General features: G+C 49.8%; 1 protein-coding gene and 2 long non-coding RNA genes across 3 annotated transcripts; 1 reads left to right on the top strand and 2 right to left on the bottom strand.

Moving 5' to 3' along the window:
• Positions 1–11,014: 11,014 nt before the first annotated feature.
• Positions 11,015–11,924, bottom strand: LOC140690132 (uncharacterized). Its single transcript, XR_012065316.1, has 2 exons — positions 11,796–11,924; positions 11,015–11,430 (listed from the first exon to the last, which is right to left on the bottom strand). It is a non-coding gene; the product is annotated as an uncharacterized lncRNA (long non-coding RNA).
• A 117-nt stretch (positions 11,925–12,041) lies between these two features.
• LOC140689969 (uncharacterized) lies at positions 12,042–25,756 on the top strand. The gene is made up of 4 exons (XR_012065114.1): positions 12,042–12,300; positions 19,051–19,269; positions 19,397–19,473; positions 24,835–25,756. It is a non-coding gene; the product is annotated as an uncharacterized lncRNA (long non-coding RNA).
• Positions 23,376–93,732, bottom strand: NCK2 (NCK adaptor protein 2). Its single transcript, XM_072951221.1, has 5 exons — positions 93,456–93,732; positions 56,889–57,055; positions 43,404–43,645; positions 33,376–34,085; positions 23,376–24,615 (listed from the first exon to the last, which is right to left on the bottom strand). Exons 3-5 carry the CDS (start codon positions 43,627–43,629, stop codon positions 24,421–24,423), a joined length of 1,131 nt encoding a protein of 376 aa, XP_072807322.1. The 5' UTR covers positions 43,630–43,645; positions 56,889–57,055; positions 93,456–93,732; the 3' UTR covers positions 23,376–24,420.
• Positions 93,733–144,179: the final 50,447 nt, after the last annotated feature.

Consider the following 144,179-nt stretch of genomic DNA (forward strand, 5'->3'; position numbering starts at 1 on the left):
CACTTCTCCCACCTCCTGGCGGTAAGTGCTTAGCATCGCACCCTGCACCCAGCTCTCCGTGGGAGTGGCTGGCGCGCTCCAGCCGGAAAGAAGCACGTTTAAAAGGCCGAAGGAGCAAAGGGAAAGGGGGACCGGGTTTTGAGAGAACCCCTGGCCTGGGGCGACACAGGCTTCCCGAGGCATCCGGGAGAACCCCAAAGATCACCTCCCACTTCCAATGGCCGAGGGGATGTGTTTAAACCCCGGGAAGCCGTGGAGCCGGGGCTGGATGAGAAAAAGCACCACCACAAACAGTACCTTCACTTCTGCCCAAGGACAAGACGTGTCTTATAAGAAGGAAGATCCAAGCAAAGAGAAGCTGTGCCCTGTAGGGACTATGGAAGACACTCTCCCTAATCTCTCCGTTATCTGGCGGAGGTCACCCCGCCCCCCCGCCGGCATCAATTTCCCGCAGCATTTACTTCTATGATCACATTAATTTAAAAACTTTTTTCCCTTTCAATTAGCCTAAATGAAATTTTTTAAATTTATTTTTTATTGAAGTAATTTCTGGTGTACAGCATAACAATTCAGTCATACATATACATACATTCTTTTCCATTATGGGTCACTACTGGATATTGAATATAATTCCCTGTGCTAGACAGAAGAAACTTGTTTATCTATTTTATATACAGTTAGTATCTGCAAATCTCGAACTTCCAATTTGCCCTTTCCCAGTAATCATAAGTTTGTTTTCTATGTGTGTGTCTGTCTCTGTTTTGTAATAAGTTCATTTGTCTTTTTTTTTAAGATTCCACATATGAGTGATCTCATATGGTATTTTTCTTTCTCTTTCTGGCTTACTTCTCTTAGAATGACGATCTCCAGGTCCATTCATGTTGCTGCAAATGGCATTATTTTATTCTTTTTTATGGCTGTGTAGTATTCCATTGTATAAATATACCACAATTTCTTTATCCAGTCATCTGTCAATGGACATTTAGGTTGTTTTCATGTATTGGCTATGTAAATAATGCTGCTATGAATCTTATCTTTTCAAATTAGGGTTCCCTCTGGATACATGCCCAGGAGTGGGATTGATGGATCATATGGTAAATGTATTTTTAGTCTTTCGTGGAATCTCCATAGTGTTTTCCATAACAGCTGTACCAAACTACATTCCCACCAACAGTGTAGGAGGGTTTCCTTTTCCTCCACACCCTCTTCAGCATTTATCATTTGCGGACTTTTTAATGATGGCCATTCTGACTGGTGTGAAGTGATACATCACTGTAGTTTTGATTTAAATGCTCCTCTTACCCAAGATCTGATCATAACCATCATGTTGCCTGTAACAATGGTAGCTGCCTTCTTGGTGGGGAGGTTCTTTTTCCGTCTCGTGCAAAGAGGACTTCATCTCATGCCCTCCCAATTCCTGTTATTTTTTTGCTAATTCCAGGATTCCAAGGGGGGAAAAGTCTGCTCTCATCAGCTCATACAGTTGTAGGATTTGAAGACAAAATAAATACTGAATCCAATTTTTTGTAAGTCTATAGTAAAAAAAAACCCAAAGTAAACATTTTAATGTGGAGTTGGTAAGACAAATCAAGGAACCCAAGGAATTGCCAATAAGGGGTGAAGAGCATTTTCTGGGGATTAGGCCTTAATTCTGCTCCACAGGAAGGGGAAGGAGGTGAGGTTATTCACGGGCCCCCTTGAAACGGCTCTAAGGACGTCCTAGGGGAGTGGCCAACCGGGCCAGGCCGGGCAATGGTGAGGAAACATTGTCAGAAGAGGATAATGATACTGAGTGTTCCTCCTGAGCTAAGTTCACACTTTCCAACCAAGATGGCAAAAATGGTGGCCACTGGATAGAAAGGATCCATTTGGTCAGAACAGAGGCCTGTGTTTACATTCCTTACAAAACAAGCATGGTTTCTGGGAGATTTCATAGTTCGCAGGTCGGTGGAGCGGTACACATCCTAACTGATAGCTGACTTCTCCATCTCTGCCGCTAACAGAGACAGCCTCTTCACGTCACCTTTCTACTGAGATGTCACATAATACAGAAGAGCGTGGAGATCGAACATACAGCATGGTGATCACGAAGCCACACTTCCGGCACCCCAGGAGCCCCCATGCCCTCTGAGTTCCTCTCCACCCAACGTGTAATGGAATAGTTTAGTTTAAAGTGATCCTCTTTTAAAAAACATTTCATTGGGATTTCATTTTCATTTCCTTAAAAGGAAAAAAAATGAAAAATAAAGGCTTATGATTACCAGTAGGAAGATGCTAATTAATAAAATGGATTAAAGACATGAGATTCGTGACTGTCAGTTTTACTCCACTCAGTTCCGTTCAATCCTGTATCAATGTCGAGTTCTTGGAATGCTCACTGGACATCCTTGTAGACAGTCTTCCAAACTGAAGAGTCTTTGGCTCCAGCGCTTGTGTCCGCCTGACACGTTGCATTACTGATGAAAGTCCCCATGTCCCCACAGGGAAACAGCCTTGTTAGTGGCAGGACCCGCTCCCTGCCTCCCTGGGGAGCTGCCAAACTCAGGTGCGCCGGCTGCAGACACCATGCCAGTTCCGACAGCCGGCTTCCTTTCCACTTGTTTATTTGTTCAGCTCTGTTTACTTATAAAATGCTGGCTACACATGTGGTCCTGTGAAACATCCTTTTCTTCCTATTTACTTAAATTCATCATCCCTCCTCCTGCCTCTGCTACAACTGGTCTGTTCTTCATTCTACTCTTTCTCAAACTCTGTCTGAAAATCCCAACGTGCTTGTTCGTGCAGGTTCCGGGGCCACATTCCCTGGAATTCTGATCCACTTGGTCTCCCACCTTTAAGACCAAGCTCAGGAGCTGCCTCTTCCAGGAAGCCTCTCCTGTTTCCCCCTTTTGGACCAGGAACATACTTCTTTTCAAATTCCTCCAAGCCTTATGTTCTCCCTGAAGCTGTCCCCATTCTACCTTGGATTTCTCTGGGTACTTTATTCCTCTTTTCTCTTTGGATTTTGAGCTTTTGATCTCAAGTTGTTCATTCTCTCTTTTTTTTTTTACTACCCCACGGAAAACTGACACCCAATAAATATTTGGTGAATGACTAGATGTTGCTGTCTGCAAGTAACCTGCAGTCACACAGGTCTTGTGTAAATGAGAGCATCTCATATGCCCCCGTTTATTTTGAGTTTGATGTTAGAAAAGTGCATCTTACACTTACCAACAGTTCGCAGCAGCCCAGCCATAGTCACGAGGGAGGACCCTGCAGACAGACCCTCCCCAAGGGCCAGTGGAGAAACTGCCTGCCTCCCAGGGCCGGCAACCACGGGGTTAATCTTCACATTCAGTGGTGGGTCCTCAAAACTCCTTTCCTGTTTATTGAGCAAATTCTCATGCTGGAATTTTAATAACTTTTGCCATTTCAAACAACTAACTGAAGCCAAAGGCAGGGAAAGCATGAAAGTTTCAGCTTAAAAAAATACCGAGGAGCACAAAGTCCTTATTATGCACCGTCTGCTCCCTGGCCGGCTCGGGGCAGGGCTCTGGGAGGGCCAGGGACACGCGGCAGGGCAGACTGGTCCTCAGCGGAGGCGAAGGTAAATCCCAGCCCAGGGTGCAGAGACAGCCAGCGTTCTCGGGCCCCTCAGGGCCCTCTGGTGGAAGGAGATGATGCTATGAGAACCAGTTCCACAGTAAATGGGGCCAGTTTCCAGGCCCTTCCTACCTTAAATTTGCAGCATTTTCATGAAAAAGACCCCAAAAGCTGAGAAGACCTCAGAGTCACAGAGCAGACCGCCAGGGTCCAAGGTCACACAGCCATCCCGGGTGGAACCAGCCCCTCTGCACATTCCCCAAGTCCTTTGCCCTGTGGGTCCGAGCACGGCAGCTTCCTCCTATAAAACCCAGAGCAGCTCCACCACCTGGACACAAAAAGTGGGTGTCACAGTGGGAGGCTCAGGGCGAGCCCGGTCCTGGGGTGCACCAGGCCCCACACCTGGCAGCCAGGAACTGGGCAAGGCCACTGTCGCTGGGCACTGATGGAGCAGGCAGGGGCCACAGTGCCGACATGACCACCAGGACCTACGTGGTTCTTCCTTAATGAATGACTCAAAACAGTCCTTCCAACTCGGACAGGTGCCCTGAATCCCAAGGAGGGGGGACAGGTGTCTCTCATGGTCTTGCTCCTGCTGATCTTGGTGGGCACTGGGGGAGCCCTGCTGGGCTCTCCTGGGGCCACTGGATTAGAGCCTCATCCAGGCAGCACCCACAGGTCCCCCAGGTTGCTGGGGCTGTTCTAATTTTCCTTTGTTTCTGGCGTTGTTTTCATTTCCTTTTGTACCAATTGATGTTGTGAATTATGGACCACAGAATTTTGAGACAGCTGTGTAAACGCCTTATGGTTAGTGTGAAAACCCGATTCAGCCTAGCTCCATCCAGCCCCGCGTGTGCATCAGAGACTCACGCCTCCTGCTTGGGCAGCGTATCTGCAAAGCTCTCTACTCAAATACAAACATTTTTGATCAGGTAGTAACAGTCAAACAGCCTCCGTTTACGGAGATGGAAAAGCATCACCAGCAAACACTGTGCACCCCAAGGGTGTAGGCACCTGTTAGGTACAAAGGGCCACCCAGGGATGCAAAGCCTGCAGTTAAACGGTGATTAGGGTTTCCAAGTCCTTTCCAGGCCTGCAGGGCAGGCAGGAGCAACTCCTCCATTTTGCAGGTAAGGAACGTGGGGGTCAGGGGTGGTGACCCCCCCAGCCAGCAATTTTTGACACCCCCTGGCGCTCTTACAGTCCTCTGGTCCATCTGCCTCCTCAGAGTTTCCAGAAACAAGACACCGCGCTGGGTGCCGAGCGTGGGAAGGTGTGAGCCCCAATTCCTGTCCTCAGGGCCCTGTCTACGGGGAGGGGGAGGCAGCCCATTCACAGGAAGGTGTCCGGGAGCCCAGACAGTGACTGGATTCAGCAGCAGTTTGAAAGCCATCTCAGAATTGGCATTTTGAGGACCCCCCCCCCGCCAAGCAATCCAGATGACTATTATTAGAAACAAGAATGAAAAAAGTTTATATACGTGACTGATAGTTTATAAACACCTTCACGTGGCATGCTTTACTTCAAACTCATGGTTCAGGGCTGAGGTCATTTCTTTCTGCCAAAACATGTCTCTTCTTCTTAAGATTCTGCGCCAGCACCTTGCCTCACCCAAGATACTGAGGCAGGAAATTTCCTTGCCCGTTGATGGCTGCAATGCTATTTATATCACCTTAGCAGGCTCGTTGGAAATCGTTGAGGTGTTTCCATCGTGAGATGCAGACTTTGCTCTGTTTTCGGGGCTCACACCTGTGTGTGTGTGTGTGTGTTGCAGGCGGGAGGGAGGTATTTTTAAGTCATTTTTCATACTGAATTCGCCAGACCCTCCAGGCGGTGGCAGTGAACCCCTGAGTCATTGTTTACTGCTGCAGCGGGGGACCGCACCCCTGGAGAGCTGTCTGCCAGGGCGGGAAGGGGTGGATAGCCTGATTGCTGAGGTGGCTCCAGGACTTGGAGGCGGTTGTCGCAGAGGGGGACCTGGTGACCCTTTTCCACTAGCCTTGTCTCTACTTGCAGGGTCCTCAGAGCAGGGAGCTCCTGTCCCCAGGTGGGGTGTCAGCAGTCACAAGGCATACCCCCCTGGCGCCCCCTGAGATCAGGGTGGGTGAGGGCTGTGGCCCTCCTTCCCTCCGTCCTGAAGCCCGGGCACCGGTCACTGCAAGTAAAGACTTCATCAGAGCCGCACTCGCACCACGAAACCCGTGAGTCCCTGAAATACAACTTTCCCCTGATTTTCCTGAATGTCCCAAACCTGAAAATGGAGGCTAATCACATCAACATTTTCTAGTGGCTTCACCGAGGCACAGTTGAAGGTTTAAAGTGTGCAGTTCGAAGAGTTACGTCCAAGGCATCCGGCTGCACAACCAGCACTCAGCTGCGGCTGAGAACAGCCCCTCCCCTACACGTTCCCTCCATCCTTCCATCCCTCCCCGCCCCCCGTCCCCGACCCCCGGTGACCTGCTTCCTGCTACAAAACGGGCGGATCTGCCTTTTCTAGAACCCACGCGCATGGAGTCACGCAGCGCACGCTCCCGGCATCCGGCCCCTTCCAACGCGTCCGTGCTGTTCTGTGTATCCGGAGTGTGTCCTCTGGATTCCCGAGCTTTATGACGATTCTGTTGCACGGAGATCACGCACTTCATCTGTTTGTTTATTCTCCCTTGATGCATATTTGTGTTGTTTCCATTTTGGGGCCATTTATTTTTACAGTAAAAGCTGCTGTGGTCACCCGCACACACGTCTTTGTGCAGCTGCGTTTTCGGTGGCTGGGTGGAGGGGTGGCGTGTGCTTAGCTACATTTTCTAGCCTCGGTAGTGACGAGGAGGCTGTGCGAAGCCACCTGTTCATTCACCAAATGTGAACGGTGACAGGTGTGGGCACAGGAAGGCCCCTCCTTAGAGGGGCCCCCAGGAGGAGTTGCGATATTGATGGGGTCTCACAGGCGTGCCTGCTCAGTGCGGGACGACCCCACCCTCCCTCCACGAGGACACTGGTGTTGGGACCTCGCCCCCCTGTGGAGAAGCCATTCCCATTTGGGAACCTGCCTAATCAGCGGGAAGCTCTTCCCTTGTTGGGCTCCATCACCTTTTCATGGCTGCGTAGTGTTCCATCATATACCTACACCACAGCCTCTTTATCCTGTCATCTGTTGGTGGACATTTAAGTGGTTTCCATGTCTTGGCTGTTGTAAACAGTGCTGCTGTGAACATTGGGGTGCAGGTGTCTTTTCAAATTAGAGTTTTCTCCAGATATATACCCAGGAGTGGGGTTGCTGGATCATATGATAACTCTATTTTTAGTTTTTTGAGGAATCCCCATACCGTTTTCATCAGTGGCTGCACCAAACTGCATTCCCACCAGCAGTGTAGGAGGGTTCCCTTCCTCCACACCACCTCCAGCATTTATCATTTGTGGACTTTTTGATGATGGCCTTTGTGACTGGTGTGAGGTGACACCTCACTGTGGTTTTAATTTGGATTTCTCTGATAATTAGCGACATTGAGCATCTTTTCATGTCCCTGTTGGCCATCTGTGTGTCCTCTTTGGAGAGATGTCTGTTTAGGTCTTCCACCCATGTTTTGATTCTTTTTGTTGTTGTTGTTACGGAGTTGTGTGAGCTCTTTGTATTTCTAGATATTAAGCCCTTCTGACGAGGGCGTCGTGTGTAAATGCGTGGCGCTGGGCCACACCCACAACAGGCCCTTGTAGTGCCCAAGACAGCCTACATTTTGGCTTAAGAGCAACATCCAACCTTGTAGTGATCTTATTGTATTTTAAAATTATTTTTTGTGATAATGTGCAATTTAACGTAAAGCCATGAAACGCCAAACCAAAGGAACAAACTAAGGTTCTGAGAGACACAGTCGAACCGCAAACACATCATGTCCTGTTTCCGCCCAGTCCCAGACCCCCCCAGGGTTCCGGACTCGCCCCTGGAAGATGCTCTCAGGACCTTGCCCGTCTGGAGCGTGCTGGTCCCTCGGCCTGGGGGACCCCATGCCATGATTTATTGTGGTGCTTTCCAAAGTCCATCTTGAATTTGGTGTCTAAATGCTTGTTCATGTTTTTACCCAAGACGTACCAGTTGCCTGTAATTTCCTGCTCTCAGTCTTGGTAGAATCTTGTTTTTCCAAAACCTCAGTTCAGTGAGCACTCATAGTGCCGGTGTGGGAGGCACTGTCCACACAAGCCAGGGTGTCTGAAATGCCAGGACACGCTCCCTGCCCTCGACAAACAAAACATCATCTTCTTTGATTGTTCATCCTACCTCGTCTTCACTCCGGAGGGTGATGGGAGCCTGAAGCATGAAGGAGCATGAAGGACCGCTTCTCTTTCCTTGTTTGGGGGGCATTGCACCTGGGTTAAAGTGCAGCTTGCTGATTTTTGTTCTCAACCAATGAAATGATGACCATGTCAGTGGGATATTGATAAAAGACCACAGGAAGGCCGTGACCAACCAGCACTGAATCACAGCCCAGAGCAGGACCAAGCCCATCTTGCCCTGTGTAGGGAAGAGCTGTCTTGTCTGCATTCTCACAGCATTTCCCTTTCCACCTGCTCCAAACTCCCTCCCCTCTTCAAACACGTGGTCCCTCTCTTAGGGGACCAGCTCTCCAGGCCTCAGTCAGTGAACCCAGCAGTGAACATTTGACCCAAATCTCTTCCCTGGGACTTGTGGACATCTGTCGGGGACAGCATGGCTCAGAGCAGCCTGGGCTGGGCTGGGGGACATGGAGGGACCACTGGTAGCCATATCTGCAGGATGGAGCAGAATGGGGTCACGGAGGGAAGGCAGAGATGAGGGTCAGTCACCCCGAGATCTGTGGAGTCCGTGACCTTCACACTATCTTCCCAACAACCCGAGTCCTGGCTTTCCTTCACTCCACAGGGATTTGTGACTTAAGACCCCAGGCGGCCTGATACACCAAACTTTCCACAGACAGGCCTCTCCTGACTCAACATGGAGCCCGAGACGGTGTCAAAATTACAGAGCCCGTCCCACAGAGCATCCTCTGTTTGAGTTCACATTTTTGTACTTGGGCCAAAACCATTTTATATTTCCTGGCTCACACCCACGGAGGCCGGCGTGTGGCGGGTCATGTAAATGCAATCATGGGGCAGGAGGCATTTAAGATTCATCCCTGTGGTGAGGTTTGAGTGTCCATTCCCTCTTAATCTCTGAATAGGGTTCCACTGTCTGTTGTACGACAGTTTGCTCATCCGTTCTTGCTTCTCCAGGTCTTGGCAACGATGAATCAAGCTGCTGTAAACATTTGCGCGCAGGTTTTGAGCGCACGTGAGTTTTCAGATCGGTGGGCAAATACCTAGGAGTGTGGTTGCTGGATCATATGGTAAGAGTCCGTTGTGCCTTGTGGAAGCTGTCAGACTGCCTTCCGATGCTGCGGCACAGTTTTGCCTTCCCACTGACCAGGAGCGAGGTTCCTGCTGCTCCACATTCTCACCAGAAATTGCTGTCGTCAGCGTTTTGGATTTGAGCCACTGGAAAGGTGTGTCCTGGTAGCTCATTGTTCATTTTCTAGTCTATGTAGGAGCAGGGCCAATGTGGAGCCTGGAAAAATTTTCCACTGGCCCAGGATTTTATATTGTTTTTAAAGATATGATTCCATCAAGGCGAAAGAACACTTTTCAATAACTCATTAAAATATTTACAGTTAAGAAAATTATAAAGAGGCAACAATCAGTTCCATTCGGAGGCAATGGCTGAGTGTGGAATTTTCAGGGTGTACCCACCACTCACAGCTGTTTGCTTGTGGGGCCGGAAGGAGGGGTGCGTGCTGGACACAGGGCCATCGTGCCCTCATTTGCGCCGGGTCTGACAGTGACCCTGACGAGCTCCCCAGGAGCCCCGCGCTGGAAGCGGAGGCATGAGCGCCTCTATTTCAGGCAAGGGCTTCCTGTTTTCCAGCGTCTCTGCCTGGCTTGGCTCCCTGCCTCCTGACTCCTGCCTCCTGCCTCCCATCCCAGCAGGGATGATCTGTTTATGCATCTGTGCTCCGCTCTCAGGGAAATGAAGGGAGACCAGACTCGGAGGGGAGCCAGCCCCTATCCGCCTCTACTTCTGTTCCCGGCTGTGATCCCAAACAGAATGTCTGGGGTCTGGGGTCAGCCCTGGAATCACACTCTGCAGCTTCACACCCACATGGCCAAACCCTGTGGAGATGCTCTGCCAACCTAGAATATCTCCCCATTCTCTGGTCGACATCATGGACCTGTCTTAAAAGCCAAGAATATTTTTCTGTTCCCAAATGACCCATTCCAGTTTTTAAAGTTCACCTAAAATGATCTGGATGATTCTTAAAATACCACGTTGTATGAAAGAAGCCAGATGTTAAAAAGTATATTGTATGATTGACTGACTGACTGATTGATTGAATTCACATATAGTTGATTTACAGTGTTGTGTTGGTTTTAGGTGTGCAGCGTAGTGATTCAGTTATACAGATACACACTACTTTTCATATTCTTTTTCACTACAAGTTATTATAAGGTATTGAATACAGTTCCCTGTGCTGTACAGTAAGGCCTTGTTGTTTATTTATATATAGTAGTTTGCATCTGCAAAGTAACAGCTCATCTTTCTTACGTATACAAGTTAGTATTTGCAAGTATGATTTTATTTATACGAAGTTCAAGAGCAGGCAAAGCTAAATTGTGGTGATGTTGAGACAGAATAGTAGTTAAATTCAGGGGGACGTTGACTGGAAGAGGTATAGGGGAGCATTCTGGATGTAGGAAGAATTCCATCTCTCTCTAGATCAGGGTGGTGACTAGAGTGCGTGTGTGTGTGTGTGTGTGTGTGTGTATGTTTGTATATGCAAAGGTCGTGGTAAAGACTGAATGTTTGTGTCCCTCCAAAACCTCTAAGTTGAAGTTCTACCCGCGGCGTAATGGTGTGAGGAAGGCCCTGAGGGTGGGGCCCTAGTGAAGGAATTAGCGCCCTTCTCAGAAGAGCCCTGAGAGCTTGCTTCCTGGGTCTCTACCCTCAACCACGGGAGGACACAACCCAAAAATGCTGTCTGGGAACCAGGACTTGAGCCCTCCCCACACACCTTCGTCTTGGACTCCCAGCCTCCAGAACTGTGAGAAACAAGCTTTTTTTTGCTTAAGCCACTCAGTCTATGGCATTTTTGTTATAGTAACCTGAACGAAGGCAATCATTGAGCTATACACTTTAAATTTTTGTACTTTATGTAAATTATATCCCAATAAGCTATAGGGGGAAAACATTTCCCTAAAACAAATGGCCTAAACTCTGAATGCTGAGTGCAAAATAGTAGATCACACCCCCCTCCAGAAGCTTTCATTTAACAGAAGCCCAGAGTGGTTCAATGACTTGCCTGCAGACACACAGCCAGTTAAGGCCAGACTCTGATACAGAGGTCACAGAACATGCTTTGACTGTGGCTTGGAATAATTTTCCTAAATAGGTAGTTTTCTTTATTTCCAAAGTGAGGATTTAAGGCATTTTGTGACTGGAAGAGGCTGACCACAGAACAGCACCGGGGGCCTGTCTACCTCATGAGATCGAGGAAGCACGTGTTGACCCCTGATCCTACAGTCTGTAGATGCCTCCTCCCCCACCAAGATTTCTGCAAGGAAGGTGTGTGTTGGGGCAGTGTGGGGACTTACTCCCCCCGCCTCGGTCCATGTCCTGAGTCCACTCAGAGGCTGGGCTGCCTGCTTGTCCGCATCCTGAGTTCCCTCCGCTCACTGTCGGTGGTGGTGGGGGGGGAGGCAGGGGCAGCTAAGGATGGTGGTAGCATCCTCTGTTCACTGATACAGCTGGCAATAGTTTTCATTTACAGTGTATACTTTGTGATTTAATTCCTGCAAAACAAACCACACACACAATCACTCCCCACCCCCAACTCACAGAAGGAAAACAGACCGGAACCAAAACTGCGGGTCTTCCCTCGGCTAGGTAAGACGCTGGGTGATTTTCATTGCCTTCTTTATAATATACATTATTTAGTTTTTATGCAATAGATTTTTTCCTAATTGACATTATTCCATGACATTATTCCAACTAGAGGAACATTTGTTCACTTTGCTTTGAAAAAGAAGGAGCATTTAGGTCCAACAGCTGGATCTCCAAGGGGGTTCAGTAAACTGTCCATGCAGCGGACATCAGGGGAGGGGAGACGTTCCTCCAAGGACTGTTACATAAGGATTCAGGGGACCCACACTAATACCTGGCTCAGGGCCCAGAACACAAAGTTTTACCGCCGCCTGTGGGCCCGTTTTCCAGGATTATAGTCATTTTCTCATATGAAGTTAAGTCTTTACAAGGAAAAATTGCATTGAGAGGACCATGAGGATGTCAAGTGATCATCTGTGTGGGCTGTTTATTTTCACACCTGAGGTGGTGATTGCTCTTTATGACATCATAATTGCTTGCTGGGGACCTGATTATCATGTCACCAGCAGAGGATTGCGCCTTCAGGCCAGGAGGCAGCAGCTGGGAAACCAGGATTCAATTTTCATGCAAATGTCGGAGTTAATAAAGGGAAAGCAGGAGAGGCTGACAATTCCACTTTCACGGTGTATCTATTCTCCTTGCCACTCGGCCCACAGTCTCCACGAGCTGCAGGCTGGCATTTCATCTCCTCCAACTTAAAACCAGCTTGCCCTCCAATCACTAATTCATCCACGGGACCCACAGGCACCACATTCTCCCTTCTGGTGAGGGGAGTGGAGGTGAGGGTGGGGGAAGGACGGGTGGGGCTAAATCTGGGTAGGGGGTGGGGGTTATGGGTGGGGTGGGTAGCGGATGGGACACAAGCTTGAGAAAGCTGGGCTCTTTCAGGCTTATCTTCAGTGTTTAAAGATAAAATGCAACCTGCTATATTTAATTTAGCTGCTGTTTTTCCTAGATAGAAGAGAGCTTTAAGGATTTCCTTGTGGAAAGCAATTTTACTAATTTTGTTTATTTTCCTTCTGTTACGAAGTGCACTATTTTTTTTCCTCCGTGGTGTTTACATGGAGTCAAAATCATCGCATATAAGGTGAAACCTCAAATAATGAAAAGGCTCAGGGTTTAGGCTGTGGATGCTGGTTAACAAAATATGCTGGTTAACTGAAGATTAAAACAGAAAGACTCTTATTTTTACCTTGATTGTTGGAAATATTTTTATAAGTGAAGGTTCTGGATAGACAAGTGATGGTTAACTGACATTTTATTATCTCTGTCCCTTAGATTAGGTCTAAGACATTGTTTTCCACTTAGAAGTTCAGACCTTAACAACTGCAGGAGAGGCACGTGGATGGTGGGTTCTCTCACTGGCGGAGGAGCTAGATCAGACGACAGTAGGGTTTGCCAGTCACCCACTTTCTGTGAGTGTAGGTTTCCTGTAATCACATTTTCTTCCCCAAACCTTTGTGCTCCTGAAGGTAATTGCCCTGTAGCCTTTCCAATACGCCTAAGTCAGCCTAGCAAACTCAAAATCTAATGGTTTAGCACTTAAAAGCTAATTTCTTGCTCCTCCAGAGTCCTTTTTTTTTTGGTCCAAAGGCAGGTGTTGTCCATGTGAGACGGAGCGGTCAAGACTTGGTCAGACTTGGAGCTCTGCCGTCTTCTCCTGGGGGCCCCCCACTGCGCCCCCCCACAACCAAAGGGGGGCCAAGAGACTGAAAAACAGCACGCAGGCTTTTCAACAACCGAGGCTGGGGAGTGAAGCACACATCACTTTTGTACCTAAATCTTTGGCCAGATCTGGACACGGGGCCCCCACCTGACTACACGGTGTGGGGAGGTGGACTTTTCCGTGTGACTGTCAGGGAGGATCTGAAAGCAGAGTTGGTGGACACGGGGTACCACCTCTTCCTTGTCAGTCTTTTTAAACGCTGGAGCAGTAAATGCCTTTTGTTGAGAAGGTCTGGGACCTTGATATATTTTTTATATATATATATATATATATATATATACACACACATACATCTTTATATATATATATTATATATAAAGATGTATAATATATTATATAATTATATAGAATAATATAGAGTATGTAATATGAAATATATATTTCGGGGTACTCCAGAAAAAAGAGGGGCTTCCACTGCAAAAGTTTTAAGAACCCTGAACTTGGCCACGCACACTCGGTTATTCACGACACACTTTGATGGACGACAGACGCTGACCAAGAGCCATTAGAGGGACGTCCAGTTACAGTGACATGAAATCGTCCACAGTTCTTCTCTGGAAAACACACTTAAAACTGGACAGAATTGTCTGCGATGTCAGTCTCAGGGTACTGAAAATCAAAGGCGACCAAAAATTTGCGAGCATTCTTGAAAGAAATGGTAGAGTTTTGGGGTAAGAGCCTGTGGCCTCATTCCCCGGGGCCGCCCCCAGCCTCTCTCGCCCGCAGCTTGGATGGCGAGGATGGTGGACTGACCAGGGTAGGGCCAGCTTCCAAGACAGCAGCTCTGAGGTCAGAATGTGCACTCTCCTGGGTCTCAGGTAAAAAAGCCCTGTGACTTTGTTCCAAGAAATTAGTGGCCTTAGGGGAGGATGAAGAAGGGTGACAGAAATTGTCTTTTTGTTTTTTAATTGCAGTCTAGTCAGTTTGCAATGTTGTGTCAATTTCTGGTGCACAGCATCATGTCTCAGTCATATGTGTACATACATATATTCCTTTCCACATTCTTTTTCAAAATAGTTCACTGCAAGATATTGAATATAGTTCCCTGTGCTCTACAGGAGAACTTTGTTATCTATTTTATATATAGTAATAAGTATCTGCAAATCTCAAACTCCCAATTTACCCCTTCCGACCCCCTTTCCCCTCTTGTGACCATACATTTGTCCTTTATGTCTGTGTGTCTGTTTCTGTTTTGTAAATAAATTCATTTGTGTCTTTTCTTTTTAAGATTCCACATACGAGTGATACCATATGAGATTTTTCTTTCTCTTTCTGACTCACTTCACTTAGAATAATGATCTCCAGGTCCATCCATGTTGCTGCAAAAGGCATTATTTTATTCTTTTTTATGGCTGAGTGGTTCCATTATATACAGGTACCACATCTTCTTTATCCATTTATCTGTCGATGGACACTTAGGTTACTTCCAAATCTTGGCTATTATAAACAGTGCTGCTATGAACACTGGGGTGCATGTATCTTTTCAAATTAGAGTTCCCTCCAGATGTATGCCCAGGAGTCAGATTGCTGGATCATGGGGTAAGTCCGTTTTTAGTTTTTTTGAGGCCTCTCCAGACTGTGCTCCATAACAGCTGCAGCAACAGAAATTGCCCTGGACCGAACTCCGTCCGCCCCCCACGCTCTCCTCCTGGCTGGGCCTCATCCCTGGGGCTTGTCCTCAAGTTTGGCAAGAATCCTGCTAAGCCAGTTTAGCAGAAATCCCCACATCTTCAATACTGAGTCCCTCAATAACTGGTCAAATTCCTCATTTTCTGCTGTCTCTCAGGTGCTATCGGATCACTCTCGCTGGCCTTCAGAAAGAATTCCATTAGGTCAGTTTAACGAGAATTGCCCCATCCTTGACGTCTCCTCTTGGTAGTTTTCCAGCCACCCAGCCAGGTAACCTGCCTCTTTGCCGTAAGTCTCCGCCTGTCCTTGCTGTATTCGGAGCGGCGTCCAGCTCTATAAGAAGGATTCCTTTCCCCTATTGCAATATTTCCTGAGTAACGTCTATTTTTACCTCTTTGACTTCTGTCCAGCTCTGGTTTCTTTAACACAGGAAAACCTGCAGCTTTTGTAGCCTGAGATGGAAGACCCAGTTAGGGCAAGGAGCAGACCAGCTAGAAATGTAACAAGGACATTCCAGAAACGGGAGAGATAGAGAACGAGCCGTCTGCCTGTCCCTGGGCGGCTGGAAAACTCCTCAGCGTGGAAAAGACCCAAGAGCGCCTGACAAACAGTGAGACCTGAGACGTAGCGGGGAGGTGAGACGCGCTGTCCAGCACACACAGGTCCCTCAGCAGACGCGGGACCTAAGCACCGGGTGGCCACGGGGCACTGCGGATGCAGGAGGGGCCTGCAGGGAAGCCAGCAAAATAACACAAGAACAAAAAGCTTAGCAGGGACGTCGACTGTCCACCACGGGGGAGACGGAGTCCGAGGGGTAAGTCCAGGCGACGAAGAAATGAGAAACTCAATCTAAAGAAATACAGAACAGAATCCAGGATTGCTATGCTATGTTGTCCGAAAAAGGTCGTTTCAGTTTAAAATCTTACTGGACTGCAAAGAAAACAGGAGGGGTGACATACTCAGAAAAAAAAAAAAAAGCAACAGAAACTGAATCAACCCAAATTCTGTATTTAGTGAAAACTTCAAAGTACCGATTACAAATGTGTTCAAAGGACTAAAGGAAAATCTAACAATGTCTCAACAAGTAGAGAGTCTCAATACTGAAACAGAAACAATTTTAAAAAATTAAAAATCAGTTATAAAGTCGAAAATAACAAAATGAAAAAAAATCGCCAGATGGGCCTAACAGCGGATTTTACAGGGCAGAGAGGGAAATCCGCGAATTCAGAGATTGACCAAAACACGCTGCCCACCAGAAAGTAACACAGCCCTGTGCACTGACTCGCCTTCAGTCAAAGAAGCAGCAGCTCCACCCATATACAGACAACTCAGTTTCCACAAAGGTGCAAAGACAATTCAGTGAAGAAAGAACAGTCATTTAAACCAACAGCACTGGAACCAGCGAATATTCACATGCGAAAAATTACACTTGGATTTATAACTTGCACCACCTACAAAAATCAGCCCCAAATGAACCACAGCCTTAAATGTATGACAATAAAACTTCAGGAAGGAAGTAGAAAAGAAAGCCATCATGCCTTTGGGCTAGGCAGAGATTTGTTAGTTACAGCACCGAAAAAAGTGATGCATAAAAGAAAATAATTCACCTTTGCTCTTTACATGACATGGTTAATAGAATAAAAAGACAAGTCCAGGCTGGGGGAAAACATTTGCCAGTTATGTCAGAATAAAGATCGGATAACTCAACAATAAGAAAACAAACAAGACAGTTTTTAAAAATGAGCAGATTTGAACAGATATTTTACCAAAGAGGAGACCTGGATGTCAAACAAGCACAGAAAAAGACAATTGACATCACTCGTGTTTAAGGAAACGCAAATTAAAGCCACAGCGAGATATCACAACACACCTATTTTTACAGTGTCTAAAATCAAAAAAGACGAGCCTTACCAAGTACCAGCGAGGATGTGGAGGAACTGGAACTCTCCCTCCTTGGCGGTGGGACCGCGAAACGGTACAAGTACTTTGAAAAAGAGTCTGGCTAATTCTTAGGAAGTTAAACATACCCTTAGCATGCGACCCCGCCTTCCCGCGGCAGGCCCTTCCCCAAGAGAAAAGCAGACACGGGTCCAGACGACATGCACACAGATGTTTCCAGCAGCTTTATTTGTAACAGTCAAAATTGAAGCAACTCAAATACCCACCAGCAGGTAGCGGGACACATTTTGCTCCGTCCGCACAATGGAACTCTCTTCTGCAAAGAACAGGAATGGGTTGTGGAAACATGACACAATGAGGGTGAACTGCAAAATACACATTGGCTGAAGTAAGTCAGATGGAAAGGCATCCATGCCATGTGAGTCTAGAAAATGCCACTTGTGGTTAGGGACCAAAAGTGGGTGAGTGGTTACCTGGAGGTGGGGGGAGAGATATGAGGGGGCAGGAGGGGTCTGTTCATTGTCGTGAGTTGGCGATGGTCTCAAAGTAGACGTATGTCAAAATGATCGAATTGTGCACTTAAATATGTGCCACTTTGGCACATCAATTATACCTCAACAGAGCTGTTAAAAAAGCAGCTAGGTCTTCATTGGAGAATTGCTTGTTTAGGTCTTTTTGGATTGAGTTGTTTGTTTTTGTTTTGTATAGGTTTACTTAGGTCCCATTTGTTAACATCAGAAATGCACACATTGTCAACTGACTATACTTCAATTAAAAAAAAAAGGAACTAGGTCAGGGGAAGTCTGCAATCTGCCCAGAATCTGCATTTCCACCAACTGAAAGCCGGGCTCCCCACCCCCCGGCCCCGCCGACCTCACACCCTCAGGCTCCTCCCAGCCTGGCTGCTCGCTCTCTGCCCGATCACTGGGTCCAGACGCAGTATGTGCATTCTTCACACAACTGTTCAAAGCTATCAGGCATGTTTCCACGTTAGGAACTTTTTGTTAGCTGTCCCATCTGTCTGCAGCATTTGTTCCCTTGAATATCTATGGTGCAAGGTCCTTGCTTTAAGCCTTGGCTAAAACGTCACCTTCTCAATGAGACCCACCTGGACCACGTGACTCAAATTACACATCCAACCACCACTGCCCACAACACTCAGGCTTTTTCCCATTCTTTTTTTTTTTTTCATAGCACTTACCACTTTCTGAAGAAATAGGGGATTTACCTACTTTTATGTTGATGATTTACTGTTTGTCTCACCTCCACCCCTCATTGGCATATAAGCATCCGACCCTGCGTGTGTTCTGTTGTGCCTGCTCCATGCCAGCTGAAGGCCACGTGGGTTCTTATGGCGACCATCACTCATCACAGCAACTGTCTCGTAGTCTTTTAGATGGGCCCACCGCGATTAGTTAGCTAGTATCCTGCGGCGGACAGTTGGTAGTTCATCATTTCTGTTGGTTAGTATAAATGCTGCAAACACTCATGTGTGTCTTCCTGTGTGTGAACATACACAGATGCTATGCATCTCCTAGGAAATCCATCTACACGTACGGAAGACAGTATTTTTACAGAATTACAGAAATCATGAGATGTGTGTATACACGTCTTTATTTGTCTAGCCATCGGGCTGGAATTTCTAGCAGGAGCTCCTTGCCATGCACAAAGCTTCCGCTCAACATGATGAGGTACTGCGGATTTGTGCCCCAACGAGGGTGCGCGATTTAAATTCCCACCAGGGTCCGTGCTGACACCCAGCCCGGCCGACTGACTGTCTGCTGGGTATGAAACGGGATCAAAATTGGATTCTAACCTGCATTTCCTCTTCCCTGACAGGACGACCGTCTTTCACGGGGGACCATTCATGTCTCGCCTTATCTTTTGTTCTTAGTACATTGAGTGTATTTCTCTTTTCTTTTTTTAAGTTCCTATGGTCAAGAATGGGTTGGATTTTTTTTCTCCCAGTTCATGACTTGCCTTTATAGTCTCTGTATTGTGTCTTTTGTGAAATAGAAATTCTTTTTCTTAACGGAGTTGCATGGGTCTTTTATTTCCTTCAGGATTTACACTTCTTACACATTTTTTTTCCACTTCAAGTTCATAAAAACGTTATTTAAGGCATCCTCTAAAACCTTAGCTTTCCACATCTATGTCTTTATTTTGGCTGGGATTATGTCTCCTGCTATAAGAAAGAGGGTCAGGGACCCGTGGCAGTGGGCTGGGGGTCTCTCTTCCTCGCTCATCTGAGATGCCCCCTCCCCTTTCTCTGCAGACCACCGCATAGCCCCTACTTCTGGACCCAATGTCTGCGTAACGAGGTCTCGCTGCTCCTCCCTGGCCTCTCCGTTTTAGATGCCTCCTATCAACTTCCTCTGTAACCCGGACTCAGATTCTGGCTGTGATGTGCACCCTCTGCTCCGTCTCCGAGGACTTGGGATCATGTGGACATTTTCGCCCCTTTTCTAGGGGTGGGAATTCCTAATTGTTGATGGTTAGCTCTTCTTGTATATCCTAGAATTTTCTTATCTCCTCTCTCTATTCTAGAAGATTTTCTCAAAACTCCTGCCTGACCCCTCTAATAAGTCTATTAATAAGGGCCCTTTATTTTCAATTTCCAGGAGCCGCTTTGTTTCCTCACTGTTCCTGTTCTCCAGTGTCCAGTTCTTGTCGTGGTCACACTGCATCCCAGTCAGAGGTACGGGCTGGGGGCTGATAAAGTGATCCAGCTGGGGGACCCGGGGAATTCAGGGGAATAAACAGCCCAGAGCCACTCTGGCCCATAAAATATAATGTGACCCAATTATGTCATTTTACGTTTTCTAATAGACACAGTTTAAAAAGAGAAAGGTTGGCATCAATTCAATAATGCATTTTCTGTAAACCAATATAACCAACACATGTGTTTCAACACACGGATATAAAAACTTATCAATGAGATATTTCACACTTTGTGGTGTGTCTTCCCCATTTGGTATGTGTTTGACACTTAAGCACATTCAGACATTTCAAGTCCTCAAGAGCTATGGTGCTGGCTGTGCTGGACAGTGCGGGTCCATGGGAGCTGGACAGAGCCTGCAGGCTCGTTTCAAAGCCACGCTGAGTCCCCCAGGAACGTTCTCCAGTCTTTCTGGAACCTTCCCCCTGCACTCTGGCCGCCCTCCCGGCCCCTGGCGCCGTCCCAGGTCCCTGTCAGCAGGGCCTTGCTAGCCCCCACCCTCTTCTGAATTAGTCTCCCTCTTGGACATCACCCCCTCTTGGACATCATTTGTGGTCCTGCATCTGCGCTGGGTTTAAACCCTTTGAAAGCGCTGGTTCTCCAGGGCTCACCCTGTCTGTCCACCAGGTCTGGTTCTCTGACTGTCACCCTTGGGCTGCATGTAAGACCCAGCTTGGCCACAACAACCAGCCTTGATACCCGGGCTGTGCCCCGCCGTTCACTCTCGCAATCTGGCTGGAGATGCTACACCCGAAGGTTTCAGGAAAGGCTGGAAGGGGTTCATGCCTGATACCCCGAGTCCCAGACACGGCAGGCAACCTGTTTATGCTCTAACTCCGGGTGGGGTGTGACTGACTTCAGAACCCTGGTGGCCTTGGGGCTGCTTGGTGGAGATAAGGCAGAGCCAGGAGGAACGCAGCAGGGCCAGCAGGGGGCAGAAGTGGAGCCCCGGTGCGGCCAGAGGAGTGGACTGAGGCCCAGGGAGGAAGGAGGCCCAGGAGGCCCCGCCCACCCGAGCCCTGAGGGATGGGGCCGGCAGGTGTGCCTGCTGACTCAGCCCTGCGCCCAGGCTGCCCTCCCGATGACTTAGAGCTCACACAATAGCCCCATTGTGTCACTGCCTTTAGCTGCAGCTTCAGTTGCTACCCAGGGACTCAGCCCAGGGACCTCCAGGGACAGAGAGGAACAGTCATGAGAGAGGTCTTTGTGTTAAGACTGTCCTGCAGGAAGGAGCCGGGGTCACGGAGAGCGCGGCTGGCCCCCGAGAGAGGGGGGCCGGTTTCACAACTTGCGTGGACGGCTGGCCTGTGCGGGTGTGGCACGGCTGTGCATTTCAATGGCTTTTCAGACAAAGGACCTTGAAAGTCTGAAGCCTCAGAGAGGTCAGCAAGGTCTCAGCATTCTGTGATGGTTTTTAACCAAGTGAAGGATTTGAACGCATTTCTGTTTTTGCATTGTCATCACATGCAATGACGTGCTTGAGACTCTCAACAAAACTCAGGGGCAGCTTAGAGCAGAGAGGCAAGTTTAAACCCATTTTTTAAAATTTATTGTTTTTTTAATTGAAGTACAGTTGATTTACAATGTTGTGTTAGTTTCTGTTGTGCAGCAGAGTGATTCAGTTATACGTATGTATACACATCCCTTTTCATATTAAACCCGTTTCTGCAGAGGTGACATTTCTGGACACAACTACTCGCACTACTGGACCATGGGTGTCCTGTCACTACACCCTGTGTATCTAACTTCTTCTAGTGGGGGCGCTGGGGATTGAACCCAGGACCTCGTGCATGCCGAGTGCACGCTCCACCACTGAGCTGCACCCCAGCCCTATACTCTGTTCCGACACAACACAGGAGGCACGGGCGTGTCCCTGTGGCACGGGACACCCATTCACCTCTGTGATGAATGAACATCTATTCGGACGTCCACATTCTGGTCGGGCAAATATGTTCATTGGTTTCATTACTTCAACAGCACCTGGGGCAGGTGTTAGAGCGGAAATGATATAAATTACACTCGTCACATACTAACAGACGAATCTTCCTGGACTCCAGTGAGAAAGTGGCCAAAACCAGACCTGTATTTATTGAAAAGCAGTATTTTAAAATAATGCTTCCAAGCTTTTTCATTCTTTCACTCTGAACTTTGGTCTTAAATTATTCTGGCGTTCTGCCACTAGGCAGGAGAGAGGGTAGAAAAGTAAATTGTAAATCAGTTAGTATGCAGAAGCCGAAGACAAAACTGTACTGGCGCCAAAAATGCTTCGTTTGGAAATGTCAGAGTTTGAAGAGACATAAAGGTTCTAATTATGATTCAAGACTTTAATTTGTGATGCGCTTTGGGAGAGAAGATGGACACGTTCACCCCCTAGAAACAGGATGGGATGGCATTTGGAATAGCCACTGTGAAGAGCTGGGTGGCTAAACACTGTAATTCACAGGCTGTTTACAGAAAATGAAGGCACATCTAATGCAAACAATTGCAGAGTTGCACAATTACAAAAACTCTGACCTTTATTGTCCTCTGCTGTCTGTGCAAAGACGCAAAGGAACAGCAAAACGAGATCCGTCCGGGAAATCTCTGGATGGGCAGGAAGGTGATGGCAGAAGGGTCACCTGGACAGAGCATTGCTGGGGCAGACTCCAAATCACACAGGGACCCTGTCTTCACATCCCTCTGCATCCCCCACTCTATCAACGGGTTCCTACTGGGACCATCAGTCCACACGCCACCGGTCCACCTGGTGCCGGGACGTCCTAGCGTGCAGAACCTTCATGAACACTGGTCTTGATCTACCCCACGGTGGTTTGAGAGAAGATTAAAAATAATTGTCAATTACAACTACAAGTCTTAAAGAAGTTCCCGAAGCCAAAGTGTGTTTGTAGTGTGCCCTTTAATTACTTCTCCCTTAATTGCTGGATGTAACTCAGGGATTCAGCTGTCCAGGAGCTCACAGTCTGGAGGGATCCTTGCACAAGGTCAACATGGAACACACAGCAGGGAGATCTGAGAGTCGGGAGGAAGTGTGAGTCCCGGGACAAGGTCCAGAATCTACGTGTTCTGTCTAAGGTCACGACCTGCCTCACTCCCCTGCAGGTCTATTATGTACCTGGGTGCCCCCAACCTCAGGTACCAGACACCAAACTTCTCTTTTATCATCAGACTTCTTCTTTATATCAAAAGCAACAACTAAAGATAAATGAACTCAACTGATGAAGTGCAGACTCTCACAAAACACCTTATTTCTCCTGGGAGCCTCCAGAGGCCAGGGTCAGAGGGCGTGGCCCTGAAGCCAGGCCTCTGGGTTGGCCACCTGCTCCGAGATGCACCAGCCACGTGCCCCCATGCGTTTACTGGGTGCCTCTCCTCCGCCATCTGTGTGACAGGGACAAGAGCAGGACCCAGCTCAGGGACTTGTGACGAGAACACTGTGTCCGGCTGGAGGAATGCTGTGATTGGCCCGCGGGGCCACCAGCGTCGTGCTCTGCGGCATTGTATCCCGGTGCTGGGCACGCGCGGTGCTCGGTGAGCGGTAAACACTTCCTGGGCGTGTGGAAGGCAGGCAGGAGCAGAGAGAGGAGGGAAGGCCAGCTGACAACCATTTGGGGAAATGATTTTTAAAGGATAATTTCCAAAGAGTAAAGTTAAGACCAAGCTTGAGATTCTGGTTTCTCTTGGAGTTGCACTAATTAACATTTATTATTTCAAGGTACAAAAATGCAGTGGTAGAAAAAGAAAACACACAAGGAATTTGTTAAAACTCCCCTCAAAAAATGCAACCCCCTCCCTCCCTTAGGCACTGAGTCTTCGGGACAAGCTGTACTAACTCCTCTCCCATCACTGAGTCAGAGCTTCGCCAGAGATGAACACACACAGCATCTTGTCTTAATACTTTTTTTTATTACAATATCCAAAAAACTGAGTATGCAAGTTTAGGGGGTCTTAAGACCCCTTCCTCAATTGTAGGAATGCGCCATCTCAAGACTGTGTATTTAAACTATAAAGGAGTTCAAATGTAAAGAAGAAAGAAAATGCGTTTTCTTCATAAACATTCTGTGTCTTACTACCCATCACATATTCTTTTGTAAACCCTGAAAAATTTCCCTGTAAAGCAAATAATATATATTTTTATATATATATATATAGTGTGTGTGTGTGTGTGTGTGTGCACGAAGTGTTGGTCGCTCCCCTTCCCCAAAGATCAGCTGTTTTCCTTAATCATCTGTATTAGTGTCAACAAATGGCTACAGATACGTATCACTTTGAGAATTAAATACATAGTTGTGAAATCGAAACAGAGCCGCAGGGCTGGAGGAAAAAGCACTGGCAGACGGCACACCTGGGGGCACATTTCCAAAGCCTCTGTCTCTCCAAGTCTCCGGCCCCTCTCCTGCAGACCGACCTTCAAGGACATCTTTTCTTTATTGCAAGCACAGCCCCAAAGGCACTGGACAGCATCCTCCCTCCTGTCTCACCCGGCGGTTCCGGTATTGCCACGAGCACACGGCCCCGACCCCCACGCCCGGAGAGTCTGGGGCCGTGTATGCGCCAAGGACGTGGGCCCGGGGCTGCCAGGACCAGGGCCAGGACCCTTGCCGGTGCCGCCCAGAGCCCCGGCACCACTCTCGAAGGTGCTGTAGTTCACTGAATTAACGGCAGCTTCGGTGCATTCAAACCGCGCCTGGTGTCTCCTTTACGAGGGGTCTGTTGGCCTGAGCGGTTTGAACAGACTAAGGCTGTTTCCCAAGGAGAAGGAATAAAGTGGACACACTCGCCCCTCTTCCACCGCCCCGTCTCCTAAACTGGCCGGCGGGGCCTGGGATGGCGAGGGGGCGGGCGGAAAGGAGCACCGGGCGGAGGGAGCAGTACCATGGACAGGGCCCGGGCTGCAGGTCACCCGCGAGGGCACGCAGGCCACGGAGGTCACTGCAGGGCTCTGACGAGGTAGAGCTTCTCCCCGTGCTCGCTGGTGAAGATGGGGGCCTTTTTGTAGTGTTCCACCAGCTCGTCCATGCTGTGAAACCGCCGCTGCCCGATGCAGTAGACATTGTCCACCAGCTGCACCTTGAAGTGTTTGTTCTTCCCTGATGCTTTGAGAGACACGGAGAAGTCACTGGGCTGCGGAGGGAAAGGGAACAGGGGTTACGACTGGACACGCGGCGCCTGCTGTCCAGGGCGACCCGGGGGCAGCCCGAGATGCAGATGCTCTGGAGCGAAGGACACTGGAATTTGGTTAGGACGGTTCTGGTGCTAAACGCATTTTAGTCACGTGAAGATGGGGAGACTCATTATGGAAGGCACGGCAACCGTGTTAACCTGAGTTTTTCTTTTCTTTAGCTGTTTCTGGAATTTTTAAAAAGTGGTCTGCATACAGGCAGCAGCTAGAAATCCCACTTCCTCTGACTTCTACCGCTATTCGAAGTTCAGCCAACAGCGTGGTCCTGGCAAAAAATACACAGACTCACGGAGGACAGAGAGCCCAGAAATAAACCCACGCACTCATGGTCAATTAATCTACCACAAAGGAGGCAAACTATATGACAGAAAAGACAGTCTCTTCAATAAGTGGTGCTGGGAAAGCTGGACAGCTACATGTGAAAGGCTGAAATTAAAACATTCTCTAACACCATGTACAAAAATAGACTCACACGGTAAAGACCAAAACGTTAAGACCCCAAATCATACAACTCCTAGGAAAACAGACCGGACACTCTTTGACATGAATCACAGTGATGCTGCTTTGGATCTGTCTTCTAAAACACAGGAAAGAAAAGCAAAGATAAACAAAAGGGAGCTAATTAAACTTAAAAAGCTTTTGCACAGCAAAGGAAACCATTGGCAGAACCAAAAAACAACCTACTGAAGGGGAGAAAACATTTGCAAATGGTAAAACCAGTCAGGGTCAGTATCCACCATGTATAACCAGCTCATACAATCCAACCTCAAGAAAACAAACAACCTGATTTAAAAATAGGCAGGAAAACTGAGCAGACATTCCAAAGATGGAAATGCAAATAGCCAACAGGCACCTGAAAAGATGGTCAACATCGCCAGTCATCGGGAAAATGCAGATCGAAGCCCCAAGGTGTCACCTCACACCCGCCAGAAGCCATCGTCAAGAACACAACACATGTGGGAGTCTGACCTTTGAAGAGTGTGACTCGCTGTCCTGTACACCTGTAACTTATTTTCAAAAAAATTTTTTAATCTAAAAAGATTTCTAATTCTAAGCTATTTCCAAATAAATATTTTAAGAGCGGTGGAGAATTCTGGTTGCATTTTAACATGGCTCATAATATCCCCGAGGGAGCGTATTGTGCTTCATGCGCAGGTTTTACTGCGAAACGTTTAGATCTGTGATTATGTCGGCACCTTACTCATATCTGAAGATATTTTAGAAAGATGGTATTTTTGTTAAAATTGGTCTTTTATTTCATTTATTGAAAAATACGTAGGGTGAGATATTGAATAAGAAATGTTCTTTGGGGGAAAAAGGTATTGATTAGTTCAACATGCAATTATTAGACACGGACCAGGCAGCAGACAGGCCACGCCCTGGGGAGCGTGAACTCGGGACATAGCTCTGCACTAGCTTCTGTGCCCGTGGAAGTGACTGTTGCGGGGGGAGGGATGCAGATGAATAAGGAAACGGCATATGGTCAGCTGCAAACTGTGCTGAGTTCTCGGAAGACAGGAGAGAGTGCTGGGGTAGGGCAGGTCATTTAAATGTGCGGGGGTGGCCAGGGGTGGCCTCTGCAGAAGTGGGGGCTGGGCCCCAGCAATGCAGGGGCGGCAGGGCTAGCGCTGGGGAGGTGGGACGTCGGCAAATGCAGGGAGGGAGGGTCCTGCCTCTTCTGAGGCACTAAGTGGCTGGCTCAGCTGAGAGGCAGTTGGAGGGACACCTCAGAATAAAACCCAGCCGCCCACCACGGCCCACCAGGGCTGGGTCAGCAGCCCCCACCTACAGAGCCTATCTATGAGACGAAAGGCTGCCCCACCCCCAGGCCCATTTTCACTCTGCTTCCTATTTTTGAGTCATCCTTTGTCCCCGCCTTCAGTCAACCCTTCCTGTAAGTCTCCGCTCAGAGGCTCACTGCCCTGAAGACGCCTCCCCACTCCATATCCAGGTGAGCTCTGCCCCGCCTTGGCTTTCTGCAGAGCAGACAGCGCCATCACATGTGAGGCCAGGCAGGGCCACGCCCAATCCCCTGCTGGGTCCACGGGGAGCCCTGGTGGTGGGAGCCGGGTCACCCAGCGCTTAACTGAATTCCTACAACAGCCTTTTCCCAAGCCTAGGAAGTCACTGCTGCGAGGTCCAGCAGCCCGGCCCGCTTTCCCAGCCCCCCATCGGGACAAACAAGTGTTCCTGTCCTTGTCTTTGACCTGGACTTTGCAAGTGTCTGATTAAAAGTGTACAAATCTTGCAAAACCAGAGACAACTCTGTAGAAACCAGTGACAGCTCAGGGAGATGGGGCTCAGAGACAGTCCTGGCCTGGGAAGGATGGCAGGGCCCCCACCAGCCACAGCTGTCAGCAGAGAAGAATCAGAGACAGATGTCTTTACAGTTCACACTTACGTGTCCCTCTGCCCGAAACGGACCAAATGAAAACAAACCTTTGAGGGAAAAGCGTCCCCTTACCTCCACACTAAACCCGGGGCTGGCTGCCTCGGAGGAAACCTGGGAAATGCTGGCGAGACGAAACTTTAGGAAGAGACTGGAAGGTTTATCTCTGATTTTGCCATGAGCTACATGGCATTTTCAGAATCACAGCCATTAGAGGGTCGGAGGCCAGCATGGGGTGGGGAGGGGGACACAGAAAGTAAAAATGATTTCCCCAGCTAGGTCTCTCAGAAATGAATCAGCACAGGGTGAAGATCTTCTGAGCCGGCCCAGGAGGGTGGGGGGACAGGGTGGCAGGGGCCAGAACAGAGACGTATCACCAGGAACCCTGATGTCACAATGACTCTGTCACCCCAGCCCCACCCACAGAACATTCTGCACAGCACAGAAGGACATTCCAAGCAGTCACCTGCACAATTCTCAGCCACTTCTGTTTTCCCAGGACCGAACCAGATGCATGCAAGCCAGCCTCACATCCCAACCCAAGGCAGGTGCTGTGGACGGTCCTGAAAACAGAACCGACTAGAGCAGGTGCTGCCGGACAGGTGGTCTGCACATGCGCGAGGCTGGGGCATCAGCACCACCTCCCCAGCCACATGGCCATCAGTCCTGGAAGGTCAGGGGACACACCCGTCACCGCGCACCTGGGTCCAACGGCACATCCATCCTCCGCTCAGGTCTCCCTGAAGCCGTGTTTACTCTCAGGCTTCTACTAATTCTTATAAGCACACACATTCTGTGCTGCCAGCCTTGAGATGCAGACAGAGGGCAATCTCAGTGTTACAGTTCAGCGCCGGACAGGCTCTGTGCTGGTTTTATGGACACGTTAATCAGTTCACAGGTAAAGCAGCGCTGCGTGGAGGGAGGATGTGAGTGACAGCCAGCGTGGGACAGACCTTTTAACTGAGCCCCTGATCCACACAGGGCTTTCTGAACAGGGAAGTCTGCTTTTCACCTAAGCTCCTTCATTTAACATCTTGGCGTCACGGGTCATCTGTATACATGTGTTATCTTCAGGGAATTCTCACCTCAGCGTGAGTACACTTTCCAATCTGTACCCTCAAGTGCACTGTTAACACGTTGCCACGAAATAATTCTCAATGGAGCCTGTAGATGAACTGGACCAGTGGGTCTCAAATTGTGCTCCCAAGACCAGCAACATCACTTGACCTCTTCTAAGCACGTGGCTAAGAAGACATACTGGGGAGGGAGGGACTTGCTCCCAGGCACTGCTGAGTCTTTAATAACCTTAAAACTTCCACTTATCATTCACTTTGGACTTAAGAGCAAGCTGAGAATAGAAATGCCTTTCGTGTGGTTCACCGAGCCTCCCAGGTGGACCCTGGATCGATTGCTGGTCATGCAGGTCTTCAAGCACCAATAATTTATGCATATATTTAACACTCTCTCTGCCCTCAAAGAGAGGTCACCTTGTTGGTTTCCTATCAAAGGCTGTATCATTCTTTCCTTCTTGTCTAGTAAATGGGTGTTTTTCTCTCCGTTTTGCTTCTTTAAGGAAGGTAGTCTTTTGTCCGGAGAAGTATTTCCTTTGCCAAAAAAACTTAGAGACAATGGGCTAAAGGCAGACTGTACCCCACTGATGAATATTTTCTGCTCTTATCTCAGAAAAGCGGCCTTTCAGTTTTCTCACTGCTGGGTCCCCCTCCCCACTTATCCAATACAGCCCGCTTTGCATCAAAATGGACTCACTGCCTATATGCAGGCCCCTCGCTGCCAACAGCTACTCTTTGTTTTTATACCAGTTTAGCTTTTGACTGGCGTTTTCGTACTCCTCTAAGTGTATCTGTGAAACAGTCACTCCCTAGGCTTAAAGCCAGTCCCTATGCGACACGATCAAATATTCTTGTTCCCCTTAGCCTTTGAAATAAACTTGCTTAAGTAAACAAAGAGAAATCAGTTGTCAGCCTCGGGACAGCCTGCGAAGTACCCCCTGCCGCATCTCCAAACGAGAGCGTTTACTGTCCACTAGGTGTGTGTGTGTTCTCTCTCCCCGCCTCCCAAAATGCATCTCCTGAAGTTAACGTAAATGCCTCAGAGGGCAGACTTTCAGAACACTGTTCCTGTCTTTCTCTGTCTTTTTGCCAAGTCATGCCTGGTGTGACTGAGCAACAATAAATAATCTTATATATATGTATACACACACACACACACACACACATCAGTTGACTGCTAGTGGTATAAGTGCAAACAGTGAGTCAATTTTGATTAAAAGAAGGCAACGCTGGACAACTAGGGAGGGTGAACTCCTGGAATGAGGGAACCGCTTTCTGATTCTGTGTTAGGACCTTGTGCTGCTTCTGCGGGGACCCTGAGACCATCCATGGGAACCACTTAGTAACAGGGCTGCAGGAAATACCCTCAAAGAGGCAAGAAGTGCAGCTGAGATTAAAAGGTTCTGTGCTGATGCAAATCAAAACCACAGTGAGATACCACTTGGGATGGTGGTTACGAAAAACAGAAAAACGAAAAACCCCACAAAAAAACAAAACAACAACTGCTGGTGAGGATGTGTAAAAACTGGAACCCTTGTGCACAGCTGGTGGAAGACAAAACGGTGCAGCTGCAGATGGCGGTTCCTGAAAAAATTAAACACTGACCCACCATTCGTTCCAGCCAACCCTACTGAGTATGCACCTTAAAGAGCAGATGTCTGCACGCCCATGTTCAAAACAGCCAAAGGGTGGAAGCAACCCAAGCGTCCTTCGACAGATGAATGGATAAACAAACCATGGTCCATCCACACTACGGAGTACCATCCAGCTTTAAAAAAAGGAAGGGAATTCTGACACCTGCTACCACACGGATGAACCGTGAGGACATTACGCTGAGTGGAATGAGACAGACACAAAAGCACACACATGTGTGATTCTACTCATATGAGGTACTTAGTCAAATTCAAAGAGACAGTGAGTAGCAAGTCTCCTGGGGCTGGGGGGGGGGGGGAGTTCCCCTTTAGTGAGTCCAGGGTCCCAGTTAGGGAAAAGGAAGCGCTGCGGAGGAGGAGGGTGGTAATGACTGCACAATGACCTACACGTCTGCACTTACACTGAAAAATGATGAACATGTTACATTGTACGTTATTTATATTCTGCCACAATAAGAAACATAAATAAGAAGTTCAGGGGCTACTCCAAAAAGGTCTGTGCAAGTCTGGTGGATGCACTATGATCTTGACAGAGGGAACCGAAGCATCAGGCTGGGTGGTGGGTGAGGACACGTGCTCTTCCTGCCTGGGAAGCTGCCTGCAGGGGTCACACTGCAGGGAGGACTTCACCACGCTGCTCCCCGCCTTCCGAGCTGTGTGGGCACGGCCCCCGCTCTGCTGGGACACGGGATGCCCACCAGCTCCTATCGGAAACACACTGCAAACTCAGAGGGTTTGTTACCAAGCTCTAAACAGCTACAGAGTAAACCAGCAAACACTTTCAGGAGATGCGTTCCACCCAACAGAACCTAAGAGTCTACATAAAATTCAACCCTATGATGGTTATAATTTTCACCCTGAAGCCCGTTTATGTCTCTCGGAAATGTAGTCTTAAGCAGAAATGGAGTTCCACTCACTGCTGGAAATATGAATAAAACCAGTAAGATGGCAAAATAGGGACCAGAGGTTTTCCAAGTGTGGTCCTTAGATCATCATGAGCCACATCTCCAAAGAATGTGCTAGAAATGCACATTCTTGGGCATTTCGCGGGTCGCTGGGGCCGAGCAGTCTCTATTTGACCAAGTCCTCGAGGAAATTCTGATACATCCTCAGTTTGAGCATCACTGCTCTAGGGAGATGGAGTGATGAAAACGCCTGAAAAACATCGAGTTTTGTTTAAAAGCTACAATTTCTGTAGAAAATGCAATTTGAAAAACATAGGAAGGAACTATTCTAATGCAGCTCACACGGCTCACAGAAGCCCAGCACCTGGGTATTCCCCACGGCAGCACCGCCATCTAACCACATCCACAGAATACGTCTCAACAAATACGTAAGGATTTATAACGAGCATCAAAGGCAGGTAGGAATTTTGAATTCACTAGGTTTGACGAGCCAAGGATTAGCAGATGGAGGTATGATAATTTAACACAGCGACTAAGAACTGAAACTGTTTCATCCTGAGCTGCTAAAGAGGAATGACAATTACAGATTACGGGGGGGGGGGGGGGGCGGGCAGGTGGATGAAGGAAGAACAAACAGTGGGTGGTGAGATTCAGGACAGGAAAGAGAGGACCTTCTGGTTCATTCATTCATTCATCGGTAAAGCACGTCCAACAGACACCTGTGAAACCCCCAGACGTCACTGACACTGGGTATTACAGGATGTAATGATGCTGTTTGTTTTTTCTGAAATATGCATATCACCCTCCCCTTCCCCCCTAAAAATGCACAGCTTTCCCAGGACTCAGAGTTGGGTATATGTTTTACTTTTCAAAACAGAAAAAAAAAATTAAATATTTTTAAAAGCAAAATATCATCAGGCAAGACTCTAGCTTATTTATATTGGAGCCACTCAGGATATTTTAAAATAATGGACATCTCGAAGACGTGCTCTAAAAAGGAAGCGTACGGAGGGCGCACAGGTCCTGCGGGGACCTCAACCAAAGGCGAGCCCTGGGCCCAAAGACCCCGAGAAAGGGAAAGGAACTTGAACGAGGTCCTGCGGGAACACTGACCCAGGCCCTGGCTTTGAAGGCCAGGCTCTCATCTCAGAAGAGCCAAAATGAACAGGGGAAAAGACAAAGGAGGAGGGGAAAGCAGACAGGGAGGCTGGCGAGAGGCCGAGGCAGTGGACGGCAGAAGAGGACCAAGCAACGGGCTGTCCATCCGTCCATCCGGACGGTTCCTCACCAGCCGCAGATGACGCGGAGGACCAACCTGCTTGTGAGCAAGGAGGCGGCACGGCTGGCCCTGCTCTGCTGTCGGCAGAGACGCAGGGACACGCTTGAGAAAACCTCACGGCCCAGACCTCAGATGCAGTTAACGTCCAGGCCCCAGTGCATCTCGGCATCTCAGGTGGCCGCCACCTCCTGGAGCTGCTTATGCCAACAAAAGGAGCTGGTTTCCACCAGGACCACAGCTGCCCCTCTCTCTGTGGCCTTGAACTCCTCTCCGATCAGTCAACGGGAATCTTGAGAATGCACTTACCCGGATATCTACCCGTTCAGGGGACAACAGTCACAGCACACAGCGCGTGCTTACTAGTCCGAGAGGCTGCAATTCAGAAACTAAACTGAAGCCTGCAGGAGCCAACACAAAGTCATCACACCAGACTCCAGCTCCCAAGCTCTGGTTTTGGGGGGACCCGCTCTGTGGAAGGTGCATTTTCAGGGATCTACAAAATCGGTTGAGAGGTATTTCCATAATGAAAACACAAAAAGGCTGCCTCATGTCATGCCAGCCCAGTGCTCCCAGACACACACAAGCTCATCTCTCTTAACAACGGTCTTTTCCTTTCAATTATGCTCCTAAGTGCCTCAAAAGCTTTTCAGAGATAGACTAGGGGGTGCCTGCAGCAGAGGTGACCTGAGGTTACATGCTTTAAAAAGGAAAACAAACCAACAAAAGGCTGTGCTGGAAGCTCGGTGTCCACCTTGCTGAGAACATCTGGTGTGTCTCAGACCCAGAGAGGAAACCAGGTCAACCTCTAGGGCCGAGACGGGTCATTCACAAGGGAAACCGGGGCAGAAAAGGACGTTTGAGTCTGCAGAACAGAAACGGGGCAATATCTGTCAAGAGGCAACAGACCTTGGGAGGCTAAAACACACTTTACTCACCGTCCCATCTGCAAGAGCGCGTCTCGGGGAGAGGCAGTGCATCAGAGGCCAGCAGCCACTGCACTGGGACCTCGGGACACAGGCTGCACAGACCAACTGTATTCACCCCCACCAACACGAGCCCCAAATACCCTTGCTGTTGGAGGGCACTCCCACACACATGTATGTGCACACACGTACATGCTCTCCGATTCCTTCCCACTGCCCGACTTACCAAGGATTGGCTGCACCTGAGGAGGAAACAGCCTTGTACAGCATCCACACACATGCACATGTGCACACAGACACACGCACACCCCTCTGCCCTCCAGGCCGTGCCGACCCTGCACTCACCCAGGACTTGCTGTCCTGGACAAGGAAGTCACGCTGCACATTATACACGCGCGCACACACACACACACAGGCTTGCACACACATGCATGTGCACACACACGCCCCGCCGCCCTCCCGGCCACGCCCACCCTGCACTCACCGAGGACTCGCTGTCGCGGACCAGGAAGTCGCCCTGCACGCCCCGCGCGTTGAGCGCGCACTCGGCCTGGTGGCGCGTCACGTTGCCGTAGTACCACTCCCGGCCCGCGAAGCGGCCGGAGCGCGCGGGCCCCGCGGGGCCGGAGCCGGCGTGCGGGGCCGGGCGCTCGCTCAGCACCACCACGTAGTTCTTGGGCACCAGGCCGACCTGGCCGCGGGCGTTGCGGCAGCGCCACCACTCGGGGTCGTCCTCGGGCTTCTCCACCACCTCCATGGTCTCGCCCTTGTCGAAGTTGAGCTCCTCCTCGGTGACCGAGCTGAAGGGGTACAGCGTCTGCACCACGTGCAGGACCCGCGCGCCCTGGCCGTTGCTGAGCGCGGCGCCCGGCCGCAGGCTCGGGCCTCCGGGCGCGTCGGCGGCCGCCTCGTCCAGCTCCTCCAGCACGTAGTTGGACGGGAACCAGCCCACTTGCCCGTTGTAGCTGCCCCGCCACCAGCCGTCGCTGCACTTCTCCATGACGGTGACGCGCGAGCCCTTCACCAGCGACAGCTCGTCCTCGCGCTCGGCCGCGTACGCGAACTTGACCACGGCCGGGATGCTGAGGTCGTAGATGCGGTCGGCGCCGCCCCCGTTGGCGGGGAACTCTGCGTCCGTGCTAGGCGTGGGCGACGCGTCGCGGGCGCTGGTCTTCCTGCGGGTCCTGCCGAGTCCTGCGGAGACACGGCGAGGGCTCAGGGAGCGGACAGGCGAGGGCTCCCCGCAGGGTCTGGGCGGAGGGGCGGCTCCGCGCGCAGGATGCTGGACGGCTTGGCCGCGCGCGGGCAGCCAACCAGTCACCAGCAGAGGAAGCGACAGCTGCACCCAGCAGTGGTCATATGCCGAAAAGCTGGGAGTTACTGAAACTGATGGCTCTGCTCCCCCCCCAAAACTGCCAGAGCACCAGCAAACCAAGATGATAAAACAGTGTAAAGTCAAAAAATGATTAGAGCATCCGTGCACCACTCAGACCAAAAACAAACATAAAAGCACATCCAGACACAGGCAAGATGCCTTCTGGGTTCTCGTATAGGGGGAAGCTGGAGGACATTAACTCAGAGACGGGCCCCAGCTTTCAGACCTTCAGGCCGCCCTGCTCCCACCTCCCTGACCACCCTGGGGCGAGCATTCCCCTTCCTCTACAGGGACACTCAGGGTCCTGGCATCAGACATCCACTCCCTTCTCCTTTCTTTTCTTTCAAAATGGCAGACACTTTCCACAACAGGTGGTGATGAGTGAATTGGAAAAAATTAGCTGAAACATTAAATCCAGGGCAGAATTTTCATATTCTGGTTGAAAACCCACTGGTGGGTCGGAGAATCTGTTTAATGGGGTGTGACCCGCTTGCATACATGAGCTGTCTTCTCCCCTTCAGTTACACACGTGTGTGTGAGTCAGCGCAGAGCTGTAATGTGAAACTTTCTTCTTCCTGAGCATGAGGAAGACAGTTTGAAAAGCCCTAAGGTAAAAAAGTGTCTTAACCGGGTTCAACGGCATGGAATTCTGAGACTTTGTCGAAAGTGACCCCAGGGGAGGAAGGCATGTCGGGGGCCATACCCCTGGACTGGGGGCTGGCCGGGGTCCCCAGCCTTTCCTGAGAGGCGGCTGCTCCCCCACCAGCTGTCCCAACTCAGTCACTGTGGGGATTTTCATGGTGCGGAAGCTGTGGCCATTGGCAGATTTCTGTTTTTTTTCCAAAATGACACCAGGGCACTTTTACGGGGAGCTTGTGCCTCTTTCTCCCCTGATTCCTTAAACTGCAGTAGAGACAGCTTGGTCCTGAGAATAACCTTTGCTTCTGCTACCTTGCTGGGTCTGGGGTTGGGGAGGTCAGAGGAATAAAACGCTGCATCATGATCATCTCTGACCACAGATCTAGAGAGGACCTGCCCCAGGGACACCTGAAGACACCAATATGTGTGTGATTATTTCTCTTCTATGATTTTGCATTTTTCCCAGTAGGAGCGGCAAACCCTCACACCCATTTGCAGTCTCAGTCCATCTTTCCTGACTAAACAGTAACTAACCATGACCTGGCAGACCGGAAGCCCTCACCAGCCCGCACCTATGCTCACCCCCTCTCTGTGCCACGTCCGGGAGCACACACTTTCTGGCACCTTCTAAGACCTGTTCACCTTGGACCAGAGTGTGAATTCCTGGGGCAGCCTAGGCCGTGGACAGGATGACCCTCCCAGAGCAGTCGGCCACATCCCTCACCCCCACCCGGCCCTCGGGGACAGTCCACACGGTGGAGGACACCCGGGCAGCTCCAGCCCTTCCTCGATGGACAGATAGAGGCCTGAGAGGCATGTGTTAGCAGGATTTGGGATGAGCTCAAACGATGTGCTTTTCTTTCAGCTCTCGAGTCAGTCGTAAAATCCCCGACTGTGCAGACTGCCTGGTGTTGGGACACTTTGGCTGGCAGTTTCCCTGCAGCCTGCATGGGACCCGTCAGGCTGTGGATGAGAATTTCCAGAACATGGCTGTTAGAAAACCGTTCCAGCTGCCGGCACGCTGCATTCAGCGATGTTCAGTAACTTTTATTTCCCCCTGCAAAGTAATGATTTTCTCTGCAGCTTGTTCAATAATGTATAGACTGCAATACCTTCACGGGAAGAAAAGAACAAAGAAGGAGTGGAAATTGCTGTCGGAGGGAAAAAAAAAAGAAAAGCAGGGTGCTGTTTTGTGTGGCACCTGCTCGGGCGTGGTCAGGACTAACTTCTGAAGGTCAGGCTCTGAGGGCCCCTCGGTTTCCTTAAATCTCTGATCCTAAAGTTGTGGTAATTAGGATGGAGAAAACATTTCAGAGGTGGCACTGGGCTGCTGCCGTGGGGAGTGACCACCCAGGGGACCCTGGGGGTGGGGGCAGAGAGCCTCCCCCAAACCCATGCACCCCCCCCACCTCCCCAGCAGCTCGAGTGTCACCACCCCACCTGGTCCTGGGCAGGGGCTCCCGCACAACTGCCTGCCCAGCCGTCCCGGCCCATCAGGAACTGAGCCCAGGCACCCAGCTGCCTGGGCAGGACCGGGTGGGCAGCCGAGGGAGGAGGTGGGCGAGCTCCTGGCCGGGCCACCCCGACAGCCATGCTACAGCCCAGCCACCCGCTGCGCTGCGCTGCGCAGCAGGCTTTATCTGCATTGAGTGACCATAATAAAAAAATTACATGCGCTCCGTCCGGAGTGGTGTTTCCAACCCCGGGAGCAGACAGCATCTTTTAAGGGGCGAGCACCTGAGCTGGATTTAAAGGTGAATTAGACATTTCAGCCCTTGTCACGGTTTTCTGGTGTCGAGCTACTGGCTCTCTGCACCTGGGTTACACTGTCACTGATGATTATAAGCACAGGTTCACTTTCTTGCATAAAATTACACACATTAAAGAGTGAGTTCCAGTAATAGGTTGAATATGTCCTACATTATTAATGTCGGTGATTTTAAAGTCAAAATCTCTTCTAGTCTCCTTTTAAGATGAAGGGATGTTCGAACAGACAACTTGAAAATATGCTCTGTCATCTTCCAGCTGGAATTCTGCAGATTTAAAATAAAACATCAACCTGATTTGACATAGCTCTGAATACACTCCAGCCCGTCCATTTAGACACAGGACACCTGAGTTTTAGGAGCTCTGTGGCAAACTCACTTTATTTTTGTTACTAATCAGATTTGTCACATAAACCAGATTTAATCAGAAAATTTCCTTATACCTGAAATGTATAATTTATAGTAAGTTAAGAAAACGGGTTATTAATCTGTGGGGCTTTTCCCTCATGAGGGTTAGGAAAGTCAACCAAAAATTACAAAAGGTTTTTTTATCATTAAATGCCAAGGAGACCTGACAAGATCTGACTCAGGCACCAAGTGACTGAAGTGACTTTTCACAGACGAGGACGTGTTTAATGCTTGGCTTCCAACAGCTTTTCTTGTTACTACCTGTGCATTTAATTTGTGTCTTGTTTTTTAGACTCGCTCCCACTACTCAGAGAATGTCAAGTGCCAGAAATTATAATCAAGTATTTGAACAAAGAGGAAAAAAACCTCAAATTTACTGGACTAAAGGATGTTTTGAAGGGTGACCGTTTGGGATTGATGCAGTAGTTCGCTACTGTTTTAACCTGTTCAGTTCCCTTCACCCCCATCTCTTATTCAATGAAACGCCTCTCTTCTGGGTGACTCAGACCAGGACTGCCCAGGACGACACCCCAGTCGGGCGCGTCTGTGTGACCAGGGAAGGTCGGGGTGGGCAGGGTGGAGGCGCAGAGGCACAGACACAGAACCCAGACAGCGTGAGCTGGCGGAATCCAACCAACCTTCCCAGTGACGGGAGAGAACCCCCCCCCTTCCATTTCCAACTTCTTTCTTTCTTTATCGCTTTAGCTACTTTTGAATTGATTTCTGTCACTTCAATTAGGAGCTCTGGAAAACTTCAAGGAAAAAAATAACATTTTTTCAAGAGGCTATCAGCATAAGTGCACGTTCTTAGTGCACACCCCTCGCCCTGTGATGAGCTGCTGTATCGTGCGCTGAATGGAACCCCAAGTTCAGGGAGCAGTGGCCCAGGACGGGGGGAGGGGGAAGGAGACCTGTAGGAGGGACGGGAGCCACCATCCCCGAGGCAAACCCACCCTTATGGGGTCGGGCTGCCAGCAGAAGGAGGGACAAAGGGGCTATTCACCATCCGCGTGCCCAGATGGTCCCTTTCCCAGCAGGCGGACGTGCCAGGAGCCAGCGCAGAGGGAGCGGTGTCAGGGGCAAAGGCCTCCAGTCACACGGGTCCTCGTGTCCAGGGCCCAGAACCAGAATTTCCACCCTGGTCCTAAGAAAGCCTGTTGCCTTGTGAACAGGCAGGCAAGTGGCCTGACCGAATGTTCAAGCCTGAAAAACACTGGTTGAGAAGTGCAGGACTTTCTACCAAATGTGAGAGTCAAACGGTATCGCAGATGACGAGGAAAAGAATTTAAAAACAAAATTTAAATTAAAAAACGTAATTAAAAATATATATTCAGCATCTCTCAACAGGTATACCTGACCCACGAGAACGAGCACCTGAGTCTGCAGACAGGTGCACGCAACGGGGAGAGGATTCCACGTGACGTGGCAGCATCACTGGGCGTCTTGGGAGACTGCCCCTCAGGGCACAGTGGGCCTTCATGTAGGCCCGTCCTCCAAGGAGGGACAGGGAGGCTCCTGGGACCACACGCTGCTTGGACAAGGCAAACGCTGGTTACTGAGGGGCCAGGTCCCCGCTGGCTCCAGGAGGGGGTCTGGGTGTAGCCCGGCTCGGCCTCCAGGCCCTCGTCCACCGACGGCTTGCATGGACGGCGCTCAGCCTGGGCTCAGAGGCCGGCTCCCGGCTCTGCTGGCAAGCACCTTGCCACTATGGACGAGTAACTCCACTCGCCTGATTTTCATAGAAAAGCTTTGCACGGGGTTAACTCCAGGGCCCTTTCCAGGATTCCAGAATTCTCCAGAGAGCCCAAACTGATGAGTGAAGAGGACTGTTTCAACCTCACGTGCCAGGCTGTGGGAAAGCAAACACAGGAGAACCGAGCGGTCCTCTGGGTCCTACGGCCACTCCTGTCGCCAGCGCTTGGCTGAGCACACGGGGTGGACCGCACAGCTTCAGTCACCTTAGATCCGCGCGCAAGGCCCCCTCCCACCTCCCTGCCGACTGGAGCTCCACTCTGAAAGCCCGCCAGTAAATTTCCCGAGGCAGACACTCAATTGCTTTGCTTCTTGAAAAACCCAAACTACAAAATCAATAGAGATTCCCTGCCAACAGCCACCCCAGGACGGCTGGCTTCCACAAGGAAACACAGGCAGAGCCCCGGCCCGAAGCCCATGGCGAGCTGCCCTCCAGGCGGCTCCCAGCTGTGAGGACCACTGGGGACAAGCGGATGCTCACAGAATTCATTTGTTCAGAAGCAGAGAGAGGAAGTTCAGAGAAAGTGATGGCGGCCTGGAGGGGCTGGTCAGGGGACAGACGTCTAGACAGAGGTGATGCTCTGCTGGGTGACGGGCCTGCCCGAAGTCGCCGCCATCCCCCTGTGTCAGGCCGAAGCCCTCCAGACGCCCGCCTGCCCTCCCCTCCTGTCCAGGGAGCAGCGGTGAGTGCCAGGCAAGGGGGCTCGGGAGACAGGGTGCCTGCAACAGCCTTGCAGCAACAAGGGGGGTCTGCCCTCCACAAACACCCCCTGCAGCCTGCACCTGCCCCCGGGGGACAGACAGGAAAGTATACTAGAAAGAAGGAACATTTGGGGCACACGGATCGGGTCTAAAAATGAGAGCACGCCATATGGGGACAGGCAGCTAGAAACAGCAAGAAGATTTTACTTAATTCCTAGGTATTTTTAGTTCACACTTCTCTGGTCTAAAACTGAAGGCTCCCTTTTGAGTAACTTTAGTCAGAAAAGGGTGTTCTCTGTGTTCTTTAGAAAACTGAAGTTATGATAATTTTAACAAGAGGCAACCCAGGTGCCAGCTGCCGGGCAAGAAACTGGGAAACACTTCACGTGATGCTCCCATCCGTCCTCGGGCACCAGGGGCCCCGGGACGTGCAGTCTGCTGCCCCCAGCCTTCTCGAGGGTCCGGACCCTCCTCCTTTCCCACCGCCTCTCCTGGCTCTTCTCCCGTGAGCATTCTTTTGAACAATCTGTCTCTATTTTCTCTCTAATTATCCTCCCACTCATCTGTTGTGAATATGTTTTGCATTTTTTTGTTCTGAATACTTGGAAGCTTACAATATACAAAAACACATCCAAGTTTATTCTGGGGGGCTGGCACCACGATTACTGGAGACGGTTCTTTATTCTGTGGGCCTTGTGTTCGGCAGGTCATTCATATGCACTGTGAGCGACCTCGCCGGGCGGGATTCTGGAGAGTTCTAAGTCGTGGTACATTACGTGCAATTTGTGTAATTAGGGTTTGGACAGTGGTAGACGGCACAGCAGAGACTTGGGGGTAGACCTCGAGTGTTAACCCCAGAGCGCCCGCTGCAATACAGGGAAGAGGTGCTAATTTGCTGGAGAAGCTGAACCTTTAAAATCAAACTGAGATGAAAAAAATTACCAAAAAAAGATCAGCTTCTCTTCCCTCGTTTACAGAAAATACAGAAGCACCGAGCATCGGACCACTGATGCGCCCGGAGGCAAGGACCGCGTGCACAGGGAACGCCTCCCTCCCAGCAGACGCTGGGCTCAGGGCTGATCCCGCATAGGAAGGGCTGATATTCTGGGGACTAACTGCACGGTGGCTGCAAGAAGTCACCTGTGCAACCCGACTCTGAGTGTTCGTGTGCGTAAATACTGAGAAAACAGATGCAAATGCCCACAGTTTATTTCTGGGCAATAAGATCACAGGTGATTTGTGTCTTTTTCATATTTTCCAGATTTTTAAAAATAAGTATGCCCGTCTTCAATGAACCACTTTATAAAAAGCTGGCATTTCAGAGGTCATGGTTCTGAGGGCACCTAGGCAGAAATCCGCATCGTACAAAGAGCCCGTGAACGCCAGGCTGGCTGAAGTCCTGCGCACGCAGGTGGGTTCCAGCCGCTGTGAAGAAGTGGCAACAAAAACTGTTCTTCAGTAAAGCACCTCCCTGGGAGAGGCTTCCCTGTCTCAAAAGATTTAGCACACGCTTTAAAACGCCTAACCAGCATGGCTTTATGCTTTTATGAGTCAGGTCACAATCGCGAGGCAAGATCGTAGCCCAGGAGGGCTCTGAGCCCTTCACAACGTGGCCTGGGCTCCCCCAGCAGGAATGGTTCTGAACGACTGCTCCTTGCTGTCTCGGGAGGAGTTCTCTGTGATGGAAGCGGAGCTGAGACGAGATCTAGTGTATTTGCAAATAAGGGCTCATATTGTTTTGTTTAACTATAAATTATTAAAGGAAAAGAAAGAAGGTTAATCCTTTCCTAACAGAGAGGTCTTTGGGGGGAAGGTATTGCTTTCTTGAAGTTACTCTCACAAAATATGATGTGTGATTAAATTAAACCCGCACCCAACCTCGGCAGAGCAGAGGACTCTAAGGAAGCAGGAGGTTCTGTGCAGTTAGAGACGTCAGCACATGGAGACTTGGCTGGGGACTGGTGCTGTTTCACACCAAACCAGGTGTTTGCCGGGGAAATCTCACCCGTGGGTTTAGCAAGTAGGCGGATTTCCATAGCAGTAAAGTCACCAGTGTGGACGATGTCACCAGCACCATGAGGAGGTCAACGCTGGGGCTGTTTTCGACGTTCTCACTCCTTCTAATACCCACTGGGGAGAATTTCTGCCTAATCAGTCTACAGTCACACTGTGACTCTCACAGCATACCAGTCATGACCATTGAAGCAGGAAGCCACGGATGCTTCAGCCCCCATCATTTCCGTAAGAGCCCGGTGGGAGGCAGGAGGCTGCGGGAAGTTTTCTCCCCTTCCCCCTTGACAACGAAGCCGCGCCAAACGTGGCTGCAGAGGAACAAGTCACTCCACACGGTGACCTCCCTTCTCCTCGACCCTGCTCAGAGGCCAACAGAAAAGTCACGCCAAGATGACAAGGTCTCTCTTTGTCCAACCAAGCAAGGCTTTGGGTGAGCACCATAAACAAACACATCGAAGCCCAAAAAAGACAGACAGCAAGTAGGGGCGTGTCTCCCTGGCGAGAGGAGTTCTCACCCCCAAGAGCCTTCAGACCCTGAGCAGCAGCTGCTCCCGCCAGATGTGGACGTTCAGGACATAACTGCACTCGCATTTTTACAATAAATAACTCTGGGTACCAACGTTTCCCAGGAGACAAGGGCCTGACTGACAGGAGACCTGGAGAAGGGGGTTCATGCCACAGACGAGGAGGGCCAAGGAGAGCCGGGGGGGGAAAGTCAAAGAAAAGTGAACTTGGAGTCTATTTAAGGAAGAGCTTTCTAACAATCTGTGTTCTCCAAAAATGGAATTGGCTGGCTCCACAGAAGGAGACGTGTTCCAGCAGAGCTGGGTGGCCATCTGTCGGGGCGGGGGAGGGGGCCCAGCACCCAGCGCATGTATGGGCTGGCCGAGCAGGGACCCCCACCCACCCTACTCTGAGAGCCCCGGGGACACAGCGCACTGGGCAGACCGCAGCTCACGCGGAACTGAGCACTAGCCAAAGACGCAGCTCAGAGTTCAGCTGTCTTCTCTGGTTCTAAAAACTGCAGGGGAAAATGCCAAGCTGCTCAGGGAATCTGGAGGCAACTCCGAGCTCCTGCTTTGTCTATTTCACTTCCCACCACTTCAGTCAATTTCTGGGTATTTCATTCTTCACTAGCATCCTGAGAATGTGTTTTTTACAAAGGATAAGAAGGACCAAACATGCCAGCAAAGTTCAGCATCTCCCAAAAACCGTGTTTCATGTGGCCTTCCCCACGTCCGGACACCAGGGAAAAGGAACAGGCAGGCGGGGAGAAAGCCAGGAAGACAGCGAGCTGATGGGGGTGCTCCCAGCAGCCCCCTCCCCACCCCCCAGGCGGTCACAGCATCCCATTGCCGTGAACCCAACCGTCCATGACTCGGGGTACAATGTCACCAACTTAGAAGAGGAAACAAGTCATGGGGTTCAGCCTGCATTCTGCCCTCCCTCCTCTAGACACGAAGGCCAACAGGACAGGATTTCGTTGAGCCAGAAGATCGGACGGAACGACACATGCGGGGCTGTCGACATGCGTGGAGGGGTCATCCCACTGCAGGACCCTCCAGAAAGTCGATGCCAGGAGGCAGAAACGTGCGGGGGTCAAACACACACATGTGTCGGCTGACGTAACACTCCAATCTCTAGACACGACAAACCTGCTCTTTCTACACCGGGTCTCCTTATTTTCAGAGATTTTCAAAAAAGACAAGTAGAGAGAGGTCAATATTAAAACAGACCTTTTTTTTTTTTTTTCTCAAACACAAACTAAAACAATGACCCCTGCACCCCACCCCCGCCCGGGAAAGCACTGGGCGCCCCCCCCCCAGGACAGTGGTGGTCCTGGCGGCCGACACTCACCGAGCGTGTCCTTGAGGTTCTGGACCAGCGAGCCCTTCTTCAGGCTGTTCTTCCTCTCCACGTAGTTGGACGGCACGTAGCCCGTGCGGTTGGCCGCGTTCCGCACCCGCCACCAGGTCTTGGAGTCGTCCAGCAGCCACAGGCGCTCGTTCTTCCGGATGTCAAGCTCCTGGTCCTGCTGGGCCGTGTAGTCCCACTTGGCTATCACGATGACCTCCTCTGTCATCTTTCATGGAGTCCTCCTGCCGGCAGAACACGCGGACAGGCTCGTCAGAGACCCGGCCGCAGCCCCGGCCCCGCGCACCCACCTGGAACATCACACCCTGACGGCTTCCATCACAGCCCGGCGGCTGGCCCTCCTGGGTCCCGGAAGACTCGGTCTTAGGATGACCTTCTTTTAGCACGCGTTAGTGTTCTGCTTAGCAACAGCGACCTTATAAAACAACCCTGAATTTTGTACGGCAGGAGTTCTGCGTGCTCTGCTGTAAACGAACAACAATGAAAAAACTTTCCAAAAAAAAATCTAAGTAACCTGATCATGAGTAACGTGGTCGCTGAAGTAAGCAACACCAGATACTGACAGCCGATACCCTTACAGCCATTTTCTCTGGATAAGCTGGATTTTATGGACATATTTAATGTATATGCCACATCCAAACCATAATGTGGTGTCCCGGATTGGATCCTGATATATGAAAAGAAAATTAGTGAAATCCACGCTTAGTATGCGGGAGGTCCTGAGTTCATTCCCTGGTATCTCTGTTAAATAAATAAATAAGTTAAATAAACCTAATTACCTCCCCCTCCAAAGAAATTAAAAAATAATAAAAAATTAAAAAGAAAAAGAACTGAGCTGTAAAGCCACGAAAAGACACGGAGGACTCTGAATGCACACGGCCGAGTGAAAAAAGCCAATCTGAAAAGGCTGCCGACGGCGTGACGCCCACAAAGCCCGTCTTGCGACCAGACCTCCGTCAGGCTCCCCGGAACGCTCATCGCCCTGAACTCCCGTGTCTGCGTCCGCCTTGCGCAGCCCCAGCATGGATCCTGCTGCCCATCCCCGCCTGCTCTCGGGAAGGGTCCTCTTAGGTCAGCAGGGCCCGGTCCCCTCTGATGGCTCGTGTTCCTCTTAGTGGTTTCCATTCACGGACGGACTTCCCACCTGCTCTGTGGCTGCAAATCCCCACTTCCCCTTCTGCGTGTGGGGGTGAGCCCCACCTCTCTCCCCTACTGCGGAACTCCCTTGTGGTACCACCACCCCCCCCCCCCGCCCGGCCGAGCACAGTCTGCTTCACTGCTCTTTAACAAGTGTCATTTTTTTCTTTAACAACTCCAGGGACATGACTTTCTGGAAATGGCAAAACTAGGGAGACACTACAAAGGTCAGTGGTGGCCAAGGGCCGGGTGGGGAGAGGAATGATCAGATGGAATGCAAGGATGTTCAGGGCAGTGACACTGCTCTGAATGCTACGCTAACAGTAGACACACGTCATTACACATTTGTCGAGACTCATAAAACGTCCAGCAACGGGAGTGAACCGAAATACAAAATTATTCCAAAATGAATTTTATTAGTGAATTTTATAAATGAAGTTTATTAATACAACCAAAAATACACTATATTACATACCTAGTTAAGTCAGTTCTGAAAGTAATCAATGGCAAAGGTACACGTGAATGACTGACATGAATCTAGTTACGAGCTACTTCAGCAGCTCCGTACATCTCAGGGAGAAGATGGGCCGGTGATGTTTTCAGCAGAAAAATCGAACACTTAGCCCTTTAAATGACTAGATGTTTACTCAAAGCTAGGAAGAAATGAATAATGGAAAGACTCTGGACTAAAATCCCCTTTTCTGACAGAGAGGAGTTCTCATTATTTGCAGGGGTGACTTCAGGATTGCAGAGGGGACACACCGACTCCACAGAAGCATGAACACCATTCTTAAATAACATGACACCTTCCACTCGATGCTAAAGACAGTTATAAATAATGCATGTTCTCCTCTTTTGTGAACGGACTCCCACATTCAGAGACGGCAAACCTTTCGGGAAGGAGGAGATGTTTAACAGACCTTCTGCACGATGTCCACAGCATCCAAGGACAGACTCTCACAAAGCCCATTTCCAACTGCAGAAAACCCCAAGTTCACCCCGTGTCTCACTCTATGCTGACCTTACCGTCCAGTTAGATCTTTGAAAGTCATGAAGGTCGTTTCTTTTTTCAATCATAATGGGAGGGGCCAGAGCAGACACAGGAACGGGGCTCAGAGAATGGTTTACTTGAATACCAGGCTTCTTTCTTAATGACACAGTTTTGAAGAGAGATTTTTAACAAGGACTGCCCACCACTTAAGACCAATCAAAGCAGCTTATTAATTTCCTGCATGACTTAACTGCAGAAAAGCAGGGACATGAGCTGGCCAGGCTGATACGTCTCGGTGTGCATTGACTATCCCATGGGAGATGTCAGTGCCTGGCTCCACCCCGCCCATCATATCAGAGCCTCTAGGAGCATGGCCTGAGCGTCTGCAGTGTCCACAGGCCCCCTCGCAGGTGCACTTCCTGGGCCCGGAGCGTGGGCCGTGGGAAGATGACCGCTCAGTCCAGGGGAGGACTCGAGTGCAGGAGGGCCACTCATTCCATCTCCAAAACACCTGCCTTTCAGGGGAGCGTGAGCTTTCAGGAGACAGGACCACAGAGCTGCAGTGACTTGCAGTGGGGGTGGGGGGGCTGGGGCCCAGAGGAGGGTGGGATGGTGGGGGTGCCACTCAGGATGCGGGGTGTGAGCAGGGCAGGCGGGGAGCCAGGGCTGAGCAGGGGGTGGAGTATGACCAGACGCCCCTTAGAACAAGGCTGCAGATGCTCTCCCTCTGCCTCCGTGTCGGTCAGGGACCAGGTGCAGGCCCAGGTGCAGGAAGGGACCCCCCCAGCCCTGCCCACCAGCACCTGGGACACGGACCCCCCTCTGCCTTGTGGGCTGCAGAGGCTGCCGGACGTCCACCTGGAGGGGACCTCGGGTGGGGCCAGGGTGGGGGTTCCACCTCAGGCCTCGGGAAGCTGCCCCAGGAGCCCAGCGGCAGCCGTGACTCTCCAGGAGGAGTACGTCTCTGGGTGTAGGAAGCACTGCAGTGGTTAAGAGACCAGCGCTGAACCAAGATTTCTCCGCAATAAAACCAGACATACAAACTGACTTAAATTCCTAACATGGAAAAGCCCCACCAGAAGAAAGTCTGAAAAAGTATATCCTGACTGACCACTGAAATTTTAAGTCAGAAGTGGGATTCTGATTTAGGCTAAGGTACAGTCATGGAGGGCAGAGCCTAACAACATACATATTCATACCTCCAGCTCGGGCAGCTCAAGAAACCTTTTTTCTGCCTTTGTTGACTAAGCTAGTTCCCACCCAGCTACAGCCAACAGGAAGAAGCACCACAAATTTGGTGTCTTATAACCAGATCACTGTCTTGAGTGTCATGTGACCAGTCTAGACGAGAGCTTAGCAAGAATCCCACGTTACACTGAATAAAAGGAACTCTTAGAAAATCTAACTTGCTAAGCTGCTTTTTAAAGTCTTAGGTGGAAGAAGATTTAAAAAAAAAACCCAACAGACCAGAATAGCTACAAAAACTTTCTTGGCCCCTTAGTTTTCACTAACTCTTAAAATAACATCAGTGCTATTCTGGGACTCTCTTTCTAAAAAGGATTCTGTTCACTGCATCTTGCTGGCTTATGGCTGGGTTACGTGCTCCTCACAATCGTCAGTGTTCCCGTGACACCCAAAAATGGTCACAGATCCTTGCCAACAAGTGCTGGGGACCACATCGAACCACTTGGTCATAACTGTCAACAGAAACCGGGAGTTGAATCTGGGATTCAGTGTGTCCACCTTGGCCTCAGCTTATTCTGTAAAATGGGAACAGCGAGACCTGCCTCGCCCCACGAGATACCGTGGAGAGCGGAGAGCACGGTGTTGAGGACGGCGGGGTCTCGCGTCATACACACGTGGGTGGCAGTCCTGCTGTGCACCTCAGCCCAGCTGCCCTTCCGTCACCTGGGGGAGCGAGCAGGGCACGTCACTTGGGAGCTTGTGAAGAAAGCTGAGCACACTACCCGGCACGGGAGAGACCAAGAACGGGAACTCCGGTCGCCCCGAAAGCCTCCGTGTGCTGCAGAGCGCTTGGGAAGCGCCAGGTGGGCTCGTTCAGGGGCCCTCCCTGCCTCCTGTCAGGATCTAGGAAGCCCCTCCAATGCAGCACCCTTCCAGGGCACCAGGGTTCCCTGGTGACCACGCAGACCCAGGCATAGAAGAGCCTCTGCAGAGAACCCTCCCCTCCCCTCCTTGTCTAAGCATCACTGTCCCAGGTCTCCTCCCCAGAGGTCACTAGGGCACAACCTGCAGCTGGACTTTCAAGAGCATCACTGGAGGTTACCTGTTCGCCCATTTACTGTCCAGGAGGCCCTGCTCTGTGCCCGCAGAGGCTGCTGAGCCTTCAGCCAACCTGTTTAATAGGAAGTTCAAGGAGAGGTGGACTGATGACTCCAGGGTAGTATATAGCCACCTCATTCCCCCTCCTCTGGACTGACCGATCCAGCTGCCACCGAGAAGGACAGGGTCACGCAGCTTTAAAAAGCTGCCAGTCCCACGGTGTGACATAAATCTCATCTGGATGGAATATGGTGGACTAATTTCAATTCAAAATAGAGAGAGATGGTCAGACAGACAAAACAAGGGTAACATTTTACCTCTAGGATATTGACTCGGAATTTCAGAAAAATACCTGTGTGCACGTGTGGCTACACACATACTAAAATACATGTCTGTGAGCAAATGACTGGTTTAAGGGGTAACCAGGTAAGAGAAGAAACTGACTACGTGGGAAAACAAAAAAAGTCACCTTACCTTGATTTTCAACACACAGTCTGAATTACTCCAATAACATGACCTACTTTCAATATGGGTCTTAAGGAATTTTCTCTGTAATATCTCACAGCGTAAGTGCAGTTAACCAATTATTATGGAAACTCGCTCAAAGATGCAGTAGGAGGAATAATAGCCTGGACCCCCAAAGATGCCCACATCCTCCTTCCTACAACCTGTGGCTACGTGGGGTTACGTGGGGGAGTTTAGGGGAGTTAAGTTACTGATTGGCCCATCCTGAGAGAGGACCCTGTGTTGCCTGCGTGGACGCAGTGTGGTCACAGAGCCCCGTGTGAGCAGGGAAGGAGGCAGAGAGTCAGAGGGACCTGGGGGGGGGCGATGCTGCTGCAGGTGAGGGTGGACGAGGGCACCAGGACTCCAGAGGAGGCAAGGAACGGCTTCTCCCCTGGAGATACTCAGCCTTGCCCACATCTTGATTCAGCCCCATGAGACCCAGGTGGGGCTCCTGCCCCCCGGACGTGTAAGAGAATCAACTTGGGCTGTTTTAAGCCACTGAGTTGATGGCCACTTGCTCCAGGAGCCACCAAAAACCAACGCGGTGAAAGGCTGGAAAGCCAAGGTCAGTCCCAAGAAGGAGCGCGTCCTTCGACTTCCCCCACTCGCTGTGGCGTTCTCCTCTGTGGGCAAACACTTCGAACGGCACCTCTGCATCAAGGAGACCTACTCAAGGCGACCGTCTCAGAAGCAGCTAAAACACCTTATAAATTCTTCATTACAGTTTCACGTTGTGCTGCACATGAAAGGCTTGCCAGATGCCAACTGATCTGACGGGAGCTGGCAGGAACCAGCGGCGACCGGGGCGGGGGGAGAGGAAGTCCCGTTGGCAGCTTTTTCCAGGCAGTATCACTAATGACAGGGAACAGGTGTCCACCTTAAGCAGGACACAATATGGAATCCAGGGGCTGTTCCAAGTCTCGGCAAGTTAATTAAGTTGTGACGAGAGTCAGGGTCTCAGCACTTCCCTGAGGCACAAAACTATCCTGGATGTCAGGAGAAAACGAACAGCCGAGCAGGTGCAGCCTCCTCCATGAATGAGGAGGTGCGGGCACAGGCAGTGTCTTGAGTGGTGAGCCGCCCAAGGTCACAGGAAGAGCTGCCAGCGTCCATCTCATGGGGCTGTTTCCCAGGCGTCAGCTCCTCAGAGGCTGACAGTCGCCCTCTGAAATCCAGAGGGTCTACAGATACGTGTAATGAATGTGGGAACCGGGGTTCACAGATACTAAATATTCTCATCCAGGCTACAAAATGCCTGAGCGGGGATTTGAACCCACGAGAACGGTCTGATCACAGAGCCTGAGCTTTACCAGGTAAGAATCCTCTCCTACCTGGCAGCGTCCCGGGTGGCAGGATGCTGCAGCCAGGCTGAAAAAAGAAATCTCGAGGGTACGGGAGACGCCCACCCACAGAGACCGCATCCCAGTTTCACCTGGGGGAACTGGCCTGTGACGTCACCTGGGGGAACGGAAGTAGCTCCCGGTGTTCCCGGTATGATCGGGGAAGGGCCATGTGGTCGTGCAGTGTTTTATTTGAGGAAGGGCAAGGGAAGGCCAGACGAGGTGGAAGGGTTCAGGTCTCCAGAGTTCAAAACACAGGGTCAAAGCCGGGAGGTGCAGCTCAGTGGCACAGCACACGCCCAGCACGCACGAGGTCCTGGGTTCAGTGTCCGGTCCCTCCATTAAATAAGTAAGTAAATAAATAAATACATAAGTAAGTAAAGAAATAAACCTAATCCCCTCCCCCAGGAAATAATTTAAAAAGCAAAAACACAGGGTGGAGGAGCTCAGTTCCTCCGGACTCTTCCTCTGGGGGCTCATGGGGGGCAGGCCTGTCTGTGCGGCTGTCACCCTGTACGGCTGTCACCCCGAGCAGACTGCCATTTCCCGCAGCAGCTCCTGCTAAGCGTGGCTGAACGGTTAAGGCCAGAGGCTTCGGGGTCACTGAGACCCGGGTGACCTTGGTTCCACGGGTTATTCTCGAGAAGCTCTTTTTATGAGGTTTTTAAATTTCTGCTGGATGTCGTCCCAGTGGCCCGTGAAGTCTCTGTCTTTGAAGCCGTGCAGGTCTCCTCCGTGGACCTGGAGGAGAGCCATGCCCGAGAACGTTCCCCAGGGGCCAGGGAGCCGGAATGAGGGTCTAGGCTCCGCTCCCACCAGGTGGGTGACGCTGGGGGAAGTCGCTTAACCTCTGACCTCTGTTTTCGTTTTGTGAGGATATGAAACCAGACAATCAAAGGAAGCACCCGGCATCTGGTCTGTGCTTGACCAACGTTAGACACCCTGGCCCCACACACACCTACGTCCACGCGACACCAAACGGCAGGTCTCACTGGACTTGAGTGCAGCTTTTACAGGGATTCAGAAACGCTTACATTGTTATTCGATTGGCTTATGACACTGTCATTATATAATATTATATATTACGATGTTCTCATTCGACTAGATAGTCCCAAAGCCGCTGCTCAGAACCGCCAGGAGGGCTCTGGCCTCCGGCCTCTGCTTCACCGTCTGGTCCCTGACTTTGTTCGGGCCTCGGTCCAGAGGTTCTGCCTTGCTCCCCTCTCCCCCCCTTAAACTCAAGTCTCCACCAAGCCCCATCCGTCCCCGATCCCGCCCTCCATGCTCCCCTCCAGGGCTCTTACTGACCCCTCACACATATTTTTATCATCTGTTTTCCCGCTGGATGTGATTCCCTGCGGACAAGGACCCTGCCTCCCGGCACATGGCGCACAGAGAAGGGCCTGAGCGTGGGTGTTCCCAGGTGGTGCTCGAAGGAGTGAACGGATGCTCTGTGTCTGTAGCTGGGGCGGCCTTGGCCACCAGGGTCCTCGCATGAGGACAAGACCCTGAGATACTGCGTCCCATGCCCAGGTCCCGATTTGCAGCTGGACCCACATTTAAGGAACTCCATGCAGAACCGTCTCACCTTTTGATACTGTCCTTGTTATCAGACATGATAAGGGGTCTTCACTCGTGATGGAAGCCATGGAAAAATCCCAATTAAAAATTTAACTTCCATGTCATTCAGGCACTTTAAGTAAAAGGGTGAAAGTACACGGAATAGGAATAAATATTCATGAAATAACAGATCAATCAGAAAGAGTGAATCTCCCAACTCTTTCTGGCAACAGAAAATGAAAGATAAAAGTTGAGCAAAGCTCATTAAACTCCTGAGAAGGCACCATATGACAAGACTACATGCCTGGCCAAAATAATTCCAGTACTGTTAATACAATTCCAGCATTTAAAATATGTGACTTTATCTTTATCAGCCCCTACATTGAAAAAAATGTTGTTGGGCACTGAAACAGAATACGTATAAGCCTTTCAGCAGAGCTCTGAGAATGTAAGACTCCCCCTGATAGGAGAGCATTAACATTTATAAACAGTGGTACCCACTGCTGGCCCAGGAAAGGACTCTGTTCTCATTAAAGAGTCTGGATTCTCAGGTGGGAATTATCAACCTTCCTAGATTGAAATATGATAAAACATACTACTAAAGAAACCGGTATGTCTAATGTCAAAGGATTGGTATCTGGGATATAGAAAAAGTGTTACTTGCACCCCAGTGTTCACAGCAGCACTATTTACAACAGCCAAGACATGGAAGTAACCCAAGTGTCCATCGACAGATGACTGGATAAAGCTGTGGTATATTTATACAATGGAATACTACTCAGCCATAAAAAAGAATGAAATAATGCCATTTGCAGCAACACGGATGGACCTGGAGATCGTTATTCTAAATGAAGTAAGCCAGGAAGAGAAAGAAAAATACCATATGATATCACTTATATGTGGAATCTTAAAAAAGAAAAAATACACTCATAAACTCATCTACAAAACAGAAACAGACTCATGGACATAGTAAACAACCTTATGGTTACTGGGGAAAGGAGGTGGGAGGGGATAAGTTTAGGAGTTTGAGATTTGCAAATATTAGCTGCAATATATAAAAACAGATTAAAAAAAACAAATTTCTTTTGTCTACTGTATAGCACAGGGAACTGTATTCAATATCTTGTAACAATTTTAAATGAAAAAGACTATGAAATGAATATGTGTATACATATGTATGACTGGGACATTATGCTTTACACCAGAAATTGACAGACTGTAACTGACTATACTTCAATTAAAAAAAAAAAAAGAAAGTCTGCACAAAGGAAAACTGAAAGAAAGCAGGGGTAGCTACTCTTATATCAGACATAACAGATTTTAAGTCAAAGACTGTAATGAGAGACAAAAGAGGTGATTATATAATGACAAAGGAGTCAATCCAACAAGAAGAAATAGTATCTGTAAATATTTATACACCCAACATAGGAGCACCTAAATATAAAAAGCGACTATTAACAGACCTAAAGGGAGAAACAGACAGCAATACAATAATAGTAGGGGACTTCAATACACCACTTTCAACAATGGATTGATCATCCAGACAGAAAATCAATAAGGAATTTTGTACTTAAGCTACACACGAGGCCAGATGGACTTAACAGACATTGACAAAACATTCCATCCAACGGCAGCAGAATACGTATCTTTCTCAAGCACACATGGAACATTCTCCAGCATATGTCATTAGTTAGGCCACAAACACATCTTAATAAATTTAAGAAGACTGAAATCGTATCGAGCATCTTCTCCCACTGCAATGGTGTAAGGTCAGAAATCAACTACGTAAAGAAAACTGGAAAATGTTACAAATACGTGGAGATTAAATAGCATATTACTGAGCAAGCAATGGGTCAGGAAAGAAATCAAAAGAGAAATAAAAAAATACCATGGGACATTAAGAGATACAAACTATTATGTATAAAATATACAAGCAACCAGGCTCTGTTGTACAGCACAGGGGAACAGCAGCCATTACTCCGTAATATCTTCAAAAGGAGTATAATGTATAAAAATATCAAATCACTACGTTGTACACCTGAAACTAATATAATATTGTGTATCAACCACACTTTAATAAAAAAAGTTTCTTGAGACAAATGGAAACAACAGGCCAAAACTCAGGGGATGCAGCAAAAGCAGTTTTAAGAGGAAAGTTCAGAGTGATAAGAATCCACGTTAAGGAGAAACAAAGATCCCAAGTAAACAGCCTAACTTCACACCTCAAGGAACTAGGAAAAGAAGGACAAGTGAGGCCCAAAGTCCGTAGAAGGAAGGACAGAAATCAGGGCAGAAATCAACTAAACAGAGACTAAAAAGATAATAGAAAAGATCAATAAAACAAAGCTGTTTTTCTGAAAAGATAAAGAAGACAGACAAACCTTTAGCTAGACTCACCTAGGAAAGAAGGGACTCAAAGAAAATCAGGAAGGAGGAGGAGAAGAAGCAGGAAGAGGAGGAGGAGGAAGAGGAGGAGGAAGAGGAGGAGGAGGAGGAGGAGGAAGAGGAGGAAGAGGAGGAGGAAGAGGAGGAGGAGGAGGAAGAGGAGGAGGAGGAGGCGACATTACATCTGCTACCACAGACACCGGAAGGCTGAAAGGGACTACCATGAACAATTACACACCAAAAACTGGACACCCTCTAAGTGGATAAATCCCTAGAAACATGAAACCTATCAAGACTGAGTAACAAAGAAGTAAGAAATCGGAACACACTAATTGTTAGTTAGGAGCCTGACCCAATAATCTGAATGCCCCCAATAAACAAAAGTCCAGGACCACGTGGCTTCACCGGTGAATTCGATCAAACAAGGAAGAATTAGTACCAATCCTTCTCAGACTCCTCCAAAGCAGAGAGGAGGAGCGAACACTTCCAAACGTACACCTCCATCCCCGGTAAACACCAGCCAGCCCCTAACAACGCGGAATCGCAGTCCGCGCTCAATTGCCCAGGGAGAATTAGGTGCTGGCTACATGTTGTTAATTCCATTGGAAAAGGGGGGCTTTGCCTCCATCCTCCTCCTGTGGTCTCCGCACCCCCCAACGCAGGCAGGGTCAAGGCCAGGGAGTTCCGAAGACTTGGCTCCTGAACTTCCACGTGGGGGGAGCTCCTGGGAAGACGAGAATAAGGACAGGGAAATGCAGTCCCCACACACAGGGGCTCAGGGACCCCTCGGGTCCCTCTAAGAGGCAGCTCGGACACCCCAGGACTGCTCCCCTTGGCTCAGCCCCAGCTGTAGGCTCGCTGAGGCAGCGCCTGCATGGGGTGCCTGGGACCCGGGAAATGCTTCCAGGGCTGGGTCCCCGCTTAGCACTTTACCAGGTCGGCACTGCCTTTGTCCTCCTAGGACAGGACCAGGGATGGAAGGACCAAGCCATCCCGTCCCCTGCGGGCACATCAGGCCCACTGACCCAACAGACTCGCTGCTGCCCCTGCCATGACTGCTTACCTGATGTGGAGACCAGCGAACCCCCTGTGCGGGGGGCCCGTTACCCCCTGCCCACATCCCCCCGCGTTAGCACTCACTCAGGTTACCCTGCCTCGGGCACCCGAGACTTGCCACTGATGAACCCGAGGACAGCAGTGACCACAGCCCTGAGCGGTCAGGGGCATGCCCCATTCCCCAGGCCACGAGAGAGAGAGCCTGGAACCGTATCTTGTCTATTTTTGCAGCTGCTAAAACAGTCCCTGCACAGGAAAAACAGCCTAGAATCCAGCTACTCACAGTCAACATTTATTACACAAATGGGCAGATCTAGTGAGTTTCCTGCTGCACATTGTTCAAAACCAAGGAAATAATTTTTAGTAAGTAAACTAGGGTTTTGGTGTGGCCCCCAAAACTTATCAAAGTAATTCTTTAAAATTATATGCATATAAACGTTTCTTATAAGGATACTTTGATGATAATCTACATTTGACTGTCCACCCAGTGGTACCCAGGCATCAGCTCACGCTTGTGCTTTCACTGGGCGCTTGTGCAGAATACACTGCCCTGATTAAACACTCGACTTCCTCTGTCTCACCACTTTCTGGAAGAGGACCCAGACCGTCACTCAGAGTCTGCTCATGTCACCTATGACCAGGACCTTCTAATGAATTCGTGTCAGACTCTGTCACGGATGAATCATTCAAGAATTCTGACGACCAGATTTGAGGACCTGCACTAATTTCTAGCTTACGTTCCCATGAAATCTGACAAACTGACTGATAGGTGACTGCCTTTATAAATGACCTAGTTTTAAAAGGTTCCACTTCAATGACTATTAAAAATATTGAGTGGTGATGCTTAAGATGTTTTTTTATGTACGGGAAAGCTCCCAGCATTGGACGTGAGACACCCAATGGCGCTTGGATCACATAAGGTCTGGGAGAGAAACCTGGAAGCGGCCGGAGGGTTGTGAAACCAGTGAGAACCAGCACCGTCCTGGGGGAGGGCACAGCTCAGGGTCGTTTATGGGGACACAGAAAGAAGGAGAGCTTGCATCAGCTGGCAGGGATGAGATCCAAGCTCTGACTCCAAACCAGGACCCAGACGCAGAAATTGTAACAGACGCCCCCAAACAAGTGTGAGCGGGTGTCGTTTCCGTCAAAGAAATCACAAAGGAGAATTCATAATGTTACCCTCATGAACCACTGCACATCGGTTCCACGAAGTTCTGCTGACCACGCATCAGAGGGGAACAGAACTGAAATCAAGGAGGTGGTTCCAAAAAAAAAAAAAAAAAGGTCAAGGAGGAAAAACTGATTACAAAAATTTTAGCAGAAGTTTTCGACCAAATGAAAGAAAATCCTAATTTATATTAAACTAATAAACTCACAGCAATCAAACCAAGCGATTTTTATAGTTCAAAGTTACAGGCTCAAGGCTAGTTTAACACAATTTGTGAATAACAGAAGCAAAATGAGATTCTGAAGAAATGCTCACAAATGGGGTGTTATTCCTACAGTTATAGGAACAACGCTCTGCAGGTGAAACTGGACCTCCTGTTAAATCACGCCTACTGCCCAGCCGGGGCCGGGACCCCAATGGACAGGACCACCACACAGCGTCTCTTAACACCTAAATCAGATGTCCCAAACCATTTGTTAGGGCTAAGAAATGTCTCCTCTAGAGACCGTCTTTTGTCCAGAATCTGTTATTACCGGAGTCCTGGGTCTCAATCCATACACTGTATTACAGATACGATTTTATTTTAACACACACGGGCACATGTCTCATAGAGATAAACCCGTCCTTGGAATCCTTATCTGTCTGCGTGTTTTGCTGCAGACTTATCTTCCCAGCATCCAAGTTGGAATGAAGCCTTCACGAGATGGGACTCACCCTGAAGATGGTTCCCATGAACCCTGGACCCCCCCAGCGCAGCACACAGGAAACCCAGCTCCTACAGACCCAAGATGACCTGTCCGGCCCAAGAGCTGAGGCTGGGGCGTTTCACAGGTGGAGGCGCCCCAAGGCCATCACGGGACAAAGCAGGAATCTAACGTTTGAACCAGATCCCTTGGAAATTTGTATTTCATGAGCCTCCACAAATCAGAGCCCCGTATCCTGCTGTTTCACTAATGTAAAACCTACTTTCTACGCAAATCGGGCATTTGAGGCAAAAGCAGCCCCCCTCCCACCTGTTTTCAGCAGAAACGCACACTCACCTTTGACCTCAGTAACAAGAGACACACAAAATGCAGGTGAATTCTTAGGGACCACAGCCCTGGAGTTACGAAGCTGCAGGAATTCTCCGAGGTCTCAAACCCAACTCAAACCTCAGCAGGGAATCAGGTTCTGGGAAATCACTGATAAAAAAAGGAGCAGACGAAATCTGAAAAGAAACAGAAATATCTGTAGATGAAGACTGCTTGCTTAAGTAACTGCTTGAGAACTAACTGATCATTCTTTTTGTTTCAAACCAGTATTTGTAACAGACTACAGAAAAAATACTTACTGACCTCGACCCAAACAGAACACGCTTTCCCCCGGCTCCAAGCTCCTCCCCCGCATCAGCTCGGGGGGAGAGGCCACACACGCCACGGAGGGAAGGGACAGGCAGGGTGGGGACCCCCGCCATAACCAAGGGACCTAAGTTTCCAGGTCTCTTCCAGCCCCTCCCACGCCCTCAAAGGCTGCCAAAATCAAAACAGAGGTTGCCAAGTGGGAACTCAGGAAGCCAGTCTGGGAGAAGAATCACAGAGCGTGGATATTGTCAGAGGCCCCGTCTCCTGCACTGGCTGTTCACAGAGGGGGCCACCTGCCGGACCCAGACCTCAGTGCTCAAACATCCCCGCTGGCATCTGAGGATAGCATCCTGAAACCACAAGAAGTCAGGACAAGAAGCCTGACCGCATGACCCCCACCCCTCCCTCCCGGCCGTGGAGTCTGCTGTCACCCCACCGCCCCAACACCTGGGTTGCTATTTTCAGTCCTTGCCTAACATCTGAGGGGACCTGGAAGCTCCGTGGACTCCAAGTGAGTTCACCGACGCCTTTAATTACGCTTCAAACCCAGAAGGGGTCTGCCCTGACAGTGCACTCTGTTAATTCACCCGTACCATGGCAATGACCCGAAACGTGAAGCACTCCGCAGAAAAGCCGAATTCTATTTCAGTCAAACAGAAGCAGCTAATTCCAGTAGGGCTGTCATGAAAATGTTATAAGGCAAGTTCATAAATTTTGATTAGAAAATGAATTCTGCTTTATGCATTCTCTGGCATTATTTTAGAGCATGATTTTTGTTTAAATGTACAATTTAACACAAGGACAGGGCGATGGGCAAACACGCTGGGAACACTGGGTGTGGACAGCATGTCAGACGTCCCCCAGGACGACGGCGCCCCCCCCACCCCGGCCACGCGTTTACAATAACTTGATGGCAGTTTCTCCAGAAACAGGCGTTTCGGTGTCTGAACTCAGGTCCTGACCGAGGATTCCGAGTCCTCACCGCTGGCCTCACACACACCACTTATGGGAGAAAGCCGCCGACTCAATGCAGCCTGGCCCTCAAACACCACCCCTGTGCTAGGGTTTTCAGGGGTTCTTCTGGACTTAAGCCATACTTTTAAAATTTTCATTGAAAAGTGAACGTGCCTGGAGTCGGCTCTCCCCAGGCTGGTGCACGCGTGCGAGGGGCCATCTGGGCGGCCGGGCCTGGGGCCTCCCTCCACATGCACCGTGCCCTCCACGGGGATGTTAATTATACCCACTTGACACATGGCTTAACGTTCTCAGAGAGGTTAAAGGTTCTCCTTAAGAGGCTTGAGAGTGAGGAACACAGGCCTTCAAAACTCTAAACCCACCGCACCAGGAGCTGGAGAACCAATCCACCCGCCCGGGACAGGGGCACGGTGGCTGGGGTCTGGAAGCCCGTCCTCTGATACGCGGCGGTGGGCCAGGCGGGAAAGCTGGATGGATCGGAGCTGAGACCCTGCTGCAGGGTCCAAGAGATTCATGTGTGAGAAAGGGAGGTGGCAGTGTTTCCCTTGAGAAAAGCATTTTTCCGACAAAGCGTCTGTGCACGGGGCTCACATCTTACACAGGAATGAGCAGTGATTGAAGCCTGTCTCCTGCTGGGTTTGCATGATGTCTGCCCACCGCAGGGTTTAACGGGGGTTTTTAGTTTATTCAAACCCGCTGTTAGGGACAGTGTTTCAAATCAGCGCTTAACTACAACCAGGATCTAACTGATCAGAAAGCATACGCTTTTGTGCAGAAAACCACCCCCGACTACAAACACTCTCAGGTGCAAGGTCACGGGGACAGTGGGGGCCGTCATCCCTCAGGGACACTGACAGCCCGCTGGGGACACAGGGAACTGGGTGTACTTTTCTTTATAAAGATATTTCTCCACTAGTGCTAGACACATCCCTGAAAAAATAAAAGGGGAGGAGGAAGGAGCAGAAGGGACTAACACGAACACCAAAGGCATCTCTTCCTCCACGTGGATTTGGACCCCGAATGATACAAAACTTCACCACTGCAAAATCCAAGGGATTATCGGAATTCTCTGCAACACTGAGGATTTCTTTTTCTCAACTGAGTTTTGAAAAGTCCGAGCCCAACCTGGGGCTCTCCCAGTCTTGCCGGGGGCGGGGGGTCAGCTGCAGGACTCTAGACATGAGGGTGGAAGACAGGAATTTTACAGCAATTAGATGAGGGTGATGGATGGACAGGGAAGAGCCTGTGGCCTCTGGCGTCTGGGAAAAGCCCCAGAGGTAAAACATCTAAGCTCTGGAGCAAAAGGCTGGGAAGGATTCTGTTGCTGGTTGTTGCTCAGGTTGCTTTTTTTTTTTAAATCTTTAAATTACTGGTAACGGAGATGCCTCCTACAGAATGCATCTGCTTCTAAGAAACCGTGAAAAATCACCTCACTGTGTGTTTTCCTGCTTCATTTCTGACGGGTAACCATTCAGCTCGATGTCCCCCCATTCCTGAGTAGCAGTGATGCTCGCACAGATACAACAGTACCCCAGAAAGGGGCTCCACAAAACCACAAAATGTGGAAGGAAAAGGGAGTGGAATGCATTACACTTTCCCATTTGGAAAAAAGAAAGGCCAATAGTTATAAATACGTATCTTACAGAGAACAAATTTATGATTATTACAACTGAGTAAAAATTTTAATATGACTGTTTTAATTTATTTATTGTTTTAATGTTTTTTAATGGGGGAGGTAATTTTAGGTTTCTCTATTTATTAATTTTTTTAAACAGAGGTACTGGGAATTGAACCCAGGACACCTTGTGCGAGCTATGCATGCACTTTACCACTGAGCTATACCCCTCCTCTCACTGTGTTTTTAAAGTATATTTAACTGCTTTTGAAATGGTCTAAATCTAAATAATCTAAAATGGTCAAAGTGTATTCCCCATGGTTTCCCCAAATGGAGACGCCGTCACAGTTCTGTGCCTTCGTGTCCACTCTTCAGCCATCCTGGGTCCGGCTTGGCACCTCCACTTTCCCAAAGTCACTGCCCAGCCCAACCCAAATCATCGATCAGGGATGAACTCAAACGTCCCCTCTTCTGGGACGTTCTTCATAAATGTCCTCCATTCCTGCAGGTATCTCTCTTTCATAATCCAACTGCCCGTTTAGAGGCCGTGTAGACCGGAGGCGCCTCTGGGAAGGGACCTGCACGTGCTGGCGTCCTCCCGCCCTGGCCACACGGCAGGCTCTCGACAAAATGAGTCTGAGCAGACATCCGTCATCCAGTAAACTCTGGCTTCCTTAGTCCTACCTGTGAGACCTGTTACAACTCTCCGGTGCCGGGCAGCGTTCCAGAATCCTCTTCTCCTAAACTTCCATCTGAGGACCCTGAACCCCTTACGCAGGTCACAGCGCGACTCTGCCAAAACCAAATGACAGTTCCGTGGATGAACCATCTGTCTTCCTTTCATTGCTTGTTTTTCTTGAGTATTTCATCTATTAAACAAATCAGCAACGAGCCAACAAGGGGGACGAAATCAAAGAGCACTTCTAAATCCTACAGCTCAAAGCTATACAGATGACGTCCTATGGCAGCTGTCCAATTAGCGCCATCCCCAAAGCTCCTCAGTACCGTGTCTGGGCTGAAATCCAATTAAGTCATTTCTGTCTGAATGTCCCCAAAGAGCCTCCCTGCCGAGCTCGAAGTGGAAATAATCGTAAAGGCCAGATTAGCTGTGTAAGCACTTCCAGGGCCGAGACCAGACAAGAGCTTGAAAACCAACATGCCCAGGCTTTCAACTGGGCATAAAGGAAACACGTGTCAGTGACCACCTGGCGGGAAGAAAACGCACTTCCTCTTCCAGCCAGGCCTTTTCAGACAACCCTCGTCCCGTGTGGGGTCAAAGCAAAGCTGTAGGCCGTTCTCTGACACTCGTCGGCAGGTGAGACTTGGGCTCCGCAGAGCTGCCGTGTGCGCAGAGGGCGTGCGCACAGAGAGACGACAAGCCTTCTCTGACTCACCCTTTCCCTGACCAGCCCCTCGATGCACGTGACTGTCCCGTAATGATGTGCAAAACAAGCGCTGTGAGAGGCTGAGGGGCAGGATGGACCCGGGAGGAGTGACATCTCCCCTTCACCCTGGACCTAGTTCTTCGATTTACAACTTGTCAAAAGATGGAGGACCTTCAGGTTACACATGGGAGCTGAAACACAAGTGTTCCAACAGCGCGGTCCAGACACGGAAAGGGTCCCCACCTGCCTGTCCACGCAGATCCCACTGAGACCTGCCAACTGGACCCCCTGCAGGTGGTAAGAGCTCCTGGCTGGTTACGATGTCAACCCCCGGTAAGGCCCACTGCCGCCGAGAAGGAGAGAAAAGTGGAGAAAGGTACAGTCAAGAAACCCCTATTCTCCAAACCCTCAACATCCGAACACCAGGCTCGTCTGAAGGAAGACTCGCCCCAGCGATGGGGCCGTCCACGCCTCTGCACGTGATGGAAAGGACACAACTGGATGCAAAGCCCAGCTCTGCATCTCACCAGCTGGACCACGTGGAGCTGCCACTTAGCCTCAGACACGAGGGGTCAAACACGAAATGACAGGGCGGTACTTCTGTAATTTATTTGCTGCAAGAAAAGTCACCCATAAAAAAATTCAGTTCAACTTTTCTAGACAACTTCCACAACCGTTTGGATAGTTTGCTATCTAAACTATCTGCTATTATCTGCCTTAGAAGCAAAAATCTGAGGAGACAAACCAACAGCGTATATATGAACGTAATAGTCGTAGATAAAAAATAATTGATGACGGATTCGAAAAAGCGATGTCTTCACACTATAAGAAGGAAGAGTGAGGAAACAAGAAAAAACAAAACGACTTGAGCAACTCAGTGCTTAGCTATTTCCAGAACATTCTGGACATACACATAAGAAACCATGGCCTTGCCTCTCGGGGGGCCATCTGGGCGCCCAGGACAGGAGGAAGGCTTCCCTCGATGTCAGGTTTCAAGTGCCTTTTTTATTCAAGAAAACAAAACAAAACCAAAAAACTATGCATTAAAAAGTTAAAAAAAATTTCTCAACAAAGTAATGACAGAAGACAAAACAAAACTCAGGACAAGCTAACGACTCCTAAGCCTTTCACAGAAGATTAAATTCCACAGACACTTATGTTCAAATCCACATCTCCTGGAGGTAGGAGATAATCTCATATTGGCTCTGAAATGGATGGGTCACAGCCGTAATTTAATGAAAATGTAGTTATAATTTTGTTCTCCTAGGAAGTGAACTGAATCAGATTAACACAGCTAGTCATCCTGCAGTCAGACCTCACTCACGGCGATGAAACCCCTTGGAAACCTGCAGTTAGTGCCAGAAGCTTTAAAAAGTTATGAAACCATGAACTAACGAGTCCACACTGAATCGCTGAAAAGAGCTGCTCAGTGCCAAGTCTCCCAACTGTCTTTCTTTTCTAGATGCAGCCTGTTTCCGGGGGAAGGCAGGCGCTGATTGGATCCCACAGTTTAAGGCCCTCTGCTTTTTTTAATTGAATTTAGAATCAGTTTACAACGTTGTGTCAATTTCTGGTGCACAGCATCTGCTTCCGTCACACGTATACACACACATATTCCTTTTCTTATTCTTTCCATTATAGGTTACTACGAGATACTGAATAGAGTTCCCTGTGCTAGACAGAAGAAACGTGTTGTTTATCTATTTTATACATAGTAGTCAGTATCTGCAAATCGCGCTTTGTTTAATTGATGATGGTTTCAAAAGGCTTGGCACCTGCTGGGGAGAACCACACGGCATCCCATCCTGGCTGGGAGTCCCTGCAAATCCAAGGATGTCTTCTTTCACTGTTTCTATGCCCCTCTCCCCCGGGCCAGACAGGAACCCCACACGGCCAGGACCACCAGCCCCCTCGTACAGCAGAAGCTGCCTCCCCCAAAAACTGGTCTGCGCACACAATTTACACCAGAGGAGACTTTCTGGGGCTGAATCCTCACACCACACAAGCCCAGTGCCACACACACCAGTGATGTTCTCGGGTCTGTTCGCCAGAAATGGTTTATGTTTTCCTAAAGTCCTAGATGCAAAAATCTAGTTCTCCTGGAAGAGAAGAGAGAAAAGGGAGAAGGAAGGGATGGAGGGACCCAAGCTCTCAAGGCCCTTGGAACTGAGGAGGGTTTGTGACTGGTGGCGCAGACACTACGGCCTGATGACTTGTGTCTGGGGGACCGCCCCCCAGGGACCGTCCCCCTCCCTCGAGCTGCTACAACCAGAAAGGTCCCCAGACAACGGGGATGCTGCCAAACGTCCCCTGGGGATGAAGCCACCCGACTGAGAACCACTGAACTAGAAATACATGTAAATCAGACCGAGTTTGGTTTTTTTTTTTGAACAGACTAGACAGAAACGTTCATGTATATTCATGTATTTTCTAACTATCTGGAACATGGTTAGACTATCCAGGCGGCTGCTGCCATAAGTGCCCCTCCCAAAATAACCGAATAACAGGCACATTCCGTTTAAGTCAACGTCATGATTAGCCAAGTAACAATAAAGCCACGTGATTAGGACACAACTTTAAACTCTCATTTGCAGTAAGTGTGTGGAGCACGCTGTCATCAAGAAAACGAGAAGTCTTAAAAACAAGTATCTTGTGGGGGAGGGTGTAGCTCAGTGGTAGACCATGTGCTTAGTGTGCACGGGGTCCTGGCTTCCAACCCCAGTACCTCCTCCTCTAAATAAAATACAAATAAATAAACAAACCTAATTACCCCCCCCACAAATCCCCCAAATATCTAACTGTAGGCAGATATGTACGTGCTTGCATTAGAAAGCAAAAAGTAAAAGGGGAAAAGAAAAATAACCCTTTTAAAACAATGACCAAAGGGGTTAGGAGAGACAAGGGCTAGAGACGCGAAGCCAACTTCTCCGAGGACAAGTCTTTGGGCCGTGGAACCATCTCAATGGTTTACATAACTACAAACCAATGTTCATTTTTAAAAGTCCTAAAAATCAAAAGCATCATGGAAACAAATTAGTTAAATTATACACTGAGGTGATGGAGTCAACATAGAGAGGAATTTTCCCGAAAGACTTCGGAACACAATAACCTGACTGTATTTTCCTAGCAGGATAAGCCCTGAGGATGAAGACACCTCCAGCTGCTTTCAGTGCTCACTTTGTTGGGAAAAATATGGGTAGAGTTACTCTAAACATTTATATGGGTTGTGTGTAAATAAAGTAAGTGAATAAGTAATTATGTTAATGTTCCTAGGGACAAACATTTTCAGCCTAACAGAGATACAAATATAAAAATCAAAGACATAAACGACCTTGTACTTCTAATTTTGAATTAGAAATATCAGTGTGAATTTATAATAGATGATGTTAAAAAACAAACAAACATAAACAAAACCACGTTTGTTCACCGAGAAGGCCCAGGCACAATGGCCAACCCGGAGCACTGAGCATCCCTGACTCCCAAACTGTGGTCCCTAAATTCCATTTCCTATGGAAGGGCCCCCTGGCCTGGGGCAGACACGGGCTGACGGGGCCTGAGGCCACACAGCTTCTCCACTTTGGTAACGACATCTCAGGCCAAGAGCAGGGGCATGTGCCTGAGAACGTAGAAGCCACCGACCTTGGGCAGGTGGCCCTGGCCACAACCAAGCCCCCCTGTAGCCCAGCAGCAGGGAACGTCGGCTACGAGGGAGGAAAGCGCTCGAGAAGCATCTGAAATCATGAGCTCCTGATTTCTCTAAAAACAAACAAAAACCTCGCCGGTGGCTTATGAGGACGCTGGGGAAATGGCACTAATTATTCTGAAAACTGCCACATAAAGGGCAGACTTCCCTGCATCCCTGGGGCTCGGACAAGAGCTGTGGGTCGCCCTCGATGGGTCGGTCCGCAGAAGGGAGGCAGGCTCAGGGGCCAGCATCCCTCGGCCCCGGTGACAAATCGCGGACGGAGACGGTGATCTCCCTACCTGCCCGCTCCCGCGTCCTCCCACGGAAGCACACACACCACCTGCGGAGACATCTTACTGGAAAATCAGACCAGAACTGGCTCTCGATCTGGCCAGCACTTTACAGGACACACAGGGACACAGGAGGACGCTCAACGGGGATCCAGTTAGCAAACCACAGCAGCAGGAAACCCAAACTGGGGACGAAAGACCCTGCCGCGCCAACAAATCAACCCACAATGGAAAAAAAAAAGGACAGGGCGGAGGAATCAATAAATGATTCAACTGCAGTGTATGGACCTTATTTGGATCTTGGTTTGAACAAGCAAATTTTAAATAAAATTTCTGAGCTAGCTGGAAGTTGGAACAATGGCTGTCTACTTGGTAACATTCAGGAATTTCTGTTACTGGACTATTTACTAAGTAATTTTCAGATGAAATAAATTGATACCTGGGGAACGACCTTAAAAAGAAGTGGCTGGCGAGTTTGGGAGGTCAGTGAACCAAGACCGGCCAGGGACCGGTAACTCCCAAGCCTGAGGGGCTCACAACTAGCCGTTCTGTGACTCTCTCTGCCTTAAAAGAACTACCCTGAGTATGACTGTCCCGTTAACTAAGAAACCCCACCTTCCAGGGAGCGACAGTCAGCAACATCAGGAAACATCGCTGGAAGACCTCTGGAAGCCTCCAGGCCCCGCACCACTCTGCGCACACGGAGGCCAGCCAAGCCGCGCCAGGGCCCAGAGCCAGTCACTGGCGAGGCCACCAGGGGCCCCAGCTTCCAAAGCCTCATCGCTGGTGATCAGGGCCGGACTGGGGAGGGGAGGAGGCTGGGGAGGGCCGCAGAGGACTCTCTACAGAGCCTGCACACGCTCGTGAGCTTGCTGCTCACATTCAGCTGAGCACTAAGACACGAAGGCCCTTCCTTCTGCTTCTGAACACACTTCCGGAAAAAAAAAAAAGGAAAAGATTTTTAGCAGTTTGAACCTCGCCCCTGCCAAAAATGAAATCAGTTCATGCGACAATCTTGAGAACTGACTCCAAGGCTCAACATACAAGATATTAAAACATTTCGTGTCCTGTGAAAACACAGTGACAAACAGCAGCTGGGTCACCTCCACACCGATCGGACTCTGCTCGCCCTCCCAGCTCAGGGGCTGCAGGAAGAGTCTGTAGCTCTGATTTGTCTGAATATAAAATTAGACAAATCAGAATGTAAGCACTTCTTCACAGAGGTCACTGGGATCAAGCTCTAGCACACAGTGAGCCAATCAGAGATGCTCCTTACTCTAGAGATAGCTACCACACAGAACAAGTGAGCACATCACAGCACCACAGAAACATACACGTAAACCCACGGGTAACAGGTAGGGACACTCACTGCCCGGAAAAGGCTGTTTCAAACAACTTTCCAGGTGAGCAAAGGAACCCCCCTCTTCTCTCCCCCCGAGGCTCAGTCGGCAGGTGGAAATACTCCTCCTGCCTGGGTAGACCATTCGGGTGCGAAGAAAGATGACAAACGTCCATCACAAATAACGTAGTCAGCACTGTCCTGAATAAAAATGGGTTACGTCACTGCCAAGTGCCACACGCTGGACTGTGGAGTGCAGGCAACACCCTTGTGACGGAGCTGAGGGGTCCGGATAACCCAAGGTGGCCCTGAAATGCAGACGCCCCGTCTTCTGCAGGGAAAGAGGCATTTCGTTTAGTCCTGCAAGTCCCAAATTCAGCCCAATTTCCAACCGTCACAAGGCAACAGGAGAAAGAAAGAAGAGAAAGGACACCTGCTCTGGGTGGAGGGAACGTCCCTGCCACCAGCTTCCCGTCGCTTCTGCTGAGGCCACATCACCAGCTCATGCAGCAGGCTACCTGGCTTCTCTCGCTCCAAAGGAGCTGAGGTTTTCATTTTTAATCTTTTACTAGAGAAAAAACGTAACCCGGACATATTTATGGAGGACTAAGACTTGGAATATTTACTGAGTTTCTTCATGCCAACGTAGTTTACAATACTCAAGGCAGCAAAAGTAAAAAAAAAAAAAATACACCATTCTTCTAACAGTTGCCTCCCCAGGAATCCCACCCGCTGGGGGAGCCCCTTCGACGTGCAAAGCGCACAACCAGCAAGAAGGGGGCAGCTCAGCGCCAGCCCGGCCCCAAAAGCTCTTTCGCCCCGAACAGAAAAGCACGCCACACGCGAGCGACACGCAGAATCCCAGAACACGGCACCCTTATCCCTAACTCTGTCTTTCACCTAAAGTTGTATCAGAGCCAACTCACATCGGCCTGGAAACAGCTCACATCTCAGTAACATCTAAGCAGGAACACATTAACACAGAGACCGAGAGCCAAGCCTCCATCCTTCCCAGAAACTGTTCTCTCCTCCTTAGCCCACCTAGTGAATCCCTCGTTATGGTTTTCCGAGTTCTTCTTTCGAAACATCTTTGGGGGATTTGCCCTTTGCCCTCCTTCCTGAGCCGGTACCCCTACCAGGAATAAGAAAGGCAGCCGACACGGGGTGGGGTGGGGGGGTGGCGTTCGCTGCTCGCCCGAATGCAGGAAAAGTGGAGGAGGAGACACACAGCACAGCGAGGCCAGCTCTGCTGCCCCATGGTCACCGTCACTGTGATCAGAGGTCCGGGGCGGGACAGCAGACACACCCCAGTGCATTTCTGGGCTCGGCCTCAAGAACGGAGGGGCTGGAGCAGGGCCACTGTCCTGCCGGACGCCTTCCAGGGGAGCGCATGCACAGCCCCGCTGGCCGAGCCCAGGGAGCCGCACAGGCTGCCTGCTGCCAGGGCTGAGAGTCCGAAGGGCCCCCCCACTGACACAGGGCGCCCCCCAACCCTCCGCCACCACAGGAGCCCTGAGAGGAGAGGGAGGAGCCCGCCCTGGGGGCTGACCCCTGCGCCAGGGCACCTGCAAACACAGGAGCGTGTCCCTGCAGGGTCACACGCGGCCCGGGGAGGGGGTGGCAGGCCCGCTTCCCACCCCTCCAGGACCCACGCCAGCTATCTTGTGCTCACTGCGACATCTTTATTTACAGAGGAGGGATTTGGCTAAAGCAAATTTGCAATAGGTGAGGGAGTTGCTAAGCGTGTTTTAATAGACACGAGGCTGGTCTTCTCAGACGCCGTGCGCAGCACAGTGACGCCTCTCAACTGACCTGTGACACAGCAGGGGGACCCACCCATTCCAGGATGGCCAGCCCCACAGCTGAGCTGGGGTCGAGCCAAGAGAGCCACAGAGGAAGACTAGATTGATATTCTTTCTTCACTTCCCAGCGCACCCATGCACTAGATCCAGCCTGTCCAAAATTCCTGAGAGGTTTCCACTTCCAACAGGGCCCCTGAGGAAGGACCCTGTGGCCAGAGTAGAGCAGAGGCCACCTGGACAAGAAGGTCAGCAGTGCTGACTCCCAGCTGAATCGAAACAGAAAGAAACCCTAGGTCACTTCTCACCTGTCACCTGCAGTCTGATGGCTAAAGATCCCCAGAGCCTGGGCAGAGCTGACACTGCCCTGAGAGATGGCTGGACTAGAACCAGAGGGGCAAGCTGCAGTGGGGAGGCAGCAGGGGGGAGGCTGCAGTGGGGAGGCAGCAGGGGGGAGGCTGCAGGGGGGAGGCAGCAGGGGGGAGGCAGCAGGGGGGAGGCTGCAGGGGGGAGGCAGCAGGGGGGAGGTTGCAGGGGGGAGGCTGCAGTGGGGAGACTGCATGGGGGAGGTTGCAGTGGGGAGGCAGCCAGCCTACATCAGCTGCTCAATGACCAAACCTAGTGGACAATTCTCAAGTTCTTTGTCCTGGTCATGTTGCAAATGTCAAAGATCCCTTTCTGGACCAGGGGACACGCAGGACACTCAGAATGTAGCTACCCTCCGTGGGTCAGAAGCGAGGGCACAGGAAGCAGCCCCGAGCACAGCTGGGTGATCCTGCACCTGTCACACCCCTGCACGGTGACAGAGGTCCTGCCCCTGCCCCCAAACTTTCTTCGGCTGCTTCCAGGTGACGGTGAAATTTCAGGATATTTGGCATGCTTATGGAAGTAAGAGACAGAAGTCGGGAAAGGGAGTTTGTTACAGAAAACTCAGGGTGTGTGACTGCTCTAGCTGGGACGAAAGTTGGGGGTCTCTCGCCCCCACCCCCACCCAGGACTCGAAAGGGAAGTGAGAGCTGCTGGTGACATGGGACAGCAGTGCAGACCCTGGAGTTCCCTGGGGGCAGCCCAAGGGCCGCACGTGGCCTTCTCCAACCCCCCTCCTCCCCAGAAGCGGCCTCAGTCAGGGACATCCTGGTGCTGTGCCAAAACACAGCGGGGGCACTTTCTTCAAAGGAAGTCCGAGGTGGAGGTCGCAACCCCGCTAAGGAACTGGGGGACAGTTGTGCCTTATACCGGGTGGGGTTTTTTGTTTTTTTTTTAATGGAAGCACTGGGGATTGAACCCAGGACCTCGTGCATGCTAAGCACACGCTCTACCCCTGAGCTACACCCTCCACCTTGTTCCCCTTGTGTTCTTTGGTAACCACAAAACCAAAAGGGAACTCTGACAACCAGCTTGCCACCTCACTCACAGGTGAGGAGATTACGAGCATGACTAGAGTACAAAAAAACAAAACAAAAACAAAAACAATCATGTTAAAAGAATCCAAGTGAATCAGCATAGCTCCTGAAAGATACACTGGGAGGTGTGGGCTCTTAGCCATGAAGCCAGGCCCTGAGGCCCAGGATGGAAACAACCTCATTTTGAAGAGGGTCTGATCAGCTGGTCAGTCTTCACTCCTCTGTCTCCAGCAGAAGCCACTGAGGTTAAGTCCTAAACTCACAAATAACGTTTAAAACCCAAAGGAGGCAATAACGAACGTATAAAGGGGCTGAAGTGACAACTGAGCTGAATAAATAAGTGGGAGGAAATATGAATTCAAACAAACCAAAATTTGAAGTTAAATTTTAAAATTACACTATGGTTAAAAGTAACATCAAGAAATGATACATATGCATATATATATACACATATACACGTGAATCTGCTTTACAAAAATCTAGTGGGTACACGGGGGTCGGGGGGGTGGGTGGGGACAAAGATGGAGCAAGACTGGCCCTACTCGAGAAAGCTAAAATGGACGGTCTGAATAGCGGTTCTCCAACTCAGCGCCAGAGAGACCCCGCGTCCCCAAGACAGGCCATTAGGAAGAGGTAGACAGAGACTCCTGGAGGGGTCCGTCCTCTAGTGTCCCTCACAGCCCACCTCCCCCGACGGAGACACCTGCTGCAGGTAAGCCAGGCTCCCCGCAGATCTGCAGACGGAGGGCGGCGGGGGGGGGGTGCGCACCTGCTGCCATTCCCACAGGCTCCTAGCCGAAGCCCTTCTGCTTGCTTCCATGACAGCTAGTTTGGGAGGGTGGCAGGGAGGGGACAGACAATCGGGACCTCAAATCACCCTGGGAGGGAGGCAGGCAGCCAGAGAGCTCTGGGAACAGCGGCCGGGAAAGCAGAGATCCGAGCGACAGGCGGGCCTGACAGCCGAAGGGAGCCTGCGACCCCAGGACGGCTCTCACTTCAGAGGGAAGGAAGTAAGTTCGGACCTGCAGCAAGTCACGTCAGCCAGGCTGGATGCTTTTCCTCGAAGAGGTTATGACGTCAAAGCCGCTTCTGTTATGGCTGCATGTTTCTGTTCCCCTCTTCAAAAATGCATACATTGAAAACCTGGTCCCCAGGGTGACGCATTTGGAGGCGAGCCCTTGGTTGGCAATTATAGGTCTGCATGGGCTCACAGAGAGTGGAGCCCCTGACAGGATGCATGTTCCCAGAGGAAGAGGAAGAGGACAGAACCCTCCTCCATCCCGTGCGGATACAGCAACAAGGCAAGCCAGAAAGTGCCTCCCACCCGGGACCAAGCCAGCTGTTCCCTTGATCGTGGACTTCCAGAACCACGAGAAATAAAGGCCTGCTGTTTATGCTCCCCGGCTGTGGTGCTTTGTTATAACCACTTCAGCTAAGACAGCTTCTATTTAAGGAGCATTAGCTTTTAAAAAATTGTCCTTTTTTGTTTTAATTTTCTTTCTTTTTTTTTCTTTTTGAAGCAGGAGGTAATGAGGTTTATTTCTTTATTTGTTTTAATGGAGGCACTGGGGCTGGAACCCAGGACCTCATGTATGCTAAGCACATGCTCTACCCCTGAGCCACACCCTCCCCCTAAAATACTACCCTTTAGTCACATGAAAGCAACATTAGTTCTCACCTAAGTCACATGATGAGAAAGAATGGACAATTACTTTGAAATATTTGTCCAAAATATAACTTATTTTCATGTTTCTTCCTACAGAGTCAGAACAAAAGGGGAAAGGGAGAAACAGTGATGCCAGCAGAGGACTGTCAACATTGGAAACCGAAAGGATAAGAAATCTAAAAAACGAATTACTGCAGCTTACTTCGCCCAAAACGACTCTCCTGAACATCTGAAATAATAAAAAGGCTAAACGTGACTTGCCAAAAATCCTTCTCTTGACCTGTTAAAATTAAGGTGTCTGGATGTAAAATAATGAAAAATATTAACTCAGACCACTAACTGTCAACACCCACACCGCAGGCGCGCAGTCCTCCGCGGCTCAGCGCACGGCTCCAGCTGTGAGGCACAGCCTCCCCGTCGGATAGGCGAGCCACGGCCCATGCCCCCAGAGCACACCCTTTGGAAATGAGAGGTACTCTGTAGCCCTCTATGACCAAGGAAATTATCTTAGATGTGAGCATTTCTGATTGTACACACATTCTACAGGGAAGTTTCAGCACTTCTGAGCTACAGAAAGACACTGTTTTATCACTGATGTAGCTACATCTCTCAGCATGATCGAAGTCAGATAACAAAACACCATTCTTCAAAGATTTTCCACATTAGATCGCGCTCGGGGCTAAGTCTGCTAACTCAAGTCACGATAACAGAAATCCCCATCGTGCCCTTAAAGTTTAAAGCATTTCAAGAGAGCCATGTCTAAACTATTACATTTTTAAAATTCTGGTTCTTAGACATTCCTTTAGCAACCATGCCCCACTCACACAGCTCCTGGACTTCACTTTCTCTCATTTCTCCTCATTTTGGTCTTCACCACAACCCATTTTCCGGTGAAGGCCACTGAGGCCCGCAGAGGCGAGGTAACCCGCCCGAGACACGGTCCCCGCCGTCAGCCACAATCCGAACCAGGCACTCTGGCACCAGGATCTTGGGTTGAAAATTTCAGGAAAAAGCTAAAAGGTAAACATGACAAATGCAGAATGGTCACGCCTGGGACGGAGACCAAAGCCTACGTGAGGAGCAAAAATCCCAGCTTTTCTCTGATTTTCCTCCTGAACCAGTTTTATTGGCGGCAGAGCCTTGGCGCACACACTCCGTGCCAGGGATGAGCCTGGAGAGCCCGACTCCCGTGGCGGGAGCTGCCCGGCCCTCTGGGGACCTCCTGGCCAGATCTCACCCACCCTGGCTCCGCACCACTGGCGCCTTCCCCACAGCCCCCTCTCTTAGAAAACCTGCAGCCACAGACGCCGCTCCCCTGCAGCTTAGTTACCCTTCTCCAAGTTCTTCCAAGCACACTCACAATTTCTGTGCCACACTTGGGAGCTCTGTATCTCTGAGCCTCCTCAGAAATGTTACTATATTTTTCCTACATGTGCTTCCTGAGAACCACGAGCTGGGGGAGTTACCCGCACAGGGAGAGGCATGATTAGTCCGGAGGGTAGAGAAGAATGTAAAATAAGAACGCATCAGCTGTTCTGCAGAGGAGGAGTGTTCTGGAATCAGGCACAGCCAGCTGGGGAGGAGGAAGGGCGGTGGGGGGCAGTGCACGGCTGTCCCGCTGCGGCTCAGCAAAGACACGTAGTCTTGGTCCCCCATTCCAGCCACAGAGCTCCTAACCCCTGGGAACTTCCTGAGTGACAGGAGCGTCCCTTGTTACCAGTAACCAGCCCCTTACCCAGCACCCACGGTGATGCTGACCAAGTGGCCCAGGGCTGGTCCTCTGCAGGTTCCGGATGAGGCTAGCCAAGAAAGACCAACCTGCCCCGCCCCCAACTAGCAGAGAGAGGAGAGGGGCTGGAGACTGGGTTATAAGGATCCAGAACAAGATCCAGGGAGCCTCAGGGCTCATGAACACCATGATGTGCTGGGCGGGTGGGGCACCCGGAGAGGGTCCCCAAACTCTGCACCACCACCTCCCACCACCCCCAGCACCTCTCCTCCTCTGGTGGCTCCTGATCTGTATCCTTTGTCATAAACCAGAGAGAGGGACGTGCTTTCCTGATTCTGAGTCATTATGGCAAATTAGCACACTTAATGGAGGGGGTGGGAATCCCCAATTCACAGCCAGTCAGTTCCAAGTACAGGCATCTGAAGTGACAGTCTTGTGGGACAGAGCCTTTCACCTATGGGCTCTACACAAACTCCCACGAGCTGGTGTCCGAATTTAACCGAGTTACAGGACACAGAATCAGAGACCAGTCCAACCTGTGAGTCTCTGGCCACACGTGGCAACTGAGCACTCAAGATGCAGCCTGTCCGGCTGTGTCCTGCTCTGAGGACACGCCACACCCAGAGACGTCACAGAAAGAAAAAGGACAAAAGTTTAAAAATCCCATCTCCTACTAGCCATTTTTAAGTCGAAATGATATTGGGCTAAATAAACACGTTACTAAAATTAATTTCATCTCTCTGCTTTCTTAATCAGATTACCAGGAAATTTTAAGTTCCATATTCAGCTCACATGTGTGGCTTCTATTACAGTTCTAGTGAATAAATGCTTTCATTTCTAGAAATTCAGGGACTGAAACCCTTTCTGTCTCCACTTCTTACACGTGGAAAGAAAGCAGCCCTCCGGACGGGAGGGTGTGAGTAACGAGGAGGAGAAAGAGCGGATGGACATTAGGTATGCGCAGTGGTCCGGCCGGGAACCACTGGGGTTTGGAAGCGGCAGTCTGACCCCAAGCGACCAGCATCCCTGCCCCCATCTCAGAAAAGACTCTCAGCTGGTGCCAGCGGAGTGATGGAGAAAGGGCTCCCCACCTCACCCCCACTCCTCCCTGCACACCAGTGGGCAAACCTTTCTGGACAAGGGCCAGACATCTCGGGCTTTGCAAGCAATGCTTTCTGCTGCGATGACTCAACGTTGCCCTGTATCCAGGAGACAACCACAGGCCAGATGTCAGTGGACGAGCCTGGCCATGTCCTAATAAAACTCCCCACAAGAACAGGCTGGGAGCAGAGTCGGCCCTCAGGCCAGAGTCTGCCAACCCTGCTCTACACTGTTAACAACAAGGCAACAGCCCCCAAATGGAGTCACTTATTGTAAGTCCCATGTCACCAAACAGACTGAATTACAGCTCTGCTCTCCCAGAAATGGAATTTGAACCCAGTCGATCGGGAAGCAGCACCAATGAAGGACTCTGCCTGGTGGGCCCTGCCAGCCCTACAGGAAAGTAATCTTGTAACAGCCCGCCCGCTTTGTCCGATGTAACCTCCTGGGCCAGCTCCCTCCGGCGATTCAAGTCCTCGCTCTGCCCAGCTCCTCGGAGGGCCCCTCTGTCTGCTGGGGGCACTCTGCCCAATTCATGCATCACTGAGTAAAGCCAGCAAGATCTTAACATCCACTCCACTGAATTTTGTTTTTTTAACACCACCAGGAAGAGAAAAATACACTCCCAAACACGTGAATCTCTCATCGGTGCCCCCAAATACCAACTTACAAAGGTATCTTCCACAAAACACTAACAAGGGTTTTGTTGAAACCAGGCTGAGCTGGGGAAGTGAAATTCTGCCAGGGGACTTGCTGCCAGGCGTGCCCACTCTCACCGGACATCACGAGAGGGCCACTCGGGTCCCGTCACGAGAGGTACTAAGTTTACAGCAAATTGCACTGGGTCACCAGGGATGCTGCACGTGACAAAGACAAAATTAAAACACACCAGGGGACTGGACGGTGGGCTACAGTCTTCCCGGGCAGCGTGGGCCCTGCTTCTGCAGAGGCGGGTCCACACAGGGCCCCGTGTGTGTCCTGACCCGGCAGACTTCACGCGCAGGTGCCTCCCACAGGGGCGGGAGGGGGGAGCAGCTGTCCTGGAGGTGCCAGGGCCTGAGACCAACGTCATTCTTCTCTTGACTCCCAGCTGCGACCCACACACTACGCGCAGCAGGAAAAGGGACCCAGAAGGCGCCGCTGGGTGATTACATTAAGTTGAAAACTTTCAAAAATAATGACTCATAAATCTAAGTGAGAGTTAACGACAGATGGAAACAGTTTGCAGGGAACCCCACACACCCACCAGGTGGAGGGGAGGCCAGGGCAGGAGGTGTGGGGACTGACCAAGGTGGCCAAGCAGCACACCTGAGAACCCCCACCCCCTGGCTTCTCTGCACGGACCACCCTGGGGGGGTGCTGGTGGATAAAGCCCTAGCACACATGGCACTGGAAAAAAGAGTATCAGATCCCGGAGGAGAAGGAGAAACAAAGTCAGGCCGCCGTCCCTTCCTTCGACACCAGCACCTCCACTGGCAGGCACCCCCAGCGCCCGCATCCCTGAGCCCCGGCCTGTCCCTCCCCCACCCCCTTGGTGCCCCTTCCTCCTTTCACGTTCGTTGGAGATCTTTCTGGAGGGTACACTGCGACGGGGTCTCTGCTGTCTCGAGCCAGTATGTTGGGAGGAAGGTCACAGGAACCCGGCACAGAAGCAGGGCCACAACTTCAGGGAGTCCGCTCGGCAGGGAGCGCGGTCAGCTGAGGGGGGCGCAAGGAGAACGGCCAGGTCTGGACATGGTGACAAACTGCCACCAACAGCAGCTTAAAACCACACAGGTATGTGTATCATCTCTGAGTCTGCACGGCTCACCCAAGCTCTTCATTAGTTACCAGACAACACTCAGCTCAAACACACAGGCCCCGTCGCCTCCTTGGGGCGTGGCAGACACGCTAACAGTATTTGCAACTCTTTCTAAAAACGACCTTTGAGATCCGATTACCTTTTAAACAACAGTCGCCCCATGACCTGTGTCTCACCTGGCCTGAGACCACACAGGATAATCAGCTCCAATACCACCTTTACGCCCCAAACCATGCTCCAACACACAGACAAAAGGCCACGTTCGCCCTCCGAGGGGCAAGTCGTGGGAGGGCTGAGGACACTCCTGAGGCTGTCACAGAGTCCCTTCAAGAAGGGCCACTAGCTGGGAGGTCGGCTCCAAGCGTGGGCACGGGGCTCAGCCTTGGGACGACGGGAGGAGCTCTGACAGCCACGAGCACTGGCCCTGGTCCTGCCATCAGGGCCCCGAGACCACGTCGACGCCAAGTGCTTGTACGGACGGGCCCTTCCACTCTTCTAAGTGTGGTTCGGGTGAAACCAATGCTGAATGTTGCTGAGAATCCTCGGGGCTCTTTAGAAGGGCGTCATGTATCACAGATGCTACCTGAAGAGCCACGAAGACGTCCACACCATTTAACCCCGCAGCCCCTCGCTGAGGAACTTACGTTACGGAAACGACCGCATAGAAGAAAAGAGCTATCAGAGGTGCACACGGCCACCTCACCTACCGGAGCAAGATCTTAAATGACCAAGTCAGCGGGCGGCTCATGGCCCTGAGAGAGCTGTCACTCTACGGCATGTCCTCCGGCAGCAAGAGAACACCGCGGAGATCGCCAGTGAGGTGGGGAACGCTCATGTTAAGAAGAACGTGAAAATGCACAAACGGTGACACACACGGACAAGGACTAATTGCAGACGTGAAAAGTTTCTCTTTGGGGACCTGTAAGATTACAGGAGGCTGCTTCCTTTTTAGATACAATCTGTAAGAGTTAGGAGGCTGCCTTTATCATTAAAGGAAACTCCACCGAAAAAAAAAAAAAAAAGAAAGAAAGAGCAGTGCCGGAAGAGGTAAGTCTCAGGAAGCCAGGTCTCAGGCAAGCGTGTGTGCAGTCCACACTTTAAGATCCTTTTACCTGGCCGTGCCGACAACCACACCTGGGAAGCCCAGAGCAAGTGAGTAGGGTCACCCTGTTACCAGGGGGGGACGCCCGAAGGCAGCTGTGCTGGCACCTTGAAGCCCGGCAGGTGCGGCCCCAGCGGGGATGCCGTCCTGGCCGCGCCCCAGCGCGAAGTCGGTCAGGGATGTGGACGCCCGCCTCCCTTCCTCTCACCTGCCCAGCAAGGATGCACAGCCACCACCAAGGGTCACTGCACTTGTGTGCAAATGTAACACGCCCGTGTGTAAATGCTTCAGGGAGGCTGCATGGCTGCGTTCGGATAAATTCCGCGTTTAAACGGGGATGAGGCAGCCTGCGGGGGCTGAGGTCCAAATGCAGTGAAGTCCAAATCAGGCGACACAGACGAAACGTGAAGTAAACGTCAGTGATCACCGCGACCTTGGTAACACCCGAGGAAGGCCCCTCACCTGCAGGGACGGTCCAGCAGGCGGGACCTGCAGCTCTGGGCACCGATTCTTCTTCCAAATCATTTCTTATTTTATAACATACTTCTGTTACCTCTGGGGTCAAAACCTCTGGGGATCATTTTGCTGTACACCCGACAACCAAAAAGTCAAACTCCATCATGCAAGAGATTTTTTAAAATTCACTGACATTTCCCTGATACTGGAAGTTATTATAACCCCCAAGTACCAAATCCACAGCCCGACCCAGTCACTGCCATATTAACTCACCACAAATCCCAGGACACTATTTACAGTCATTTTTTTAAGACAATAAACTGAGAGATATATTTCCCACTATGACCACTTAAATAATTAAATGTACAAAACCAGTGATTAAGCTTTTTATCTAGTTTGAATGAGGTTATTTTTAGATTTTTCTTACAGTCAATGGATTTTACTTTCTGTCATCACTGCAGGACTGGAAAGAGCTCTGTTTGGCAGCAAAATTACTTTCCTGCAACGCCTGCATGGACGGCGTCTGGCCCGAGGCCTGGATCCCAGCAGCTCTGACTTCAGACAAGACAGCACCTGGGCCCCGCCAGGCCCGCCCCGGTGCCGCGCACCCCTCCCAGCGGCCTGGTGATGACCAGGGGTACCTTCTCAGGATGCTTTCACATGGTTCTCATCGTATGCAATTGTACTAACACACAATTATTAAAGTATTATTTAAAAGATGAATTTGAGATACAGTAACATGTCCCTTCTGTGTTAGTTATTGGTGAACAGGAGGCAGCAGGTCTAACAGCCCCCGTAATTCTAGAGGAAGAGGAAAGTCACCCAAATACTAACCCACCTGCTGCCACCGCCACGCGCCCCGGAAGCCCGGGCAGTTCTCTGATGACCGTGGACAAGCTGTGCTGCCTACGCTGGCAACAGGAGGAAACACTTGATTTCAGCTAAAAGCTAGTGAAGATAAAAGTGTAAGTTTTCACCCCGAGGTCATGGCCCCTGGGAAGTCCACCCTCTCCTGGCAGGGCCCCTGGGTTAAGGACCGACTGTGGGGAACTGCTCAGAACATCACAGGATGTCATGACCCGGGTCCATCAGACTCAACAAATCCCTGGATTCCAGACTCGGGCAGGGTCACCGGAGGGACCGGTCAGGGCAGAGGCTGTTTGCTGCTGTACCAGGAAGGCCTGCGGATGCGAGGGAGGGGCGGCTGACGCGGGAGCCCAGGACTGGACCAGCCGCCCTGGCCCAGGGCTCTGCCGCCTCCTGGCTCCCCGTTTCCCCACGAGGCCTCTTCCACCATGAGGGCTGGAAGGAGGTTACGAGACCTCCTCGTTCCCTGCTCTCACACGTGGAGCCGTGCTTCCAGCAGACTTGCTACGAAGAAAAGGCGAGACTAGCCAATTCCCAGAAACGCTGTCCTTAAACGTTTTCCAGCAAAGCGGGAGTCCTCACTTTCACACCGTCATCCTTCCACACACAGACACCAAAACTCGCAGAGACAACCTCAGTCCAAACAAACATTCAGAACAAAGGTTTTTAAAAACTTATCAGAAACCCGCAGGTCAAATAGAAACCATAGCTCATAGTTTAACACGGGGGCTTGGATTTAAAGAAAATAATGTTCAAAAAAGCCACTGCAGAGGTTTATATTCAGTCAATTTTAATAAACAAAATGCAATGCAAGTTACATGCATGTGGATGAGCCCAGATGAATCTCTCTAATCTACGGAGCTCTGGGTAAGCGGTGTCCCCACAGGGCACCGTCCACCCCACACCCTCAAATCACACCATCTTTGCGGGGTAGGGTATAAACAAGGAAGTGAAACAGGCTACTGGCCTAAACCCTGACCCTTTCTGTTCCCCAGAGAAAGGCCAGCCACTCTTCCCCTCTGTCTAGAGGCAGACTTTCTGGAACCTTCCATGAGCCACCAGAGAAGAGGCCCACCCGAGTCCCTCCCCCAGTCAGCTCCCGAGCCCGCTCCCACGCAGCCCAGCCCTGCTGGCTGGCAGGCACACCCAGAGCTGCGTCACGGCACCTGGGCAGGCGGTGGGGGCCATGTCTGCGGACGGAGCGCGTCTTCCCTGAGCGGAGATCCATGCAGCAGGCCCCCATCATCGCCCAGCCCTTCCTCCAGCCAGAGGACAATTTCAGCACCCCCATCCCCGGGGTCTGCCATCTCAGAGCACGGAGCATCCGGTGTGCACAGAAACCAGGAAGACCCGCTGGTGGTTTTATTTGCCCAAATTGGACAAAGTCCAAGGACACGCTCACTATCACACATGCACACTCACTTGCCCTCACACTCACACATGTGATGAAACCATCTCAGACATGCCTGGCTTTGAGGACCTCCCTACCCTGGCCAAGACTGACCCTCAGGGCAGCGCTCCCGGCTGTGTCTCCACCATCTCCCTCTCCTGGGGGCACCAGGCCTCCTTGCACAGACAGACGAGAGACCAGGTCACTCCATGGCGGACACGCGGGGACAGCCCGACACACGGAACCTCAGCCGAGACGGTGAGGGCAACATGACAAGTCACGTTGCTGTCATGCACCCCGACAGGATGCGATGAGAACGGCAATTTCCCTCCTGGTTCTTCTCCCCAAAACCTGGAGCCCAGCCCACCTACGAGCAAAATCAGACAGATCCCAACTGAGCAACGGTCCACAAAACACCGGATCTGTGCTCCTCAAAGCTAAAATAGTCACCAGAGCAGGGAAAGTCTGCACAACCATCACAACCAAGAGGCGTCTGGTGGGGTCCCGGGATGGGAAAGGACGTCAGGTAAAAACTAAGGACATCCAAATAAAATATGGACTTGCATTAAGAACCAAGTACCCGTACTGGTCCACCAGCTGTGACCGTGTTCCAGTGCAACGTGAGATGCTAACAGTGGAAACCGAGTGCTGGGTTTGGGAATTCTCTGTACTTGCTCTGGAATTTTTCTATAAATCTAAGACTATTCTAAAATTAAAAGCTTATTTAAAAATACATAATGTACTATATATACTATACATAAAGACATCTATGCAAAGTGTAACATGAATGCCTTTCAACAATTACAAGCTGTGCTTTGGGAAAGTTAGTAAAAAGCTGTACTCAACTGAAGGAGACAAACACTGCGGATTAGCGTCACACAACAGAATAAGGATATTAGGGGGCTGAACAGTACAATTTTTGCTATTCCTCAAAGAACACATTACGTTTACTTACACACATGAAATAATAACTATACTCCATGAGTCTGTAAACAAAAAAAAAAATCTTGCTCCCTTGAATGAGACCCAAAACAAACTTATTTCACATGCATTAAATTCTCTCTGATTTAAGGCCGCTGAGAGCCAGGAATCAATGTATTCCAATCAATCTTTCAAACTGCAACACAAAACTCGTATCTCAAATTAAAGCCTTCTTATTCTCAAATTAAGTTCATCTGAACACAAAGCATTAATTACAGTGTGTCCCACATTAATTACAGTATGTCACAAAAACTATTGTACACAAATCCACGTCATCAGAAGTTTAAGGAACTGTAAACTGGTTCAGTGTAAAACAGAGGACAAGTCACTAATTATGATTTTAATTGTTTTGAATGCTAGCATTCAATTACTTCCGGATGCTAAACAGAAACACTGAAACTGGTCCATCTGCCAGCTTCCGGTCAAAATGGCACAATGACTTGGGTACAAGATTCAGCAGAGGTCAACATCCTGAAACAGTGCATTTGAAAAATACAAAAAAATAACATCCATAATGGAGGAAAGAAACAGTTTACATTCCAAAGGAAACAAACTAAATACTTTGAATCAGACTCTCGTTAGATTTAAAATACATAAATAAATAAATAAACCTACAAAACATCTGAACAGGACTGCTTTACAATACTCGTTACTAATCTGAGCAAAGCAGTAGTTTGACTAAATAAATCTTTTCTAGATTAAAATGGAATGGCATAAGGCATCGATGCTGTTTTCAATAAAAAATAGGAAATCAGAAGTATCAGTGGGCTTCCTGGCGCCAGCATCCCATTAAAAGCACCAACAAGTACTTCTACTATTTTTTAAGATCTAAAGTTCTTAAGCAAATAAATCATGTGTAAGCAGAGTTTATATGATCTGAGGATTGTGGACCAGCTGACCCCAAAAGCACGTGTTTGTCCTAGGCAAACCAACACCCAGCCTCCTGCGGGTCCAGGAAGACAGCACTGTCCTGGGAAGGGAGAAGTTGGGGCTGGTGGAGGACAGGGTGCTGGCCCCAGAGGCTGACCCTCAGGGCTGCCTGACACTGAAGGATTCCTGAGGATCTTGAAGAAAATATTCTCTCCTCCTGGAAAATTTGAAATGAATCCTGGCCTTGGACTTTCCATGAGTTTTCCCTGCACCCCCCAGGACCCTGCACAGAGGCAGTGGACACTCAGCTTGTACTCTTGAGATGAAAGTTGATCACAAACCTGTAATATCACCCCACACTGATTTACAGGCTCCCAGAGAGCAGCTCTCTGTCTGGTCCGCCTTTGTGTTCCCTGAGCCCCAGGCATGGCGCCTCTCCCGGGCCAGCTCTCAAAAGTATTAATTGTGTAACAACTTAGGTACAGCGAAGTGGGACAGTGGCCCAATCTGCAGGCCAGATCAGGATGAAGAAGGCAGCTTCTTCTCTGTCCCCACACACACACTCTTTCGGTCCTCCAGCCGGGTTCACAAAAGGGGGAAAGCTACAGAAATTTACCAGGCAGGCAGCTGGGTCCACCCCACTTGGAAGACAATGCTCTGACAAGGAAGTGCCCGGCTCCAATTTCTAACCAGGGAATGCAGGGTGATCAAAGGTGTTTAAGAACATTATCCCTGCTTCACAGAAGATAAGACAGAGGTGGAGAAATTAAAATAATGCCATTTGCAGCAACATGGATGGACCTAGAGATCGTCATTCTAAGTGAAGTCAGAAAGAGAAAGAAAAATGCCAAATGATATCGCTTATATGTGGAATCTAAAAAAAAAAAAAAAGGACACAAACGAACTTATCTACAAAACAGAACAGACTTACATAGAGAACAAACTTGCAGTTACCAGGGGGAAAAGGGTGGGGAGGGACAAATCGGGAATTCGAAAATTGCACCTCAGGGGGAGTGATGGAAATGTTAGCCGTCTTGACTGTGGTGGTGGTTTCATGGCTGTACACATCTATCAAAATTCATCAAATTGTACATTTGAAATATGTGTTGTTTGCTGTACAGGAACCATACTACAGTAAAGGTGTTAAATAAATAAATAAATAAATGAGGTTATTATTAAAAAAAAAACACCTAAATGTCCAAATTAAAAAAAAAAAAGACAGAAAGGCGCGTGCAGCTTGGGCCAAAGGAGCAGCAGGTGGAAGGAGCAGGTGCACTTCCACTGCTCACAGGGAACCAAGTGTCTGGAGTTCACGTTAGACCAGCCACCAATGAAGTTTAGAAGGATGTCATTCTCATCCAGCCCCTATTACAATGAAAAGCCAAGAGGCTACCACACTAAGGCAAACATCTTATTCCGAGGGAGGAGAGGACTTCAGTGATGGAAATACAAAGCCCGCGGTCTGCAGCTCCAGGTCTGGGGCAAGTCACACACGGGAGCCCTGTGACCTTCCCTGGGGGCTGGGGCTCCACCAGTGCATAAGCATCAAATGATACAGCGCCCCACAAAGCACAGTGGGACACACAGACTGCGGAGCAGCCCCAAACTGCAGCAGGCGCGAATCTGCCCACAGACCTCCCTCTGACTCGTCAGAGGTCCGTCTCAGTCCACGTGAGGATGGGAGGTTAAGGGGAGCAAAGACTGACCGAGCGTGCGCTGAACCATCTCCGCCGAGAAAAGGGCAGAAACGTACAGAGTGCTGATTCTGTGTTTAACCTGATAACATAACAGGAAGAGTGGAGATAAAAAGCAACCCAGGAAAAAGAGCAACACAACAGGAAATGATTCACAGAAAGCAGATCGGGACAGAGCTGGGGGAGCCTCCAACGGACAGCCCTCTGAATTTCGAGGCCTCTCCAGCGCAAGCTGGAGCCTGCTCCCCCAGTAAACTCAAGCGTGGACGGGCCCTCGCACCCCCGGCCAGCTCTGCCTCTCACCCAGACGCCGCGAGTCACAGACCAACCGCCAAGTTATCCTCTCCCCTTTCCTTTTCCCTGGAGAAGGTCTCATTTGTGATATTTTTGTTCTCTCTCCGCTGGAGAGTTTATTTTAGAACTATTCAAAGGAGGAAATACAACGTTCGCCAGCTAACAGATGTGACTAGCTCACACGATTAGCAGGCTGAATGCAGGATCTCATCAACTTTAGTAAAAACAACAAAAAGAATTTTTTTTCCCTACAGACAATCACCAGTGGTGAGGAGTCTGAGCTAAGTCACCAGATGGCTTTGATTACAACAAACTCTGAAAATCAATTACTTATTAAAAGCCATTGATAAGGAACCGCATTACTTCCTCGTCAGTGGACGTTCTAAGGGAAATGTCACTGTCACAGTTCAGCCGGTTATCAAGCTGCTTCCCACAAAAGTCAGCACTTCATATTTCCAGGGTCCAACAGGCAGAAGTAGAAAACATAAAAACACAATGAATACAGTACATCACCACCACCAACATCACTGATTAGCCCCAGGGCAAAACCACTCCCCGCTGAGAACCACTGGTCTACATACAGGCATGGAGGGTCAAGCCTCAAGGTTTTTTGTTTTTTGGGGGGGGGGGTTGGGTAAATATTAACATTTTAAAAAGCATTTTTGTAGGTGCAGAAATGAATTGCTTTGAGCTCTTAATCCAAACCTAACAGCTAGGAAAATCCAAGAATGAATGGGATTTTGCAAGTACAGAGTCTGTTGAAAATATTTTTTCCTTCAACTGTAACAACCCTCTTGGACCAAGACCTTAAGGAAAAGGGGATCTCCTTCCTGCGGAAGGTGGGGCTGAGCACACCAGGTGCGAGGCACTGTCAAGCTGTCGCGGCAGCAATTTGACACCGGAGCTCTAATCGACGCTCCATCATCTGAACTTCAGTTCCACCCGGGATCCTTCAAGTGAAAACGACAGCAGACGGCAGAGGGTGCTGTCCCTTCCCCCACTTTTGAGGATAATCACAGTTTCTTTGTAGATCTACTGAGCCACATGAAGCGAAGGAGACTAAGAAGGGGCCCGAAGCAGCACCGACGTCTTAACAGAGGGAGGAAGACGCGTACGTCCAAGCTGGGCCGGTCCGAAGACTGTGGCAACTGACCAGGTGAAGGAAAACCACCGGAGGGCAGGGAGTGACGGCACATGACTTAGGGTCACGGTCAGGCTGGGCGAATCACACACAAATGTGAAACACAGCGGGCAGAGCCCAAAGAAAGGAAGAAAAAAGATCTGCTTTTATAACTGTCTCACCAGATTCTGCTCCTAAATATGTTCCTTTTAAAAAGGCGGTTTGATGAAAAATCACTATTCACGTGTATCAAATGTCCTGAAACTGGTTCTAAGTAACCCCCCTGAATCCCTTGTTTTTCTTGGTCTCTTCAAAATACTCAAGCGGCTTGTAGTTTTTATGTCCTGTCCCCAAGCTGGTTCCCATCACTCAGAGTGACAAGGGAGCTGTTTATCACCCACCCAGACCTCTCCCACCACCCCCACCCTCCGACGCACGGAGACTTGAAAACAGGGAGACAGCTTTTAAAGTGATTGTCCCTAAAATGAAGACAGCTGGAAAGAGAGAAAAAGACAGAACCGCTCTTCTCTTCAGTGGCCAGGCTCACAAATGACATAATTAAAATACCCGTTGACTTGCCGACATCCTTAAATACTCAGCCAGAACTCACAGGACATGAAACTGAGGCACGTGGTTTAAGGCAGATCAATGAGGGCGCTGGCGGCCCCGCCCAGTGAGATGGCCACTGGCGCCTTTCTAAGCATCTCACGACCCTGCCTGTCCCCCAGCGTGCCTCCCCAGCCGGCTGCCCCCACCACAGCTGGGAGAATTATTAAGCTTGTTTAAGTAAATAAATCTTTGCTGCCACTCCTCCTGGAACATGCTGCCTGCAGGGCTGGCCGCAGGAGAAGGAGTCGGACTGGAAATCTAAGCCTGGGAATTCCAAGAGCCTGCCCAAGTGAGAACCCACTGGGGACCCCAGCGTTACCGAGCCTGGGAACACCCAAAAGTTTCTCCGACAGCACCAGACTCCTGGTTACATGTCAGCTCCATCCGCCCCGAGGCAGGAGGCTGCTGGTGCTCTGAGGGCCCCAGGGGGTGAGTTGGGATGGTTTGGCACTACAAACCTCCCCTAGGACTTTCCCACCTTGGAACAGCAGTCTTCCAGAGCTACTGGATCACAGGAGAACTCAACAAAAAAGCAAATGCAGGGGGGAGGGTAGAGCTCAGTTAGAGAGCACAAGCTTAGCATGCACAAGGTCCTAGGTTCAATCCCCAGTACCTCCTCGAAAAATAAGTAAACCTAATTACCTTCCCCTTGCCCAAATTAAAAAAAAAAAAGAAAAGCAAATGCAGACCTGCAGACCTGACACTCCGGGTTGGGTCCAGCCACCGGAGTCTGAAGGAGCCTCCCAGGGATGCCCAGCCCAGAGCTTAGAGGGCGTGCCGGTCTGGGGCCCACCGGCCGGCCAGGGCACTCAGGGGGAGGGCTGGGGAGAGGTGCAGCAGGGCGGGAGGCGCTCGCTGACGCTCCTCTGTGACCACCCGCAGGACCCCGGGAGCAGCTGGCGGCTATTCGCCGTGTCCTTCCAAAGTCCAGGCCTCCTGCACAACTGGGCTGATAAGACGTTCCCAGAATGAACGCTATCGGAGCTCCACCCCCCAGCAATGACTTTCCATTATGTTTCTCCACTCCCACACCATAATAAAGGTTTACAGCTGTTCATGTATTTTCAGATACAACTTAATGAAGAGACAGTGGCCCGGCTGAGCGGATATGCAGCTCAGAAGTCAGACAGTCTGCGGTAGAATTCTGGATCCTAGCTTTACGAGATGAGGAACTTCGGGCAACCCCACCTGCCCTGTCTCCACAAGTTGTCTACAGAGGGAGACACAGAAAGTAACCACACTTAGTTTTTGAGAGGGTTCAATGAGCTTGTCTGTGGCGTACAGTGGTTAGCACTGTCAATACAACGCGGGGTGTGTGTGTGTGTGTGTGCGCGCGTGCGTGCGTGTGTTAGGGGAGGCACTAATGATCACTAAAGAAATGATTTTCACTTCCTTACTTAGGACTTAAGTATGTAATATGTTGGAAATGTGTGGACTACTAATATCCAAAAAAAGTCATTTCGCGTTTGGTAAGTTAACGTCTAGAACTCAGAACACATTTTAAAACGTTTGTAAAATGGACAGGTATTTTGATTACAGGTAGCCAAATCTGGTTTTAGTGCTGTAAAGCTGAGCACATGAAATGTCACATTAGTCCTCATAACTACAGAGATTACTCCCTTCCCACTAAATAATAATCATTACAATTATTACTCCGGGTTGCTTCCACTACATCTTGTCAGCTATCTCAAGTTAGGGAAACACTGACCAAACGAAGCTGAAATCATGAAAGGTGTACAGACCTGTACCTGATAATACAGGTCCTCTGAACTCCCAAATGTAGAGGGAAGGGGGAGCCACAGGTGCAGTCAAAGACTTCGTACAAGAAACGTGAATGATGTCATCGCCACTGCTTTGTGCTGGACACCTGCAGGGCTCCTGGGTGAAAGAATACATCGTGGAAGTTGTCTTGCTTCTTCTTGCATCTCTCCCGTGGCCACTAGAACATCTGAAACTCCACCTGTGGCTCAGGCTGGCAGGAAACAGCCCAGGTGAAACACACAAGGTGTCTGCGCTCAGCCTCCCCTTCCCTAAGCGTCAGGCACAGTGCCGGGTGCAACGCTGCAGTCGTGTGGTGATGCTGTCATTACAAGGTCGCACTGACTCAGTCCCAGCACACAGTCTTCAAAAATAAACTGAGTAAACTCTAGTGCCTTATTATCACAACCAGCACACTGTCACTCAGTGTGTGGCTACAGGTGACCGTGGTGACTCAGGATAGAGGCACGGGGACCTGTTCTGAGGCTGGTGAAGCAGTGAGGAGCCCAGGGGTGCCGCTCCCGCTGGCCACACTGAGGACTTGGGACGTTGATCAGAAGGCAGGGGAGAGCCACAGGTGGGACCACGGCCTGAATCCTAGGGCACAGTGGGCGGGGCTGGTGGGCGGTGCTGGAAAGGTATCCTGCCAGTCCCGGTGACAGAGGAATGAGGCCAGCAGGGCTCAGGTGTAAGAGAGCTTTCAGAAGTAAAATCCGTGAGAAGTGGGACTTGGAAAGTGAGGGAAAACTCCAGGGTGACCCAGTGCGTCAATGATGGAACATTAACTGAGAGAGCAGGCAGGTTGGGGGTGGGTGAGAAGCTGGATGTTTCCTTGAATGACCCTGAGTCACCAACAAACATATTTGCAGCTGGAGAGCCACAGTCACCCAGGTGATCACCTGGCACGGCTCAGACTGGCCCAGCACAGACACGGTGATCAGGGTGGACGTCATCGACCCAGCCCGCACCAGCCGAGGGGAGCCACGCGACGGGCTGGAGGCCTAGGTCTCAGCAGCAGCCCCAGGGGATGCTCCCAGCCCCCAGCTCCCTGGCCTCACCCGCCCCTCTGCCCCTCTGTCCACGGCCAGGAAGCACTCTCGTTCCCACACAAAATCCAACACCTTCCATAGATCTGATATTTTATCATGATCCTGATCCAAGAAACACGCTGCAGCTGAGCCAACGCCGGCAGCACCCTGCTCCCTCCTCGTCCAGCTTCCACGACCAACACTGAGCTGTCCTCCCCGCTCCTGTCCCCTCCTACCCCAAACACCAGGCTCCAGATCAGTGCGAAGCAACAGGGCTTCCCAAACCCATCAGCCCAGTTTTAAACAGTTACTTTCACACTGTGATGAACTGAACTGACCCCAGGATTCACAGGTGGAAGCCCTGACCCCAACCTGGCTGCAGACAGAGCCTCCGAGATGATTAAAGTTCAGTGAGGTCATAGGAGTGGGGCCCTAAACCAAAAGGACTGATGTCCCGACAAGGAGGGGGACGGACACCAGGACTCTCCACCTGCGGCGGAGAAAGGGCAGGTGAGGGCACAGAGGGAGGGCGGCCGGCTAAGCCAGGAAGAGACTCACGAAGAACCGAATCTGATACATGGAATCTAAAAAAAAAATGACACAAATGAACTTATTTACAAAACAGAAACAGACTCACAAACATAGAAAACAAAAAATTTGTGGTTGCCAAAGGAGAAAGGGGGAGAGGGATAAATCAGGAGTTTGGCATTTGCAGATACAAACTACTATACATCAAATAGATAAACAACAAGGTCCCACTGTACAGCACAGGGAACTATATTCAATTCCTTGTAATAGCCTGTAATGAAGAAGAATATGAAAAGGAACATGTAAGTGTGTACCACTGAATCACTGTGCTGTACACCAGAAGTTAACACAACACTGTAAACTGACTACACTTCAATTTAAAAAAACAGAACCAAAATCTGCCAGCACCCCGATCTTCCCTTTTCAGCCCCCAGAACCGTGAGAAACAAGCTTCCTTCTCACCCCCTCTGCAGCCCCTGTTCGGGCACCAGGCAGACGCGCAACCTGTAACCAGGCACACATGTTCTTTAACCAGCAGAGAACGTCTAGGCTAATGTGGCTTGGACACTGAAGACGCTCATCCATCAGCTCATCCATCGACCCGCTGCCACCTGCAGCCGGGCAGGGGCTCCCACAAGGTCCGCCGCGCTTCATCAGGACCCACTAGCAGATCCGCGGCCTCCAGGAAGCCCCCACGCCCAGCATCTCTGGGGGCTATGTCCTGCCCACTGAGCACAGCCAGCGGCCCTGTCACCCTCCACTGTCCCTGGGCTCCAGGCACCTCCCACCAACATAAGGGCCAGGGCCCATCTCACCCCATTATTTCAAATATTAAATATGGTGGGAGATGGGAGAGCAACTGGTAAACTACGAGCTGCCATTCAAGCACTAGGACCTACTCTCCTCTGACTTTGGCATTTCACATCGTCATCAACCGCCGAGCAGCCAGACCACCCCACTTTCCAGAACAGTCTCCAAAGGGGAAACTGAGCGCACCTGAAGTTTCTTTTCTGAAAGAACATTAAAAATACAAATGGTAGAAACAGAAGAAGGCCGGCACTAAGCGACCGGCTGCCCAGGCCAGGACACAAATGCTCTGTCCAGAGTTTCCAATTCGAGGGAGACCTGGACAACCTACTGAAAAGGGTAACATTTAGTCAACCCACCAGGGGGATATGTATGTAGCTGGACTTGCTTTTCGTTTTGCTGGGTTTTTTGGTTTGATTCTGTGTTTGTCTTCAGGTTTACCTTCAGGACTATAAATGATTCGTTTGACAGAGAATTTATTACTAAATAAGGCCACCAAACCAAATTCTCCCGTTGTGTGGAAACAAAACCTGCGACCATGTCACAGGGGTTCAGAGCAAGGCATGAGGATTCTGGGGATCTCTTCTGACACATAGTTCAGGGGGGACCCAGAGGCTCAGAACTCAACATTCACGTGTTCAAGCAGAGTTTGCTGGGCATCCGTGTGTACAAGGAACCAACACCCAGAAACCACAGGGCCAACTGTGACGTGTGTGTGTGTGTGTGTGTGTGTGTGTGTGTGTGTGTTGGGGAGAGGGTCTACCTCGCTAATGTTGACTATACCCTCAGAAATAGACAGACTGTGGGATCCATTCAGCGGGAAAGGCAAGAAAGGAAAAACCAGTCCAGTTTTTAAAACTGTGTTACTAAAAGGGCTGTAAGAAATAACAAACTATTTTTACTTCAGCTGCATACTTTTGAAACCATTAAAAGGCCGCCTGACCTCCTTCTGAGTTGCCTTAACTCAAGCATTTAACACAATATACTTGGTATCATTCTTAGTTCAGGCCCTTTGAAAACATGCCATGAAGGGTTTCCATCACTCATTTCAGGAAGCAGAAGCAATTTGGGAGGGCGCTTGCAACTCATCTGGCTGGGAGAACTAATTTCGTAAGCCTCGGGGCTGAGCTGTGGGGAGTTTCCAGTTCCTTGGTGAAAGAAGTTCGCTTACCAGATTTCCAAACATGGTCCCCTGCCCTCCCCTGCAGTTCCAGCCAGCAATCTTCAGCTCAGTGGGAGAACCACGTCCACAGCCCTCTCCCCTAGCACATGCAGCAGGCCACGCTGGACCGCGACAAGCATGTGTATCCCAGAGACACAGGGCCAACGATGCTCATACAAGTGATGGAGTGAAAAGCTCCAGATCATTCTGGGCAACCAGGATGTCTTTAAGGGTATTTTAAAAGGTTATCCAGTTTCTGTACATGCAAGAAAGATTTCTGGTGTATTTCACATGGATGCTAATGCATTTCTCAAATCCTGTGCACATAAGATCTGCTGTTTGTTGGGAAAAGCTCAATAATCTCCCACTGCAAACAACGGAGGTGGGGAACATGGCAGCTTCAAAGAGGTCAAGGATGGAGCGAATTTAAGCACAAGGAATGCAATAAAGAAAAACTCAGAGCCTGACAAATGAGCACAGTTACTTGAAATGCACCTTAAGAAAGTCTCAACTTAATAATTTCAAAGGGAACTCTAATCTGAAAAGACACATGCACCCCAATGTTCACAGCAGCACTATTTACAGTTGCCAAGATGGGGTAACAGGTCCATCAATAGATGACTGGATAAAGAAGCTGTGGTATATTTATACAATTGAATACTACTCAGCCATAAAAAAGAATGAAATAATGCCATTTGCAGCAACATGGATGGACCTGGAGACCATCATTCTAAGTGAAGTAAGCCAGACAGATAAAGAATAAATACCATATGATGTCACTCATGTGGAATGTTTAAAAAAAAAAGACACAAATGAACTTATTTACAAAACAGAAACGGACTCACAGACAGAGAGAACAAACTTACAGTTACCATGGGAGAAAGGGGTGGGATGGGATAAATTGGGAGTTCGAGATTTGCAAATATTAACTACCATTTATCAAACAGATAAACAAGTTTCTACTGTATAGCACAGGAAACTATATTCAATATCTTGTGAACTATAATGAAAAAGAATATGAAAATAAGTATATGTATGTGTATGTATGACTGAAACTTGATGCTGAAGACCAGAAACTGATGATGCAACATTGTAAACTGACAATACTTCAATTTAAAAAGAGAAAGAAAGTCCCAGCTCAAGTGGGAAGGGAAGGTCATAGGTCAGTCTATTCGCAAGGCAACCTGCGACCCAGTCTCATCCTGTGTTCCGTGCTTAGGTACCAGCTGAGACGCTTCGGGCCCAGGTGAGGCCTCCAGGTCACCAGCTCACCCAGGCTTAAAGTTCCCCATTTCAGCTTAACTTGCTGCAGCCAAACCACTGAGATCTGGCCACTTTCTTCAATCAAAACTACATCTAACCAACCTGGAGGAGGGGGAGATCAAAGGAGGATTTTCCCTCGTAGTCCCCGCTTCAGAAACATGGTTAACACCCACGTGTGGGGAAACCCCTGTTCCAAACACCTAAAAACTGACATCTACAGCCCAGCCTCTGGTTAAGCCCATTTCATCTCCACATGCCCAGGGACCGACCCCCTCTTTACACACTTCTGATTCCTGTTATTAATTTACCCTTTTATCTGGGAACACTGGGTAAGTGAATTAAGGGCGTGTTCAGAAGCAAAGTTTACATCTGCTTCGGTAAGTTACCACAGTTCAGGTTATTTCACTGTCAGGCGTTTTAAGCCTTGAAAAGCTCTGTTGCTGACGACACCAAATGCTAGGGGATGAAACACACCCCGAATGACTCTCATTCCTACCAGAATCCCTTTGGCGAAGAGGAGAAAGAAGCCAGACTGGGCCGCACCGGGCAGGGCCTCCCCCACCTGTGGGTCCCGCCGGACACGCCCCCGGCCTCTCAGGGTTCAGGTGCTTTTTGGGTGAAGGGAAGGAGTGGGCCTGCGCACAGTTCCAGGCTCCTCGGGCCCAGCGCTGCGGCCTGCTCGTCCCATTGTACAGACGCAAACTTGCCAGGTTCAGCCTTAAACCTGTTGTCAAAATAAACAAAGCCAAATGCAGGGGACACTGCCAACCTGACCTGTCCTGGATGACACAGGCGGCGCGCGCCCGCTCCCGCTGCGGCTCCCAAGCTGTTGCAATGCCGAGTCCGGTGGCCCCCGCGCCCGCCAGCCCCTGCAAGGCGGTCTCTACAGATGAAACCGTTTTGCAATCACACCCCCCACACACAACCCCGGCTGACTGCGCTCCCGAAGGAGTTCCGTCTAGTCCTGCAAAGTCACACACCGAATTCTTCCGGAACCGCTGGGTGGTTCGATCGCCCTGAACGAGCCGAGGGCAGTGCGATCGTGAGAAACTTTGTTTCTGGGGCCGCGAATCGCGGGCAGGACGCGGAGCCCGGGCCCGGCACAAAGCGCCCCCGCCGAGGCGAGCCCTCCTGGGCGCGGAGAGACAGCAGCTCCGCGCGGGGTCTCGCCTACAGTCCCGATGGACAGAAGTTCTGCGGGCCGCGCTCGCCTCCGGGTCCTGCGCGGGGCCGGCGATCCGCGCGGTCCTTCCCGAGGGCGCGCCCGGCCCCCGCCCCGCGCCCCTGCACCGAGTCCGCCGTCCCGGGGTCCCCGCGCAGGCCGACCGCGCCCGCCAGGCCCCGGGGAGGGGGCGAGCCTATAGGTGCCGGCGGCCGTGGGGCCAGGCCGCGCGGGGACCCGGCCCCCGGTTCCCGGGCCCGGTGCGCCCCGCCCCGCCAGCCCCGCCGGCCCCGCCGCGCTGCAACTCCGCCGAGCCGCCCAAGTTGGCGGCCCGCGCCCGCCCCGGCCCCCGGCCCCCGGCTGCGGCCCCCACCCCGGCCCGGCTTACCTCGCGCGCCGCCCGCCGAGGCCGGGGCAGCGGCGCGGGTCCCGGGCGGCGGCCGCGCTGCGCCCGCCCAGGCGCCGCTCTTTGTCTGCGCCGCTCGCTCCTCCCGCCGCTCGGCGGACGCTGCCGGCCCGGGCGGACCCCGCGGGCCCGGCCGACCCCCGCCGCCGAGCCCCCGCGCCCGCCCGTCCGCCCGCCCGCTCGGCTCCGGCCTGCCGCTCCCGCCGCGGCGCCCCCTCCCCGGCAGCGCCCGCCGCGCGCCCTTCCTCCTCCTCTTCCTCGTCCTCCTCGTCCGCTCCGCCCCGTGACGCCGCCGGGGCCGCCCAGGCCCGCGCGCCCGCCGCCCGGGACCCACCTGGGCGCGCACGGCGGCCGGGCTCGGGCGGCGCCGGGACCCGCTCGGGGCTCGCGGCTCGCGGCTCGGCCGGGGGCGCCGCCCGGCCCGGGAAGACCCCGCGCAGCGCCGGGCCGGGCGCCGAGGGGAGGGGAGGCCCCGCTCCTCTCCACCCTGCGCGCCCGGGGAGCGACCAGGAGACCGGGAGAGGCGAGAGGGGCAGCCACTTGGGCCTCGGAGGGCGGGCGGGGGTCTTCCATCCTCTTTTTGTTTGATTCTCTTATCGCGTCCGCCCCCCTCCCGGAAGCATTCCCACGGCACCCTTGGCGAGCAGGCCTGCGGGCCATCAGAAAAGTGACTTACAGAAAAATGTCACTTCCTCTCCGTAATTGCTTCTGGGCCTTTTTATTTATTTGCCTCGTATCTATTTACTTTCCCAACCAGACACTTTTTTACTCCCTCGTTATCGTCGGAAGCACTTCTAAAAAGCAAGAGAGGGAACCTAGTCTGTGCCTGCCTCGCCTCTGGTCCCGCTCAAGCGCGCCCGCCCGCCCAGCAGTCCTATAAAGAGCTGCAGGAACGAGGGCCCCAGAAGTTGTCACTGGTTATGGTACTGGTCCGGTCACCTGGCCACACGCTTCCCTGTAAACAGACTTGGAAGATTAAAACCCAAGAGGAGGGGGAAAGCAGCAAAGTGCCTTAAACAGGCACATGCATTCAAACGCCTGTCCCCCAATCTCCTTCCCAGATGGCTTCCCAAAAGGAAATCCTACTATTCAAATGATTCCGATTTCCTGGTGGAATAACCCGGATCTGTGTTAATGAGATTCTTTCTTAGGCTCCTGGCTTCTCGTTATATTAAGGCAATGACAACTTACCCAAGGTGACCAGGTGTATCTCTGACCAGCTGATCCCCTGCCCTGTTCCCAAACAGAAGTACCCAAGGAGGGTGCCTGGAACCAGTATAACAATGAAATCACAGCTGAGTGTTTGACTACCTGCTTCTTCCGCTGTGGAACAAGTGTTTCTTAACCCATCTGAAATCTATCCAATGGGGAGATAATAGGTACCCAGCTCCTCTGTAAATCTCTGGTGTACTTTCTGGCCGTAGGGGACATACAATGGTTGTGGTCACTAGCTGGAAAGGGACACAGTGCCCTGAGCCTAGATGGGTCCAAGAGCAGGGAGTCCGAGAGCCTCCTGCCGTATGACCTTGACAAAGACGCTATCTCAGTTCATCATTTGGTGAAAACTCTATCTTGCTAATAAGGAAAGCAGAATTATAGTAAATGGTCTGGCCTAATTTTAAATTAGTTTACTCAAAATAGGTGTAACAACATTGACCCAGTTTTTTAACTACTTGTCTGCTTTGTAACCTCCCTTTGAATCAGAAGCTGAACTCTTCTTTCTCTGATTTTTTGTAAAATCACCAAGGACATTCTCTATGTAAAACCCAAAGTCTCTTTCTCCATCGTTATCCCAGGCGGTTTTCTGAAGCCCGTGGCATTTCTGCTGTTTCCTGAAACATGGTTGTCTTTTCATTAACCTAACACAGCTACCTTTCTGACCTGCCCACATCTGTCCTTGCCGGGCATGATGTCCTCCCAACGTCTAACAGTACCTACTTCTGAAGCAAACGTTGGCCCTTTGTTTTTATTCTGACATGTGCCTTAAAAAAAAAAGTTCATCATATTTTGTATGTTTCCAGTAGGACATTCAGGGATTAACTCCGAGATCTGCAGCCTTAGAAGCTCCCAGCTCATCTGCCATCCTTCTGGGCAGCCCATCACCTCTTCAGTATCACCAGCTTCAGGATGAAACTTACCTCCTTCCCAAGCTAGCTCCTCCCCCAATGACCGCAGGCTTGGCCAAGAGGCCACAGGTATCTCCGCTCCTGGGAGAGACCTCATTGCAATTCTACTTCTTCCTTCCCTCTCTCCAAGCTTGGCCTTGGTGGGAGGCAGTGGACATCTTGTCTCTCACTCCCTGACCCCTGTGAGAGCGAACAGCCTGGGGTGGCCTGACAGAACCCTCCCACTCAGGACTCTGAAGCTGGAGAGGGTTCTGAAAACCGAGGAGGAAGAGATTGAGTTTGCTTTTGCTGGAAGGATCCCAGAACTTCCCTACAGAGGTCATTCACCGCTTGGTCTCACCCTTCTCCCAGGTCCTCCAGCACCGCCCCGCCCCGCCCCGCCAGCCTAGGCTCCTTGATATTCTGATAAATTCCAGTTCTACTTAAGATAGCCAGAGGTACTCTCTCTTCTTGCAACCAAAACCCCTGAATGAGGCAAACGCTAGGATTTGGAAAGTTGGAAACAGACAGGGAGGAAGTTCCCAGTGGAGGGAGCTTAGAACCCTGAGGACAGAGCGAGGAAGTGGGAGGACCCATGGGAACGGAGAATGACACGTTTGTCTAAAGGGAGCGGAGGATGCCTGCAGAGGATCCCGGGGAGATCAGACCAGGAACACGGTACTTAAGTGTGGACATCATGGGGCTGGGCAGCAGGATAACTCATCTGGTGCCTGTACCAAAGATCGCTGGGGGCAGGAAGAGCAGTTAGAAGTCTGCAACACTGAGAGAGGCCATAACTCAAACGAGAGGAGTGACTGGATGGGAAAGGGAATAGGAGAAGTTGAGAGGCCCCCAAAGAATTGACTTATTGGCTGCAGGGGCAGAGAAGAACAGGTGTCCTGGGTACCTCAGGGTTTGGATGTGGGTGGTGGCCAAAGTATGTTGCGGATATCCTAAATAGAGCAGTGGGGTAAACAGGTTTGTGAGGGGTGAACAATTCTGGGTTTTGCACAGTCAGATACATTTAATGAATATTTATTGCCATCTTATTCCCTGGAGAATACACTACAGGAGGCACAGAAACGAGCAGGTCACAGTTCCTACCCTCAAGTGACGTTTTTGCTAGAAAAGTGGCTATTAGTGCTGCCCGTGTCCCACTGGGGTGGTGAGCCGCACTGCTTTTTAATTGCGTCCTCCATCTCGGCAGGGGCGGAAACACCCTGCGGGCAGGGACCACGTCTGATGTTCCTCTGCAGCATTAGCATCTTTCCCTGGGTACCCAGGACCCAGCAGACACTTAATAAATCTTTAATGATGGATGGACGTTCCAAACCTTTATGAGTTTGCCAAAGGGAACAGGGGCCTGCAAGAGCTAGCAAAGAGTCCTTTAAGAACTCACCGTTCAAGAATTTCAAAACAGACGCTGGTGGGCTTGCAGATTTCAGTGTTTCATTTTATCCATTCTGTGTCCACACAGAGAAGAGACAGAAACTTGAGTCCTGAAATAGCATGATAATTTCTGACCGCAACTCCGAAGCGCCTTCCCATGACCTCTTCTGACTTGAGAAGGGGCAGGTTAGAAACCTATGAAATCCATCTCTCAGGGACTGACAGGGTTAAAGTTTTCAAAAAAAAAAAAAAACACGAAAACAAAGAGTCAAGTTTGTACAAACCAAAACAAGTAAGGTGTCCTCCACGTCTGGGCAGAAAAATTCTACTTCTAGCTCTGAATTACGAGCTGGACTTCAGGAAACAGCTAGGCATTGTCTAACTGTCTAAAGGAAAAACAGATGAAGTAACACCATAAAGTCGAGTGCAATTTAGCGTAAAAAGAAATTTAGAGAGCAGTTAGCGTGCTACACGATCTTCAGCATGTGTTTTGTCAAGGAACGCTTACTGTGATTATAAATATCACGTCAGGACTTTGAAACTTGAAGACTGCTTGCTCTGAAATAAAAAAATGATCAAACTTTCAATTGTTTTTGATGATGATCGTCGGGGTAGAATTAATTTTAGACAGGAAAAATTTTAAGGTCAATCCATAACTGTAGAAAAGCTAAGAGGATTTTACCCACATTTCCATTTTGAAATCTGCCTGTAGGTGAACATCACATATGAAACATTTCTGCAAGATACAATAAACCCTCAATTAATCAGGATGCCTCAGGAAGGAGCTGTTCTGCTCAATTACATTTTCATTTTGGGTAAGGATTAACCAGAAAGCCTCTTTAGCGGGAACATAAGTGGAAATATTTTAAAATATATATTGCAAGTGCTATCTCACCCTTAAAATGCAGTATAATTAAGTGATGTGAATCTTAAAATCTATTTATTTCTAAATGAATTATTTTATTTTATTTTTTAATGGAGGTACTGGGGATTGAACCTAGGACCTTGTGCATGCTAAGCACGTGCTCTACCACCAAGCTATTCTGTCCTCCAGACGTGAGTCTTTTATCAATGTTGGGGTACCCTAATATCTCAAAGTCATTCTGAACACAAATCCTCATTTTACGGTGCTAAATGTATACGTGATTGGATGGAGTCTGCACTTAGTCAAGGCCATGTGCTCAAATTGCTTTTTAAAAGTTAATAAAATGTATTTGTTTTTCTGCACTTGCTACTTTTTTCCCCCAAAGTGGAGTACTGAGTAGGGTGACATGCGGTTAGTAGGGGTTTCAATTACTTGACATCTGGTAATCAGTATCTTATAGGGATATTTTAAAAGGAAAGTCTTCTAAAATACACAGCAACATTGTAAACTGGTAACATTTTTAAATTTTCTAATTAAAATTTAAAATAAAATAAAATGAAATATACAGCAATTCTTACTGATTGGTGAATAGAATGTTGGTTTCATTAATCACACTGTCCACTAAAGCACAAGTAAGTTAATGAGAAGGTACATTTCAGAAACGCCATGATCAGATACCTTTTCACTCTGCTGTTTGTGGTGCACTGCTCCAAACAGCTCTCTCTTTATTCAGTAAATTTGATGGAAAATTTTAACCTGGAAATTGGCCATGTGTGAGGATTAAGCCTGTGCATCTGAACACCCGGTGGTCTGGGACACCCTCCCTTCCAAATGTCCTCCTCTGTTCATTAGTCCGTAAACTCCTTCAATGGAGTTCCTCGCACCTCCACACCTCCGCTGGGACACTTAACAACATGCCTGGATTTGTAGTCATTTATGTCCATATGATTTTCAAAGATGACAAACTGATAAAGAGCAAGAATGATCTCTTTGAATTCCCCAGAGTAAACCATACAAAGTTCGAAGTTAAGAACAGTTTCTTGAAGGAATGCTGTGGGATTAAAATCAACTGTTTAGAAATAGTGTTTTTTAAGTGCAATAAATGTTTAGCTAGTTATATTGTAAGTTGTTATTACTGCTATAGTTACTTACTCATTGTGTTCTTGCCACTTGCCAAGTGTGTTATCTGACCCTCACAACCCAGTGAAGGAAGCCAATATCCCCATTTTAAAGATAAGACTTAAAAAGTTTCAAAAACTTATCTAAGGTCACAAGCTGATAGGCAGTTGTGAATTGTTTTTTCCTGGTCTCTCATACAAATATTGGTTCACAAGGTGCTTGAGAAATAAACTGAGATGAATAAATTGCATTTATTTTAATTACCCATTAAGTCAATTTCACTTTCACTTTTTCTCTCCATGACTTACTCAGTTTCTAACTCAAGTTTGTTTTTATACTTTTTGACCCCCTTCACCCATTTTGTACATTCCCCCCACCCCCCGTCTCTGGCAACCACCATTCTGTTTGCTGTAGCCATGAACTTGATTTTTCCTTTTTAGTTTCCACGTATAAGTGAGATCGTATGATATTTGTCTTTCTTTGTCTACCTTACTTCACTTAAAGTAGTCTCTCGAGGTCCATCCATATTGCTGCGAACGGCAGCATTCACTTCTTACCCATGACTATTAACTGTAATATTCATATATATGAGTCACATTTTCTTTATCCATCCATTCATCCATCCGTGGACACGTGGGTTGTTTCCATGTCTTGGCTCTTGTGAATAATGCTGCAATGAATATGGGGGTGCAGATATCTTAGTGACTTCATCTCCTTTCAGATCTGTACCCAGGAGTGGGATTGCTGCGTGCTGGATCACGTGGTAGCTCTGTTTTTAATTTCTTAGGAATCTCCATTCTGTTTTCCTTAGTGGCTGCACCAATTTGCATTCCCACCAACAGTGCTCAAAGGTTCCCTTTCATCCACATCCTTATTTCTTGCCTTTTTGATAATAGCCTTTCTGACAGGTGGGAGGTGGGCTCTGACTGTGCCTTGCACTTTCCTGATGATTAGCGACGTCGAGCACTTTTTTATGCACCTGTTGGCCACCTCTGTGTCTTCTTTGGAACAGTGTCTATTCAGGTCCTCTACCCATTTTCCAATCAGATTGGGTTTTTTTTTTGTTGCTATTGAGCCATATGAGTTTTTTTAAAATACATTTTGGATATTAACCCCTCATCAGATATTGCAAATATTTTCTCCCACTCAGTAGGTTTCCTTTGCATTTTGTGGATGATTTCCTTTGCTGCAGAGAAGCTGTTTAACCTCGTGCAGCCCCACTGACTGAGCTTTGCTTTTACTGTATCACATTTCCAGCCCTCTCTCCAAATACAGTCACAGTGGGACTCAGGCCTTCACTGTATGAATTGGGGGTGGGGGTGGGGGTGGGGATGCAATCTGGTCTGTGACACGTACCAAGTAAATTATCTGCACTCAAATCATTATCTCAGGGTGTGATCCCAAATTAAAGCAGCCATATACCAATTTGCCTTAGACCTTGAAAAAGGTTGTTATAAAGGACACACACACACCTGGTTTGACAAAAGGGGGTTCTTGACATCAGAGAATGCATCGGGCATCGCCAGCCAGTTTCCTCATAGACTTGGACTGTATAATCGAAGAATAAAATCTGGCGGGTTGGGGGGGAGTCTCTTTAAAAGAATGTGCCTATGCGTTTGCAGCAACATGGATGGGTCTGGAGGTCGTCATACTAAGTGAAGTAAGCCAGACAGAGAAAGAATACCGTATGACGTCACTCATATGTGGAATCTAAAAAAATAAAAAATAAAATAAAAGAGAAGCATGAACTTATTTACAAAACAGGAATAGACTCAGACATAGAAAACAAACTTATGGTTATCAGGCAGGAAAGGGGTGGGAGGGATAAATTGGTAGCTCGAGATTTGCAGATACTAACTACTGTATTTAAAATGGGTAAACAACAAGTTCCTACTGTACAGCACAGGGAACTATATTCAATATCTTGTAGTAACCCATAATGAAAAGGAATATATGTGTATGTATATGTGCGACTGAAACGTGATGCTGCGCACCAGAAATTGATGCAACATTGTAAACTGACTAGACTTCAATTAAAAAAAAAAAAAAAAGAACAGGCCTATGGATTCGTAGGGTTTTGTGCTTCCTGCACCCGTTCCTTTCTGTTTAGCATTGCTCTGCACAGAGGCAAACTGGATGCACAGCTATCCTGATGGATGGGAGGAGGTGGAGGAGACAGATTTCCCGGGGAGTCTGTCTCAGGAAGGTGTCGTGTGATGTGCTTTCTGGGCACACGTCTAAAGCAGGTGACAGTAGACCTTTCGGGGTCCTCCCGACATGACCCTCTTTGAGACCAAGGCTCACGCTCACCTGAGAGTCACTGGGACGGGCCCCTGACCAGCGCTCTCTCCCCACTGGCCGTCTGGGCAAACCTCCCCTGTTGCACGTACATGCATTAACTGCTATTTTTCAAGTACAGATGCCATGGTGCTGAAAAAAATCCAAATTCATTTTCTGATGTCATTGAATCCATAGTAGCTTTTAGTCATGTGGTTTCCTAATCAAAGGACATTTAAGCTACTCTAACACATGAAGATATTTGAAAAATAATACGTTTCTATAAAAAAGGATCCTCCTACTCAAAATTTTGGAGTCATTGTTCTAATAATCTGTAACAGAGACACGTTTCTAACTCAGCCAACCTCCATGGACAAGGGCTAAGAACAGAGTCTGTGATCCACTCTCTGTTCACAGCCTCCCATCCCTGAGTAGTGTCCTTAACACGACTTCCTGTGTCCCTGGTTCTTTATTCTAGCTGTCCTTGTCCTTTCATTCCTCCGTCTTTTTTTTTTTTTTGCATTCTTTTTATTGAGGTATAATCAGTTTATAGTGTTGCATCAATTTCTGGTGTACAACATCATGTTTCAGTTATACATGTACATACATATACTCATTTTCCTATTTTTTTTCCCTTGCAGTTACTATGAGGTATTGAATATAGTCCCCTGTGCTGTACAGAAGAAATCTGTTGTTTATCTGTTTTATATACAATAGTTAGTACCTGCAAATCTTGGCCTCCCTCTCTCTTGCTGTCTTCTCCTGCCCATATTTTGAATTCTGTTCACATAAGATCTTCCTCTTCCCCTTGATCGGTGCTTTGTGAATTCCTTATCCATTCTTTTAATCACCATCTCATTGAAAAGCCTTCTTGACTCGACCCACAAGTATCCCTATCATGTGTGAGGAACTTACCCAAATGCAGAGATGGAGAATTAGACTAGAGAAGATTTGCTCAGATATATATTCATCAGTAAAGGTTGGCCACACCCGTGTAGCAGACCTAGCTGGTGCCCAGTCTCACCCCAGGAACCCACCCTTTCCCTGCCTGTGGTCCTGAGATGCTCAGAGCATCTGTTCTCCCCAAGTGCAGGCAGCAGTCCTAGGACATGAGGGTCCTCTCAACCAACAACTGATGAGAACTGGTTGGCAGACACCCCACTTCCCCTTGGGTGAGATGCTGTGGTGTCTGTTCCACTGGCACCCAGAATTTTCCAGTGCGATGAACCTCCAGGCGTCCACAGTCATAATTCACTTCATAAACCCTACACCGTCTTCCTTCCTTCTCCTGCTTCCCCAGTGCTATTCCTGGGATCCCAAATGACTTTGTGCTCTAAACTGAGTCTCAGAGATTGCCTACGGGGAAATCCAAATCAAGATACCCTGGGACGTTCTCTGCCTTACTACATTTTGAACAACCCTATTTCTAGATTAAAGAAAAGGATATTTGGCTGTCGTCTGGTACTGCCTGGATTTATTAATGTCACTACTCTGATTGACACATAGGTAGCTGTGACCTGGAGAAGCCACTTCACCACTACGTGCCTCAGTTTCCCTATTGCAGAATAAGACTCTGGACCAGAGCAGTGATTTTCAAAGTGTGGGAGTCCGCTGAAGTACTGTAAAGATTCTCCAGATCTCCAGACAAAAGTGAAATCTGAACATGAGTCATTTGAATTAAATTACAAACCTCCAGGGGAAGGGAAAGAGTGTGCCACTGGGTATTGGAGACAATTCTCCATGTCTCTTGTGTTTCTGCTCGTCCTGCGAGCAGAGGCGCTGACCGCGTTATCTCAGATGGTCCTTTCAAAGATGCCAGAGAACAAAGAACCTTGGGAGGTAGGGGCAGTGTCTCCCCATGGGCCAGCGGCAGGTTGGTCTACTGTCCCGTATAGGAGTGCTTCCCTCCAGCACAGTGGTCGAGCAGTTAGACTACTCGTTGCTCAGAGTAAGAAACTGCAGTTCCCTGAGCTCTGGGTTTTCGGCACTGATGTAAACGCCTGCACACAGGGCATCTGCCCGGCTCCTCTGTCACCCCCGTGAGATTTGGAGGCTGGGGGGACAGAAGCAGACAAGAAGCCCTTGCCACTTGCTGTCCGGGAGGACTAAGCCCTTTGTCTTTGACCCGGGAATCTTGTGTCTTCTGGCAGCATTTACAAAACTACGCAAGCTCAATTTTTAGTGCCCAAGTTAGATTCAATCTCCGCTCCCGCACGCTGTTTACCATTTGGAAAGTGTTACTGAATTCTGTGCTATTAATGTTACCAGTGAAACGCAGGTTGGTGGAAGGTTTGCACCATACTATTACCATCGTCCTCCAACATAGTCTGAAATAGAATCTAAGTACAGATCCGAGGTTCTGAGACAATTGGCTCGAAGGCGGATTAGTAAAATCTTTGCACTGCAAACAGGCAAGTGTGTGCATGCTGGTGATTCCCCATTTTGATGGTTTCGTATGTGTCCTTGCAGGCAAAGAAGAGGGTTATTTACCACATTGTAAAACACTCACCCCAGACATTTTGGAAGAAGAAAAACTCAACTGCTTAGAACACAAATAACACCACAAATAACCATATAAAAATGTGGCAATGTCTGTGTAGTGAGTGACAGCAGTGGTAGGAGAGCTCGTCACATAAAAGTCACTGCCCACCTGAGGGCAAGTTTATTTGCATAACAAGACCTGACTGTCACAAAGAAAGCACCTTTGTTTTTTTTTAAGTGTTGAATAATGTCATACAAATTGACAACTTTATTAAAGGATTGCTTCCCTCACCGCAAACTTATCAGACATTTATAATAATAAATGCGATGAAGTCAGAATTTACTTTTCATCCTTAGGTTCACCAGTTTCACTGGGGCAGACCCTCCCTATGGCGTAACAGAAGCAGAGCTAAAACTCTCAGACACAGCAGGGCTGAGCTGTTTGCACATCTTGCTGATGTTTTTGAGGAACTATATTTGGCATGTAGGGCCCCCATGTCAGCATGACTTAAATTACAGTTACAATGGGCAGACTGAAACTGAAAGCTGAAGGTTGAACTCGGCACACAAAACAAAGCAAATTCAGCTATTTAGAAACTTCACATTACTAGCTGACAAAGAACTCGGAATTGCTGTTCTGATTTTTAAAAAATTAATATGGCTTTATATTGTTCAAGGTTACATATAAAAAGTCTTTCCTGCCCAACGATCATTAAAACTGGCTGAGGTATTTGATCAACCATCTCTAAATTTAACAACTGTCAGTTAATAACCAACAGCACTTACGTGATATCGTTAGATAAAGATTGCCTTACTATTTCTCCACTGATTTTCTGATTTAGCTTAATTGATGTATATCCTCGGTTGCTAAAAAGCTGTTTATAAAATTTTACCCTATGGAACTGCCTGTCTTTGTGAATTATAATTGTTTTAATTCTGTCAGCTACACTGAGGGGGCACAGAAGTGCACCCGAGATCCCTAAGTCCCAATTCCTAGATTTTGTACTCATATTACTCATACTATAGTTCTCAGTGATTTATTTTATGAGTAAATGTTATAGATTTGAATGCGTAAGTAAATCTATGCTAGCAAAATAACATATTTTCTGTTTTACACGTTGGAGTTCCCCCTAAGATTTTATTTTTTCAAGAAGCTTCTGGGAAGGAAAAGATTTTGCAAATCCCTAGAGTAATTAATTTGTTAAGATTGTTTTTTCATTTCTAGAGACTCGTTTCTCTATTCTGAACTTCAATGTCTCAATCTTCCAAAATTATTGAACCAGAAGACTGACATATTATCCAAGTTGACACATATCCGAAAGATACACACACACACACACACTTCCTCGCCTCCCTGCCCCGGTGTTGCCTCCTCTAACGCAGCCCAGTCACTCTCTGCATCAGACGTGCCAACTTTGCTGATTATTCAGTTTGTCCTCATTTCTGTTTCCTCGAGCTGCTTTCGCTCTAGGTCACTGATTATCTATACTTCCGCTGAGCGGTGGATGGAATGATTTATGAATAACAACAACAAAAAGGGAAAGCCGGTAATTTGGAGTAGTTTGCTAACCCTAATGAGAAGCTTTTCATGCAGTAAGTGTTTAGAATTATTAACTGGGACAGTAGTTTAGTCTTTCATGCTGCCCCGTGAAAATATCTGTAGGATGACAGAGAAAATAAGCTTATGGTCACCAAAGGGGAAAGGGGAGGAAAGGGAAAATTAGGAGTTTGGGATTAGTGACACAAAGTATTATAGATAAAATAGACAAGCAAGAACCTACTGTAGAGCACAGGGAACTATACTCAATATCTTGTAGTAGCCCATAATGGAAAAGAATCTGAAAAAGAATATATATAAGTATATATATAATTGAATCACTTTGCTGTACGTCTGAAACTAACACAACATTGTAAATCAACTACATTTCAGTAAAAAAAAAAAATCTGTAGGATGAAAGATTCTGGGGAAACCTCCTATCACACAACTGAAACTCTCGGTGTCTCTGATGGTGGTGTTGTGCCCCAGACTGTGTATTAGCTATCTCTTGCTGTGTAACAAATTACCCCAAAATTTAACCCTTGGAGTGATATGCATGTATGAGCTCACGGTTTCTGTGGGTCAGAACCTGGAGCGGCTGACTGGGCGCATCTGAGTCAAGGTCCCTCACGAGGTTACTATCATGCTGTTGTCTGGGGCTGCAGTCTCATCTGAAGGCTCTACTGGGGAGGAGGCGCTGCCTCCAGGTTTCCATGTTACTCACGTGGTTGTTGGCAGGACTCACAGGCTGTTGGGTTGCAGGCCCATGCTCCTCGCTGGCTATTGGCTGGAGGCCTCCCTGGGCTCCTTTCCACGTGGGCCTCTCCTTGGCCAGCTCACAACACAACAGCTGACTCCCCTCCACATGAGCAAGAGAGACACGCACAGGAGGGGGCCCAAGACAGAAGTCACAGCCTTTCTGTAACCTAATCTTGAACGTGACATCCTATCACTCTTTCCATATCTGCTTTATTAGGAGCCAGGGACTCAGTCCAGCACCCCCTGGGAGGGGTGTGAAGGGGAGGGTCTTATACAAGGGCATTAACAGCAGGAGGCACAGATCTCAGGGGGCATCTCAGAGGCTGCCCACCCCAGGGTGTGATGCAGAATCCGCCTGCCTCTGCCACACTCTCCAAACCCAGCAGATTCAGCTCCTAGCCAGCACAAGTGAGCCCACACCACACAGCCAGTGGTCTGCATGCCTCTCATCTCTCCGCTCCTGAAATGAAAAGTCAACAACTGCTTCCCTGTCCTCATCTTGCCAGCATTTTGTACCCATCTGGGTCAGAACAGGGACTGGTGGTAGAGTGATCAAGGGCACAACCACTCCTGTCATCACAGGCACTGAGGGCCTCACAGCGGACCTTCCCCCCGAGACTGGAGATGCAGGTCCAGCTCTGCTCCGTGGATGCCCAGAGTGCCTCTTCTCCTCTGTAATCATACCTTGTCCTCACCTGTCAGGTTGTTACCGTGCCTCACTGCATACAAAGTGACTTTTTAAGGTTAAAAGAACTCCTTTCCCAAATCAGGGTTGACATACAGCAGGGACGCTACTGGGAGCCTCAAGAGCCCCAACCGGCTGCCAGGGTGGTTCTGGGGCTTGTTAATTGGCATGCGCCCATTCCAACCAAGTCACTTTGCTGTACCCCTGAAACTAACGCAACATTGTAAATCCGCTATACTTTGATTAAAAAAAAAAAAAGACGCTGGAGGAAAAAATACATATATATATGGTTCCAGACTCGGTCCAAGGACAGACTGGTTTTTGCTCAAAGTTCAGCTGGGATTGCAGGCTTTGCTAGTCTGCCGGAGCCTGACTGCTGGGGCTTCCGAGCTCTCCGGAGTGCAAATGATTGCCGTGGCCATGGGTAGCAATTTGATTCCTTGAGATTCCAGCTGCCCCACCTCTCAGCCCAGATTGCAAGGGAGGAAGAGTTATGCCAGCAGCTATTTTAAGGCCTGTCCATTAACCAAAGAGGCATATGTATTTTTAGCCCAAATTTATAAATGTTTATTACCTTAAACCCAAGATGAGAGCAAGTGGGTGGTTCCTTCTCTTGCGTCTGAAGCCTTCTTTTCAAGTCTGTAGAAATCACTCTTGACCTAGAATTCGTTGGGTTCTGAAATATGGTAACTAGTTGTTAATGGTGCAAACAGTTGGCCACAGATTCTCAATAGGGAGCCTCGAGGCATCAGAATGGTTCTCCAATAAGTTCTTAAACATGCGTTACTTTGGACTTCCGGACTTCAGCCCGCCCTCCTCCTCCCGTGCTGTAAGCTCAGGGGATGTGACATCTGCCACTTGGAATGAAGACTGGCCACACAAGCCCAAGGAAGAAGCTTAGGGGCAAATCCAGGGGAGGAGCAAAGGACAGACCCGTGTCCCAGGGGTGACGCCACCTGGAAGGCGGACACAGGGTGTGTGGACAGGCTACCGGCGTCTGGGTTGCTTCCTTCATGTCTCAAGTGATTCCTAAGTGTCTCCATTTCCCATCTTCAGGTTGCAAAATACTCATCATAAATAACCAGTAAAAGCACAGCATTTTCATTTAATACAACTGCACTCCCCTTGAATAAATGTGGCAATGCCAAACTTGAAATTTTCAGGATTGACAAAATAACGAATTAGTTTTTTTAAACTGACACCTCCAACATGAATAATTTTTAGGGTGTAGTCTATTTCGTGTTGAGGTATTGCATTCTTCCCCACCAAATGTCTTCCCCGCAATTTCTGAACATTTGTCTTTCCGTGAAAACATATCTCTGGCTTTTCGACGGAGATTACAGAATAGTTGACAGTTCGTGGACACTTGCTCCACAAATGACTGAGGTCAATGTACCTGTTCCCTGCTGTAACAGAAAGCACAGACAAGCAGGTGCGCACAGATGTGGTGCGACTTCCTGGGCACCATCTTTAGAGAGAACTGCTTGCTCTTAATTCTCTCTCTTGCCCGTAGACCAGAGCTGGCGGCAGACGGAGTGACCATGAGGAGAGGAGACAGCCTGGCGGGGTGACACAGGGACCATAGCGGAGGAACCTGGGTCCCTGGGTGACCTATGGAGCAGAGCCCCCTGTCCTGACCTGCCCTGGGCCCTTGACAACCTTGGCCATAATATGCTTTCTTAAGAGTTATTGAATGAAATTCAAAAAGACACAGCAGCCCTTCAGGGAGGAACAAGCCTCTGGAGAGGGGAGGCCACGCCCCCAGGCCGGGCAGTGACTGGAGAGGCAGGTTCTGAGCCGGGCGCCCAGGCTCTAACCACTGCACCACCCTGGCACTGCAATGTTTATCCCGTCAGTGCTGCCGGATGTGAATGTCCCTATCTAAGGGCTCCTGTGTCTGTGACACAGGAGCTGCTTCTGCTGAGTCAGCCTTGCTGGCGAGGCTCACACAAAGGTCCTAATTCACCGGGACCCCAGCATGCCTATTTTCACCCTTCCTGTGTGGTGACGATGCAACAGTGACATTGGCAAACATGGGACACGGAATAGAACGAAGCTTTCCTGGAAGCTGGGACTATAGCAGGACTGTCTCTGCCTCCCAGCTCCCTCTCATCTGGGAGCCCCCAGCCCTGCGGAGTGACCCCTGAAAACACTCTCCTTCAAATTCCACCCCTTACACTCTCTGCCCACCATCTCCCCAGCTCCTGTACTATGTACTCACGCCCTCAGCACAGGAGAGGCAACACCTGGGGTCCTTCAACAGGACAGGGGTGTCAGGATGTCAGTGGGTCGCTTTGTGCAGGAAGGTGTTACATCTCAGTGGGCTCCTGTAAGAGCGACTGTCAGATCTTTAGGGCTTTGAAATGTCAAGTCCCCACAGGCATCTGTTGACATCCGAGTGACTGAAAATTGCCTTTGAATCTTGTTCAAACATTTGGAGCCTCCACATCCTTGTTTCGGATGCTCAACAGATCCGTCAGCAAGCAGCACAAACCCACAGGCTGGATGGCACGCTCCCATGCACCCTCCCCCTCACCAGGAATCCACCACAGGCTCCATGCAAGGAAAGAACCAAAATCCTTGTCCAAAATTCCAGCGCGTGTGAGCGCAGGAAAAGATGGCGGGGTGCTTGCTACTGACGACACCGACATTCCTGTCTATTCAATAGATGCCGGATACCGGAGGTAATTCACTGCAGGAAGTGACAGCTGGGGCGGGTAAGGAGGAGGAGTGTAATTGGAGAAATTAAAATTTAGATCAGCGTCAACCCTCTCCCCTGTGCAAACCTCACAATGCAATCTTACGTGAGCTAAAGCTCTCGGGATCAAACAACTGTGTTGGCTGTTAGAACCTCACTCCCCAGCCCCTAGCCATGCCCTCTGCCTGTCACGTGGATGAAGTGGATGACAGACCGCCCTGCTCCCCCGACGGCGCCTCCCTGCTTAGGGCTCCCACACTTGCGCAGACAGCGGACTCCCCCGGGTGGGGGGAGCTGCGTGAAGCACAGGTGGCCCGGGCACCCCCAGGGCGTGGGAGTCAGAACTCGAGGGTGGGCCTGTGGATTAACGTTTCTAACAGTTTCCAGGTGATGCTGCCGTTGCTGGTCCACGGACCCCACTTTGAGAACCACTGGTCTCCGTGACAGGGACTGTGGGTTCTCCCTAATTCCTGCACATCCAGGAGAGCTGCACGGAGGGTGGGAGCGGACTGAGTCCCAGCTCGGCCACCGACCAGCTGCGTGGGGTGATTGTTTATCTTCTGAAAGCTTCAGTGTCCTAACCGGCGGGACATGACAGCACGGGTTCCTGCAGAGGGACTTAGGGGATGCAAAGCCCGCAGGGCCCCCCCCCCCCGAGCATTAGCTCCCAGGCTCTGCCCCCCGACCTGGTCTCTCCCTAGGCCTTGACTGCAAGGAGCAAAGTCTTCCGAAACGCTCGCTCCTAAGTGTTAATCCATACCCGATAAACAGGAATCTGTTTCTGGGACATCCTGGCCTCTTACTTACATTAATATTGCCTTTTGCTCTGGTTGCTGTTTGACGGGACTGCCTGGGAGGCTACAGCGCTATACTGACTTCATCCTGCGAGCGAGGGGGAGAGAGAGAGAGAGAGAGAATGAGAGACAATACCAGCCCCCACCTGCTGGTCCGTGGCCTGGGACCCCAGTACAGACACAGAGAATTTCCTATCAAAGTGTCGCCTGTTGAAAGTTTGGTCTGAAAGTTCTCAGTACTTCAAGGGTGGCACCTCTCCAATTTGTCCAGCTGATCCCCGTGTTTGCTGGTGTCGCACCAGGCTGCGTGGGGGCCTGCTGAGCAGAACTCCGAGTCAGCCGCCCCCAGACAATTCCCTCCCACGATAATTCCCAACAGAAAACTGGGACCAGGCCAGTGGTGAGTCACGCACAGCGACTGAGGACTGAGGCTCAGAAACGTGGCCGAGCCCCTCCCAGCCGTCCTGGGAGGCCAGTCAGTTCCATGTCCCAACTGGTTAAACACCAGTCACTCAAATGAGACGTTTTTTAAAAATAATATTCAAATGCTTACCTATCTTCACCCGAACGCAGGTGACGTGTTCACAGCAACATTGCTCACAGTGGTCATAAGGAGGAAGTAACCTAAGTGTCCAACAACAGATGAACGGATCCACAGAATGTGGTCTAAGCAGACAGAGAAGCGGGGAGGGTGTAGCTCAGTGGTGGAGCGCATGCTTAGCATGCATGAGGTCCTGGGTTCAATCCCCAGCACCTCCATTAAACTAAATAAGGAAATAAGCCTAATTACTTCCTCTTCCCCCCAAAAAAATTTTACGAAAGGGACAGTGGAGTATTAGCTTTAAAAAGGAAGGCTGCTCTGACATGGGCTACGACATGGATGAAACTTGAGGACGTGGTGCTCAGTGAAAGAAGACACACAAAGAGACAAACACCGTGTGATTCCCCTTTCATGAGGTCCCTAGAGGAGTCAAACCCTCAGAGACAGGAAGTGGGTGGTGGGGGCCTGGGGCTGGGGGCAGGGTGAGGGGTGACTGTTTCATGGACAGAGGTTCAGTTTGGGAAGAGGAGAAAGTTCTGGAGTTGATGGTGGGAAGGATGGCGGCCCCAAGTGGGAATGTTCTTATCAACACTGAACTGTACACTCAAAAATGGTTAAGATGGTAACTTTTATGTTACGTGTATTTCACCACAATAAAAAAAAAATTAAACAACAACAAAACAGCGCATTCAGCTCGGGGCCGGGGCTGTCGCTGGATCAGTTCGGAGAACGAGTGAAGACTGGATGCACCGGCTTCTAAGTTTCTTCTCCAGTCTGAGGGGTGATCCACTGTGGCGTCTGGAGGCTGCTGGGACCCCCTTTAAATCCACACCACAGACAAAGAGCAGAAGGAAGTAACTTACACGAGGAAGCGCTAATGTTCTGATGAAACCAACAGGCTTATACTAAGAGCCCCAGAGTGTCCTCCAGGGCCACGGACACCCAAGGAGGCTGTCAGAGGTGCTGGGAATTAAATCACTTCTCGCCCCCATGCAGCTCAGCAACTTTCCCTACGTTCTCCAGCAGGTTCCATTCCATGTAATTGAATCTATGGGGAGTCTTTGGACTTTCTATAACATGACTTTACTGACAAATTCTTTTTTTTTTTCCATATGCATTGCTGGAATTTCCAGAGTAACATTTAGGGCTATTGGTAAGGATGCCTAACTTGTCTCTGATGCTAAGGAAAGCACCATAACTTTCCCGATTCAGGGAAGGCTGTTTTTTGCAGGGCGCTGGAAGGCAAGTGCTGTGAGGACAGAGCCTTACCTTGTGGCCATTACGCATATTTGTTACTGTCCTGGTTTTATTTCTGTTTTTGAATTTTATTCTGTCTGCTTTTTTCTGTGATGCTGAAATTCTGTACTTCCTTGTTTTAGTGGTCTCTGGTCATTTAGATGAAGTAAAATCATGTTTTCGTCCGACTCTCAAGTATCTTTAAATGTATCAGATATACACTTAAAATTACATTACTCAACCCAAAATAAAATACAGCTACTACTAATTAAGCATATGCTTTTTGCTCCTCTGACAAATTCGTCTTGCAAAAGCAGCAGCAGAAGGGTCCGCTCCCCGCTTTCCCCTGCGCTCCTCTGAAAGGCAGGAGGAGCACGTGGGCAGAGGCGGTGGGAACCCAGACACACCCCCCCCCCCGAGTGGCACTGCAGACCAGGGATGGTTGAGAGGAAGAAGACTCTGACCCTCAGGGAGCTTGAAATCGAACAATTGCAAAGGAAATCCAATGGCTCAGACAGTTACTCAGGGAATACAAAACTGATCAAAACTACACGTCGAAAGGATATACACAACCCTCACGTTCATTGGTGCAACCATCCATTTCACCAAATATGTATCATGAATGAACTCTTCACATTGGCCCCAGAAGTTAGGCCATTTTTACCACATTTGATGTCTTGGAAAACTAGTACTTGGCAAAGTTTCGCTTACCAGACCTCCAAGAAAACAGCTCTCAGCCCGGCACACAGGTGTCCTGGGGTATCCGCTTGACGTAGGCGGAGATGGGTGGGCTCGTCACCCAAGGGTCCCCAGGGCAGGTGACCTGCAGCGCCGCCCACCTCTCCCGCGTCTGGCCCTTTAGCCGCGTGGCCACCAGGCCAGCTCCTCTTCCCGTCAAGCTTGCTCCCAGGTGACTCTTAACTGGGTCTTCTATTTTTCCATCTGGTTTATTGAGGCGAATTCAAGGCCTTCGTCTTCCTGGGCCTTCCCTTCTGAGTCTCAAGACTCTTTTCTTAAACAGAAGCCCATACTTGCAAACCAAAAGGATTTCAAAACGCTTGCTTCTGATGTCACCTTCCAAACCTATTTGGAGATCAAAAAGTCACAGTGGTGGTCTCTCTCTCTCTCAGTTCCTGCTACGGCTAGCCATCCTCATTCTAATTTTCCTCTTGGCAATCTGAATACCTCTAAATGAAACTCGGAGAGACATGCATATAAAGAACTTTAAGAAAGAAAAACACAAGGATTCGTATTTCGAAGTATTCTCTGACTACGTACATAGCAAGATATTTTTTTCTCGCCAAAATGAATCGTGTTCAAGTGTACCTTCTTTTGTCTACACTGTTCTTGGTACCAGGCGACATCCAGGGACAAACTGGACCCAGCTTCTCTGTCCATCTAGAGATTCCATTCCAGTGGGAGACACAGACTAACAGCCAATGAATGAACCAATTATTTAATGACAATGATGAAACAGGCTTCAAAGAAGACATGGAATCCAGCAAGTGTGCGACAAGGGTGGCGGAGGCTTGCTCGGATTTTCTGGATTTTTTTCCTGGACTTTTTGAGGAGTGAACTCAGATCTCAGAGGGGAGTGGAGAGATGTTAAGAAGGCAAGGAAAGAATTTCCTGTCAACCAGCACGGTCTGTTGCATGATTTCAAGTGGCTGCAGAGTGTTTCTATACAATTGATTGGGCCAGTTTCTGATTGTTGCAACTTTAAATCCCCTCCTATTAGCAACGCTGTTCCAAGGTGCCGGCATCTCTGAGTACGTATGTGTTTATTTCTTCAGGATAAATTTCTAGAGGAGGAACTGGTTTGTCAGAGGGGCTACAAGGCTAGGCTGCCTGATACATACTGTTCAGATATGCTCGAGAAAGCTTGCACAGTTTACACCCTCATCGACAGGGCATGGGAAATCCATTTCCACGTGTCCCGTGGTAACTCTCACTGCCTCTAAAAATTGTGCCATTTTATAGTGAAAGCACGTGTGTACTTACATTGTTTTCTATTGTGTGTTTTATTTCTGGGGGGTGTTCACATGTGATCACATGTTTAGCAGTTATTTAAATTTCTTCTTTAATTAACTGAACACTTACGTTCTTTGCCCATTTTTATAATATGGTGTTCTTTTCTTGATTAGTGTTAAGAGCTCTTGTATGTTAAGAATATTCATCCTTTTCACCACACTGTAGTTGGCCTTTTACTTCCCTTTCTGGTGTTATTGTCACGTGTGCAAGTATATCAGGTATTTCCACGTCAGCAGGTGTGAACACACACACACTTGTACAGCCGTGTCAGTGTGTATGTAACACGAATCCCTGTGATGTAAATGTAAATGGATCGACTGGGCTAAAGAGGAGGAGTATTTCAATCATCCTCTTTTTTCCTTTCAATTTTGTTGAGATATAACTGACACCGGGCACCATATGCTTTTTTGTGGGAGGGAGGTAATTAGGTTTTATCTGCTTATTTTTAATGGAGGTGCTGGGGATTGAACCCAGGACCTCAGTGCTTCCTAGGCACGTGCTCTACCCCTGAGCTGTACCCTCCCCGCAAGCAGAGGTACATTTAAAACACTGATAGCTGTTCCCAATCACCCAGCTTGTCTGATGGTCACAGCCACCCTCTGAGATCATTAGGAATCTGACCAGCTAGAAGTGAAGAGCCCAGAACAGAGGGCACGGCCCAGCTTCTCACCACTGTGGGTCCTGTCTCTGGTATATTCTACAAGGGGGGGGAAAGAAAGGACTTAATTTTCAAGTTCTCAAACATTTCCTCTGCCAGAAGTCAGGACTGTAGAGACCAAATGAAACAGTTTATTTTAAACATCAAAAGAGAACTTGACCTAAGTTAGGAAAGGGAAATCTAAACTTGCTGCCCAGTGACGGTCTCAGGGCTGAAGGCTCCTCCAGCATCGTGTCGCTGAGAAGCAGCATCTGGTTCTATTTTCACAGGGGGCGGCCCCTCCCCGGCGGATCACAGAAAACACATTCCTGTATCCTGCGTGTTATTTCTTCATGTCTCTGAGTATTTTAGAACTGGTGAGAAATCTTCTGAGGGGAAAAGAAACCCAGCAGGCATTGAAAATAATAGACTTCCTATTATATTCTGCACCATAAAAAAAAAAAGTTTAGATGCAAACAACCGAACCTCAGAAATGATTTCAGCTTGTGAGTAACATGAAAATGGATGTACCGTTATTTATTACTCTTTTTCAACTGAGAAATGACATGGCATTTCAAAATGGTGTAATGTAATGAGCTTCTCTGTCACGGGAAGTAACTTTCGCTACTGTCATGGAAGAGATGGAGAATTTCAGGAAAGGCTCCCAGAAGGACTGACAGAGGACGCTGAGGAACCCGACTCTCTCAAAGGCTGCGTCTTCCTGTTCCGTGGCGCTGCTATCGCCGTACACAATAAAAGCTCCTTGTGCCAATTTAAAAAAACTCCCCTCTTAAAGAATGGAAATGCCTCTCTGGGAGCAAAGTACCCTAACAAGGGATGATAGTTGCAAGAGGAGGAAGACCGCGGGGCAGCCGCCGGGAAGGATTGTGGACGGGGAAGCCAGCGTCCACCCTGGACAATGGCAGGAGGCGGAAATGAGGTCAACATGCAGCTTCCGGGGAGGAGGCGAGGATGGCCCGGACGATCTGGGACAGCTTCCCATCTGTTAACACCTCTGACGTCCGCACATGCAGCACAGTCGGTGGCATCTTACGACTGACGCTCCGTCAGTTTTATTTGTCCCAGACCTTTCATCCTCAATGGCACAGAAAATGATGGTGCCCCAGGTTTGCTGAAGTAGGAATACTGAAGTCCCGATGATGAGGCCTGGAGAACGTCGTGCGGGAGCCGGGGCTGTCGCCCACACCCGCAGCAGCCAGTGAACTGTAAGCACAGGGTCAGCACACGAGACTTCAGAGCAAGGTTAAAGGGGCCTGAAGCCTTTGGGGAGGAGAAGGAAAGACGGTGCGGCTGCTGATTCACCTTCAAACTCGGTGAGACTGTGTACGGCCCGAACCTGGCGTCGGAATCACCACGTGTCTTCATCTCCCAGAAGCAAATAAGCAGTATATTTATTTTTTTAAAGTGCCTTTCAGGTATTAGCCTTAGAAATCCAAGTACGTCAGGGTTTTATAGAAAATATTGGATTGTTTTGTGCACAGGGTGTGTATCTATTGATTGTGACTTATAACAATTAATTAATACTCAGATGTAACATCTAGAGAGAACACTTCCGCTCTACAACACAATTACGAATTGATTTCCTACAGAACGTTTTAAAGCGATGTGGACTTACACAGCTGGGAAGGTCTGAATTTCCAACTGGAGTCAATTCCAGCCTTTTGAATTGGGAAAAGTGGTGGTGGGAGACCAAGCTGTGAGACCAGAGACCCCAGACCCAGCACTGCCTGTTCCTGGAGCCCTCACTGAGCCGGAAGCTGGGCAAGGTGACCATGGTTCCTTTCTTAACACACGCGGTCATTGTGTGACCAAGGCCAACAGGCCAACCACTGTCATACGCGGCCCAAGAGGAGGCAGGACACAAAGGAGGAATACAGGAGTACTCGAATGACCAAGACACCTGTGCTGGTTGCAGGGCAGTGGGGGGAGAGCTTCCTGAAAAAGCCCACATGGGATGTGCTTCCAAGGGGGATTCTGGGATGTGGGGGTGAATGGAGGGCAGGTGCGGATGCACCTGAGAAGGGAACGCACCTGCTAGAGCCAACGGCAGGGAGTGTAACGGTCAGGACTGCGGCTCTCAGGCCAGCGCTGTGTCAGCATCACCTAGAAAACCTTAAACAAGCGGTGCCTGGGCCCCCCGCCACCCCGCCCAGCCAGATGCCTCGGGTCTGCTCCGCCTGCCTGGTCTGTGGCTGCGCGGACCTTCCCGACCCAGGTCAACGGAACCAGATGCTCTGAGGATGGGGCCCAGACACACGTTTTAAAGCATTTTTTCCCAAGTAATTCGGTCTCGTACAGCAGGTAGGAGAGTTTCAGTAAAAGCTCAGGGTGTGAGTTGGGAAGGTCAGAGAGGATGTGAACTAGATCTTTTCTTTTGGGATCTTTCCCAGAAGGTTTGTATCTGGGACAGTTTGCGGCAGGAAACAGGATCCAACACAGCCGGGTCATGAAGCTGTGGGCAGTGGTCAGGGACCGAGCAAGAGACAGAGGGCAGCCAGGTGGTGGCAGGGACGGAAGCCCATGTAGCCGAGAGCTGGGGAAGGCAGGAGCCTTTCTGGAGGAGGCTGGAGTCCTAGTGTGGCCCTGAGTAGGGAGGGGGCGGGAAGGAAAACACAGCCGTCTCTTCCCATGTTTTAGCATCTTGCTGCTTTTCCCACTGCCCAGACCCAACCAGAAACCAGGGGGCCAGGGGCCAGAATCCCAGAGGCAGAGCCTGCTGGGCTGGTGGAGGTGGGGAGCGAGAGCCAGATGAGGATCCTCAGCACCATGTTAAAGGCACTGTGAGGAACTTGCCTGAATTTGGGAGCCGTGTCGAGCCCTGGAGGCTTCTGATCAGGAAAGCCATGATTAGAAGCCTTGGGATGTGTCAGCTGCTGTGACTTGGAACGTTACTGTGAGTGGGGAAACGCAGACCTGCAGGTGGCTCAAGGCCAGAAGGAAGCCGGCGGTTTCCCGCATGCACGCTGCCCTGCGGGGTCAGGGGCTCCCTGGGGGCCGGACGATGGCCGGAGCAGTGGGTGATGCCCGGCCGCTGCCCTGACCCTGGCCTGCCCAGCCTTCTCGCTGCAAGTCCTCGTCCTGAAGAACAAAGGCCTGTCTGTTCTTAAACCAGATTAATGGGATGGATTCATTCCATGCATTCATCCCACACTGAGGAACTGTGGCCGTGCCGGCGAGCGCGTAGGGGCACGTGGGGTCTGAGTTCCTGTGAGGGGTGCGGGGTGATTTCCAGCAAACAATAGAAGTTTCTGAGACTTACTGTGGTGCGTCGTTAGGAGACTTACAAACTCCCAAGTTTCACGGAGCTGAGCTGGGTTCCCAGGACCGTAAAGAGGTACATACGCACTGGCTTTACAGTCACCGGCAGGGGCAGCCTGGCAGAGCTCAGTCATCGCCAGTGACATAAACCAGAGCATCCTGGGAGTTTCCCAGCCTTGACCTTGCACTGTTTCAGGACAATCAGCTCCACCATGGTACAGTTGAAAGGCTGCAGTGGGAACACCTGCTACGAAGCCCCTGACATCGCTCAGTTCTGAGAGGCTTTTGGTCTTCGTGAGGCTCTGGCAGGGGACGGGAGAGCAGGACGTGGTGTCTGCTCTGGACGGACCCTCCCTGCCCAGACTCCGATGCCCTCTCCCTTCCCCACTCCCTCCAGACCTCAGAACGGCCGCAGGTCCTCTGCTTTTGGCCTGAGTTCCTCCTGCACTTCTGTTCCCTGCACTGGGCTGTGTCCTTGTAAACAACCCTCCTGGAACATCCTCATCTTTTCCCCTTACCCACACAAACTGCATAACGGACTTGGGTCAATGGTAGATTTTCCGTAAATCTGTATATTTCTCAATGCACTTCAAGGGCAGGGGGATGTGCTTTGTGTACGGCCAGAGTGGGTCCATTTGCCTCTTGGGCTTCCCCCTAAAACTTGACTTGTATAAACGATTTCACAACTGAGATGCAGTCTGAAAAACTCCGGGGAAAAGAAAACAATGCCTGAATTTTAAGACTGGATGGAGAATCGAAGTTCTCGTCCAGTCCTTGCCACAGCCCTCAAGTAACCCAGGATCTAATCCATTTCCCAGGCCGTAACTTTGCAGGACAGCCTCCAATGGAGTCTTGGCATTTTTCCATTTAATTTGATAAATGGAGCCAGCTAGCAAGGTGGAGTGGCTTAGTGTCTAAAAAAATCCACTTTGCAGTCTAAATTATTCAGGTAACCCATCTGTATTAGTCCAATCAGTTGGATATTTGCCAAATCTCCACTTCTTTTTGTGTGACTTAGGGCCGAGACAGGAGGACAAAGTGGGGGTGGGGCGGCAGGGACGTCGGCTCTCCGGACAGCTTCACAAAGGTGCGCCAGGAGGAAGCCTGCGAGGGGCTGGCAGCAATCCTTGTACTGCGGACGGCTCTAAAATGTGAGCATCCAGACAGACGGTGCCCCCTTGGGAAGAGACACGGGTACCAATGCACACAGACGTCCGAGGGACCGAGGGCCCCCTCCCAGGGCGCAGCGCCATCAGCAGGACCTTAGAAGTACCTGCACTCAACCAAGACCCCAGAATACAAGCGAAAACTAACTGGAAAGGCAGACGGCCCATCATTTCAGGGAGATGTCAAGAATCGTAGAGTGTTTAGAACGGTTTGGTTCAAAATGAGATTTGTGATTTCTAGAGAAGAGAGATGTTTCTGGTTTGTGAGGCAGGACTGGTGGAACGCGGCGTGGAGGGAGGCACAGCCGTCAGGCAGCCGCAGACCCCGAGTCCTCTGACCGTTCCCGGGACAGGGGCCCCAGAGCGGCTCTTTAGTGAGAAGACCTTCAAACGCTGGGTCTGCCCACCCCAGGCTCTCATGTCTGTTCAGTACTGTTTTCCCAACAGAGGCGATTTGGAAAGAGCATCGATTGGGCCTCGGGAGAGCTGAGTGCTCATCCTACCAGGTACCACTTGCCCTGAGCATGATGCTGAAGGCATAATTGCTCCAGCAGAATCCACTGGGGTGGAGAGTGGGGGGCAGTGGGTTGTGGGGAGGGAGGAGTCGCTGATCTGCAGAGAGCTTAGTTTGCAAGCAAATCTGAGCCATAGCAGGCCTTCACAAGTACTGATTCTTTCTGGCTGGATTCCAGGCTGGTCTGAGAGTGGAGGGATGGGTGGGGTCCACAGATGAGGGCCCGTGGGATGGGGGACTCTGTGCCTCGCTGGGTTTAGGTCCCTCTGCTGGAGCGGAGGGCTTGCGTTAAAAGACTGTGTTATTTCTTCCATCCCTAATGCTATATAATTTTATATCTGCTCATCCACAAAACACCAATTCTCTCTGAACTAATTGCCCAGAAAAAAATTAATAGCGTTCTTAACATACTAAGTAATCTTTCCTTTACTTCCATTTTGCAAACTAGAAAATTAAGACATAGGTGACTGGTTTTTACATACAAACTCCCAATTAAATTTTTTTCCAACCAAACTTACTGTGTAGTTTTGAGCTGCTTTTTACAGAAAAAGCAAGCTTTTCTTTTTTTTTTTTTAATGGGTAGTATTTTAGCCTGGAGAAGCTAGAAAGATTACCTTTTACGCTTTGGTAATTCCACAGATGATGGAAAAGTACCAATTCTGTGCTGGGCAGATCTGACCTGAAAACGTGAAGGTCAAAACTCACTCAGAATCTTCAAGTCTGGAGGTTCTCTGTGAAAGCTGACACACACACACACACGCACACACACCAGGTGGGACCGTGAAAAGGATAAAGACCGCTTCACCTCCTTTCTCACAGTAATCTTTCCAAGATTAGTTGGACCGAGTATCAATCCAGGAGCTGACATGCTGAAAACTCACATTTTCTGTTTTCCCGGGTCAGAAGCCAAAAGGTGAGAGAGACAATTTACCAGGGTAAAAAGGCGCAAAACTCTTGATATTAGAATTTCAGTATCTAAGTCAGAAAATTCAGAAATTTCTCCTGTAATGGCTAGAATACTAAGCAGATTCTTAAATCATGAAAAATCCATGGGTCAGAGAATGTGAAATCAGAATAAAAACTGCCCCCAAATCTGGACTGGATGCCTTATCTCCTAAAGGCTGGTGGTAGTGAACTCCAGGCCCCGCCCCACCAGCAGCAACAGCGCCTGTTTGCCTGGGAGAGTATTGTGTGTCCTGCGGTGCATTTCCTGGTGTATTCAAACTATAACCACAATAGGACCACTTTTAATGGCCTTTCCAGCCCTGCTCTGGCGCAAACCTTCTCCTCGTCTGCAGGGGATTATTTCCGCAGCTGCCTAAATGGCCTCCTAACTTCCACCCTCGCTCCCGTCCAGTGCAGGTGGTGCCTTTGGACGTCAGAACATGTCCCTGCTGTGCCCAAAGCCCTGCGAGGTGCCCCTTCACCTAGAGATCAAAGCCATGACCCCTCCTAGCCCTGCATGACCCTATTCATCCACTACCCCTCGCACTGATGGCTTTGCTCCCCCAGAGATGCCCAGAACCCCGACACTTGCGTCTCTCAGACAGAAATGGGAAAGGCCAGAGAATAAGCACCACCACCCAGCTATCCACCACTGACTGAACCAGTGGATAATCACCCAGCTCCCTCGTGCCTAGGGGAGGCTCTGAGCCAGACTCTCTTGGGGCCCCCAGATGTGTGGAACGCAGGTGCCCTCATTGGTAATTTGCTTAACAACAATGTACTGTATTAGCTCTGGCTCCTATAACAAAAAAGACAGGGAGCTGAAATGACAGACATTCATTTCTCACAGTCCTGGAGGCTGGACATCCAAGATCAAGGTGCTGGCCAGTTAGCGTTGTCCTAGGGAGAGCCCCCATCCCGCCCCGAGACAGACATCTCCCTACTGCGTGAAGACGTGCTGGAAAGAAGTCATCTTCTTCTAGGGCACGAATCCCATGTGTGAGGGCCCCACCCTGGTGACCCCATCACCTCCAGGTCCTGGGTTGGGGCTTCCACAGATGAATTCGGGGGACAGATGTCCAGGCTAAAGGTCTGTCCTCCTCTTTCCTGCCCTGTGTCCCTGGGCCTCTCCTGGGACCGTCCTGCAAATGAACTCCGTGCTGGAGATGGACCTGCTCTCTGAGTTCACTCCAGAAAAACCCAAGAACAGGGTGGCAAGATGACTCCAAGGCTCCATCCACCAAGGTTGAGGACTCGAAAACCGTGCAGATGTGAAAGGCCATGCTTTAGTTAGATGCTTTTCTCTTCAATGGGGATAAAGCAAATTTCATTAAAAATGAACGGCGTAAGGCCCTTGCCTACGAGCAACCGAGCCTGCAGGGTGGTCAGTGGAGAACCGTTGCAAAGCAAAGGGCTTAAGGATGGTCCGAATCATCTGTTCAAGGCTCAGCCTGCGTAGCAGGATGAGCTGTGGGTCTGAAGCTCGCGGTTTCGTAGCCACGGGGCAAGGCTGGGACGTGGGAGCGGAGGGTTCCTCGCATCCACGGCAACCACGTGCCCCCACGGACCCCTTAGAGTGACGTCGGGCTTGGGAAATGCTTCTGGCCTTCACGTCCAAGAGATCTGAGTGGCTTTGCCCAATTTCTGATTCGGGAAACAGCAGGGTCCTGTGTTCAGAGCTCCCAGGACCAGCCCTGTCAGAGGGATGAGCTTGCGAAGACGCACCTTACTCAGGGAGCGTCGCACGTCGTCAGGGTTCCTGTCAGGAGAACACACCAGCTAGTAACTTCTGAGTGTCGCTCTGCCTCCTCTTCTACAAACACTGGTTACATATTATTTAATAAATAGTATTTATCCATTTAATAGGTGAGCGATTGTAACTTGATTAAATTTGTATGTTACTTCCTCATGGGTGAGTTTGGTCTTGTTACTACATGTTTTTTGATTATTTCTTATTTGGTAAATTATTAACACGTTCTTATTACCCATTTTTATAGTGAATGCCTACAGAACAAGATTGCTTGAAATTGGAAAATACTACAATTTAAGACAAATTTTCTATCAAGACAGTTGCAGGAAAAAATCTCCCAGAGCAAAGGAGCTGCTCTGTAAAACGGCTCACGTCCAGAGCGGAGCATTAACGAGCAAGCCACACGGTCCCACCGGGAGAGCCTCACAGGGACCCAGACCTTCCCCACTCTTTGGTTTTGATTTTCATTTGAGCCAAGCTACTTGATAAAGCTTCTAAGTAATGATGAGCCGAGCATTAACAGGTTTAATACTGAAGATAAATAAAATATGCTCAAGAATATTTTATCTAAATCCAGGGCACGTAGAGAAATCTCACTGGACCAGACAGCTCCTTCCAGTGTACTTACACAGCCTCCCGGCAAGCTTCGTAATTAAACGTGGTTGTGGATGAGAACATAGTTCAGGACTGAGGCAGGTTTCTGTGAGGACCACAGAGCCAGGAGGAAGAGGCTCACTCTAGCTAGCTACCAGGGAAGTCATGAAAAAGCCGGTGATCAACCTCATTTGCAAGGGAAATACAGCCTTTGTGGGAGCTGAGCCGACTGCCTTCCTCAGATGGGAACAGCCTGCTGTCTCTTTAACCCGCGAGGAAGGCCCTGGATGTCTCTTTCAGGAAGACTGTGCCTGCCTCCTGTCCTGCCCTCCCCTCCCTATCCTGGGATGGGAGGCTCAAGAGGTTAGTATGGGGAAAAAAAAGATGTTAGTATGACACATAATTAGACAGCAAACAAGTTCATAAATATGGAAGAATTGGGAGAAAACAGCTAGTTCGAAGGGAAATGAAATCGCCATAAATCTGAAAGAGGCGTCGCGTAGAAATTAAGCCCAAAGACCGGTCACCTAAGCACGGATCCAGTCTAATCTTGCTGTTCACAGAACTTACGACCTATCAAGTTGCCTGGAACACTGAATTAGTGAGAACGGAACCACTCCTCCTGGGACAGCAGGACCGGGAGTGAAGGAGGGAGGCGGGAGAGTCAGAGAGACTAGAAGGCGCGACATTGCTGTTTGGGAGTAAGAGGAAGGGCCGAGGACAGAGGTGGCCTCTGAAAGCCGGCAAAGGCGAGGGGGCAGCTTAGAAACCCCAGAAGGAGCACAGCTCTGCGCGAGCCCTAACTGCAGCCTGGCCAAACCTACACGGGCGTCTAACCCCCTGGACTGTCAGACAGCGAATCTGTACGTCCAGATTCGTGTTAACTGGTTACAGCAGCCATGGGGACTCATACAGACCGCCTTTCCTGAGGGGGCGGAGTGAAGGGATGGGGCATCAGTCCTACCGCCTGCCTCTCACCACGCTGCTGAAATGTTCCCCAGGACTTACTCCGCCGTCTGCCTGCAGGCGCCGGCCGCCCCGGGAGGGCTTGTGCGCAGGAGGCGGCGCGAGGGAGGGAACAGTCTAGCGTGTCCTCTTCCGTGCTGCTCACACCTGAGTTTCCACTATTTCCCATTAAAACAGAAAGAGGCCTTTCTTCTTTATGGTCAAATAACAAACCCCTTGTTCTAGACACTGGCCCTTTTTTGTTTCTTTGCATGTGGAGAAGGTGATGGAAGCTGCCGGATGGTTCCCAACCCCTTATTTGAATAACATTCAAATAGTGAGAGGCGCTCACCTACACCACCCACGGTGTGTATGCCAATCACCAGCTTCCCTTTGCATTTTCTACAACAGGGGTTTTTCAGGTTCCAAAGCAGAGGGGCCATTCCTGGGATCTGATGAGCCCTGAGTCTGTTAACCTCTCAGAGACTCATCCTGGCCTGGAACAAGACGGACAAGTGCTTTGGACTCACGTAGGACAGGCTCTCGGGGGAGAGCAAGTGGCAGCTCGTTCCCACGGAGGAGCTGGGTCAGAACCGGGCAGTCAGCCTCCTCGTGTGCCGGGGCTCCGTTCTCACCCATAAGATGGGAGTGACAACACCTGGGGTACGGGGCAGTGAAGGGACCGAGGGGGCATGTGGAGCAGGTGCCTGGCAGGTGTGAGACCCTGGGGAAGCCTCCCAGCTCCTCCTCGCCCAGATTCAGTGCTTCTCCCCCGATCCCAGGGACCGGCGTCCATCCCTTTTCCAGGCAGGGCCGTCACCTTCAGTTGGTTTTAAAGTTTCTTCTCCAGAGAACTTGGAGATGAACTGTGCCGCCCAAAGAGGACACGAGGACCCAAAGGAAAGCAAGTCCAAGGATGTGGTTTGGGCGCAGAGCCGCGGTTCTTCGGGGATGCAGGGGGGGGGGACGTGTGACCAAGACTGCACAGTGTACTGGGTGGCCTCCTGCTCTGTCTATCGGTGGCTCTCTCGCCACCACAGAGAGTGCGTGACTTTGGCCTTGGGTCCCCTGGGGTGGGGGGTGGGGCTGAACCAGGACAGATCTACGGGCCATCTTCCTGGGACACATGGCTTGAGGCAGCAAAGCAAAACTCGACTGACATGAAGATGGAGTTTGGAGTTTCATCCCTTCTTATTCTGCACAGATGCTGCCAACCCAGAAGGTGATTCCCGCGGCTCTCTCTGCCCCATCCGCAGCCCCTCACCCGGCAGGCCTCGCCTTCCTCTCCAAACACTCCCACGGCCCTCTCCCACCTCTCAGCCTTGGTTCTCCCAATGAGGCCGTGAGGCTGAGGTCACATTCCCTTTGGGCTCCAGGAGATCTGATTATGTCAAAAGACTGAGAGCTCCGTGAGGGCATTCCTGAGCTCCTGGCCTTCCTGACTGTCCCGGGCGAGGACCAGGAAAGAAGGTTGCTCAGACTCAGAAAAATTTCTCCACCCCCGTTCACAGGAGCTCATGGATCAGAATTGCCAGGTTTTCATCACACTCAGTGACTCCCTTGGGCTTTTTCCCCACTAATCATTCCCTCACTTAAGACCAGAGTGGCACCAGTAACCCAGCAGCCCCCATGTCCCCACCCCATCAGGCAGGAGTTCGGTCCGAGGAGATTGTCTCTGTCCCTGCAGATGCGCTCCCCATAAACCTGCGTGTGTGCGCGCGTGTGCATGTGTGCGTGCACGCATGTGTTACTTCTGAGAAGGCAGAATAACCCCCCGCCCACCCCTAACCCCCAGATATCCTCATCCTGATTCCCAGAGCCTGTGAGCTTGGACCTTACGTGGCGAAAGGGACCTTGCAGGTATGAAGTCCTTTAAGACATGGAGGTGGGGACACCATCCTGCTTGAGCCCAAGACAATTACACGAATCCTGAGGAGGGAAGGAGGCAGAAATCAGAGTCACAGGGGGACGTGACGAGGGTAGCACGCAGCTAGAGGGACAGCCACCTGTCACTGGCTGTGTGGGTGGAGGAGGGGCTGTGAGCCCAGGAGGCAGGTGGCCTCCAGGAGCTGGAAAAGGCAAGGACTCCCCCACCGGAGCCTCTGGAAGGAAGGGCCAATACCCTGTTCTTTGCGGGTGAGACCCACAGCCGACTCCTCACCCACGGGCCCTGAGGGAGTAACGAGGAGTTTGGACTCATTTGTTACAGCTGCCGCAGGAAGCCCACACGCCCCTCCTAAGGAATTAATAACATCCATCAACAAGAGGGTTTTTTTTTTTCCCCAAAGAGCTGCGGCTTCAGACAATTTCAATTCTTCATCACCAAGCCCAGGCAGCTCAAATGAAGCCTATCTGTTCCCAGACCATCTTTTTAGGGAAGATGTCAACATGAAGACGGGGGAGGGCACATGCTCCAGGCCACACCAGCTCCGGAAGCTGGGCCTGTGGGTTCGCTCGGACAGTGTTTCTGGAAAAGGTGGGCTCAGCCTTCTCTGTTTCATCCCATGTCCCCTGTTGTATCTGTTCTATTTTTGCTGTAACCGCCTGCCACACACACACACACACACACACACACACACACAATGAAGGGGAACAAATTCTTTCTCTAATGTTGCCCCTCAATTTAAACCTCTTTCCTATGCAGAACAATGCCTGATGGTCTGAATTTCAATCTCATTCAGTGAAAAATCCTTTACTGAATTGTGCATCACTGGGGCCTTATAAACACAAAGACGGACAGGATCATCTTCGCCTTGAGTGGTTCAGCAAGATGGGCTGAGAAGAGGGGAGGGGACTGTCTTAGTTTGTTCCAAAGGAGTTGAGTGATCAGCCTCCATGGCCGAGGGCTTTGTCCTTACCTCCCCAAAGCTCCCTCAGGTCTTTGGTCTCAGACACTCACTATCTCTGCTTTGCTGGGGTTCCTTTCCCCCTGCCCCAGTGGGGTCCACTGCCAGTGTGGCCTTCACTGCTCGTCCCACCCTTTCTCCCTCAAAGGTCCCTGCCCGCCAAGTTCACCTGCAGACCCAGGCCTGCCAAGTCCCAGGCTCGCAGCTCTGGGCCAAGACGGCCCCCCAGGACTGGATGCCTGAGCCCGGCCATCTTCTTCTCACCCACAGCCAGGCTGCCTGCACCCCTCTGTTGACGGCCCCAACGTTTTCTGCAGCCTGAAAGTGTGAGCCGTCGGAACCACGCCTCCTCACCGCAGCTCAGTCCTAGGTCCACCACTGTGCTGTTCATTTTCATTCTATATCTCACTTCTTTTTTTCTTCTCCTTCTTTTTTTTTTTTTTTTGGTGGAGGTAGGTAATTAGGTTTATTTATTATTATTTTTTTTAATGGAGGTATTGGGGATTGAACCCAGGACCTTGTGCGTGCTAAGCATATGCTCTACCACTGAGCTCTACCCTCCCCTCCACCTCTTGCTTCTTAAAAGCTTGGGCAAGACATTGTTGTCCCCCATCTCACATCCTTCCTACAACCTGTGAAACAGGTACATTATCTGGTTTAGCAAGCACGAGGCTGATGCCGAGAAGTCAAGTTTGCAGGTGCTAAGCGTCAGCCTGGGTCTGTCGGACTTCTCTTCTGTGTTGAGTATGTTTTTAATTGTTTATATTTCAGGATGCTCTGACATCTCAGGACTCCATGGACCTGGGGAGGGACTGCCCTCCCAGCCTTCGCTATTTCCTGGAGAATGAAGCATTTGATCTGCAAACAACCAGCCCAGAACCCACTGGAATTATTCAAATGCTCCAATCCTGAGTTGACTCAGCCTGCCTACCCTGCCTCACCCACTCCTTACCAGGAAAACCACAGCAGAGGCTCTGGCCCACGCCTTCCCCCGCTCCTCCATCTCCACACCCACCCTGCTGCTTCCCCGGGGGCCCTGCCCGCCTGATGTGCCTCCAGCCCCCCAGGAACTGTGAGTGATAAGTTTTCCTTGGGCAGTTGTCTCTGCCACATGTCCAGGCCTGCTGTGAACGAAATCTGAGTCCATTTAAAACACTTTCCTGTCCTCCCCGGCTTCCTCCCCCGCGTCCTTTTCCTTTTCCTGGTCACTTGACAGTTCCCTGTAACCCTGCTTCTGCCGCAGCCTGCATCTCAAGGCAGAGTCAGGACTTTCTCACCTTAACTGCAATGAGATTCGCCTGGAGAACTTTAACCACAGCCCTGCCTCTCCAACCCCACCCCATCCCCACTGCTTCTGAATTCCTTGCTCTGGGGGGTTCAACCTCCAACTTCACCAAAGGGCTGTTAAAATGCAGATTGCCCAAGACCTGGAGCAACTTCTCCTGGAGAACAGGATCCGACAGCGACAGCGGGAGGGGACCCCAGCCTCAGTGTCTGCTGCTGTCACTGACTCGCGAGGACCCCCAAGCCTGGGAGTCTGCCTCGCTGCCCCACCCCCGAGATAGGGGGACCACCTGCCAGGCCGACCTTCCCCAGCACCACGCCACGATGCCCGCCCTGGGGGCGAGGAGGCAGGGCTGCCCGGCATCCGCAGAATCTGAGTTGTCACCACGCTCCGGCCCTGGTTCACTGATGCCTGCTGGCCACAGAAGGCCACTTGCAGCTCCATCAGACTTAATGGTTCCTTTAGAATAACGCTAACGAGAAGCCCCGTATCACATGGACCTGAGATGCTGCTGGCAGCACCAGGGGAATGGGTTCTCCGCTCACTCAGCATCGTGTGCATCTCCCTCTCTCTGGCTCCCATTTCTCGGTCCACCACTGCCTGGGAGGCGGGCAGATCACGGCTCAGTCAGGACCGTACCTGATTCCCCCACATCCTCTCCTGAGGGACAGACACGCTGCTCTCAGCCCCCAACCTCCCTAATTGGCCCAGATCATCGGTACATTGGCTGACAATAAATCCCTTCTTATTACCATTTCAACCTCCTCTTTAAAATGTCTTCACCCCATGACATGCTGTTTTCCCGCAGCTCCCCCCAGAGCAGCCCTTCCTGGAGCCTGGGTTGCTTGGGATGGAAAATCCCACCAGCAGTGTCCCTCTAAAGCGTGTCAGGGCCTCCAAGTTCCACTGCCTTTGATGGATGTTCACGACCTTGCCAAACCCCGGGAGCCTCTCAAGGCTCTCCATCCGTGAACTGTTTCAGGATGTGTTTCTCTTTTTAACTTGGGTCCCTGACGCCTCTGGTTTTGGGTGAGAAAGTGACTGGAGGGCTACCGGGGTTAGGCTCACACACAGGGCTGGCGAGGTTGAGAAATGACAACCACATTTCCCCTGAAGGGAACACACTGCTTAAAGGCGGGTGCAGTCCAGAACGCAAAGGAAAGGCCAGCGTTGACTCTGGACCTGGCGGCACTTACCCAGTAACCTCCTTGCCTGGTGAATAGCACGGGGCATGGACAGGCGTGGCTCCCTCCTCTAAGCGGCTGCAGAAACCATCTCCATGTGGGTGCTGTGACTGGCTAAGGTAGATGTGAAAGCCTGCAAACTGAAACTGTAAAACTCCAAGGTGGTCTGAGCCTGGCTAAGGGTCAAATTGGTCTCCCCTCAAATGCGTGCTTTTTAGCCCTGATTCCCAGTGTGGCGGTATTTGGAGATGAAGCCTTTGGGGGTGACGGCAGCTGGGTGAGGTCATGAGGGTGGAGCCGCAGATGGGATTAGTGCCCTTAGAAGGAGAGACTCCAGAGCTCTAGCTCTCTCTCTGCCACATGAGGACACAGCAGAGGGTCCTGTGCAAACCCCCCCACAACCAGATCTGTCAGTGCCGTGATCTGGGACTCAGCCACCAGGACTGCGGGACAACTGTCTGCTGTTTAAGCTGCCCGGCCTGTGGGGTTTTGTTACAGCGGCCTGAGCTAAGATGAGCCTTAAAGAAAACATAGTGGAGGTGAAAATGATCTGGATACGAATCAAGAAGTGGGAAGGCTGCCACGTGAACAAACAGCAAACCAACCCAGCCATGCCCCAGAGCAGATTCCAGTCTGGACAGGAGGGGGCTAGGATTTCTTACAAGTGCTGGGGAATTCTGTGACTGGAAACTGTCGAAGGGCCAGACTGTAAAGCAATCCTTCCAGACAAGGTCAGAACAGAGAGCAGAAGACAAGGAGCTGCTGTTTTCTTCATTTTCTGGAAGAGTATTTTGTGGGTCCCTGGGAGACATGGCCCAAGCAGAAAATGCAGGGGCTGAGACAGCTGGGCCTGGGGCGTGTGCCCCCCTCTCAAAGCAGCAGAGCCAGCAGGTGCAGGACGTGCAGCCCAGGGTGGCAGGAAGGCAAAGTGACGTCTTGAAAGTATACTGCGTACAATGAGTACCCACCAGTCAGAATGGCCACCATCAAAAAGTCCACAGACGATAAATGCTAGAGGGTGTGGAGAATGGGGAGCCCTCCTGTACTGCTGGTGGGAATGCAGTTTGGTGCAGCTGTTATGAAAAACAGCATGGAGATTCCTCAAAAGACTAAAAATAGACCTACCATGTGATCCAGCAATCCCACTCCTGGGCATAAATCCAGAGGAAACTCTAACTTGAAAAAATACGTGAACCCCAATGTTCACAGCAGCACTATTTACAACAGCCAAGACATGGAAGCAACCTAAATGTACATTGACAGATGACTGGATAAAGAAGAGGTGATATATATACAATGGAATACTACTCGGCCGTGAAAAAGAATAAAATAATGCCATTTGCAGCAACATGGATGGACATGGAGATTGTCATCCTAAGTGAAGAAAGTCAGACAGAGAAAGATAAATATATGATATCACTTATATGTTGAATCTAAAAAAAATTATACAAATGAACTTATTTATAAACCCAAAACAGACTCACAGACATAGAAAACAAACTTATGGTTACCGGAGAGGAAGGGGGTGGGATAAATCAGGAGTTTGGGATTAACAGATACACACTGCTATATATAAAATAGATGAGCAAGTTCCTACTGTTTAGGGAACTATATTCAATATCTTAAAATAACCTATAACAGAAAAGAATCTAAAAAAGAATATATGCATATGTATTTGTATAACAGAATCACTACGCTGTACATCTGAAACTAACACATTGTAAATCAACTATACCTCAATAAAAATAAATTTTAAAAAAATCTAAAGTATATTTATTGTGGATATTTAAGACAGTCTCAGTATATAGAGTAATACAGTGTTTGCTTGTGTATATAACACTGAAATTTCAATTAAATCCCTGCCGGCACGGGGTGTCTGCGTCCCTCTGCTCAGTCTCCCGCAGGAAGCCGCCTGTCTCATCCTTCATGTTGGTCACATCCAGGCACCGCTTCACTTTTCCACCACAGCCGTACCCAGAAGCAGCACAGCTTCTCTGAAAGGCTTTGAAAGGCCAGGAACTGAGACCAGCGTGTGGGTTCAGTCCGTGGGTGGAAGAAGACCGGTCACCAAGCTGACACCCCTCCGTCCTTCCCGCCCCCATCCATCCTGTGACATTTGCACACCGTTTGCAGGGTCAGGTCCATGGTTCCCTGTGGGTCCCTGTGGGCGGGTGCTGCCACACCTCAGGAGGTTCCCCTGGAAGTGTGTGGGAGGCCCTGGGAAAACACCTGTGGCATTCATGACAGAACATATCCAAGAGACAGTGGCCTCTAAGGCCTGAATAGGGGCTTTCAAGGCCAGGTGGAGGAGTCTGTGTTTTTGGATGACAAACACTGCGGTGACCTAAGGATGGACACTGAGCAAGTTGGACCAGCTAGGAAGCCCCCAGTTCAGTGGTGTGAACAGCTATTAAACACTGGTGCAGGGCAGGCATGGTGCCAGGCCCCAGAACCCCAACAACAGCATGGAGACTCTAACCTCACAGCAGCACAGCCCAGACTTCTGCCCACATCCAAGGGCAGGGCTGTCACAGCCCGAAGGTCGATCTAGAAGTCTTGCTCAGAGACGGCCTTGCTCGCCACTGGGACAGAGTTCCATTAAGTTTCTATCTTTGCAAATTATATGGAAAAATATAAACCATGACTTGTGACATCTCAATGTTCAGATTATACGAATTACACTGCGGTTTCCCGAGGGAAAATGGGGCTGTCTCGTCCCCGAAGACCACTGTTAGCGCCTGGGCTGGCTCCTCACCGGGCAGGACTGCAGGGCTTCAGGGTCTACTGGTGTCAATATTGGCTAGCGGTCTAGGGACGCTGAGGGATCTGGGGGAGATGATGCCCTCGGGGGGAGGAGGATGGCTGCTCCCCGTCCATCCTCTACCAGGTGGGAAATCTGAGGATGCCTGCACCCCGTTAGCTCATTCCCATCGTTTTCCACATGTGCTCTGCCGGAGGCTCCGAAATTAGGAGAATTTGACCCATTTAAGAATAACTGTGGTCCAAGGATGTCCCACATGATGGAGCAGGGTGTGGTTCCTGCACAGCTTTTGAACGTCCCGAGTGCAGCACCAAAAACAAAACTGTTCGTCCAGCCTTGACTTCTCCTCCCACGTCTTTAACACAATTGCCTGAGAAGAAAACCCACAAAGACAAGGCAGCAATGTGTCGTATTCCAAAGCCAGATTCTCAAAGCCAGATTTGGAGCTGTGTTCCTAGGGGACCTCAGCGCTAGGGTTTGAAATCTGAAATCACTTGCACAAATGCCGCTGCGTACTGAAGGGGCCAGTTAAGGCTGTTCGAGGATCTTCCATCCCAGTGCTTATGGGTGATCATCCTGCAGGGAGCCCAGTGCTCCTGGATGAGCGCGAAGTCAGGGAAATGGTCTCTGCAGAGAAAAGGCCGCCCTCCACTGCGGGCACAGAGCGGAGGCCCGCCTGCCGGGAAGGCTCTGCCTGCGGACCCTCTCCTCCCCTGACCACGCCCCATGCCCAAGCATCCATCTACAGGGCAGGGTCAGCCCTTTGCAAAGTCTCCACTTCCCTCCCTGGGTCCTGGTCCCCATGCTCAGTGGCTCCTCTCACAAATTAACAGTGGGAACCTCTGCTTTGGTCTCTTGGCTTGTTCATCAGAGGACGATGTCCTGAGCTCACCCCTGAGTCCACATGTCCCTCTGCCCCCAAGTCCTGGTGCCTCCAGAGACCCCTCTGGCCACGGGGCTGGAGCAGAGTTCAGGCCAAGGTCATGCACTTTCAAACTGAAGCCTTTATCATCTCGTATGAATTTGATTTCTTTGTTTTTACACTTGCACATATATTTGTATTGTGGTACAATAAACGTAACACAAATTTGCATTTTAAGTGTACAGAAGCTGCGGTATATCTATACAATGGAATAGTACTCAGCCATAAAAAGAATGAAATCATGCCATTTGCAGCAACATGGATGGACCTGGAGATCGTCATACTAAGTGAAGTAAGTCAGACAGAGAAAGACAAATATATGATATCGCTTATATGTGGAATCTTAAAAAAAAAAAAGGACACAAATGAACTTACTTACAAAACAGAAACTGACTCAGACATAGAGAACAAACTTATGGTCACCGAGGTGGAAAGGGATAAATTGAGAGTCTGAGATTTTCAGATACTAACTACTCTAACTCTATATAAAATAGATACACAACAAGGTCCTACTGTACAGCACAGGGAACTATATTCAATATCCTGTAGTCACCTATAATGGAAAAGAATCTGAAAAGGAATATATGTGTGTACATGGATGACTGAAACATGATGCTGTGCACCAGAAATTGACAAACATTGTAAACTGACCACGCTTTAATTTAAAAAAATTCAAAAAAAAACCGGCTATGATTCCGACTTTTCTGGAGTCAAATCACGGAAAGTTTCGTGCATGAGATATCTCAGCCTATATACAATTTAAAAGCCCAAATGGAAAGACCCGGAAAGCGGGTGAGATGCAGGCAGGGGACAGGCCTGAAGGGTGGCAGCTGCTGGGGCAGAGGGCTCCACGTCCTGCGGTTTCAGGGTCCGCCCAGTGGGAACACTCTTCTGTCAGAACGTTAACATAAAAAGGAAGCTTGTGTGAAGCCAGAAATAAAATGGAAGAGAGGAGGGTGAGCTTTCCCAGGGGCTCGGGCCAAAGGTCAAGTGGCCAGTCATCCAAACAGCGTCCACTCACATAGCAGTCTGGCCGCTTCCCAGACCCTCCGCTCCCAAGCCACCCCTGGCATGTCCCCAGCATCTTTCCAGCTCTCTTCCGGGCCCACGGTCACAGGCACTTGGAGAAGCAGCTGTCTGCTAAGAGGCGGCTGCGGGGGGCGCGGCAGGAGAAGGGGGCTGGCTGGAGGCCTGGGCAGCGGGCGGTGAGGACCGGGCAGTGTGGGCCCCGCTCCTGGACAGCCCTGCCCCCGGGGAGGCTGCTCCCAGCACAGACAGCCATGGGCAGCCTGACCTCAGAGGGTTCTAGAACGTCTTGAGAAAAGCGTGGTGTTGGTCTCCTGGTCTCCTCCCTGCCAGTGCACCCCAGGCGGCCGTGTCCAGGCTTCCTCCAGCAACAGGAGGCAGGGCTGGGCGCCGAGTCACGAGGAGGGGCGGGCCCGCGTCTCTTCCCCTGCTGTGGGCCAGGGGAGAGCCGCTGGGGGCCCCGAGCCTGCTGGAAACCTCCACGTGACTAATACCCCCGCGAGTTCAGAGAATCAGACACGGAAGCTCCCATGTCCCTAAGAGGGGGCACTGCCAGAGAGGGACCCTGGGGAATAAGAAGGCTGCCCTTAGGGGACCAGCCACTCCTCCTGTCCTGACTGAGTGAGCTGGGCCCCAGGCATGCGGAGACACAGGGTCGGTGGGTCTGATGCAGAGATGAAGAGACATCAGATCTTGGGGACCTAGGAAGGGGGGCTGGGTGCGAGGAGGGAAGGAGCCTTGGCTGGGAAGGAGGAGGGGAGACAGAGGGCTGAAGACGAAACCCCAGGATCCCCGCAGCCCCGCAAGCTCGCAATTGCAACCAGCCTCTCCGGAACACTCTTACCTGTAACCTGGCACAATGTGAAGGCTCAGGGATTAGATCTCAACATTATTTGTTTGTTAATATTGAAATAGTGCTGTTGGACCCTGGGAAATTCACGGGGTTTCTGTGTCCCCGTCTTGCCGCTGGTTTCAAGCGGAATTGTCCATCTGATTCTTAACTGCCTTTTGAGAGGTTCTTCCAAGAAAGCAGAGCCCACGCAGTGGATCCGGGAGAGAGAGGGTAACCCGGTCCCACCATGGGGAAGAAACTCATGTTCAGAAGTAAGGTAATTTGCTCAGGTCACCCAACTACAAGTGGTAATAAGGCGAAGTAAAGGCATTAGAGACAGCATCGGGCGGGGAGGGTGCAGCTCAGTGGAGCGCAGTGCAGGGCTCAGCACGCACGGGGCCCTAAGTTCAATCCCCAGCACCTCCACTAAAAAACAATAAATGAATAAATCAATGAATAAACAAATAAACAAACCTAATTACCTTCCCCCTGAAAAAGAAAGAAAGAAAGAGAAAAGAAAGAAAAAGCAAAAAAGAAACAGCACTTAGCAATTCCCGCCAGGCCGCCCCAGAATATATTTCAGAAGCGCTCGCGATCACCAGGCCCCAGAACGGCTATGAGAAGGATGGCCCTGAGCCACAGCAGGTGCAGCACCTGAGAACGCTGAGCAGAACGCAGGGGACAGGGGCGCAGACCTGGTGGGTGAGGTGTGGGCACACCCGCCATCTCTGCTGAACCCCGAAGCCACCTTCCATGTTAAGGGACAGAAAGCCGTCGTCCTTTGAAGACAGACAGTTTGGAGTGAAATCAGGAACAACATGAGGGTTCGGGGTGCTGCCACCCCACACAGTGGAAACCCAAGTGTACCTTCACCCTTGGCCTCCTTTTACCTGCAGTGCTGCACCCTTGGATTCGACCACCGCGAGGCGTGTCGCACGGCCGCCCAGAATTAGGGGGAATGTCCAAGTACATGTGGACCTGCACACTTGAGACCCATGTTGTTCAAGGGCCAGCTGGATATGGAAACCCTTCACAATCTGAGACGTGTGATTCAAGTACAGGGCTGTGCTTGAACTTGCAAACCCGAAAGCTGGCACCAGAAACGTGTGATTTCCCAGTCAATCTGCAAGTATCGCTAGAGAGCTAGTTGCACAGAAATTAACCCACAGGGATGCAGTTCTGTCTTTAACATTTGTCGGCCCAGGAGGCACGCCAAGGCTTACCCAGAACACGTCGGAACACTCAGTCTGTAATCAAGCTAAGTGTTAAGCAGGCCCTGCCTTTCTATTGCTCTGAACCCTGGGAGGCCACTTTCAGACACATGAGCTCGGTTTCCTCGGCCATTCAGTCTGAGCCAGCTTGTGACGGTGCGGGGACAGACTCCCAGCCCTGCCTGGGTGAGACCAAACCTGAGTACGTCGCAAGGGTGCCCCAGCCTGCCCATCCAGACCCGTCCACACCACCCGCCTGCTGCTGCTGCCCAAACCGGGCGGAAACGCCAGGCTGGGGTTGGGGGAGGTACCTGGGAGGCCCACAGGCCACAAGGCACACCGGATGCTTTCTTAGGGACGTTCCTGCCAGTTCTAGCTTCTAGTGCTGCTGGCAATATGGCAGCCAAGGTCACTGACCCGAAAAAGACATCCAGACCAAATTATTCAGGGGAAAGGCAGGTTTTAAAGTACCATATACAGAACAACACAGTGTTTGTCAAGGAACAAACACAGTGAGAAATCTGGAAATGTATCATCCCAAATCTGTGATTGGTGTTATCCTTTAAATAAAGCTGTTTCTTCTACCGATCACTCAAAGGTAATTCCTTTTTATTGCTGCTGTAGTGGGGCACTAAATCGATAGATAATAGATAACAGATAGACAGAGAGTAGAGACGTAAATACAGCAACAGATCGCATTTCACACCTAGGAGAGGTACACAGATGACGGAAAGTTCTCGGCAGGCGATGGCTGACATGTGGTCAGAGAGACTGGGGAGGAGAGGGAGCTACACAGGTACTGCCTGCTCTCCATCCCAATATGAAAGCACCATCAGTAACATGGGTGATAAACCAGAGTTCACAGCGGCGGAAGACGAGCGAGCCAGTGATGTTAGGAGAGGGAGGAAGGTGGGTTCGGACCCAAGGAAGACGACTGTGTGCAGACACGCTGGACAAGGCGGGCTGGCCGCACATCCCTGAGAGTGTGCGCACCCAGAGCAATGTAAAGGTAGAGCAGACAGACAGACGACAAGGTGGTAACGGGCCGCTGTCTACACACACACACGTGCACGCATATCTGCTGACCACCAGCAGAGCAAGAGGAAAGGGGCTGGAGGTCGTGTGATGGCTTTCTGCCCCCTGGATGCTTGGTCAGGGCCGTGGTCGGGAGCCACATCCCTGAAGCGGGAAATAATACAGGGAGAGGACCGTCAGGGCAGTTACTGAAATAATCCCACGTTTGGACATGAGAACTTTCCAACCAGCATCTTAGGTGAAAAGAAAGAAAGCCAAGTTGAGGCTCTAATTAACAAAAGTATTTCAGATATGATGGACCAGTGCAGAAAATAACATCTCGTCACCACGCGGTCCCCAGATCGGAGCAGAAACTGCAGATAAAATTTCATTGCCTTTGGCTGCCTGTTTTCATCCCCTTCCTCCCCACCCTGGAGGGAAACAAGCCCCCAACTTAGTGACTGTCCTTCCTGACCACGGTTTTGTATTTTTCCTGTAGAAAATATTGTCCAAAGTCATTTAGAATAATGAGTGTTTCTTTCATTTTCAGTTTTATTAGGTAGAATTGTTACAACGTGACTGCACATATACAATATATTGCATGTAAATACATATATATAACATACTGCACATATTTTAAAACTTACATATATGTACTTTTCATTGTTTCTAAGAACAGTTTAGAGCTTTAGCTTTTTAAACTTACATAGTTGTCAAAGGAGTAAAGCCAACCACAAAACAAAAATCAGTAGAATGCAGTGATCCAATCATAAAGGACAGTCAAATGTGCTCACACACATTCAAGAATCAATCATCTAAGTTATAAATAATAAGTAGTTCATTTGTGTCTTTTTTATTATTATTCCACAGGTAAGTGATATCATATGGAAATCTTCTTTCTCCTTCTGGCTTACTTTACTCAGAATGACAATTTCCAGATCCATCCGTGTTGCTGCAAATGGTATTATTGTATAGAACAATGAGTGTTGATTTAAGTGATGTGATTTGCCACTTGCCTTTTCCCCATGAACTTGGCACTATGTTTTTGACATTCATTCTCCATGAAGTGTGTCCCATTAATTTTCACTCCTCTCGAGGACACACAGTATTCCACTCTACAGACATGCTACAATCTATCCATTTCCTGTGGCCAGACGTTTAGGTTTTTCCTTTCTTTTGCTTTTTCTGTGTTTTTCCCCTTTCACATCCTTGGACTGTTTCTCTCTTAGACTGTTTATATCTTACTGATCTGTAGAATCTGTTTTTATATGGTAGATTCTAGTCCTTTCCTGGTTACATAAATTGCAAGTCTTTTTCTAACTTTGGGCTTGTCTTTTCACTTAGTTTATGTTGTCTTTTCACATAAAAATGTTCACCTGCTCTGTGGTCAAGTACACTAGTCTTTCCCTTTCCATGTTGGGTATTCCCATTTTGAAGTATTCTTTCCTACCTCAGTGGCATACGTATATTTTCCTCTGAAAGTTTTAAACTTTTGTTGTTTGCATTAAAAGTTTTTAGGACATCTGAAAAGAACCTTGAGCTTCTTGAGGGCGGCATTCTGCACTGGGCACTAACTTCCCTGAGCACTGTGTATCGAACAGTCTATTTTTTCTACAGTGTGTACCATACCAGCTGTCATACCCCATGGTTTCCATATGTTTGAGTCGTTTTTTGGATTCTCTGTTCAATTCTGTTGATCTTTTTGTGTATACTCTTTATTTTTTGTAGGGCAAGTCTCTCAACAATTTTCTTCTTGAATTTTTAGGTTCTTAGGTTGAGGAATGTTTACAAAAACTAGTCACATTTTTCTGTTTCCTTTCGGGCATCAGTTAGCAATCCTTCTCCAGCAAGAAACAAACAGTGCCTCTATTTTAAGCAAAAAGAAGTGGGGGAAATGATTTTTTGGGAAGACACAGGTCTCACAGAATCAGCAGGAGACTAAGATGGGCTTGGAAAATGGGTTAAATGCAAGACAGTGTCGGGAAGCCAAGTTGAAGGAAGCAGGGCCCTGGAGAGGCCTGCGGGTGGAGGGGTGTCCCCTCCTCGCTCAGTGGCTGCAGAATGGACCCCCGGTGGGTATAACTGACCAGACCTCATAGGACCAGCCTTTCACACATCAGAGTGTGCCCCCAAACAGGGCGATTTTATTGGCTATCTTTGATGTCAACCCACTCCAATTTTTATTAACCAATAGACAAAAAGACACTGAAATCATGTCTTTGGCAGGGATATCTGACTTGTTCCCCTGTGTATCAGGGAGACAAACAGCAGGTTCACGTCAAGCACATCAAATGATTTTTTAAGCCTTTTTAAACTTTATGACATTGGTGGGGGGGCTGGAGGATTAAGTTTATTTATTTATTTTTTGATGGAGGGACTGGGGATTGAACCCAGGACCTCGTGCATGCTAAGCACACACTCTACCACCGAGCTACACCCTCCCTCTTCAAATGCTTTTTATATTGGTTCAAATAATGCTTCTTAATACTCAACACGTGTCAGAATCACCTGAGAAGCTTTCAAAACGTACTGATGCCCTCAGCCCTCCTCAGGCCAGAATCTCTGGGTTAGGCTGAACTTCGGGACTTCTTTAAACACTTCCTGCCCTGGCCCTCATCCAGTGGTGCTCATGCAGAGCCTGGGCTGCAAGGTGCCCGGCTGAGAGCAAGCAGCTGTGCTGACAGCCGTGCTAGGGGGTGGCACCCCACCTCTGACTCCCCCAGAAGCACCGTCACACTGACTGAAAAGCGGCATTGATGACCCCATTCTACTTCAAAATCACGCAGTTTGTCAATGGAAGCGAAGGCTGGGGAAAGACACGTTCTTCAGACACACTTAGACAGTCTTGATGAGGTGTACCAGGACGCAACAGTGTTTGCAGTGAAATGATGGTGCCTGCAGCCAGCTTCTCTCTCCTGGGCAATATTAAATTTTTTTAAAAGTCCTTCGTATTCTTGCAGGGGGAAAAATCATGTTTTGAAGAGAACGCTTGTTGAATCATAGATTTATAATTTAAGGGAGATAAAAGACTCCTGTTGCAAGAGATGTAATATACCAGTCTTTATTTTCATCAGGAGGAAACCACGCTGATAGACTTAATTACGGGAAACAGTTTGGCAATTAAATTCTATTGCTCAGAACAGGATTGGAGTTGTTCTGATGGCAAGAGAGCTGCTCCTGAGGCGTATTTTTCTCCTTCAAATCTGAGCGATTTAATTCTTTAGATTGGTTGGACCTCCTGGCTTCCAGAAGAGAGGATTCTTGGAACCATTTTAAAGAGGTCTTTGGGTGACTTCAGAGTGAGTAACTTAGTGTAACCATATATGAAGGTCTGTGTTTCCGCGATCTTTTCCCAGGAGCCCTGCTCTGAGGGACATCCTCCGGTGTGTCCTGATACCTGAGCCCACAGCGGCACAGGCATGCCGGGGACTCTCCTGGGGCAAGGCCGGGAGTGTAGTGACTTCTGTTGTGGAAGTCCTCCCCCTCCAGCCGACTGAACTTCAAGCTACCAAATTGAGGCCACTAGTCAGAGCTGGGAAGAGGAGCCCCGTAGGCCCCATCAGATAATAACTCCACTACGCAGGCACCACAGAGGGAAGAAAACTTATGGACCTAGTGGTAGTAAGTGATGAATCAGGAGGAAGTGAGGTGTTCCGGGTGCGTATTAACTCTGCTTTCCATATGCTTTATTAATTAAAATTTATGCAGTTTAATTTTTAAAACACTTTACTTTTTAGAACTCTTTTAGGGTCACAGCAAATTTGAGAGGAAGGTACAGAGATTTCCCATATACCCTCTGCCCCCACCCCACTCACACAGCACCCCCACCATCAACGCCCTCACCGGATGGCAGAGGCCTGGAGTGGAGCCTTCCCTCAGAGCCTCACGAAGGAACAAACCAAAACCTTGGTTTCAGATGTCTGGTCTCCAGACATGACAGAGAACACGTGTCTGCTGCTCTAAGTCCCCTGTTTGTGGGACTTTCTTACAGACGCCCTAGCAACACACACACTCGCCCTCTACCCTTTGGCTCAGTCTTATAAGGGACTCCAAGACTCTCTGACGAATGCCACACAGTCCTTGAAACAGCCACATTGTCTGGGGAGGATGGGGATGGGGGTCAAAACCCAGTTAGGAATCTGGGTGCTCCCACCAATGAAGTATGTAAGCTGTCCTGGGTGTTAGCATCCTCACTGTCCAGAGGGGCCACAGTGTCCCCCCTACACACCACACACACACACCACACACATGTACCCCCACCACACACACACCACACATACACACTCACCACACACACACACACACATACCACACACACACACCACACACACATCACACACACAACGTTGCTGTGAAGGCCCGTGAAGTTCTGTACAGAAAGTGTACATACAGACGGAACTTGATAAATATTTGTTTTCTCCTTTTCCGAACAGTTTTCTTAAGGTTTTATCTTTTAATTAATTGAAATAAAATGACAGTGCCTCACTTTTTATGATGTTTTACCATAAGCTTTAACCCAGAGACAACTTTTGTTGCTGAAGCTGTTCTTCGGCCCAAGCAGACTTACAGCAGGCCTGCTGACCGTCATTTTCTGAGTGTGTCAGGTGCCTTTATTGTAAAACGCAAGTAAGTTTAATAAACCATGAGAGTACGACTGGGCATAAAAGTGAGAAGCGTGTCAGGTCAAAGGTGTGTGCGAGTGTTCAGGGTTGTGACAGCTCTCATCTGTGGACCTCGTAAAGCCTTCAGAAGCATGGACTTGTCACCTGCGTCTCCCTGTGACACAGCCATCAACGCCAGTGTCATCCCACAGAAGGGACAGACAAGTCAGTGTGGTTTCTGCCCCTGGAGTTTCTCCGTTCAAATAAGTCAACCCACATAGAAAACGGACGAAGTACGTCTATAAAATAAGTTTCTCAGTTAAGTCTGTGTGGACCCGTCAGCGAGTCTGGAATCTGCTCTCTCGGCTTCTGCAGTTTACGTTCCGGAGGCTCCTGGTTGCTTATCCAACAGCCCTTCTTTCTCGCTGGTAGAGGTCACTTCCATCCTAGAGGCTGAAAACACCAGCCACTCACACCCCCAGCCTCTCTTCCAGCTGGTCACGGGCCCAAGAACCAGCCAAGGCCAGCGGACCAGAGCGTGCACCTGCTGAAGAATTTCTCCTCAGGCCTTGTTAGGAAAGGCCGAGCGTAGACGAGCAGGGAATCCACTTGAATCTTAGGGAACAGGGAACTGCATACATGTCATCGCCTCTGGCTTAATTAAAAATCCACAGTGTTGAGAGCGCACAGCCGACCGAAGCGGGCGGCGAGGACGAAAGAGGTTTCCTCATGGAAACGCAGCAGGCCTTCGAGAAGACTGGGCTCTGCTCAGGGTCTTGGGCAGGACCGACTCCAGAACCGTGACCCTCACTTTGCTGACTGAGATCAACATTCCGAGGCATAAGAACATTTAACTGGTAATGAACTTGAATCTCTTTAATCAAATTTGTAATTAATGCTCAGGTTACCCAGGCTAACACTGGAATCCTTACTCATTAATTCAAAGTATTACCCCAAGAACAAGATTTTAAAAAACATAGAAAACAAACCATGGTTACCAAAGAGGAAAGGGCGGAGGAGAGATAAATTAGGAGTTTGGGATTAGCAGACACACATAACTGTACATAAAGTAGATAAACAACAAGGTCCTACTGTACAGCACAAGGAACTATACTCAATTTCTTGTAATAACATATAATGGAAATGAATTTAAAAAATACTCATATATGTGTATGTATAACTGAATCACTTTGCTGTGCACCTGAAACTAACATTGTAGATCAACTGCACTTGATAAAAAATAAAATTAAAAAACCCCAATTATTATCTATATGTCCTACCCTAGAAAATAGCCGTCCTCTTGTATCTTTTACAGCACAGAGCAGCAGTGTGATTGGAGAGCAGCTGTTTCCCAAGGGGAGGTCAAGCTCCCAAGAGCAAGGGCTGCTGTGCAGGGAGAACAGAGCTTTCTCTCCACCGCAGCCCGGCAGCCGCGGGGCGCCCACCCCCGAGTCACCTACCCCGTCTCTCGGCCCTCGCTGAGGTTGCTGACTGCTCCCAGAGAGCAACGTCCTCTTTCTTTTCTAATTCAGTTGTGCGGGGCCTTTTCCTATCACAATGACATATGTACATGTTTTAAAGTCACGTTATTTGAGAGGCTTTTTATGCAAAGCAGCAGGACCTCCTTAGCATCCTCTGCTCCCCAGGGGCACCCGAGCAGCACAGGCTGACCACATTCTTCAGCATTTCCTTTCCCGTCTCCCAACACGGGCTTCTGCTCCCCTTCCTGGACTCTCTGGGCTGCCCTTCCCAGGACGAGGAGTCTGTCCTCGGACAGCCCCCGGCTGTCCTCCCCCAGCTGTCATCCCCCGACTTCATCGGCTTCCATTTCTTGCCTTCCCATCCTCTGAGTACAAACAAACCGAGCGCGGAGTTTGGCGATTGCAGTTCAGAGTTTGCATAACGATGCTCACGCACACTGTTCACAGCTGAGTCACGGTGGACAACGCTTGCTTTTCCTTTCTTGCACAATATTATGTTTTCCTTTCCTTTCTTGCACAACATTTTGTTTTCTCTGGTGCTTATCGCTGTCCCAGGGGTGTGCGTGCGCGCACACGCTGAACTCCCTGCATTTATACTACGTACATTCAAACTCTCTCTCCTTTGTGTAAACCAACTCTTTCTACAGGCAAACTTGCAGGGCACCGGTCGGCTGGCGCTTCCCGCCCTCGTTCTCTGTCCTCCGATTCTCCGGCTCCGGTTCACGCCCCTGCTTTGAGAATGCACCCGGCAGTGGCGCCACTTCTCCTGGAGGGAAGTTTCCTGCAGTCTTGCGGGCCCTGACAGTCTGTATCCCACCCTCACACTTAGCTGATCTGCTGGCTGGGTACAACACGCCAGGAAAGGCGTCCCTGCCTCTCGGGATTTTGGAAGCTCTGCTTCACTGTGGTCCGGCTTCCGGGGTTGATTCAAGGACGTCTCATTAGCGCCCTTCTGTTCTAGACTCTGTCTGTGAACTGCTGGCTTGTCCCTGGGGTTACTTTGGGTTTTCTCCTTGTCTCCAGGGAGACAAAATTCTGCAGGGATGTCCCTTGGTGTGGCTCATTTCCATACTCTGGGCCAGCTGCAAGGTGAGCCTTTTTTAATCTAGAAAATATCCCCTTGGTTCCAGAAAACACTCCTGTGTTACTTCTCAAATAATTTCCTCCCCATGGCTCCCTGCTCTCACCCCTCTGGT

This window comes from Vicugna pacos, chromosome 28 (genome assembly GCF_048564905.1).
Source record: "Vicugna pacos chromosome 28, VicPac4, whole genome shotgun sequence".
Lineage (NCBI taxonomy): Eukaryota > Metazoa > Chordata > Mammalia > Artiodactyla > Camelidae > Vicugna > Vicugna pacos.

Bases quoted from the DNA above. Each gene is read 5' to 3' on its own strand.
- NCK2 (XM_072951221.1), bottom strand. From the start codon at position 43,629: ATGACAGAGGAGGTCATCGTGATAGCCAAGTGGGACTACACGGCCCAG. The intron at 34,086-43,403 runs GTGAGTGTCGGC...GTGTCTCCGCAG, and splicing joins GAACCTCAAGGACACGCTCG to GACTCGGCAGGACCCGCAGG. The intron at 24,616-33,375 runs GTGAGTGCAGGG...TTCCCTCCGCAG, and splicing joins TCCGCGACAGCGAGTCCTCG to CCCAGTGACTTCTCCGTGTC.